The sequence below is a fragment of the Trifolium pratense genome, linkage group LG1 (genome assembly GCF_020283565.1).
Source record: "Trifolium pratense cultivar HEN17-A07 linkage group LG1, ARS_RC_1.1, whole genome shotgun sequence".
NCBI lineage: Eukaryota > Viridiplantae > Streptophyta > Magnoliopsida > Fabales > Fabaceae > Trifolium > Trifolium pratense.
This window is the reverse complement of record NC_060059.1, coordinates 14,163,157-14,307,335: the sequence shown is the minus strand read 5'-3', so window position 1 is coordinate 14,307,335 and position 144,179 is coordinate 14,163,157. Positions and strand designations below refer to the sequence as shown.

Here is a 144,179-nt window from a genome sequence, read left to right as displayed (position 1 = left end):
TGTTAAAAGTTATGAGTTCGATCTTCAGCTCCATTGTAAACAAAAAAAATTAAGTGTTTATTTATTTTATAATTTACTACATTTTAATGTTAGAAGGCTTTTTTTTTTCTTTCTATAGGACCAATACTATTAATTACTTTTTAATGTTAGTAGTAATGTTAGACCAATTAGAAGGAAAAAAAAAAGCTATTTTATTAAATTATTCTTATTACCTAGTATTAATTTTTTTCACAATGATTAAGCAAAGTATAATTATTAATGCTAAAATGATACTAATTTTATTTTTTTTGAGAAAAAAAAATACTAATTTTGAAACGGAGTAACATTGAATAAAGAAAAGAAATTTATCATAAAAAGGAGAAATTACAACTAATATACCTATATACCTAATATATATATATATATATATATATATATATATATATATATATATATATATATATATATATATATATATTAGATATTGACATACTATTTGTGCCAAAGGAAAAGATTTCCCTTACTATTATTGTCATCCGTATCCCTTTGTTTTTTCGCTGAAAAGGATAAAAGTGTGAAAATGAAACTTAATTAAATAAACAAGTGATCGGAGCAGCTAAAATAAGTCCATTCACATATTAACAGCAACCAAATCACTCAATCAATTCTAAGATTATGAAATATTGGTTGATTTCTTTTGATAAGATATTGGTCGATTATTATTAGTAGTAGTATAGTGCAAATTGCAATGCTATTTTTCGATATTTTATTACCGCTCTAGTCATTTTTCTGGACATATCAATATCATTTTATAGAGTAAAACAGTAGTATATAATTTTAAATGTTATTTTTATAAAATCATAAAATAAATTTGTCAGCGGTTGAAAAACTTGCCAACATTAAAGTTTGCACCATAAATTTTTAGGTTGATTTTTGACATGAGACTATTTTTAAAGTGGTTTAAACTTAAAATGAAATATATTTTTTATAATGAAGTACTCCTCCGTCTCAAATATTTAGTCTTTTTAACATTTTAATTTTGTTCCAAAACTTTAGTCCTTTTAAGAAATCAATGGACATTTAGTGATACATTACCATTTGTAACCTTACAAAAGTTAAAGCATTATAATTAAATATATTTTCTCTTTCTTAATAAAGTAAGGATAAAAATAACTTTAATTATCATTTCTTAATCTCCGTGCAAAACTCCAAAGAGACTAAAGTTTTGGGACAGAGAGAGTATGATATTTTTTTTTACACAAAGCATGATATTTTTTTTAAAACTATATATGATTGTCATTTGTCGGTAAAAATATTAGAAGCATACAAAGTAGAGAGATCGGTAGTGGTGGTTAAAATTGAAACACTTTTAATATAAAAAAAAAAATTGAAACACTTTGAAAATATTTCATATTGCCTAGTTAGTGGAGACAAAACTATCTATATGAACTCTAGTAGTTCTTGCGATTTGATTTGGTTTTGAGTATAAAAGTTATCTTAACTGCGAGATAAAAATGCATACGGTAATTTTGATTTTAGTTGTTTGTATGCGGGGTTTTTCGTCCCCTCTTTGACATTGTTTCTCTCCTGATTAAAAACACCTTGTGTTTAGTTAGATTATTTTTATACAAAGGAGTGATATGAATAATTTTTTTTAACACTCTAACAAATTAATACTCATTCTCAAATTGATTGAAATTAATATGAGTTCTTCACTTTAAAAATAGATTTCACATAAAATTAAAAGACCCACATATATTTAATTCAATTTATGAATAATATATTATATAGAAGAAAAGTGTTTAAAGAAAGTATTGCTAACACTTTTTTTTTCTGTATAATATATTATTCGGTAACTTTAAAAAATATTTTTTTATGAACGGAAAAATATTATTAATAATAACGGTTCTCTGTATAAGACGAACAGAGGTCAGGATAAACAGAATTACAAAAACAAAGGCATTGTATATAGAGGGAACACCATTGACAAAGCTAAAAAACGGACACCAACTAGTATACACTCCACAGTCACCAAACCACCTAGTGCATACACCACAATCACCAAACCACCAAAGAGAATCATCAACCCGACCCAAAAAGATGCCCTAAGACTCTAACTCCCGATCTCGAATCAAAAACGATTGGCCCATCAGAATATAAAAAACTGCTTTGTGAGCCAAAAATTAATGGGACAACTGTAGAATGAAATCCTAGGCAGCTAAGTCTCAAGCTCAAAAAAACCACCGGCCAAACTAGAACCCGACTATAACCCAAACCAAGCCTGAAAACGTCAAAGCCCATGAAACAGAGACGGTGCAGATGCAGAACAAAAGAAACAATACAAGACCAGGAAGAAAACGCACAAACGAAAACAAAGAAAAAAATGCAGATCCAGAGGAGGAAAAACAAAAACGAAAAACAACACTCGGCCAAGCAGAGGCCAGTGAAGCGGCGGAGCTGCCATCAACTCACCACCGTTAACCAACTGACGCAGGAAAATTAAGGAGCAAAAACGTGACCACTACCTCCAAAATGTTAGCTTTGTCTTGGCGTATAAAGTCTGACTATTCGTTTTTCTCCTTTATTTTTCTGTTTTTATTGTCTATAGTTTTGCTGCCATTGCATGTTCTAACAGCTGCACATGTTTGAATGTTAAAGCATTGACAAAAAGAAGTCATAGATCCCACTCAATAAAGTAATTTTATGAACAATTTTATGAAGCATCGACACTGTTGTTTGAATGTTTGTTCTTGGCTCTTGCTAGGTTTTTTTTCTTTATTCTGCTTTTTGAACTTTCTAGAAGTAAATTCATCTTATTGCTCAGACTTTTGGTTGTTTTCACACATGTATATGTTTTTTGAAATATTAGGAATTAGTGGAAGTTGTTGATGAGAATAGAGAACTTAATATTGAAGGAAACAGAGAGTATGTTGCTGATTTACATGTTAACAATGATTCACATGTTAGTGATTCAAATGCCGATGGAAATCAAGAATCATACGTTAAAATGGAATTTGTCTCACAAATCTTTCTTGACTCAAGTTTAATCTTGAACCTTAGCAATATTTAGATTTTTTATTTATTTTTCATACAACTTTGCATAATTTTTGTTGTTTTACAAGGTTTCACAACAAAATTTTCTTTAGGCCTCTAATTATGTTAGGTCGGTCTTGTTATGGTTCAATTGATTTAATCAATATAATCATAATCAAGAGCAAACCATCTAAAGGGCAGGCAGGTGCGACGACACCCGTCGAATATCTTATACAATTTCATTTTTCTATTTTTATATATAACTTATAGATTTTTGACATTCAAACAAAATAACTCAAGATCGGTCATGGATGATAATTGACCTCCATTTAAATTACTATAATCATATATTGACATAGAAAATAAATACATGACAAAATGAATATTAAACTACTCATATTATATATCCGGGAGAGGATTGTCTCCCATCATATTATCATCCAGTAAAATATCAGTACTAAGATTGAAAAATAAAGTATTTAAAAAAATGGAGATAAATTTTCAATGGTAGATGTGTTCACTTCACTCCCTCCTATCAAATCTACACTGGTGGAGATCCCCTCCTATATATATATCCACCTCATTTGCTCATTTCCTCATTAAAGTTTTGCAAGCAATTGCCTACACATATCCATAATATATACAGCTATATACATAAAATAACATTTATCATCCTATGACCTATACCCATCACCAATAATTCTTTAGGATAGCCACCCTAAACAAAAGAAGCCATCCATTCCATCTTAGCAAGTGAGCCACAAAAAATGAATCACAAAATAAGAATAAGAGGATGGAACATGTGAAATAAAGTAGTGGATCCCTCAATTGAAGGCCGTCGTAACAGCAATCACATGGCTTTGGGTCCACCATGTTCATAGATCTTATGGCAATAATACCTCAACCAATTAGGGTCCATTACACCTTGGCAGACAAGTGCATGTTGATATTTCTCATACTATGATGAGATAAAGAATCTTCCATATCATTCACAAAACAACTCTATACTACACAATTAATAAGATAATACGTATACGGTATGTATACACATAACATATACACAAAATAAAATAAATAGGATACGTATAAGTTATGTATGTATCATGTATGTACATAAGCTGCCACGTATTGTACAATATAAAAACCTTAGGGGACAAAACAAGTAATGATAACTAGAAACATCGACATTATTATAGTCAAGCACACGCTGGCAATAGACAGAGTCACATTTTTTTTTAACAAAAACTGGGCCATGGCCATATAAACATTTTTTATATTATTTCTTGTCCCTAATGAATTTCCACCTAATTTCTCATTCTTATATAATACACATATAAGTGGAAAAAAATACAAAAGAAATAACACAGACACATAACGATAATAATAATATAATTGAACACTTATTATTCCTATATTACCCTCGACATTTACTCGAGCAAATTTTCTTCCTTGGGACCCCGATCGATGATCAACAAGATATGGATTTTTGTCGGAACACAACAAGGATTTCAGCTTCTGTTCTTGCATTTTTCCACTGCCCTTGGCGCTGTATTTAACAATATATATAAGATAAGATATTCTATATGGTTTTAAACTTTAATTTATGAAATGTATTTTGAGTATAATACTATATAGTATATGATAATTAACTTACCTAGCCCAATTGCCTCAGAACCTTTCATTATGCGGAGACGCTTGCATGATTGAACGAACATTCTGTAAAATTTAATTTGTGTATGTGAGCATAAATTACTAAGACTATAATTAGTATCCGACTTGCATTCAGTCAAAATTGCATTAGTCAGAGATGATCTAGCTGTCAGAGATATAATTGCTTTATATCTGATTTATCTGATCTTAATCGGATGGTCAGATCATCCCTAACCTGCAGGACTGCGTGTAATTTTTGTAAACAAATAGATTTGAGGTGAAAAAAGAGGAGTACTTACTCCCAAGGAACATCGCCAACAAGCATCCAATCCCCATCTTTGTCTTCATATGTTGGTACATAATCAGAACCGTTCAAAAGGTCAATCAATTTGCTTTCATTCATAAAGTCTTTGGTAACTTGGGACCCACAATTGTCAATTGTGAATGAACTAAACATTTTAGCCAGCGCATCTGACAGCTCTTGGTAGCTCTTGTACAATTTAAGGTCCACCTTACGTAGATATGGTGCACCATCCATACTCACCTTCACAAATGCTCCATTTCCACCGCTTGTGCTTTTTTCTGCTTCTGATTCATTGTTGCTCTTTTGAACATTTACTATGTTCTTTCTAAATGATCTAACTGGTGGCCATCCCACAACTTGTGCCCTACAAAATTCAATATGAAATTCATTACTTAGTACACATCAATAAACCCTAGCCACGCGCAAACCCTAATTTATTTCTGTTGAGTATGATTCATAAACAGTCTGATAGCCTTAAAAACCGTAACCAACTCGTACGATTTGCAATGTATTTGGTTAATAATATTTATATATGAGTTGTAACATTGTAGACTCTAAAATTTTATCGATAAGATGATGTTACTGATGTTACAAATTGTTATTCTAAGAAATTCAATTATTGGAGAGTGACATGCACAGGCTCACACACGTACGATAGGGGCGTGTGTGGACAATCATTTTCCACTGTTTTATCCTTTGAGGGGAATTCATAATTTGAGTGGAATGAAAAAGTAAAAGATTCCATGTGTCTTGTCTTTTTCCTTTGTCTACCCGACAACCAACCATGCCATCCGCAGAAGAAATATCCAACTAAAATAATATTGCTTGCCAACTTATTCCATCACTCTCTGATATATTTTTTTCTTTTTTAATTTTTCTTGCACATAATCTGGATGACATTTTCAGAATTTCTTTGATCAAAAAAGTAAGAAATTCAGTATTTCTTTTCTCCTCCACCATTCCCATTCATTATAGATAGATAGATGTGTTTTGTACAAAACAAAAAATACTTTAATTTATAATAAAATACAACTATATGTTTATTTTTTATTGATTCATTTTAGCTCTTTTTCTAAACATATTGACTCATTTATCTTCATTAAAAAAAAAATCATGTTAGGAGTAGTTGATAAAAACTTATCTTTTGTATCACGGTAAATGTATTAAAATTATTATAGTGATCCACCGTGATTTTCTAAAAGATATATTTTGTAATTTTTGAAAATTACGGTGGATTACCGTAATTCTGACATGTCCATCGTGATATCAAACACAAACAAAGTAAGATTATAGTTGGAAAAATATAATAATTCTTTTTAAAATAATTGATAAAATTTAGTAATTTTTTTATAATAGTGATTTAAAAGCAAAAGAAAAAGTATTATTATTTTGATGGTAAATTTTTTTTTTATGACACTAGCTATATTAAGTAAACAATTTTGATGTTAGTTTACAAACATAATTTAATTTGGTGTTTAAATTTTATGTCTTGTATTCTAAGTAGTTAATTTAGTGCTCTTTGTTGTAAGGGTTTGACTACCCCTAGTACTTCCTTATAATAAATTTTTGCTTATAAAAAAAAAAACATTATTTAATTTTAATTTAATATAATTTAAATGTAAACAAGTTTACACTCTCATCTAATTGTGGGGATTAGTCCCAAACCTCTAATCTTAATTGTGCTGGATCATACCATATTATAATGTGGAATATAAGAAATTCGATTGAACTCTTAATTAAAAACAAGACTGCAAAATCATTACATGCTTACACTCCATACTAGTTTCAAGATATTTTCAAAGTTTAATTTACATGTGTTCAATTTAATTCCAGTCAAAGTGTTTTAATATATGTTTAGAACACGGAACAAAATTGTCACGTACCGAAAAAGTAAATCAAGATGTAAGCGTGAATTCAGCCAAAATTTAAGGAACACGAAATATATGCAACCTTAACCTTAATCACAAACAATCTTCTAACCTAATTCAAAATTATTACCATATCTACCTAATCTTCTAATTCAAAATTGTTACTGCATCTACCTACCTAATCTTTTCAATTAATCACTTCAATTCAATAGATCTATAATTTTCCTTTTTCGTTTTCATCCTCAATTATCTATATAGTTCAGTTGATAAAGATATTATCGGAGTTCGAATTCAGGATTTATTCTGTTAAACTAGAATTTTTAGTCATGAGACAATTTTACTAAAAAGGTAATTATCCACTTTATCAATTACAAATTAAAACTAAATTCATGATTAACTTTAAAACAAGAAAACAAATTGTAATTAAGCATGAGAGAAAGAAAAACTCACTTAGCACGAGGAGGTGCAGTAGCAATAGAAGCAGTAGAAGTTTTCTCTATGCCTTTGTTTACAGCTATAGTAGAAGAAGATGAAGCTGAGTCATTATTAGTTGAAGAAAGATTAAGCTTCAAATCCATATTACCGGTTTCTGAGAAACCTCTTTTTCCACAACTATTTTTTACCGGTAAATCTCCATGATCACTTGCACCAGGGAGACCGAGTCGTAACTCGGTCTCTTCGAAGTTTATCATGTTGTACTTGTCTCGATCAGCGTCCGTTACGCTGGTCATTTTCTCTTTACTTGCCTGGTCAGAAAAAACAAACACACACACGAATGTTTTGTTTTTGTTATGAAAGTTTGAAAGAGAAATAAATTCTGAGAATTTGAGAATTGGGGAAAGAGGTGTTTTTTTTTTGGTGCGTTTTGAGGGTGGTTTTGGTGATATATTGATGAAAGGGTATGGGGGAACCACACGGTTGAAGATGTTGACACGTGTATGAGTTTTGTGTGGTTTGGATCATTTGAGGATTGTCGGGAAAGTGACGTCATGGATGATGTAATAATAAGAATGATTGTGGTTTTGGTAGTGGACATATGAATTTTGTTGTGCCCCTACTTGCCTGCCTTTTCCTTTGCTACCCACCAATTTATAATTCTTTTTTCCTTTGGACCCGTCCTAAAATTGTTTCAAGTAAACCACTTTTGACTGAATTTTTCTTGTATGGATAAGTAAGTGAAAATAAGATGCATTTTATGTCTGATGAAATGGATAGTTCAAATTGAACTAGTTGAGTTAATGATTAAAGGAGTTGAAGATTCAGTATATGTATTTTAAGTCATAAATTCATACAATCATGCAGTCGACATGCTCAAAAGCCGTTTGATTTTGATGAAACAGTTGGAATTTCAATCTCAAATTTTATATTAAATAAAATTTTATTGATGTACTCTTCTTAGATAGTACACACTTATTCTTATAAGTCTTTTTTGTATGCACCAAAAAATACTCTTTTTTCAATTGTAAAATTTACTCATGTGTATCTTTTGCTTATAAGCTATTATAAGAGTCCTCATAGTTCATGCAATGTACACTAGACTCTCTAGTTTGTTGGGCATGTTGTAGCACACCTCGACTTACACTAATCTTGAATAGTTGGATATATGTTGGCGCAGCAGAAGCAAGAGTTTGGCTGGTTCAGAGGATGCACAGTTCAGAGGTTGTGTTGCCTCTGACTCTGTTGCACTTCAGAGGATGGTTGCAGGCAAGCTCAGCAGGCACGCAGGCTTGACTGTGGGCAAACTAGCAGTTTTGCAGAAACTGCTATATACAAGATGAACAAGTTTCTTTGATGATTTTGGTGAAAAACTGAACATGAAAGACTTAGGGAAAATAGAAATTTTTATTCATCCTTAATGGGCCAAAAGTTTGAATTGATTACAATATAATGCACTAGTTGCACTTTATATAGGGTGGCTTATGCAACAAGCCAGCTCATCCCTTAGGCCTAACTAATTCCTAACAATTTTTGGTAGTTAGACTAACCAACTAACTACCCAGGATCAAACAAAACAAACTTCAAGATGAATTAACCACTTTCTTAACACTCCTCCTTAATTCATGCTTGAATTGCAAACAACCAGTCCTAAGCTCCTCCTTAAAAACTCAAACCTGTCAAGCTTCACAGCCTTTGTAAAACCATCTGCAAGCTGTACTTCAGTTGGACAATACTGCACTTCAATCATTCCATTTGTCACTTGTTCCCTAATGAAATGAAATCTGGTAGCAATGTGTTTGCTCCTGCCATGTGAAATTGGATTTTTAGCAAGACTTATAGCAGACTTGTTATCAATCCTTAGGATTAGAGGCTTCACTGGTTCACACTTGATTTCTATCATCACTGAATTCAACCAAATTGCTTGACATGCTGCAAAGGTGCCTGCTATATACTCAGCTTCACAAGATGAGAGAGCAGTCACAGCTTGTTTCTTTGTACACCAAGAGATTGCAGCATTATTGAACTTGAAAACATACCCTGATGTGCTCCTCCTATCAGTTATGTCTCCACACCAATCACTATCAGAATACCCTATCAAAGTACTCCCTGCACTGTTTGTACCAATAGGGAATAGCAAGCCAATTTCCAAAGTACCTTTGAGGTATCTGAGGATTCTCTTAGCAGCTATCATGTGTGACTTCCTTGGATCATGCATAAATCTGCTGATAACACTCACAGCATAGCATATATCAGGCCTACTGTTGCACACATACCTCAATGAGCCAACTATTTGTCTGAACACAGTTGGATCAACCTTCTCTTCATCTGAGCACTCATCAATTTTTGTATTTGTTTCTGATGGATTTGATAATGGATTGCAGCTTTCCATTTCAAATTTTTCAAGCAATTCACCAATATACTTCTGCTGGTGCATTACTATACCATCTCCTCTTCTCATAAATTCCATTCCTAGAAAGAATGAAAGTTCACCAAGATCAGACATTTCAAATTCACTTTTGAGCTTATCTTTCACTTTTGCAATTTCTGCAATTCTACTTCCAGTTATGAGCAAGTCATCAACATACAAGCAGATTATGACTATATCTTCATCTTTAGGGCAATGTACATATACACCAAACTCAGCAGCACACTTTTTAAACCCTATCTGAATCAGAAAGTCATCAATCCTTTTGTTCCATGCTCTAGGAGCCTGTTTCAAGCCATATAGTGCCTTATACAGCTTATACACCATTGATTCTTTTCCTTTTATTTCAAAACCTGGAGGCTGTGACACATACACTTCCTCATCAAGTGGACCATTCAGAAATGCTGATTTCACATCCAGATGGTACAGGCTCCATTTGTTCTTACAGGCCAATGCTACAACCAACCTCACAGTCTCTATTCTAGCAACTGGTGCAAACACTTCATTGTAGTCAATTCCATGTTTCTGTAAGAATCCTCTAGCAACTAACCTTGCTTTATGCTTTGAAATTGTGCCATCAGGGTTCAATTTCACTTTGAACACCCATTTCACATCAATTTTCTTTTTCTTGTCTGGCAAGTCAACTAGCTTCCAAGTCTGATTTTTCTCAATTGACTTCAGCTCTTCTTCCATTGCCCTCTTCCACACATTACTTTTCAAAGCATCTCTGTAGTTCAATGGTTCAGAATCAGCTAGTAATGCAAAGTGAATGAGATCACCCTCATCATTCACTGCATTATCTTGAGTAACTTCACAATCATTCAATCTAGCTGGTACACGTTTGGTTCTTTGAGTCCTTGCAATCATATGAATTCTATCATCATCATCACTTGATAAATTCATATTACCATCACTATCAGTACCTTGATTCTGAATAGTTTCAGCAGCAGGTTCACCTTCATCACCTCCATCAGATTCATCACTTGAACTTGGATAAATGAAGGTTGACTGCAATTCACTATTGTACACTGGTTCCTTCTCCCATCTGCTAGTTTTATACTAGACCTTTTGCTTGCATCAAAATTGGTTAACCATTCTCTATGTGGTGTCATATGATTTGAACACCCTGAATCAAGAAACCATTCTTCATTCTTCTCACATTCATCCCCTATAGTAGCCATCATCAAGACTGACTTTACATCACTTTCTTCTGCAACATTAGCCTCTTGTTGATCTTTCTTGTACCAACACTCATCTGCAAAATGGCCAAGCTTCTCACAATTGTAGCATTTCACCTTGCTTTTATCAAAGTTCTTCTTTTTGTTTTTACCTTTGGCAAAACCTCCTCCTTTAGAGGATTCAGCTTTGTCATCAGTTTTTGAACTCTGATCTTTAAGCCACTTTGGTTTATCTTTGCCTTTCTTTTTGTAGTTCTTGCCATTTTCTTCTTTCTTGTTGGTTTGAGCTTGCAAGGCTTGTTGTTCTTTCTTTTCTGAACCTCTACTGAGAACTTTAATCTCATGTGCTTCCAAAGCACTTTGTAATTCTTCAATTTTCATAGTAGCTGTATCTTTCACATACTCTATAGCTATTACCACATTATCAAAGTTTGGAGTTAAGGATCTAAGCACTTTCTCTACTACCATTTCATCAGTGACAGTCTCTCCACAGTTTTGCATTTGATGTACAAGTGCAAGAAGTTTTGAGAAGAAATCACTTACTTTTTGATCCTCTTCCATCACCATAGACTCATATTGCCTCCTAAAGGCCTGCAATTTCACCTTCTTGACCTTGGTTCCACCATCGTGGTAACCCTCAAGTATATCCCAAGCTTCTTTGGACTTAGTTGATTTTGAAATCTTTTCAAAATGCTGTGCATCACAATTCTGCTGGATATAGAACAAAGCCTTGCAGTCTTTTTTCTTGTTTTCTTTGTAGGTATTTCTCTGATCATTGGTTGGATTTGCTCCCAACTCATCGTATCCATTCACCACTACCTCAAGACACTCTTGTGCTCCAAATAAGGATTTCATCACTGCACTCCATCTATCCCAATTCTTTCCATCAAGAATCAGAATGTTTGTACCAAAACCTTGGGTGTTCATCTTGAATTTTCAAGAAATCAATCTACACAGCTCACTTTGTGTTTCTCCACTTGATTCCTTCACAATTCACTCTTGTTACCTGTGATTGAACCAGGCTCTTGATGCCAATTGTTGGCGCAGCAGAAGCAAGAGTTTGGCTGGTTCAGAGGATGCACGGTTCAGAGGTTGTGTTGCCTCTGACTCTGTTGCACTTCAGAGGATGGTTGCAGGCAAGCTCAGCAGGCACGCAGGCTTGACTGTGGGCAAACTGGCAGTTTTGCAGAAACTGCTATATACAAGATGAACAAGTTTCTTTGATGATTTTGGTGAAAAACTGAACATGAAAGACTTAGGGAAAATAGAAATTTTTATTCATCCTTAATGGGCCAAAAGTTTGAATTGATTACAATATAATGCACTAGTTGCACTTTATATAGGGTGGCTTATGCAACAAGCCAGCTCATCCCTTAGGCCTAACTAATTCCTAACAACTTTTGGTAGTTAGACTAACCAACTAACTACCTAGGATCAAACAAAACAAACTTCAAGATGAATTAACCACTTTCTTAACAATATATTCATGTGTTTGGTCGAACCAGTTGATGTTTAGGTTGTATAAATCATTTTCATGCATTTTTGTGCTAATTGCTATTACACGTATGTGTGTATATGACAGCACTTGAAGAAACCATTGATGTTGGGGGAGAAGAAGTAGGGCCGATTTTGGGTTAGGGCAATTAGGGCACGAGCTCAGGACTTCCAAAAAATTGGGGCCTCAATTTTTTTTATCAGCCTAACAAATCAAAGTATTGGTTATATATTTGTCCGGAGATAATATTACAAGACAAAACAAATGGCTGAGTGCAGTGATGCGCGGATTGTTGCTAAGTTTTTAGGATGATTGGGGTCTTGTTTATTTTGGCCATTCATTGATACCAACATTAGATGTCTTTTGTTTATTGGACGCTAATCTCAACAAATAAACATTATTTGTAACAAAACAGCAAGTTTATTGGACGCTAATCTCAACAAATAATGTTGGTATCAATGAATGGCCATTAGACATCTAATGTTAATTTCATTTATTAATCATCTTTCAATTTTTTATTTATCAGTTCAATTTTAACGTTGCGAAATATGACTTTTTTTATATTAGTTACATGGATAAATAACTATTTTTGATGTTGTTAATATTACTTACAATTTAGATAAATGATTTTTTTTTAAAAAAAAAAATTGTATTTGTTATTAGGGGTCCATTTTTATTATTTGCTCTGGGCCTCCAAAATCTCGAAGCCGGCCCTGAAAAGAAGTGATCAGCATGTCGATGTTAAAGATAGATGTTTATTTATGTTGTTAATATGTCAGTCATTTGGGCATGCATATACTGCGACTGATATCAAACATTGGAGTTGTACTATTTTTATTTAAAGTTTTCACAATTTTTATCTTTATTTCGTAAATTTATTTATGTGATGTTTTTATGCTTTTAAATGTTTAAAATCAATAAAAATTTCCAAAATTTAATTTCCATTTAATAGGATTTTTAAACACTTTTAGGATAGAGGTTGCATTGTCACAATAGGGGTGATACCTTACCAAGAAAAGGGCTATTTAACCATATTCCATTGTTCATAATGCAACAAGTGTTACCACTACTTTAATTTGTTGTTCATAACGGAAGATAGGTATATGAGTGTGATTTATCCCTTTCTATTGAGATTGACACATTGGGTTAAAGAGGGTGGTTTTGGAGAGGTGCTTCTAGGATTTTTATTCATTTAAAAATATATTTAGTGTAAATAAGTTAGAAGAGAGATTGGAAAAAGATAATATGGTAATAACAAAATTAACCTTAAAATAAAATGAACTAAATTTAATTGAATGTAAGTGAATTTAGAATTTTTAAATATAGAAAAGCCAAGTCCTTAGCTCACGCTTTAGCTCAAGCGGCTCGTTTTATCGCAAATCCCCAAATTTATAATTATTGTTCACTTGTATTGAACTTATTATTATCAATAAAATGAATTAAGTTTGATTGCGTCAAAAAAAATCCAAATCTGTGCATCTAGCTCTTCAGGATTAGGTCATTAAATTTTTGGGCTTCAAATTTTTAGTTCATTAATAGTAGGTAGTTCAATTCATCTGTAATTTGTTAGTTAGTTAATTTTTTAAATAGGAGAGTATAACTATAAAATTCAGTTCGTACAATAAAGATGATTATATTTTTTATTGATATTATTTACATTATACGATGTATATATAACTAACCATTTTGTATCTTTTGAGAACGTGCTTGTATAAACTACTACTTTTATATGAAAAAGTATTGAGAAATTAACTCAAATTTTTAAATAAATGCATGGGTATAAATTTAAGAGGTTCACATGAGGTGAACAAATGTTTTACATTTAAAACTACAAAAAACTTCAAATTTTTAGTTCCTTTTTTTGCTTAAAAAAAAGGAATAGAGGTGATACAATTTATACCAAAAAAAAGAGAGAGGTGATACAATTAATGTCCACTTGTCATATTATGTATCGATGTCATAATACCTATAAATAGAGGTCAAATACTCATTTAATCTTCACTATTGTTTTACATTTCTCTTCTAATACTCTCTATCTTAATCTTATTTTATCTGTTCATTAAAAAGCAATAAAATTATCAAGAAATATTAAGAGAGGGATAGAGAGTTAAGAGAGATGTGGAAAATAATAAATGAGAGGATTCAATTTCGTCAAATATCCTTCTTGTATAGAATATATGAGTGGTCATCGTTCTTTAGTAATCTTAAATAGAATATTATAGGGTATTAATACGCATATTTGGTGAGTTACATTAATATTGTTATCTCACATGGGATGATGAATAAATTATGTTGTGGTGTTATCTCATTGATGAAGCTTGGTATATGTGATGCCTGAGTCTCGAGGGTAGGAAGTAGTCGTCGATGCACGAAGTATGTTCAATGAGTGACTATATATATATATTGGCATGTTTTTAGGCAAATGGACATATGAATGAACCAAATTCAAATTGGAAGAACAGAAATCATGAAGTTGTGTATGATCAAACTATACAATAGAAAGAATATATGCTATAAGAATTGATTGGTAAAAAAATTGCTTAAATTGTGTATGCATATATTTCTCTGCTGATGAAATCCAATAGATAGTGATCGCCTTAAAAAAAATAAAATAAAAAATATTCATTCATTTAAATTAATATGTCAGATATAAACTTAAATTTAACATTGTTAAGAATTAAAAGGTGAATTTGCGAACAAATTCACAATATTCAAGTTAATAACATATATAAATCGACATACGTCTCCGGATCTACAACATTGACAATTTAACCACTGGTTGTTTCAATATAATTGATCAAATATAATTTGTCAATACACTTCAACAAAACATGAAACGAAACGAACACTACATCAAAACTAAAAAATCAACTCAACACGACAAAGTCATAAAAATATTTGAAAACAAAACTCAATCAATATAAAAATCACTTATTTATATGATTATATCTAAATTAAAGAAGGAAAAAACATAGAAAAAAAATATGAACTTATCTCTAAAAATAATTAGGGCCCACTCCTCTATAAGCAGATAGATTATCGATATCATAACTTTAAAATATAATTTGAAAAACAATTATTTATAGCTAGATTACAAATCCACGGACAAATGAAATTCGTGCTGTTTCAGATAAAATTGTCATTGTTATCACTTGCTCCCTTCATCCCAAATTATAAGGGAAAAAACAAAAATCGTATTTATTAAGAAAAAGTAAAATATGATAATTTGAAATATGTTTTTGTGGATTTTTCTTGGAATAAGTTGTATAGGAAGATGTAAAAGCAATTTTTATTGGTTGTTTTTTTTTTGACAGGTTATTGGTTGTTGTTTATTAAGAAAAGGGGAGAGAAAAAAATTAAATGCAATTTACATTTAATTTTATGAGATTAAGGAAAAAAAAATATTCTTGAAAATGATATTTCCCTTATAATTTGGAACAAAAAATTGAGATTTTTCGCTTATAATTTGGGACGGAGGGAGTATCTCTCATTTACTTTTCATTTTAGCAAATAATTTTGTTTTATTTTAACTATTATAATAAAGTATTAATGAATTATTGATTACTATATTTTCTATTAAATATACTCCTATTATTAATCTATTTTATAATCAATATAACTTTCATGGAAAACTTGATTAATATTAGAGAAAGTAAATATTAGAAAACTACACAAAATATTCAACTTCTAATAAATTACACTATTTGTTTTTATAAAATTTATATTAATAATTGAAATTTTCAATTCTTGTCTAAAAATTTATTTTTAAAAAAGTAATTCATAAAATAAAACTGAGGGAATATATGGAATTTAATTGCTAAAAGAATGTGGCCAATGAAGGAATCTTTTGCCTTTACTCCTTTTTTTTTTATAGTACTAGCTTTTTAAATTTGTCTGGTTGTTTCCCTTTGTCCCAAAACATCATAAAAATAACAACTTACGTCAAAGAGGATAAAATTGCATTTTAATGATCATGTGTATAAAAGAGAAATAAGGTTTTTATATATTGTTATGTTTGATATTAAATTATTTTAATTACATATATTGTCAACCTTCTGCGGTAGCCATTGAAAGAGGGTCCATGTATGTCTCCACAGCAATTTTGCAAAAGAATAGTACTACTACTTGTTAAATGAGAGGTGTTTAACATGAACCTCTTAAAAATAGTCTAGTGATAATCTTTTTAATTAACAAAAGAATATTTTTATATATTTATAAACAACACTCTAAATTAACAGCTGCCAAAATACAACCAAGCAAAGCAAAAGTGCTTCACCACCAAACAAAGACTAGTTACATGAAAAACTTGAACCAATTAAGACTAGTTACATATATATTCCCTCAACCCCAAATAAATTTATTTAATTAAAAGAGATATTTTGTCATTAAATTCAATATTAAGACAATAAATCAATTTTTTTATACAAAAAAAAAAAAAAAAATTCATCTCTACTTGAAAAATCATTGGCTAAGATCAAATTTACAACAAATTTATTAATAGAGCCCAAAAAGTTGAAATAAAAACGGGGACCAATTTTGCGAGCATAATAAAATAGAGGGAAAATAAATGAAATTACACCAATAATAAAATAATATACTAGTATAAAAACAATTAACAAAAAAATAAGGGGGACCATGGCCTCTGTCGGTCCCCTACTAGCTCTGTCCCTAATCTCCTTTATTATTAAGTAGCGAATTGAGCTCCCTACTTAACTAACTGACCCATACATGAAATTTTTAAGACTTTACATGTTCGCTACTAAGTAGAGAACTGATTTTACACTCCTCATACATGAAATTTTATGAATTTTACATTGTTCAAGTAGAAAACAATGTTATCTAGTTTGTTGGATATTTGAATTGGCTTAATTTTGCTAAAACAAATATACTAACAAGATGTTGGAAAACATGTTACAACATCATATTTATTCAAGGAAATCTCGCGCATTTATGAGAGCATCTGCTATTTATGGAAATCCACTTAAAGAGCACGCTCAATGGAGATTTGATCTGATCAGGAGCTTTAAGGATAAGACAAACTTAATGGAATAGCTGGATGACTTATCCTATCATATAAAGTCCTTTAAACACTTTTGGAAAGTCTTGATATATCCTTAATGAAGATTGAAAAAGTATCAGATCATCCTTTATGATTCTCAAGGAGCGTCTGAGCATTTGTGAAGAAAGAGGAGCGTGCCTAATCACTATATATACGAAGACCAAGCTCAAGACTAAGATTCTCATTGAAAAATATTAGTTACACATATTGAGTCTTTGTTGAGTCTTTTATTGTTTGATTGTAATTCTTGCTTGTGGATTCTATAACACGAGTTAAGAAGTAAGTTTATTATTTTAAGGTGACTCCTAAGCTTTGAAGTACGGAGTTTACCGTGTGTGATTCACTTGAAGCTTTTAAGCAAAAGTGAAGTGTTGTCTTGGCAAGTTGTCGCCACATCATTCCTAACATTGTATAATCAACACAGGTTGTGTTGTGTGAGTGGAAGTGAGATGGGATCTCATGTCTAGGAGTTCCTAGGCAGAAGTTGCATGAGTAGTGTCGAGGTTATAAGGCGTAAACCAGGGGTTTGCTGGAGGTCTTAGTTTAAGGCGTAAATCCTAGGGTTTGCTGGAGGTCTTAGTAACTAGAGCTATTAGTGGATTTCCTTCCTGGATTGGTATCCCCCAGAGTAGGCAGTTGACTGAACTGAGTTAACAATTACTTGTGTCATTTATTTATTTTCTGTCAGTCTTTATATGTTATATAAGATGTGCCAACAATAGAAACAACGTTAATCATAAAGTAGTTGTTGGGACATCTTAGGCAACATCATTCTAGTGATACCAGAATTTCATAGTTAACTAGCTAAAACTTCATATACATGAATTCTTTAGGATTTTATGAATATGATATTGTTTTTCCTTCAGATATTGCTGCAATGTCTGTCTTCACACCAGCTCAAAAATCTTGAGCTAGGTTTCATCAATATCTAAAAAAGTGTCAATAACATAAGAGTATGAAACTGTCTAAGTAAAATTAGGTTTCATGCACCTTCTATTTATGTATATGAGGCGTTAGCTAGTTAAATAGCTAACGCATTTCTCTACTTAAGTAGAGAGCAATGTAAAATCCTAAAAATGTTATGTATAGGGGATGTAAAATCAATTTTATATTTAAGCAGTGAACTCAGTTCTCCACTTAAGTAACGAACTCAATTCATGTATAGAGGTAGGCATGGCAATGGGGCGGGGCGGGGACAGATTTTGCCATCCCCAAACTCAAACTCATAAAGTTCGAGTTTTCCCAAACTCATCCCAACTTCGAGCGGGGATAAAAAGTATAACCCCAAATTCATACCCAACGGGGATCGGATATCCCCGTTACGTCTCTTTCCACATAAATTTGGATTGTATTTTAGTTTTTTTTTTATTAAAAAAAGAAGTTAAATGTTCAAAATTATTTTACTTCAACAATATTTTTTTAAATAAAGAAAAGAAATAAAGAAAATGATTTGTTTAATACTCGAATTAAAAATAAAAAATAAATATATGAATGTAATTTAAAAGATTGTTTAAGAGTTTCTAATTTAAAAGAGGTAAAATATAATTTTTATATAAGCGGTACGGGTTCGGGGACGGGTTCGGGGTGAGTATCAATGTCCCAATACAATTACAAACACATTTATTAAAGTATGTATATACTTTTTTGACGAAAAAATTGTGTATATACTACTTTTTTTTTTACAAACGTGTATATACTACTTTAATATTTATTTTACATAGAAATAATTTTATTATTATTAAACATATGAGCTTGACTAATATAAGTCTTAAACTTTCTTCTCAAATCCTCCATATATTTGGGAAGTGCACGTCTAAATCTAAACTATACTACAAATTATTCATAAAATTGCATCTGAAACGATTTATTTTAGATGAATAAATCCAAGCTTCTGATATTGGATTATTGGAGGGTGAGGAAAGTTTTCCGCTTAGATTATAGATAGCTTCTCTTCCGGCCCTTTATGTTTCTTTTTATTTCCTGATTTCCTTTTTTGTCCTTCAATAAAAACTTCGGTCTCTATTTACCGAATTTTTTTTGCCTGAAAAAAAACTTCGGTTTCTGTTTTCTGAATTTTTCCTGAATTTGCAATAGAAAAACTTCGAAAAAAACTTCGGCTTCTGCGCTCCAAATTTTTTTAAGGCAAAATGAAATTTTTGGGGCTATAAAACAAACATGGAAGACCGAAAGACAAACTATCTAGATTATATGTTAAAATGGGCTGATTGAACAATATTTTCGTAGCTGGCCCTATTATTTGTGGGATTGGGCTGGATAGACTTGGCTGAATTGGTATCGGACTTAAATCAACCTTCTTTACATTTCTATTTGAAAAAATTCTCTCCCCTCCACCTCCCACGCTTCTTTTTTCCCGTCTGAAATTCCATTTTTACCTTTTCAAAAAAATTTCGGAATGCGTTTTTTGAAATTTTTCTAGTGTGAATATTATTTTTTAGTGGAAAATAGTTTCAAAAAATATGTTCCGAAGTTTTTACGAAGGGCAAAAAGGAGGAATGGATTATCAAACGAAATATAATTACAATCATTTTTTGAAAGAATGTCTAGTAAAGAGTTAACAAAACTAAAAAGAAATGACGGAAAAAAGGGCCATTGTGACTTTCATGAGCAAAGAAATTCATACACGAATTTCTTTCGCATGGACAATGAAAAACAAACGTTGTCCACATAGGTGAAGGAGATTAAGAACTTCAAAAAGAGGTTTTATTTTAGGTATGTGATAAATGTCGATCTTCTAATGATAGTTATTTCAATTGTCAACGTAGTGAATATGCTAAGAAGGATTATAAATATCATGAGTAATAAAAGTTCACCTGGTTAGAAATTATATGCCCGATCGAAATCAAGTTTAAAGATTGAATGATGTGAAAAAATTCAGCTACTTCTTCGCAGATTATCATTGTCACAATGAAGACAATTATCATCAGTAGTCATATTTCTTCTATATCTTTCTTCATTAGTTAAAAACCGAACATGCATAAGTTTTCTGAATAAATTTTACCCGGTTTAATTACTTGATCCCATCTTAGTTCATTTATTTTTTTCTTGCGCACAACAAATCTTTATTGATCATTTCTCTCCCGACCCCGCTCATTTCTTTTCTACCCCTTGAATTTCCGTTTTTGCCTTTGGGGGATACTGCGGTTTATACGAACCGAATGGAATTTGACATGCTGATAAACTTCGGTAATCACTTACCGAAATCTGGAACATTTCGGTTCGCAGGTACCGAAACAATTATTTCGGTAAACTTCTACCGAAAATGGCCTAATTCCAGCGACCCAATGAAATTTTCGATAATAACATACCGAAATCTAGGACATTTCGCTTCGCAGGTACCGAACAAGCTGACGTTGCTAATGTTCGGTTCGCAGTTACCGAAATGGTCTAATATTTGGCTTCAGTGAATATAAATCGAAGTTTTTTGGCAAAAAATTTTCAAACTGCAAGGGGCAAAATGAAATTTTTAGGGGTATAAAAGAAATGTGGGTGGTCGGGAGAGAAATTATCATCTTTATTCATTTCATTAATAAGTTCATTTTATGCTAAGGGACATTTTCGGTCTATTGGACAACAGAATTTTTTTTTTTCTACCCCAACAATCTTCATTCTACCCCAACATATTTTTTAAAATACCCAATATACCCTTATAAAAATTAATATATTTTAAATTTTTTTTTTGTCGTATTATACTGTTCTGGTAGAATTTTCATCCTCCCAAAAAACTGTTCCGGTAAGATTTTATCTTTACCGGTATGTTAGCTTTACCGATACACTTTTTAAAAAGTGTTCCGGTATATTAATATTACCGGTACACTTTTTAAAAAGTGTTCCGGTATGGATCTGTGATGATGTTCTGAGAAAATAGTGAGAAACCACCGAGCTGTCACTTCACATAAATAGTGAGTCATGTATGTCAACAATATATAATAACTACCAACTATTAAACCAAAGATCATTACTTCTAAACACCAAAACATATCAAAAACAGAGTTACTCTGTTTTCTTTTTGTGAACAACTTCTTTCTCTTGAGTTACTCATCCAACAACATCATGAAGAGCTTCTCAAAGAACAAATTCTTTCATTGTTTTCGCCCTGTTGTTGATATAGATGCCATGCTTGAATCCAAAGTTGCAGCTCATTGCTCAGAGAGCTGGTTCATGCAGCACCCTAAGAAACGTACAGTTTCAAAGTTGATCAAAGCTGTCATATTGGAAACCATGTTGATAAGTCTTTTACATAATTTTTTTTGAGTTGAACCCATTAATGCGCGCCTTTTATTGTAGTTGTGATCCTGTTGTAGAGACATCTGTGACTATTATATTGCAGAATAGAGACTAATTTGATTTTAATTGTTTTTTTTCAGAATAAAAGAGCTCGACGTCAAAATTGTTACGGCCTTGATTGTTTTGGTGGGTCAAAGAATAATTGTTCGACACATAAAAAAGAATCGAAAGCCTCTCCACCATCTTTGTCAACATTATGTACACAAAGTTCATCTTTTTATGTGATCTAACCTGATGATCAGAAAGGTTGAGGCCGGTCCGTTGAGCAAGCTTCCACACCGAAGGGGGGTTTGTACCTGCAGGTGCTCCGATGCCTAAGTCAGCAAAGAGAACAAGAGAGATACAAAGAAGAGAGAGAAAGTATGGTATAGAATGATTCAGAATACCTGGCTCTCCTGTCTTGGAGAGCTTATATAGTGCCCCCAGCGCTGGGCCAAAGGTTGGTCTATTGGGCCGGGATAACCGGCCCAATAGACTCAACTGCCAAGATAGTCCCCGTATCGTAGGGGAAGGCCGTTATTTGCCTCTATCTTGGTTGGAGCCGTTCCGCTATTCGCAGGTAAGGGATAGGCTCCGTGACAGCTGTGGCTGGATAAAGGAGCACGTGCTAAACGTGCTGCTTAGCTGTTAAGCTAAGGCGGAATGAGTCAACGTGTATGGATAGATGAGCACGTGTTAAACGTGCTGCTTACCCATTATGTCGAGCAGGACACGTCATAGGCTGACGTGTCGGGGAAGTCTCCCCTTATTGGGCTGTGCCCCAAATGTCGGGCAGAAGGGATTGGGCCAGCCCTTGGCCCAGTCCAGAACAGGAGCCCCCCAAGTCGTTGCTCCTAGGCGTAGGAGTAATGACTTAAGGTCCAGGCCCGCATGTCGAGGAGTTGTTTTCCCCGTCAATCCTAGGAGGAGTTCATAATTCATTGATTATGATTGCTGCTTGTTTGCGCGAGGAGCGCATTTGTATGTTGTTCGTAAATTCCTCCTTGGCAGGACGAGGAGAATTATCAAAAAGGGGGAAGCTTCCTTTTGCTCGTGACGCGTGCCAGGATGTTCGTGGAGGAAATTACGGGGAAGGGATTTTGCCTTTCTAGGTCATTTGCTTTTAGCTCCACGACTAATTGTCGAGGACGTATTATGTATATTGCATCCAGTTGATGCTGCTTGTTTACACGGGCATGTGTTTTTTGTGAAGTCTGTTTCGCTTGCCCGTAATTCTTGCTTGCTCACAACGTCGAGGAGGTATTTGCGTTGGAGATAGCGATGAGTCCCTCGAGAGACGCGTGGTCTGTTCGATGGGATGTGAAGAGACATGTGTTTCTCTTGCTCCTGCCACGCGTGTGGGCTATGAAGAGACGCAATAATTGCCTAGGGAAACGGTTCTTTATTGCTTCGCTTTACGAGGAAGCTTTTGGGCCGCAGGATTGATCACGCCTTTTCGTTTTCCGCGAGATTGAATCTTAGCCATTTGATGGCTGTTAATTATGATCGTTAGATTTGATCAATGGCCCTGGTGCCATCAGGTGCGCTGCTTCATGATGCAGGGTGCAGGAGCCTGTGGCTTATAAATAGAAGGGAAGAAGGTTAATTGCAGATTTTTCACTCTCTGCATTCTCTGCGCCCTTTTGCTGCTGTTGTTGTTTGATTTAGCTCCATCTTCAGGGTTCTCCTTTCTAGTCTTCATTTTCACTCAAAGGCTCATTTTTCTTTGAATCAGGTAATGTGTTCTACCCCACTTCAATTTCTGTTTTGCTTTTGAATGTGTCAGGGTTTGTGGTTTTGCTATTTAGGAGTTTCATTTTTATACCCATTTTGCTCCTATTGTTTGGGTTTATGTTCTGTACTTTGTGTTTAATCGCTATGCTTCTTAGTGCGATTTAGTGTTTAGTTGTGGTAAGATCACCGTCATATGGCGTTTTGTACGTTTTAGCGTTTGAAACTCTGGGTTCTGCGAAGAACACCATGAGTGTTGTTTGAATGATGTTGAATTTTCTGGAAAAATGGTGGATATTGATGCGTTTCTGGAAAATGGTGATGAACACCATGAAGATGATGAACAACATTCATAGATTTCATAGACTTCTGGAATTCTATGTTTTTTGTCGGAGAGGAGATGTTGTTTCCTCTCCCCGTTTATTGTAGCAAAAAGCTAGGTTAGTTGAACCTTGTGTCGGGGAGCTTCTCCCCGTTTTCGCCTTCGCGAATCTTGCGTGTCTTTGCGAATTGTATGAATGTCGGGGACCCTCTCCCCGCTTTTTCTATGAGAAAATGAGTTTGCTGAAACTCTGTGTCGGGGACCTTTCTCCCCGTTATTTCCTTGAGAAATGTGTAGATAGATGAGTTTGTAAAAACTCTGTGTCGGGGAGCTTCTCCCCGTTTTTAACTTTAGGTTTTATGCAAAACTAAGTTTACTTCTGAGCGTCGAGCAATATTGTTAGCTTGTGTCGGGAAACTTATCCCCGTTTTTGGGCTTTCTCCTCGTTTCCTCTGTTTTGTCTTTGTTTGCCATTTTGATAAGGGCTTTTGGTCGGGGACAGCGTCCTCGCCCTATTTCACGCCCTTTCACTTGAATTGCGGTGAAAGGGTGGATTTGATATGACTGTCGAATTCACTTTATTTTCGCTGCTTTTCAGGTATTCAAAATGTCAGACGCAGAGGAGGCTACGGGGAGCCAAGCGGCGTCAAAACACAAGTTGGTCGACACAATTACAGATCTAGAACTGGCCTGGGTTGCGCCCGAGCCTCGGGGCATTGCTTCGACAATTACTGCTCAGGATCCCCGGCTCTTTACTATTGTCGAGGGGGTTGGTCCGGTTAACTGGGAGGTCCATATGCCTGCTGAAGGGGAGCGGATTTGTTCGCCGTACACTGAAGGTGGATTTACCATGTACGAAATGGCGTTCAAGGAGATGGGATATCGTTTGCCCTTCAACAACCTTGAAGCCGAGATTTTTGGCCGGTTAAGGGTAGCTCCCTCCCAGCTTCATCCAAACGCGTTGGCGTTCATCCGGGCGTATCAGATTCTTTGTCGATATCTGGAGGTGGAGGCCACCGTTTCTTTATTCTTTTATATCTTCAAAATCCAACGACAGAAAGTCGGGGACCAGCAAGGTTGGATTTCCTTGAAGCATCAATCGAGCAAGATATTTAAGATGTTCGTGGAGTCTGCTCGGGGTTTCAAGGAGAGATACTACGTGGTGAGGCCGGTGACGAAGTTTGCTTTGAACTCTCTATATATGGACAGGCCTGTGTTCCTCGAGGATGGGTCTCCTCAGTTGGATGAGGAGGGAGAGCAGGTAACGGAGTGGAGCCTGCGTTTCCCGCTGTCATGGTCGTCGGAGCATTTTTTATTGCGGACCGACGAGTACTTAACGGCTGCCGAGGACCTGTCCCCGGCAGAGATGGCGGGCTTTGAGAAGCTGAAAGTGTATGTGGATGGCTTTAAGCCTTGTAAAGTTATAACCAGCTTAGGGGATGTTGCTTTGGATAAGCATGGTAAACCGAGGATCGAACCTCGTTTCGTTAATACCAGATTATTGCTGTCGTGCAAAACTGTTTCTGCCGAGGACACTTTGTTGGGTATCTATTTTAATTCCTGCGCGTTTTTTACTTGTTTTATCTTCAGCATTTTTGATGTTTTGAGTTTCTCCCCGTGTTTCTGACCATGTTTCTGACTTTGCAGGTAGAATGGCTGATCTTGCTTCCGAGCTGATGAGGATAGCTGCTGAGCAAAAGGGGGAGAAGTCAAAGAAGAAGGCGAGGAGATCCAAGCCTAATATTCTGATTGCTGAACAGACTGCTTCGGGGAGCATCACCCAATCTTCACCGGTGGGAAGCTCAGCTGGGACCTCGGGAGGTCGTGCAAAGAGGCATCGGGAGGAACAGATGACGCCTATCGTCGACCTGTCGGAGGGGGACGGTGGCTTTGTCCTCCCCGCGTGTTTGAGCAACCGGAGCTTTTTTGACAAAAATCCCCTCCAGGTGCCTGCATCGGAGAAGAATTATGTTCTGGGTGTTTCTTCAACTGCCCGACAGAACCAGCTGAATGAGGATATTGCTGCTGTCATCCGGCTGGCGGAGACAGCCCTGGTATTAAATGAAGGGGGGCCAACTCGTGAAGTGGAAAAGTTGGCTGCCCGAAACGCCAAGCTGGAGGGGCACATTGTGAAGCTGGAGGGTGAGCTCATCGACCTTAGGGGCAAGCAGGAGAATTATGGCAACTTGTTGGAAGAAGCCCGGGTTACTCGAGAGGAGTTGGAAAAAACTAAGGAAGAGCTCAAGGAGGTAAAGACCCATGGTACCGAGGAGAAGAAGAAACTGGAGGAGGTTATAGGTGACCTGCAGTCCAAGCTTGCTCCTGCTGCCGACGAGGCAATTGAAACTTCCAGGCTGGTGAGTCGAGCAGACCTGGTCAAGGAAATCAAGAGGCTCGGGTGCCTGATGTTGGCGAGCATGGTGCATGGGTGGAAGAATGCGATCGCCCAACTTGAGATTGTGAATGCCGAGCGTGGTTTGATCACTCATGGTATTCACAGGCTCAAAAGGGTTGAGAACGGGCAGATAGTCATTCTGGAGGACTATAAGAGGATGGCCCTGGAGGATGGAGAGGAGGAGGAGGATGGTGATGATGATGATGGGGAGGAGGATGTTGAAGCTGATGCTGTCGAGGAGGAGAAGGCCCCTTATGAAAACCAAGAGGGTCACGATGAAAGTACCTGATCCTCCCCGACTCTTTTATTTGGGCCTGCGCGCCATTGTCTTTTATTTGTCATTTTATAACAATTTTTTGGGGGCCTGCGTGCCCGATTTTTGTAATATCCGAACAAGTGGGTTTTTGTGCCCGGTATTTTATGACAGTGCTCGTTATTAATCCTGCTCGTCTATCTCCTTCTCCTCGTGTGTATGTTTAAATTATTGCCTTTTGTTTTTGCTAAGTTATGCCTGTTCGAAATGTGTTATGCATGTCTTTATGCTTGCTCGTTTTTAACTTAACAAATTTTTGGTTTTGGAGTTTGTGTATTTGCTCGACATTGTTGTATGCCTGCTTGACAAAACCTTTTTCTTTATTTGCAAGTTTTTTGTTTCGAGCGCGTGTCGTCGAGGAGGTCGTCCTCGGATTTAACTTAGACAGTTTAGGGAACGGTCTAAGCGCCTAGAGTTGTTTCTGAGGCTAATACGGACGCCGACACGTTGTTGTGCCCGCCCCCGCGGCTTGAACTTCCCATCGCGAGCTGGGCGTTAAGCCTTGGCACGAAGACGAGGAGCTTGTCTCAAAGGTCATCCTCGTCGGGGAGACGCTCTGCCCTTCCTGAGCCAGAGTATCTCCTTTTCAATTGTTTGGATCGAGCACGTGTGCCCGCGTGCTTTCCGTTGTCGAGGTGTCGGGCTCGTTGCTAGAGGATCCGAGCAGCCTTTTAGAAGTGTTTTTTACTTTGGCAATAACTTAGCTATAATATTGTTTTAATTTTTAGGCGTTCCAAGGTCGAGGAAGTTTCTTTCCTCGAAGATCCTCGAGATAATACGCGCCATTTTCTGTTTTGTCAATGACGCGATATGGTCCTTCCCAGTTGGCCGCCAATTTACCATCCTGGGAGTCCTTAGCATTTCGTCTTAAGACGAGGCTGCCCACTTCAAATTCTCTTTTGATGACTTTGACGTCATGTCGGGCAGCTATTTTCTGTTTAAGGGTGGCTTCCCGAAGGGATGCCCCCGTTCGGATCTCTTCGACGAGATCAAGCTCTTCACGGAGAGCTTCGTCGTTCATTTCTTCTTCGAGCGGTTGCTCGGTTCGGCGAGATGGCTCGCCCACCTCCACGGGGATGACTGCTTCTGTTCCATATACCATTCTAAATGGAGTCTCCCCGGTTGTGGAGTGTGGTGTTGTGCGATAGGCCCAAAGGACGCTTTCGAGCTCCTCGACCCATTTCTTTTTATTTTGGTCCAATCTTCGTCGTAGGCCGCGCAGGATTACTCTGTTGGCGGCCTCGGCTTGCCCGTTGGTTTGCGGATGTTCCACGGAAGTGAAATGTTGCTTGGTCCCCAGGGCTGCGGGGAAGTCTTGGAATCCTTTGTCCGTGAATTGTGTCCCGTTGTCCGTGACGACGGCTTGTGGTATCCCAAATCGGCAGAGTACGTCGCGTTTGAAGAAACGGAGTATCCTGAACGACGTTATGTCGGAGAGGGGTTCTGCCTCTACCCACTTGGTGAAGTAGTCCACGGCGACTATTAGAAATTTATTTTGGTGGAGTCCCTTTGTGAAGGGGCCAAGTATGTCCATGCCCCACCAAGCGAAGGGCCACGGTGACGACAAAGATTTGAGTTCGTGGGGAGGAGCCAGGTGCATGTCCCCGTGTCGTTGACATTTGTCGCATTTTTTCACATGGTCCTTTGCGTCTTGCTGCATGGTGGGCCAGTAATATCCTGCTCGAAGAGCTTTCCTGGCCAGCGATCTTCCTCCCAGGTGCTGGGCGTTGATCCCCTCGTGTACCTCGCGCAGGATGTAGTCGACTGTTTCCTCGTCGACACATTTTAAGAGCGGGATTGAGAACCCTCGTCTGTATAACTTTCCGTCGAGGATGACGTATGCGCATGCTCGACGTCTAATTATGGCTGCTTCTTTCTGATCGTCGGGGAGGGTTCCACTCGCGAGGAAGTTGTAAACGGGGGTCATCCAGCAATTTTTGTCGCCAATGACATTTATGTCGAGGACGTTGGTCGTCTTCTCGATGCTTGGTCGAGGGAGTATTTCTTGAATGACGGACTTGTTTCCGCCTTTCTTTTTTGTGCTCGCCAGTTTGGACAGGACGTCTGCCCGTTTGTTATGCTCGCGTGGAACGTGTAGCACCTCCACGGACTCGAACTTAGTGATTTTTTCCTTCACTAATGCTAAGTACTCGGAGAGGTTATCATTTTTGGCTTGATATTCCCCTAATACCTGTGAGGCAACCAGTTGCGAATCTGTGAAGATTTTAACCTCTTTTGCCTCCATGTCCTCGGCCAACCGTAGTCCTGCTAGGAAGGCTTCGTATTCTGCCTGGTTGTTCGATGTCGGGAAGGATAGCGCTAGGGATACCTCGATGATGATCCCGTTCTGGTTTTCCAGGATAATTCCTGCTCCTGCTCCCGTGGCGCTTGATGCTCCGTCGACGAATATTGTCCATTTGTCTGCCTCGCTTGTCGTGGAGGATGGACTTGTCATTTCGGCCACGAAGTCTGCTAAGACTTGTGATTTTAGTGCTTTTCTGCTTTCGTAACGAATGTCGAATTCGGAAAGCTCGAGGGACCATTTGAGCATCCTGCCCGCCATATCTGGCCGAGCAAGCAATGATTTGATTGGTTGGTCGGTTCGGACTACGATTGTGTGTGCTAGGAAGTAGTGACGTAGTCTTCTTGCTGCGTTGATCAAGGCAATGGCCACCTTCTCGATTTGTGTATATCTGAGTTCGGGCCCCTGGAGAGCCTTGCTTGTAAAGTACACTGGTTTTTGTCCTTCCGTTGTTTCACGGACAAGGGCTGCGCTGACGGCCTCAGATGCGACGGAGAGGTAGATGTATAACACTTCCTCGACATCCGGGCGCGAGAGGACTGGGGGTTCGGACAGGGCCTTCTTTAGATGTTGGAGGGCCTGCTCGCACTCGTCCGTCCATTCGAACACAGCTTCTTTCCTTAGTAACTTGAAAAGTGGTAATGCGTGTTGAGCAGATTTTGCTACGAAGCGAGACAATGAGGTCAGCATTCCGTTCAGGGTTTGTATGGATTTCTTGTTGTTCGGAGTTGGGAGCTCCGTAAAGGCACGACATTTGTCGGGGTTGGCTTCGATTCCTCGTTCTGTTAGGTAGAATCCGAGGAACTTTCCTGCTCGTACCCCGAAGGTGCACTTTTCTGGGTTGAATCGCATGTTGTGTTTTCTGGCCTGCTCGAAGACCTTACGTAAGTGGGCGGTATGGTCGATTTCCTCATGGGATTTTACGATCATGTCGTCCATGTAGACTTCGAGCATGTCGCCTATTTCTCCCCGGAATACTTTGTTCATCATCCGCTGGTATGTAGCACCAGCGTTTTTTAGACCGAAGGGCATTACGTTGTAGTAATAGTTGCCCGACTCGGTCATGAAAGCTGTTTTTCCCCTGTCGGCCACAGCCATTGGGATTTGATTGTATCCTGAATATGCATCCATAAAAGACAATAATTTAAAGCCAGAAGAATTATCGACTAGTTTATCAATGCAAGGTAAAGGATAAGAATCTTTAGGGCAAGCCCTATTGAGATCGGTATAGTCCACACACATTCTCCATTTTCCATTAGATTTTTTAACTAGTACAACGTTTGACAACCAGGTAGTGTATCTGGCTTCAGAAATAAAATTTGCCTCTAGGAGGTATTTTACAGCTTTTTCAGCAGCCTCCGCTTTTTCGGGAGACTGCCTACGCCTACGTTGCACTACGGCACTAGCAAGTGGGTCGACAGTAAGTTGATGACAAGCGATGTTTGGATCCAGCCCGGGCATGTCGGCAGCGTGCCATGCGAACAAGTCAGCATTTTCTCTAAGGCAGGCTTTCAACTGCTTCCTCGCCAACTCGGGGAGCCCCGTACCAATCTTGACTCCTTTTTCTGGATCCTCGCCAAACTGGACTATCTCAAAGTCGCCATCTGGAATGGGGCGGTAATGCTCTTTGCTCGCCTCGTCGTCCTCCTTCTCCTCCTTCTTCAGTTTTTTCTCCTCCTTGTGTTCTTTCTTGGAGGTGCGGCTGTCAAGATCCACAGAACTCACACTTAGTCCGGGCATACTTGGTGGTGCTTCCGGGGACGGCTTTGGTGGTGTTTCCGAGGAAGGCTTTGGCTTCTTTGGTTCAGGCGCTTTGCCAATGAAATTGTTGCCTTTGGATGCTGCGTCAAAGCACCTCCTCGCGGCTTCAATGTCCCCGTGTAGAGTAGCAACCTGCCCCTTATGAGTGTAATACTTCATCTTCAGGTGGGCAGTGGAGGGGACCGCGATCAGGTCTGCTATGGCCGTCCTGCCGATGATGCACTGGTAGAGGCAGGGGCAGTCCACGACCAAGAATTTGACCCTGATCGACTTGGCAGTTTCCTCGGAGCCAAAAGTGACTATGAGGTCGACATAGCCCCAAGGCCTAGTGGTTGCCCCGTTGAATCCTGTGAGATCTGAGCCCAAGTACGGGGTGAGGTGTGTCTCGTCCAGCTGTAAGGTCCTGAACAAACTGGCGTACATAATGTCGCAGGAGCTCCCCGGATCGATGAGGACCCGACGAACGTCCATGTTGGCCATGTCTGCCCGGACGAGGAGGGGAATTTGGAAATTGGCTGTCCCACCGGGCAGCTCTTCTCGATAGAAGGCTAAAGGCATTGATCGCCCCTTCGCCTTGTCCAGCGTTGCGTTCATATTCGAGGACGTGTTGATGAGATCCTCGAATTTTCTTTTTATTGATCCGACGGTGTGCTTATCCATATGACCGCCGGATATGACGAATGAGTCTGTGAAATACTCCCACGTGCTGAGCGTAGGACCAGTATAGGTGTCCCTAAAACCGCTGGGGATAGCAAAATCTTCTGGCCGGGATACGCTCATAGCTATCTGCTTGGCGTTGTTCTGCCCGACTGGTTGGGGAGGTACCTCCTCGACCGCGCGTGTCTCCGCGGCCTCTGGTCGAGGGTCGTTGTTTCTTTTGACGAACTCTCTCAGGTGTCCGCTCCTTATCATTATTTCAATAGCATCCTTCAGCTGGATGCAGTCGTCGGTCCTGTGACCATAACTCTTGTGGTATCTGCAATACCTATTCTTGTCTTGGCCGGGCTTCAGAGGGGTTGGCTTTGGTTGCTTCACACCTGCTCTGTTGAACTCGGAGATGTGAACTTCAGCAAATATTTCTCCCCGAGATTTGACGAGGGGGGTGTAAGTGCTGAATGCGCTTGGAGGGCCACGAGACTCTCGTCTTTCGCCCCTCCTTCTGTCTCTGCCCCTCTCGCCACCCCTGTCGCCGCCTCTGTCGTTTCCTCTGTCGCCGCCCCTATCATCGTACCTATGGGAGGACTCGCGGGCAGGGTGGCTGCTTCCAGGTCGGGCAAGGCGGGCGACATCGGCTGCCTGGACTTCCTCGTACTCAATGTATTTTTGAGCTTTTAGGAGGAGGTCGTCCCAGGTGGGTGGTTTTTCTATGCCAACAGCTTTGGCAAAATCGCTGCCCGGGCGAAGGCCCCTCTGCAGCAAGTACTTCTTCATGTCGTCGGTCGTCTCGACTTGCACAGCCTCCTTATTGAACCTCTCAACGAAATTGCGGAGAGTTTCTTCCTCGGCCTGGTAGATGGCCTCCAAGGCGTGCACAGTTTTTGGGTGCTTGCGGGAAGCAGTGAAGTGTCTACAGAACTGGTCTGTATGGTCTTTCCACGAGTAGATAGATTGAGGGGGCAGGCTTTGGTACCATGCCATCGCTCCCTTCCTCAGTGTGGTCGGAAAAAGTCTGCACCTGATGGCACCGCTAATATTCCTGAAATCCAGGTTAGCGTTGACATTAGCTATGTGATCGTCGGGGTCGGTCAAACCATCGTACGCGGGGAGCGTAGGAGGTCTCTCGAAGCCCTTTGGAACACGCTTCCTCAGAATTTCTGCGGACAGGGGGCATCGGGGATCACCCTCGTCACTCCCGTTAGGAGAATGGTCCTCGGAAGACCGGGGAGAATAGTCGCCGGGCATGGGCGTTGGACTGCGAGATTTGCGAGGACGGTAGCTGCCCGACGCGCCATGCTTGGCCATGTTCGCCAACCCTTGAGGTGAATGGCGGCGTGGAGCTTCGTGTTTCCCTTTCTTGCCCGGGGAGAGTCTGCCCTCGCGATGTGGAGGAGTGCGATCCCTCTTCCGAGGAGTAACTTCGACCCTCTCTAGGTCGGGGCGTCGATGTTTGACGGCCGCCGGACGGGGAGGGGAAGGAGTAGCCTGGTGTCTCCGCGGGGGAGAGTTGGTCTTTCTGCGGCGCCGACCTCTTTCCAGCGCGGCGATTCTTTCGTTCTGCTCGTCGAGTCGACGACCTTGAGCCTGCATAGCCTCCGTCGTTTGTTTGAGGGCAGCGATCAAGGCTGCGATCTCGGAGTTGGCCAAGACGGCGGGTTGTCCAGCGTTGTTTGCCGGAGTTTCTTGCTTGAACTGTGGGCGTTTGCCCATCCGACGATCGGTTAGGACCTCGACGTCCTCTTCATCGGAGGAAAGTGAGGTTTCCTGTCCGTCGCGGGGGTCGGTTTCTGGACCGCGTGCTACGGTGGTATCGTCACGCACCGGTGATAGAACGGTGTTATGCTGCGGCGGCGGTGAGGGTGGAACGTTGAGCACGTTCTCGTCGCCGGTATCGGTGTTGAGTTGCTGTGATGAACTAGCCATGGTGAAAGTTGTTGAAGAATGGAATCGGTTTTGATCTTTGTTTCTTTAGGAAAGATTAAAGAAGGGTGGGAACTCAGTTCCCACAGACGGCGCCACTGATCTAACCTGATGATCAGAAAGGTTGAGGCCGGTCCGTTGAGCAAGCTTCCACACCGAAGGGGGGGTTTGTACCTGCAGGTGCTCCGATGCCTAAGTCAGCAAAGAGAACAAGAGAGATACAAAGAAGAGAGAGAAAGTATGGTATAGAATGATTCAGAATACCTGGCTCTCCTGTCTAGGAGAGCTTATATATTGCCCCCAGCGCTGGGCCAAAGGTTGGTCTATTGGGCCGGGATAACCGGCCCAATAGACTCAACTGCCAAGATAGTCCCCGTATCGTAGGGGAAGGCCGTTATTTGCCTCTATCTTGGTTGGAGCCGTTCCGCTATTCGCGGGTAAGGGATAGGCTCCGTGACAGCTGTGGCTGGATAAAGGAGCACGTGCTAAACGTGCTGCTTAGCTGTTAAGCTAAGGCGGAATGAGTCAACGTGTATGGATAGATGAGCACGTGTTAAACGTGCTGCTTACCCATTATGTCGAGCAGGACACGTCATAGGCTGACGTTTCGGGGAAGTCTCCCCTTATTGGGCTGTGCCCCAAATGTCGGGCAGAAGGGATTGGGCCAGCCCTTGGCCCAGTCCAGAACATTATGTGAAGTGACAGCTCGGTGGTTTCTCACTATTTTCTCAGAAGATCATGCCAGATCCATACCGGAACACTTTTTAAAAGTGTTCCGGTAACATTAACATACCGGAACACTTTTTAAAAAGTGTACCGGTAAAGTTAACATACCGGTAAAGATAAAACCTTACCGGAACAGTTTTTTGGGAGAATGAAAATTCTACCGGAACAGTATAATACGACAAAAAAAAATAATTAAAATTTATTAATTTTTATATGGGTATATTGGGTATTTTAAAAAATATGTTGGGGTAGAATGAAGATTGTTGGGGTAGAAAAAAAAATTTCTGGACAACATCGTTGCAAATTTTTTATCCTGATCCGATTTTTGGCCCAAAATGATAATTTTGGCACCATAAGTACGTAGTAATTTGTGGTCACTTTTGATTATGAATAGAAGATTAGAAGATATATATTTTTTAGAGAAAAAATAAAACAACCTTCACTGTTTGGATAAAAGTCATCAATTTTAGTGTCAAAAAGATGAGTTGCGATCAAAATTGCAACGAGTATGATATTTTTTTTCCACCTTCTGGTTCTTAGGGGAATGAGCCCTAGTAGTCCAGAGTTCGGGTGAGTTCTAGCAATAAGTGGTTTCAGTCCCCTTCTAAATGCAGTTGTGGAGATCGAACCGTGGTCCTTCCTACCAAGTTCAGCATCAATTATCACTGAACCAACTAAAATTTGGTCGACTAGTATGATATTTGATGACTACAAAATTCAATTTCATAAAGAGAAAATTATTTAAAGACTGTGATAAGATATATAATAGAACCAAAAAGTACATTAAACAACATTTGAAGGAGAGTTAAACTTGACACGAGAGATTTAGCACTCCTCTCTCCACCCTCTAAAATATTAAACACAAACACCTAAAATTTAAAATAATTTCTCCCTATCTCTCAGTTGCACTCTCTTCCGTTCCTAATGGAAAGAAGAAACAAAAGCAATGAAGATCAAGAAAAGCAAAACGTGGTCTATGGAATGAATCTATTGTGGTTTGGTGAAGTATTTCAAAAGTGGAAAGTTTAATATTACTCGCTAATTAAATTTATATTAATAAAATTGCTAGACCAATAAAATTAAAAGTTATATAATGGTTAAGTAACATGGTATATTTTTTACATAAATTGTAGTTTTTTTTTTTTCTTCACTCAAACAAATTTTAGACATGACAAAAGAATACACACATCAATTGATGTCATGAAGCATAAACTTTATATAAATAAAATATTGGTATAAGAAGATAAGGCCTACTTTAATTTTGTTTAGTAAATTAACAAAGTGTCATTTTCTACTTTCTCAACTAGACGATGGTTCAGTTATTTCTCAACAAAAGAATAACCATTGTTTAGTATTTTTTTATTAAAAAAAGAAGTTAAATGTTCAAAATTATTTTGCTTCAACAATATTTTTTTAAATAAAGAAAAGAAATAGAGAAAATGATTTGTTTAATACTCAAATTAAAAATTAAAAATAAACAACTGAATGTAATTTAAAAGATTGTTTAAGAGTTTCTAATTTAAAAGAGATAAAGTCTAATTTTTTATATAAGTGGTGCGGGTTCGGGGTGAGTATCAATGTCTCAATACAATTACAAACACATTTATTAAATTATGTATATACTTTTTTGACGAAAAAATTGTGTATATACTACTTTTTTTTTTTTACAAACGTGTATATACTACTTTAATATTTATTTTACGAGTTAGGATCTGTTGACACCAGGTGTCAAACTTTAATTTGACACCAAATCTTAACCGTCTATTTTTTTTAATCAAAGGCTAATAATAGTTTCTTATATTATCTGGTGTGTATCTATTTAGGAGATTCCTTATTTTTAGGTTGTATAAAAATTTGATTTATTTAGTAAAAAAAATAAATTGATTTATTGTTCTAAAAAAAAATTGATTTGTTGTTCTAAAAAAAAAAATTGTTGTCATCCCCATCGTTACTATGCTCCTTGCGTTTTCACTCCCCTTTGGTTAACTGCCAAAATCAATTTCAATTGCAAACTATGCAGATAAATAACCGACTACCAACTCAATTTAATTAAAATTGTTTTCTATACTAGAACCATAAATTGAATTTTTATACTCATATATACCATGATTGATGATTCATATATGCACTTGCTTTCGATGATTTATAACATATATATGATTCCTAAACTCAATTCAGACATCATGAGAATGAAAACGCAGAGGTAATGTTAGGCGAGAATAACAACAAATAAAAAAAAATCGGGCTTAGGCTCTCATGTTTAAAAAAAAATCAATTTTTTTTGGTAGAACAATAAATCAATTTTTTATGCAACCTAAAAATAAGGAATATCCTAAATAGATATGCACATGAGTTAATATAGGAAACTATTATTAGCCTTTGATTAAAAAACATAGACGGTTGAGATTTGGTGTCAAATTAAAGTTTGACACTTGGTGTCGACGGATCCTAACTCTTATTTTACATAGAAATAATTTTATTATTAAACATATGAGCTTGACTAATATAAGTCTTAAACTTTCTTCTCATATCCTCCATATATTTGGGAAGTGCACGTCTAAATCTAAACTATACTACAAATTATTCATAAAATTGCATCTGAAAGGATTTATTTTAGATGAATAAATCCAAGCTTCTGATATTGGATTATTGGAGGGTGAGGAAAGTTTTCCGCTAGCTTCTCTTCCGGCCCTTCATGTTTCTTTTTATTCTCCTGATTTCTTTTTTTACCCTTCAATAAAAACTTCGGTTTCTATTTACCGAATTTTTTTTGCCTTAAAAAAAAATTTCGGTTTCTGTTTTTCGAATTTTTCCTGAATTTTCAATAGAAAAACTTAGAAAAAAACTTCGACTTCTGCGCTCCAAATTTTTTTTTTAAGGCAAAATGAAATTTTTGGAGATATAAAACAAACATGGAAGACCGAAAGAGAAACTATCTGGATTATATGTTAAAATGGGCTGATTGAACAATATTTTCGTAGCTGGCCCTATTATTTGTGGGATTGGGCTGGATAGACTTGGCTGAATTGGCATCGGACCTAAATCAACCTTCTTTACATTTCTATTTGAAAAAATTATCTCCCCTCCACCTCCCACACTTTTTTTCCGTCTGAAATTCCATTTTTAACTTTGCAAAAAAAAATCGGAATGTGTTGTTTGAAATTTTTCTAGTGTGAATATTATTTTTTAGCGGAAAATAGTTTCAAAAAATGTGTTCCGAAGTTTTTACGCAAGGGCAAAAAGGAGGAATGAATTATCAAACGAAATATAATTACAATCATTTTTTGAAAGAATGTCTAGTAAAGAGTTAACAAAACTAAAAAGAAATGACGGAAAAAAGAGCCATTGTGACTTTCATGAGAAAAGAAATTCATACACGAATTTCTTTCGCATGGACAATGAAAAACAAACGTTGTCCACATAGGTGAAGGAGATTAAGAACTTCAAAAAGAGGTTTTATTTTAGGTATGAGATAAATGTCGATCTTCTAATGATAGTTATTTCAATTGTCAACGTAGTGAATATGCTAAGAAGGATTATAAATATCATGAGAAATAAAAGTTCACCTGGTTAGAAATTATATGCCCGAAATCAAGTTTAAAGTTTGAATGATGTGAAAAAATTCAGCTACTTCTTTGCAGATTATAATTGTCACAATGAAGACAATTATCATCAGTAGTCATATTTGTTCTATATCTTTCTTCATTAGTTAAAAACCGAACATGCATAAGTTTTCTGAATAAATTTTAGCCGGTTTAATTACTTGATCCCATCTTAGTTCATTTATTTTCTACCTCTTGAATTTCCGTTTTTGTCCTTGGGAGATACTACGGTTTATACGAACCGAAGGAATTTGACATGCTGATAAACTTCGGTAACCACTTACCGAAATTTGGGACATTTCGGTTCGCAGGTACCGGAACAATTATTTCGGTAAACTTCTGCCGAAAATGGCCTAATTCCAGCGACCCAATGAAATTTTCGATAATAACATACCGGAATCTAGGACATTTCGGTTCGCTGGTACCGAACAAGCTGACGTTCAGTTTTTGTGTACCGAAAATGCTAATGTTCGGTTCGCAGTTACCGAAATGGTCTAATATTTGACTTCAGTAAATATAAATCGAAGTTTTTTGGCAAAAATTTTTCAAACTGCAAGTGGCAAAATGAAATTTTTGGGGGTACAACAGAGATGTGGGTGGTCGGGAGAGAAATGATCATCTTTATTCATTTCATTAATAAGTTCATTTATGCTAAGGGACATTTTCGGTCTATTGGACAACATCGTTGCAAATTTTTTATCCTGATCCGATTTTTGGCCCAAAATGATAATTTTGGCACCATAAGTACGTAGTAATTTGTGGTCCCTTTTGATTATGAATAGAAGATTAGAAGATATATATATATTTTAGAGAAAAAAATAAAACAACCTTCACTGTTTGGATAAAAGTCATCAATTTTAGTGTCAAAAAATGAGTTGCGATCAAAATTGCAACTAGTATGATATTTTTTTTTCCACCTTCTGATTTTTAGGGGAATGAGTTCTAGCATCAAGTGGTTTCAGTCCCCTTCTAAATGCAGTTGTGGAGATCGAACCGTGGTCCTTCCTACCAAGTTCAGCATCAATTATCACCGAACCAACTAAAATTTGGTCGACTAGTATGATATTTGATGACTACAAAATTCAATTTCATAAAGAGAAAATTATTTAAAGACTGTGATAAGATATATAATAGAACCAAAAAGTACATTAAACAACATTTGAAGGAGAGTTAAACTTGACACGAGAGATTTAGCACTCCTCTCTCCACCCTCTAAAAAATTAAACATAAACACCTAAAATTTAAAATAATTTCTCCCTATCTCTCAGTTGCACTCTCTTCCGTTCCTAATGGAAAGAAGAAACAAAAGCAATGAAGATCAAGAAAAGCAAAACGTGGTCTATGGAATGAATCTATTGTGGTTTGGTGAAGTATTTCAAAAGTGGAAAGTTTAATATTACTCGCTAATTAAATTTATATTAATAAAATTGCTAGACCAATAAAATTAAAAGTTATATAATGGTTAAGTAACATGGTATATTTTTTACATAAATTGTAGTTTTTTTTTTTTCTTCACTCAAACAAATTTTAGACATGACAAAAGAATACACACATCAATTGATGTCATGAAGCATAAACTTTATATAAATAAAATATTGGTATAAGAAGATAAGGCCTGCTTTAATTTTGTTTAGTAAATTAACAAAGTGTCATTTTCTACTTTCTCAACTAGACGATGGTTCAGTTATTTTATCACCTAATTTCATGGTGGAATTCACTTTGCTTTAGAAGCAAACAAATTACTTTACCAATATAGGATTGTTTAAAAATACATTTAGCTTTTCCAATTATCAGATGCTTCCAAACAGCTTTTCAATGTGAACAATATTTTAATTCAACTTGCATTAAAATTTCTCCAAATACATGATACATTACAAACTTATATATCCTTCTTTCCGTTTAAATGGCCCCACTTTCCACTAACTCAAAATAAAAATGAACAAAAAGGAGCTTCCACTATAAATAAAATATTTTTGGTCATACACCACCAACCCCACCATTGATATTTAGGACAAAAAATATCAATAAGGTCATTGAAAATATTTAATTTTTCAACATGAAAATGACATGCTAGGCTCCTCTAATTTCACTTATTATTAGCAATGAAAATTACTTCTATAGTTTGACAAAACTTAGAAAAAATAAAAAGTAGAAAAATTAACCTTGTGAAAAAGAAGGGAGAAATTTATGTCAAGTTTGTGATGAGAATATTTTTTTTGTTAGCTAATAGAAGTAACATTCTATGAGTGGCTGTTGTTTGATTCAGGCTTGATGATTGTTGATGTGTCTGATTGAGGCATACGAAAAATTGCTGAGGCTAGAGATATTGGCATGATACAAAGTGCTTTTGATTGAAGAAGTTGCATAGCTGCACCAACATCTTCTTCCATAAGTTTAGCCACTTGTTGTTCTGTTCCATCGTTCGACCACTTCGCCCAGGCTTGCTGGTTAGCTCCACCTTCTAAGTCGTCCCCCTGCGGATTATAGGGTTGTGTCAAAACTTATGATGAATTGACGCAGACATGGAAACCAGACACAAAAATGTATATTGACACGTAAATACTAATAATAATTTAAGAAAATAAAAGTAATTAATATAATTGGTATCGTGTGTCACCAAACGTGTTTGACAATCGATACGCCTATGATAGAAAACGAAACTGGCAATTTTAATTTTCATGTATTTATTTTAATTATCACCTCCACAGCAGAAACAGGAACATCAGCTACAAGTTGAGCAACTGCTCCAGCTCCACCAAGTCTACTCATGCTCAAGACCTGTTTGAACATATCAATCAAATTAAATCACATGTAAAAGACAGAGAATGAATTCTGTTTATTTACTTCAGATATACTCGCTCTAGTCCTTAACATAAAAAAAAATATTTACTTTTAAAATTTACGGAATAATTGATGCATCTGGTAGACTGGTACAAAAAATTAAGCAGGTTAAAAATATGTTTAGGAGGCTTAATGATTAATGAACATGTTTGTATTGAAGTTGGCAAACTTAAGTATGAATCAAATTCATTTTGCCACATAAGTTTGCAAAATCAACCCTTCCAATATTACTTCTATTTCAAAATGAGGCAAAAATTTCATTTACAATCAATGCCAAATGAAAATCAAACAAGAAGGATTTTTTGACATACCTTAACTTGGAGCCTAAGAAACTTCACATAATCAACAATTTCATCAAGCATTGCTGCTTTGTCCGTCTACAACAACATTTTCATAAAATTAAGCATAAATGCAAATTGTTTGTTCATAAAAATAATATAGGCAAATGAATCCTGAGAAATTTGTTGATTATAACAGCATTGCAAAACCACCAACCTTGTTGATACTTGGAACTAACTCCTGTAATGCCTTCATTCTTTCCGCGATTCTTTCACGACGCAACTACATCAAGTTCAAATAAAAGAAAAATATGTAAGCATTGCATTATTAATAGGCTTCTAATGATTAAAATTAAGTGTGCCTTACCCTCTCAGCAATGCTGTGGGGGTCTGTAGCTTGGCCTCTTCTTGCTCGTACTCGAGGGCGGATGCCAGGGGCTTGTGGCATGGCTGTAACAGACGCTGGATTTGGCTGCTGGCTCTGAAAGTGCTGCAATGCAATGGGATTATCGAGTAAATTAGAAGTAGCTTCACAAATTAATTGTTAATCAAATTATTACATTATACTTTGAGCATTCAGATGCAAATGTAATAGTAGTATTTGACATTTGATCAAAATTTTCTCTTTTATTAAGAATCACAATTGTGATTAATAGTTACATTATCTTTTAAACTAATTTTTCGTGATATCAAATATTGTGACCATAACCACAATGTAAAATCTTGACCATCACGACTATCAAATGAATAATGTTAAGAACACACTCTTTAACATACACATTTCAACACATTATTTTCTATTGATTAAAGAATTTGTGTTTTTGTTGACAGAAAGTTTAGATAAAGGAATGATGACCGACAATTATGATTTAAGGTTAAAAATAAAAAGATAGTTGCACGCTTGCAAAATATGAAGCCCTAAAAAGATAAAGGAACGAGGTCCCCTTTAGAATTGGAAATGAGAACTTGTTGCCCAATGCCTATTGGCTATAGGTCAATTATGTGCAAATCAAACAAAAGAAAACGCGTTGGCGTAAAGAAAAATTCGCTATATCATCATCATTCATCACATACTAAAAAGTGGTAGTACTAAGGCATCGTTTGGCCTGTTTTTTTTTCCTCTTATTTAGAGTTTATGCAGACAACTTATGTAATTTTTATATATTATTATAAGTTTGTCAAGGTAGTTTATGATAAAATAGCTTATAAAATTACAATTTTCAATTTTCACTAGTGTGAACTTATAAAAAAACATAAAACTTAATTTATATAGCATAAGCTCAAAAAAAGCTAGGCCAAACGGACCCTAATTAATCAGGATTACACACGGTAACTGTATATCATCTGATCTATAATCAATGTTCGTTTAATTTGAGTTTACTAGTGTGTAGTCCAAACCGTTTGATTTCAAATCAACAATCATGATTCAAAATAGTGTTGATTTTATGGATTTGGATCCTCTCCAATAATTGAATGATGTAGATGAGCATTGAACCTCATCCAATGAAAAGTTCACAGGAGAGGATCCATGCTCAGATAAATGCATACAGTCTCATAAACTATTTTTTTATTTTCATGTTTAATAACATACTACTGTATTTGATAAATAATAGATATTGTTGCCTCGTTTCTTTAATAAGTATGAATTTAAGCAAAATTCATAATTTAAGGTTGTTTAGACCATCTCCAATGGTGTAGTACCTATTAGGTACTCATGGTACTTATTAGGTACTACTATTGGAGCACAACACATTTTAGTACCTAATAGGTACCACTTCTAATATAAGAACTCTCTTTCTCTTCTTTTTATGGGACCCACTTTATTTAATATATTCAAAAAAAATTAATTTGGCAATATTATTTTAAATTAAATTTTAAATTTTAATGATGTGGAGTTATTGATGGGACCCATTTTAGAACTTTTTAAGAAATGCTTCATTGGAGGGGTTGAGTACCTATTAGGTACTATTATTAAAAAAATAATAAATTGATGATGTGTCTATGTGGGACCATTTAAGTACTCAAAAATGGAGTGCTCCATTGTGGATGCTCTTAGACAAACCAAAAAGATTGTCAAAATTAAATAAGATAATATAATGAAAATAATAAATATTACATGTGTTATTTATTGTTCTTTTCAAAATTCAAACCTAAATATTCTCTCAATTTTCAAATTGTTTTTTTTTTTCACGTAGCAATAGATGAGCCTCAGTTAGAACCTCGTTAGTTGCATCATTGCCCCAAGTGCAAAATATTTGCCCCAACCGCAAACCTAAATTCTTTCAATTTTCAAAAGATTTGTTCTTCGAGAAAACTCATTAACCATTTGAGTTGGGCTTGATTGAGAGTTCATGGTCGACAAACTATTTGATAAAACTATTTGTTTAGTTTGTGATATGCATAATTATTTAATACTCCTATGATCTAATTACACCAACTTCGTTCTATAATAAATATTTTTTTACAATAATTCTATTTAAATAGTTTTTTTTTTGAATGGCAATTCTATTTAAATAGTTAAATATATTAATGAAACTTGAATTGAAAATTGAAAATCACAAATAAAAAGTCAATTTTTTTTGAAAAAACATATGATACTTGAAAAGAAGCGAGAGTATTAAAAAAGTGGCACGCTAAAAACCTCTTGATTGTCTAAAACACAATCCAAGTTCCAACAATTCTATATTGAAAATATAAATAACATAAAGAACCGAGTATAAAACAAAATCTAGGAATTTTTCATACATGAAACGGGGAAAAGCAATGATTCTTCAAATGCGAATATTGCCCTTGAAGAATTGATATTAACACAATATTAAAAAGGCCAAGTTGTAAAGGAACCCAACATCAAGATTTCACTCGAGGAAAAAGAAAAAAGCAGTAAAAGGCATTGTATTATATATGCATCCTTTAATTATTAAACATTAGTATGATCCTTAGATTATGTATATTTTATTAAAATATTAGTAGTATTATAAAATATATGAATGAATGAACGGCCATGGAAGAAGCACTTAAATAAATATTAATCATCCAGAGGCATCTTCCCTTTATGCTTTAATGTAAAGGAGCTCAACTTTAAGGTAAATATATCATAATTTTTTGTCTTTATATAGTTTTAAGGTTTAAGTGGGTTACGGATGGAAGTGGTTAATTGGCAGATGGATTAAATTATTATCAAGATATAATTGATGTATATGATTGAAAATGAAGGGACAATATGGTAATTATAAAATGACAATGATTAAAATGATTTTTAATATAATAATAATAATAATAATAATAATAGACATTAGGTTATAGGACTTATAGTACCTGTTGGTGTTGATGGTGAAGATGGAGTTGGGGTTGAGGAGGTGGAGATGGGAGCATGGGACGTACAGGTTGAGCATGAGTAGGAGTATGCAATTGTCCAAACGTTGAAAACAAACCCCTCATGTGCATTGAATCTCTATCCTGCATATATACAAACCATATAACATCAAAACATTAATCATAAATAACCAATACGGAGTAACAATACTTACTGCGTGAGCTTAATTCAATTGGTAGAAATATTGTATTATATATGTAAGATTCGGAGTTCAAACCTCAAATGACTCATATATACTCTAAAGTCTAGAGTTTACAAACATTCTACATTTTCCATGTCAAGTATTTGCGCTATAAGAGATTGCATAACTCAATTGATTTGAGACAAGAGTTTAAGAACACGTTTAATTATGCGGAACGAAAAAAATATTTATCTAACAACTAATTACTACTCTCCCCGTCTCACAATGAGGGAACCAGTGTGACATCAATAATTAAAAAAAAAAAAAAAAGTGTGTAATAACTCAAAAGATATTGACTTTTTTGTATAAGATTTAAAATTAAATTCTAAAAAATATAATGTCAAGATTAAGATCAAATTAAATTTTGATAAGTTCCAATGTGTACTTAGAAAATCATAACAAAGAAATTAAATTTAAACAAGCGTTGTACAAATAAAATGTAATGGAAAAGTCCATATCAAAGAAAAATGTAATGGAAAAGTGGGGAGAGACATGAACACCTAAAAACAATAACTGAAACCAAATGTCTTGGCATTCTTGTCTTACATAAACTGCATGCATATACCCTGACATCCCACTCAACCCTACTAATATATTATCTAATCACACTTAAGTGACTTAACCCCCCCTAAAAGTAATTAGTCGGAATTAATTATATTTATTTGTCAAATAGGGAAGTGGTTTTGTAATTTAAAATTTAATTAAAAATAAAAAAATTGATCAAAATTCAAAAACTATTCTTTCTAAACTCAGGTTCTCCTCATTAATAAAATATTTAGAAACTAGTAAGATATACGAATAATAGTATATGTCAAAAAATTAAATATTTTAATTTTTTGTAGAAATATTTTTAGTCATGGAAAATATATAATCTTTTGTTTTTTTTTTTTAAGGAATATAATCTTTTGTTTTAGTGGTACAAAATATGTTTATATTAAAATTAAAATTAATTTTATTAATACTCGTTTTAGTCCTTATTTTGAAAAAATTATAAAATCTTATAAATTTCAATTTTACAGAGATTAAATTAAAACAACGAAGACCTCAAACAAAAAATTATACATTTATAGTGATTAAAAAAAAATAATAAAAAAAGGGAGAATTAGTGTACATACAGTGATTCCCGGAGTAGAAGAGGGTGAAGATGAAGTGTTATTGATATCATGAAGACGAAGATGTTGATGTTGATGATGATTGTTGTTGTTGTTGGTAATGTTACTCTCAACAACGTTATCAACAAACCGTGTTGCATCTTGTTGGTGTCGGAGAAATCCATGATGATTTTGTTCCAAATTTAACCCCAACGGCATTATTCCAGCAGCACCAGCAGAAGGTGTAGTCGTAGTTGATCCCAATTGTAACACTCCTCTAATATGATCCATATTTCTTCCATATCCAACTCCATTTTCAGGTACTGCTAAGATCTGCTCGAAGAAATCATCACCTAATCCTTCCGACGCCATGTCTTGTGTTGATTAAAATTAATCTAGCTAAGATTATTTTTGGATTAATTTGGTGTTGTATAATGTACTAAGGTTTTTTAATATTGTCTCATTTGTTACGATATACTAGATGTTGTGTGTGTGAAACACGATGACCTGGAAGAATAGAATAGAATAGAATTTGGGGTTATGTTTCCCGATAATGTTTTTGTTTTCTAGTTGGAAGATTGAATTTGTGAGTTTTTTTTTTTTATGTATAAGCTTTTCAGGTTTTATGAGTTGGTTGTTTCTGAGAATGAGAATGGTGAGTGCGCTACGGTTTTAATAAAAGCTGAAAATGAATGTGAAGGAGAGACGAGACGACCCGCAAAACTAAACGGCAATAGAATGAATGAATGCTTTTTGTTACGTGCACGCACGCGCTCATTTTTTATTTATTTTCTTTTCTAAAATAAGAAGGAGGAGTACCAATTTGGTGATAACTTATAAAATTACAAATTTTAACGTTACTTCCTATTTTATTTTGTAGTTTAATTTCGTCCCAAAATATAAGAATTTATTTATCATTGCACATATGTTAATACATAATTTTGATTACGAATATCTTTAATTATCTATTAGTAAAAATTATAAAAACTTGATATTTTGAAAATACTTATCGAAACAAATCAAACAAAATCTTATATGATGATATTTACATTTATATACTTTTAGAAAAATACGGTCAAAAGAAGACATATAAATAGTGCATTTAGTCAAAATATGTTTTATAAAATGGGCAAAGGGAGTATTTTACACTGAAATCTAATAAAAATTGAGTAGTTTGTCCCGTGAGTTTAGATCAATTGGTAGGGACATTATATTATATATATATGCAGAAGGCCGAGGTTCGAACTCTTATCATACCACTTATCTTCCATATGAGTGGAATTTCAAGTCAATAGCAGTTTAACATGTCATACAATTTTATTTATTTTTTGCTTTGACCATCAGTTTTATTTGGTTCGAGGGTCAAGAGCTCTGGTATCAAATGATTTTAGTCTCCTCCCAATTGCAGTTGTGCAGGATCGAACTGTGGTCCTCCCTACCAAGTTCAGTGTCAATTACCACTGAACCAACTAACAATTGGTTGTCATACAATTATTTTACATCGTTGATACATATTCTATTTTCTCTGTTTATTTTTTCCTAATTATTGATGTATTGATAATGTAATCAGTAATTTAATGCCAAACTCCATCATATTTTTCTTTTACTAAAATTAATAGATATTTATTAATTAAGTTAAAAATTTATAGGGTATGTTCTTATAAAAAAAATTATATAATATGTCTATGTAATATAATACAAATTTAAAATTGATGAAAAGAAAAAAGTTAAATAATTCAATTGGTTTGAATAAAAATTTAAATAAAATAAATTAAAGAGTTAAAAGGATCAAATTTTATGTCCTAATCGAAAAGAAAAAAAAAATATATATTTTAACAACTAATTACTAATTTTACGATACGTAAAACAATTTAAAAGTTTTGTCAAAAAAAAAAACAATTTAAAAGTTTTACCTTGGTTGGTTCGGTGGGAGAAATTAGAAGTGGGATAAATGTAATGTTGATGTTGCGTTTGTAGTTGGTTCCGATGTGACTTATATGGGTCGTTATTTTTGTGGTACCAATGGACAGTTAATGGATGGTTTGACTCAATGGAAGTAACCCGTTTACTCCATAGTGGAAGGCGAAACATGAACTCTCTTACATGCTATGAAAGAAGTTATTCATCGTGGTTTAATTTGAAAGCGACTCAAAGTTGTTGGTTGACGTTATATTCGAGAAGACGAGGCAATTCAAAGTTTAGTTTAATTGTTAACGATGTAAGTATTATTCTCATGTCAGCTTCTTATGTAAACTTTAATGTTAAATTTGTTAGGAGAAATGATTTTGGCTGCTCATACTCTTATTAAAGCGGTCAATATTTGAATTGTTCTATAAATTTGAGATTATCCCACTATATATTGAACATTAATTAGTTAGAATATATTTAGATAGGTGATCTAACCTGTTGATCAGAATAGAGATGACCGGTCCGTTGAGCAATTCGTCCACCGAAGGGGGGGTTGTACCTGCAGGTGCTCCGATGCTTAAGTCAGCAAAGAGTACAAGAGATACAGAAAGAAGAGAGAGAAAGCGTAGAGTAGAATGGAATTGAATACCTGGCTCTCCTGTATAGGAGAGCTTATATAGTTGCCCCCGGCGCTGGGCCAAAGGTTGGTCTATTGGGCCGGAATAACCGGCCCAATAGACTCAACTGCCAAGATAGTCCTTGTATCGTAGGGGAGGCGGTTATTCGTCCTATCTTGGTTGGAGCCGTTCCACGATATGTGGGTAATGGATAAGCTCCTTGACGAAGGCATGGTTGGATGGATGAGCACGTGCTTAACGTGCTGCTTATCCGTTACGTCGTGGAGGACACGTCATTGGCTAACGTGTCGGGGAAGTCTCCCCTTGTTTGGTTGTGTCCCAAATGTCGGGCAGAAGAATAATTGGGCCAGCTTTTGGCCCAGTCCAGAACAATAGGTATCAATGATCCATAGGTATTTAGATTATATTTTTAACAAAAGTTTGCATGGTTAGCATAGTCTTTTTGGTTGTCAAAAAAAAGTATAGTCTTTTTGGTCCTGTCAAAAAAAAAAGTATAGTCTTTTTGGTTTCCTGTTAGTAATAGTAGTAATTTTTTCTTTTGGGTTCTTTCTGGTTAGTAATCTTTAATTGATTATTGAATGAATATGATATTTATGAAATGAAAGTGGTATACAGCACATCATACTTTTCATAAAACTAGGTCCAGTGTATCATTGTTTTAACATTTAAATAACCATTCATGCACAAGTCAATGATGAATTATTAAGTTGTAGGTAATCTGCTTTCTACATGCTTTGATGTTATAGTTTGTCATGCCAGCATATCTCGTCTCTGTTCTTTTGTTTTGATATTTCTTAAGACGTGATCTATGAATGTAAGGTGTTAGTAACACCCCAAAAGAAATATGCATATTAATTTTAAATTAAGTTTATCTTAACAAAGATATTGAGTACAAATAGTTAATAAATTTTTCTTAAAACGAATTGTTTGAGAAAATTCAAATTAAATTCTTAGTGAAAACAATTCTTAGTTAAGTAAGTTTACTTATCTCGCAACCAAACTCGAAGAAAGTTAAAATCAAAAATAAATTGCATTCATCCTACGTCTAATGCAGTAATTATATATGCTTATAACAACCTGATAACATCGAAGCGCCCATGGCCTAATGGATAAGGCGCTTGACTTCTAATCAAGCGATTGTGGGTTCGAGTCCCACTGGGCGTGTTTTTTTTATTTGTTTTCATTTTTGCTTCATTAATTAAAAACTGTGAAGAAAAAAGAATGTTTTATCTGATAAGATTACGTTGACTATGTTCAAAGACTGCAATCCAAATGATTATTATTTTTTTATTGAACAATCGTTGATCTAATCCACTAAATAATCAACAACTTGTTTCAAACAAAATTAAATTCTTCCATTAACTGTATCTAGTATCACATATTAAAATCAGTGAACTGCTTTAGGTAAAGTTCCTCAATTATTTTCTTAACAACTCGTGCTCATGGAACTGAAAAAAGGTACTCAACTACCACCAACGCCAACAATTTTTTTTACAATATTAGTAATGTTAATCTGCTAGTTTTTGTGGGAAGTGAGTATGAGAGTGTAAGCTGCTAAAGACAACTTATCAAATAAGAATTAATCGATTTTATCCACAGGCCTAACTTAACGGGTAAATAATGTCGAAATTGTTAGGTCAGATGTTATGATTTAAACCCGACTCCTCTACTTGTGTGTGAGAAATTATAATAACTTTGTCATTTCGTTTATTTACAAAAAAAAAAAAAAAAAACCGATTTAGTTTGGTTTTCGATTTATAATTTTAAAAATTGTTGAACCGAACCTCTTATTAATAATATTTATCAATCTAGTTACCAACATAATGTGGCACAAGTGGTAAATACTTGGGTCATTTAACCATTTGGTCCTGGGTTTGATCCTCGGCCGGTGTGTATGGAGAAACATTTGTTGGGAGATTAGGTCAACTCCTTAAATGGATCTTAGTTACCTCGAGAGAATTAGTAACTCGGGTTCTCCCAATCGATCCGTCATTTAGTGATGGTCATTAACGAGTTGAATTGTCTTGGTCTAGTTTATTTAGTTTTGTATATATTATAAAACATTGTCTAATAAAATAGAAAATGAAATCACGTTAGTTTATTATGTTTTGAGTATGTTGTGTGAATTTATTTAATTTTAAGTTGATTGAAAAAATAATAGCAGATACACAAATGAATGAATAGTTTGGTTGAGTTTCATTTCTGAAAACCACTAAAAACCTAATTAAACCAAACCAATGGAGATTCCATCGATTCATACACTTTTTGACAAAAAAAACTTGTTCAAAGTTCAAACTAAACTGATTACACCCTTAAGAGGTGAAAATCAAGCTCAAAACTACTCTTATCACTCCACTTCTCAACTCTCATTTCAACCACTAAACCAACTTTTATATCTCGATGTGAATGTGATGTGAATAATTACTTCTTGGTATAGTAGCTAAGAAAGAAATTAGAGGCGTTTCGTATCTAAATTTATAGAATAGTACTACTTGTTTTAAATGCATAACACCATGGTACATTTTTATTAAGAAATGTCTACTAAGAATATCAGCTAAGACCAAAAAAACTTAGAATATCATCTCATACACTATCATCCTTTGTACTAGAAACCTTAATGTCTTGTTCCACCTTGTCATTCGCAACAGAGATTTCTTCTTCAGAATTAGGCTCCTTTTTTAACTCAGCCTCAAACTCCTTTGCTGCCTACAAGATTTCAAAATCTAATTAATCACCAAATAAGCAAGCAATACAAATTTTCTTCTAGTGAATATATAATTGGAATAAGATAACAAGAATTGTTCAACCTTAACTCAATCCTACAAAATCGACAGATCAACCCTCACACCCTAGACATTTATAGCGTGACCCGAATGATCTTATAACATATGGTTCAATGACTCTAATACCAGGTTTGTAAGGTGAGAGATGTTACTTGTTGTTGGGTTCGTGAGGGGGGAGCCTCACTGAACTAGATCGACATATTAGGCATTGAGCAACCATATAAGTCTAACACCACACTTTCACAAAAAAAATATATTAAGTTATTAGGTTTATGAGTCATTTCACTTATATGTTGTTCAATCTTAACTCTTCCAACCAATATGAAACTTAACTCACACTTGATAGATCTCAACGCTACTACATGTTACATGGGCATAGCAAAAAATTGTAACTGAATCCAAAGAATGAAAAAATGGAACCACCTGTTGGAAGCTTTTGACGGTTTGGCCTATGCTACGACCAACTTCGGGTAACTTCTTGGGGCCGAAAACAAGAGCAGCAACACCTGCGATAACAACAAGCTCGGGCACGCCTAGTCCGAAAAACGCCTTGCAGGTGAAATCATTTGTCCTTCTAGTTTTGATTCTTCCTTTGTTCAAGAGAAGTGAGGAAGTATTAGAGTTCCTAGCTAAGAAGGATAAGGAAGAATAAGATGAAGAGATTGGTAGCCTAGGGATAAATGAAGATGAAGAGAGGGAAAGTGTTGTCTCCATTTTTGGTTTGATTCTATTTGCTGCTGGTGTCTGCTAAATGTGTGGATAACAAATTAACAATTATGAGTGCATGTGGAAAACATGGATAGGTTGCAAGATGGGGTGGGACTGTATCACGTGTTGTCAATGGTTCACCTAATATTTTTGTGATTGCGTACATCATATTTTTGACAAACTCAGATATTTTTGTCAATGGTTCTATTATTTTTTCTAATACTCCCAAAACTTCCAATTTCTTTGAATGGATGAATTATATAGCTTAGGTTTAAAAAATGAACTTCATTAGTACTACACTATCAATATAAATACTACGTTTATATACGCAAATCCAATGACATCTCACCACATAAATAATTGTGGACTTATAAATACTATGTTTTTATACGCAGGTCCAATGATGTCATTGAATCTGCGTAAACCTTTAAAAAATTAGACACGTGTTGTTTTAACGAAACTAAGCAATCGATATATTTTATATGAAAGATAACTTGAGGAACTAACTTGGCCTACGTTTTATAACTCATGGGGCCGATTTCAAAACTTTATATTAAAAAGACTAAATTGGTCCATAAAAAATTAATTCTTTGTATCCCCATAATTGACCAAACATTTTGAAGAATAAGTTGAGATTGTAAATCTACAAAAGAGGGTAAAGTTTATCTTACCCAAAAGAAGATATGGAGTACACTGATTGAATACAACATCATGTGCTCCATTAAAATTGATTTGCAATGTAGTTAAGAATAGGATATTACTTATAATAATAACCAACACAAATGGGTATTCAAGGATGATTTCTTGACTACAACAACCACAATATATGGCTATTTAATTACTGCTCTCCATTAGAAGATGGTCCACAAGAATCGACACCACCACGAATCCGCTTCTGAAGATGTTCCAAGCTAGCCACCCGGTGCAAGGGAGAAGCTGTTTGACCCATCTTGTTGCCACCTACAACTGCTGCATTATTCTGCTGTACATTTTCAATTGATGAAATGTCTCCCAACCCATTGTTGACTCTCATATCATGACACGGCATAGGATTATTTGATGCGGGTTGATAGAAGTGATGATGTGGATCGTCTTGCACAGGGACAGCCGCATCAGCTGAATTGTCTGAAGGGCTTCCATCAAAGGATGGCATGCCCATCGATGATATATCAGGAGGCATCACATGAAACATCGGGTTCAATCCGGTAATTCTTTTGACGGTCTCTTCAGCCATCTTCACCTAAAAGAGAGAATATCATGGTTCGAAACCAAAAACATGTCAAATCTCTGTAATTACAAATAAATATTACTTTCATTTTAAGCTTTGTTTGACATGGCCAAACCAGGAGCTTATAGCGATAAGTTCGTATGATCCAAATTGAGCGATACGGTTACAATATTCTCTCATGAGCTTATAGCATTTTTTGAGATGTTATTTCAAGTTACATTTGAAAAACAAATCATATTTCTTCTCATTTTTACCCTCCTTATCTTAATTGAATTGTTTTAAAATATTAATTGAAGATCTGTTTGTCATGTCATATTTATCAGTTAGTTCAACCCCCGTTAATTTTACTAACCACTTCAAATTCAGTCTGCTAGAACTGTTATCTGCTATCAGCTAACTTATTCGCCATCTGCTATATTTTTTACCAAACAAAGTCTTAATTTATTTTCTCGTTTCTGTAAGCCAAACCTTAGGAACTTGTTTAGAAAGAGACAGAATGTTTGCCGCAACAGATTTTAATCAAGTCATGTAAATACATGAAGCGAGGCATTACCTTTGCTCTTAACGTTTCGACATCAGCTTTCAGTACTCTGTTGTCAACAGCAGAGTCAGTGTACTTTTGGCTCACATCAGTGAGGCGTTTTACCAAGGAAGAATTTTCGCCTCGTAATTGAGAAACCTAAGATACAATATTTTTTTCATCAATGACCTAAGATACAGTATAAGATTAGAAAACATGAAAATCTCTATGGAAGAACTAACCGACTAACAGAAAAATTGAAGAGGGGGAAGAACCCATATCTAAAATAAAATACACAGTACCTGTGTTTCCAACTCAGTTAAATGAGCCTGCTTTCTTCGTCTTGAGCGTCTAGCTGACTCTCTATTGGAAAGCATCCTGACAGATATATATCATTAGACATTGAATTAACCAAGGTAGAATGTGTCCTCAAGTCGAACATATAATTGTTTCACAATAAGAGAAAAAAAATATATATGATTCTCGTGAATAAAATCAGGTAAGATAAGCTTAGTAGCTTACAGATAATATAATTAATTTTTTTCCAACTTACTGTATAACTTAGCAGATGCATAATTACTTTATGTAAAATGCAACATCCTAACTTCAAGAGGGTTCTGTTCACATCTTAGTTTGACAAAAAAAGATTATAGTAGGAGTTCAACGTGAAGATTGATGCAACCACATCCAACAGTTTGTGCACAATTTGTCAAAAAGAAAAATAAGATATTGACACCGATTGGATGCAATTTTTTAGGCATTTAGGAAGAGCAAGGAAATCATACTAAATAAAACAATCTTCTAAATCCCTATGGAGCCAATTACATGTGGGGGTGTTCATGGTTTGGATTTTTTAGTATTCATATCCATATAATAACCAATAAAATGGATTCGGTTTTAAAACCATCTATAACAATTAACGAGGATAAAATTATTAACCAAAAAAGTATAATACTATAATTAAAATGGCAAAAAAAATGCAAGAAGTATAAAGAAAAATATAATAAAAAACAATTTAGGAAATTTTAATTGCTTTTATCAGATTCTTTTGATCGCCAATCTCAATTGAAGTAAGGAAATATTGCGAGTCAAAACTTAAATATGTTGCAGTCATCCTATGAATAATTAAACTATATTAAATTAGTATAACAGGATACCAACATCAAAGCGCCCATGGCCTAATGGATAAGGCGCTTGACTTCTAATCAAGCGATTGTGGGTTCGAGTCCCACTGGGCGTGTACTTTTTTATTTTATTTTTCATTTTTGCTTCATTAATTGCTTAAAGTTCCTCAATTACCGTGTTCCTGTATCATGAAAAAAGGTACTCAACCACCGCGAATGCCAGCAACTTTTTTGACACAGCAAATGTTAGTAATGTTAACCTGCTAGTTTTTTGGGAGGTGAAAATCGAACCTGAAACTACTCTTATTATCACTTCACTTCTTAACTACATGCAGGGGTGTTCATCTTTTGGATTTTTTTAATATCCATATCCATATAATAACCAATAAAATGGATTAGATTTTACAACCATCTCTAAAAACTGGTTTGAAAAAACAGAACCCGTTTCATAACATGATTTTATCCAATCAACCGGGTTTGTTAAAATTTGTCTGTAACCAATTAAAAAAAAGCTCTCTGAATGCAAAATAAAGGAAAAACTGCTGAAGGCAATTAATAAATTGAATTATTTTAGACACAAGCACACATCAAGAGATCTTGATATGATCACATTATTAATTGCAACAAATTTCATTTTGAAAATTCTATTTTTTAAATTAAATAAATTATAATACAAAAACAATGGCGTGCTTGAGGATATGTTCTTCAAAGTTTGATAGTTATGACAAATCATACCATTATAGTTATGACAAAAACAATGGCGTGCTTGAAGGATTAAACATAGAGGATTTGATAGTTATGACAAATTTTATAAAAGGAAACGTGGGAAGAAGGATACAACTAATCATACCATTATAGGAATGTTTCCTTATTCGGTGAGGGAAGGGAAAATAGATCTGGATCTGATTGATTAAATAGGAGAAGGTTCCCTGCCATTGTTGGTAGGAAATTATTTTAGTAGTCACTCTACTTGGGAGATTCTAGGTGTCTCGAACTACCTAGCCTATCTTTACATTTTCTGCATTTTATCATTCTATTTCTACTGTAATTTCAGCCATAGAATCACCTTGATTCTATGAGATATTCAATATAACACTTTATTCTGTTCTATATTTTACTACTTGATCAATGTTTAATCGTAATCGAGATCGAGTCCTATCAGGATTAAAAGAATTTATGGTAGAATAATAGAAAATAAAAAGAAACGGCCTCAGATCCACGAAAAGAGTGAAAACAAATAATCTCATATTCTGGTTTTTGGAGATTTATACAAGAAAAGAAGAATTAATAGGGGAATCTGCAATCAAAATCGTGCTTCAATCCATGAGTGTTTATGATATAGGTTTTTAGAGAGGGAATTGAGGAGAGAGAGTAAAAATAAAGAATTCTAATTAATATTCTGGATCAAAAAGTGCTTGGTTATGGGTAAGTGAGTAACATTTTACAATATGGCTACTTTTTCGGTTATGTGTATCGCAAACAAAGCCTAAGTAAATTTATCCGGTTATTTGTAACCGGATGTGGATGTGGTTATGGATATATGACTTATCCGGTTAAAATGAACACCCCTAATTTCATGATTTTCCAAATTGCAATTAACTCATCAATGTATATACAAGAAAATGCTTTTACAATGAGAAAATAAGTAAAATATAGAGACAAATAGTTACCTCCTTACTCGTTTTACATCAGTAGGGTCTGTGTTGTCATTCATATATGTCTCTCCCTCAGCTTCGTCATCATCTGACAGTTCTCTTGATGATCCACTTGTTGATGGCCTAGTTGCAACAACAGTTTTTTTCTGGACAGGAGGTATGGAAGGGATCGCAGGTGGTACTTTGGCATCTTTATCTTGTAATATAGGTGGATCATTTCCAGGACGAGCAGATCCTACATAGATAGGTATGACATAATTCAACAAGGGTTATTCAGATTAAGAGAGAAAAAATAACCCCTAAAGCAGCTCCAAAAACTACTTAACAGGTCAGTAAAAGAAAACAAAAGCTTTCTGATTAAAACAAAATTGTAGACATAGATTATGCTTTCACCGTACTCATGTGAGTACTAACAGTAGTTACTAATTTATTATTTTACATTAAGATTTTAGCATTCATCCATCTCAAAGTTACTCATGGAGATAGTCTAGTGGTGCATATAAATTTTTTTATTCATAAATGTGATCCACTTCGTTTAATTAATCTTCGCGGTTTTCATATATGCAAAAATATTTACTAATTCAAACCTTCAAAACTGGGCTGAGGTCCAACTTGAGTAGGATTAGACGACTGTGATCCATTCTCAGAAAAAGTGGCTAGATCTTGAGATTTAGTCAAAGATCCCTATTGCAATAAGTAAGAAACAAAAATTACATAAATGCACAATTCTGAGTGTGATAAGATAAGCAAAATGGAAGATGGGTAACTCAATCTTCAAACCATGTAAAAGTAATAGATCATACAAGTGGCGGATCTTGACTGAAAGTTTAGATGGAGCCACATTTATAATAAGTATTAACATTTAATGTAAAGTAACAAATTCGCATCTTGGCGTAGTGGTAAAAATCGCTACCTTTTACCCACATGCACGGGTTCGATCCTTCTCGTCCCATTTTTTCATTAATAAAGTAATAATACACTAACTTGAAAGAGAATAAAAAAATGGCAACTATCAGGATCGATCCCTGAACCATCCACTCGCAAAACAAACTCTTACCACTACTCCATTATATACAAATGACAATATTTATGGAAACTTGTAATATATATAGATAAAATAAAACACTCTTGATACAATATATATATATATATCTACTAGACAAGATCCGACCCTGCATACAAAACTACAAAGTCAATAAATTTCAAAGAATAGGATCACAATGCAGAATTGAAGATGACAAAAAGTAAATACAAGGTGGGCAGGTTGGCGACATCAACAAATACATATTTTAAAAAACATTTTATGAAAGCCATTAAAGAACTTTTATTTCAATGATCAATCCTAATTTCTGCACAGATATTAGTTATTTGTTGAAAGAACACGCGGCGTATAAAATTTTAACCGAGTTTCAGAAGGCTAACTAAAGATTAAATATATTTATTTATACAACTCCGAATATGCAATAGTTACACATCAAATCATCAATAGATATATAATGTCTTCAAATTTCTATAGTTTTGAAACTAAAAGGGCCAATTCACTATAAGGTTACCCTTTGCACTAAGATTACATCCTTCCATGGAGAAAAGTTAAGTGCTTTTTTCTTTCCAAAACTCAATATCCGATCCAAGGACCGACTAATCCGCCACCAATCAAACCAAAAAACAGACTTTTTCACTTGTTATTCCAGTTAGAATGGATTCTAATTTCTAATAGAAGCTCTAATAAGCTGAATCAAAAGAATTGAAAAAAAAATTGAATTTTTCTCAACATCCAGATACTGAAAACACGAATTAACCAGATCAAAACAGATCCAATTTAAAATCGAAATGAATTGAACGTTTCACATTGCAATTACGAAAAGGGGAAAAGCAAAAATACCCTAGTCATGGCAACAGCAGCACAGGCAAGACTCAGCTTACTCTTCAACACAGCTCGACGATATTCCTCCGAATCAACGGTCACCGGAGGAGGATGTGGAGGCGGAGGACCATTTTTCAAAACGGCGGCATCGTCCTTCGTTGGAAGAGGTGGGGTATCTACGACGTTTTCATCAGCAACAGAGGAAGAAAGGGGAGATGTAGCAGCTTCTTGAAGAAAGCGTTGAAAAGCCCATTCGGAAGCGCTGCGACTCATGTTGGAAGATTCTTCGGTGGCGCCGCCGGAATCGTGAATCTGCGGCGACCATAAGTGGTCGGGAATTTCGTCCACGGAGAATACCCTATCCATTTTGTTTTGTTGTGTCTATGATGGATTGATTGAATGAATGTGTGTGTGATGATGAATGGTGGCAACTACTACAATCTATGGAAAATGAGATGTTGAGGGTATATTGGTCATAAAACAACTATATGGAATTTTTTTATTTTTTTTGGGTCAAATTACTCTTTTTTTAATTAATCTTTTTGTTTTTAGATGGACTTATCTTTTTTTATTTATTTATAGATCACGATGAACAAAGTGCATACACACCTAAAATTAGGAATGAGATAGTGGTTAGGGTCTGAAAAAGTAACTCTAATAACGTCTTCGAATTTGGAGTGTAAAGAGTTATTCATATTCTAGATCGGTTAAAAGTCCAACATACATCAAGACTAATCATAATAGGATAAGAATGATCATGTGACATAATAACCACGATATTAAACCACGAGCACAAAAAGAGGTCAAACGCCCCTAATATCCAAATGTGCTCCCAAAATAAAGGACAATTCATGTGTTATATATGTAACATATTATCTCCACATGGGGGTCTCACTATAGTGTAAACTCTAATATTCTCCTATATATAAATAAGCATTCTTACATCAATCCCTATATATGAAATATCAGCGCCTCCAATTCTACATTCCCTTTTATCTCTTTCAAATATTTGCTTGAGCGTTCAAATGCTAACATTTTTGCTGACACATTTTTCTCGATAAAGACCAAGAAATTATCTCATCATCGCTTACTACAACTCCTACTAGTTGAATCACCACCATCTAGGACAAATCATTTATGAACCAACGGTTCAATTTATATCTAAACTTATTCTTTAGTGGATTGTCTTTAGAAAGATTTTTTGGTTAGCTTTATCGCTCTGATTGTCCATGAAATTCAATAAGTTCATACACACATAAAATTAGAATGAGATAGTGGTTAGGGTTCGGATAAGGTACTATAATAACGTCTTTGAATATGTAGTTTAAAAAGTTATAATAACGTATTTGAAATGCAGTTTATAAAGTTGCTCAACTCATACTTTTGTGGATCGTCGTTTTTAGAATGTTTTTTGTTTAGCTTTATTGCTGTGATTATCCATAAAATTCAATAAAAAGATAAACATTATTTATAAAATATCTTGGTTTTAATATATATAGTACACATGTATCAAATTATCACGTGTAAATTAAACGTAACTTCTAACCTCAAAATATTATATAGTGGTCTAATTGATTATCAAAAAAAAATATAGTGGTCTAATCACATTTCACCATCGTATCATCCAATTGTACTACTTTAAGAAATTTTAACAAATATCTTCTTAACAATGATAAATATTTGATAGAATTGTATCAATGATTAAAAAAAATCATACTTGCATTTTGTTATGATGTAGTGGTAATTTAGATTTTGATCGAAAGATAAATAAAGTCTAGCACAAGTGATAGCGTAGAAAAAATTAATTGTTTTATATGGAATTTTTAAGTTTTTCTTAACAATTCAACTCTAATTCAACTAAACTCGTTAAAAATATAAAATACACTACATTTGTAGATTTTTCTTATAAAGTAAATAAATACATGCTTGCTTAATTACATAATGTATCTGATCTTTATCATTGACCAACTATATTATTAAATAAATTTAAAATGTGAATATTCCCTTATAATTTTTTTGAACAATATTTCCTTATAATGTAACCGGGGAGTATATATATACACAAAAGAAAGAAAAGGTTGGATTGAAGAAATGTGTTTTAAAAAAATTGGATAATGAAAATGAGTTGGGGAAAAGTTGAGGCCACAAAGTTGGTTAAAGGCCTAAAAGAGCAAACAAGAACTTAGTGACAAATGCTTTACAAGTTGCCAATTTGGCTTGATCATTATTATAGGATATTTTCTCTTCGGCCCCCATGTATCTTTTATACCCCCAATATTCCAATTTTGCCCTTGATAAAAATTCGGTTCGCAGAAACCGAAGTTTTTTCTAGTTCAAATTCAGGAAAATTTCGGTTAACAGAAACCGAATTTTTTTTTCAAGGCAAAAAAAATTCGGTTCATAGAAACCGAAGTTTTTATTGAAGGGCAAAAAAGTAAAATCCAGAGGGTAAAAAAGAACCATGGGGGCCTAAAGAGAAAATATCTTAGTATAGTAGTAGAATGTTTAATAAGCATAAGATAATTAAGAATATTGATGATTTGAAACAAAGACCAAGGTGGCTCCAAAGCTCAATTGGATTTGTAGGGCTCCACAAATACTCACTTTCCCCTGCAAAACAAACTTCAATTTCGATTCCCTTTGAAAGCTTCTTTTTGATCTAATCTAATGGCTGCTGCAACAAAAACACTAACTTAAGCTCACAATTTTCAAATAACGATTTAAAGTTAATGATATATACAGCCTGATAACCAAGGAGGTTGGGTCTCCTAAAATTTATTAAACCGAACAACAAAATTTAGACACTTGTTGGATTAGGTGTGTCTCGATATTAAGGCAGACAATAGACTATAAAACTCTGTAATCAGTGTTAATTTATAGTGTTTGTATAATTTTTAGTGTAGTATGTGTTTGCGCTTCATAAACTTGTTATCAGTGTTAATGTATAGTGTTTGTGATTCTCTTTAAAAGAGTCATATTTTATGTTTGACTCAAGTAAGAATATTAAGAATATTTTCGTAGAAAAAAACCAATGAAAAAACAAAACAATATAAACACACAAATAGCATGGTTTGATCTCAACTTCACTGATTCAAGGCATCATATCAAATCAACAAGTCCACCAATTTGAACCAATATTTCATTATTTGAGAATAAATAATGCCTGCCAATTTTTGAAATAGTTCTACTATGTTATATATATATATATATATATATATATATATATATATATATATATATATATATATATATATATATATATATATATATATATATATATATATTTCAGCTTCGAAATCTTGGGTAATCGAATCTCCCACTCCCGGTATTATTCTCTTGGAAGTGTAAGGGGACTGAAGTACTCTTGGTTTGTGAGGGGAACTAGTATAAATTGTTTGTGTCTATCTTCTCTCCCTTGATATTGTGTTGCTTAATCCGCTGGAAACAAGAACCAACCTATAACTTGAAAAAAATTTAGTTTGTCTTAAAATACATTTCAACTCCCCTTCTTGTGTTTTCACCTTATATTGGTATCTAGAGCTCAGATCTGTTACTTTCACCTAACAGTGAGACATTAAAGATCTTGAAAACACATCATGTCTGAATCTGATAATACAGAAGTTGTTGGATCATCTAGAGGAGTGTCATTCAACTATGACAAAATCAATCCTACTCCACATCATTCTGGATATAGTGGTAGAAAAACATTTATCTTTAATGGTGATGCTTCTACTTTTGAATGGTGGAAGGAAAAACTCTACAGTTATATTACTGGCATTGATTATGAGTTATGTGATCTTGTTGAAGTAGGAGTAACTTTCAAAGACTCGAATGAAAATGGAAGATTATCTATTACTGATAGAAAGTTACTCTCTGCTGTTGATATGAAGATTTACATGAATCATCATAAAGTGAAGGATATCGTTGTTGGAGCTATCAAGCATGAAGATTATGTGAGAATAAGAGATAAATCAAGTGTCAAATCTATCTTTGATTCTCTATGTACTACTTATGATGGAAATGAAAAGGTACAAAAAGCAAAAGCAAGTCTCCTGATCAAACAATATGAACTCTTTACCATGGAAAAAGATGAATATATTGAAACCATGTTCACAAGGTTTCAAACTCTTGTATCTAGTCTTAAGGTCTTGAAAATGAGTTATACTACCTATGACCATGTTCAGAAGATTCTAAGAAGTTTACCTCTAGTGTGGAGACCTAAGGTAACTGCTATTGAGGAAACTCAAAATCTCAAGAATATGAGTCTTAAGGTTCTGATCAGTAATCTCAGAAGCCATGAGATGGTTCTGAATGCTGATGCAGCAGCTTAGAAGAAGTCTAAGTCAGTGGCTTTACAGTCAACAAAGACTTCTCCTAAAGCTCTTAAGGCCAAGCTTGTTGAGGTTGAAGAAAAACCTTCTGCAGATGGCCAAGAGGATGAATTGAAAGATGAAGAGTTTCTAACAATGGGCAAAATTCAACAAGAATAACTTCAGAGGAAGTGTCTCAAGAAACTCTAGAAAGAAATAAGAACAGAAGAACTGTTTTAATTGCAAAAAGTCGGGACACTTCATTGTTGATTGTCCAGAAATGTCCTCCAAGGATAAGTACAAGAGGAACAGTTCTAAGAAACAACAATTTAAAAATAAGCTAAAGAAGAGTCTGATGGCAACATTTGAAGAACTATCATTTGATTAGGGCCATAAAGTCCCCCAAGTCCGCTCAAAGAAAGATAATAATCGTGACCACACAATTACACATCTAAATTTTCGTCCAAAATAAATAAATAATTTTTTTTGAATAAATAAAAATAAAATATATTAAAACCAACGGATAGTCTGAAGTAATACAAGATGTGCCATGGAGAATCTCAAAAGTTTAAGGTTCACATAAAAACAACTACTCTAAAAACAAAAAGATTAATCAATACCCATGCAAACACAAAAAAGATTACACATTTAAATTATTTAGGCCACACACATAAAAACATATAGTACTTATTTAATTATTTATTTTACTAATAATGATTTTTTTTCCTACCTTTTTTCTATTTATGCGAGTGTGTCTAAATAATTTAAATTCTAATTTATCACCTTAAAAGATTGATCCTCAACATTATAAAAGGTTGATCCTCAACATTATATTATCCTCATACTAAAAGAACTCAATTGGATATAGTAACATATAACCAAACATCCTTTGCATGGAGAAGGATTTCTTCACCGTTACACATAGGGCACATACTCTAAGATGACATGCCGCGTCAAGAACACATAAGGCATCTCCAATGGTGCAACTCTAACGCAATAATCTCATATGTTTAAGCCATAAGTTTAAAAATATATGTATTGGGAGTTGACAAATTTGGGTATAAACTATTATAGGCATTATTTAATATTTATAGAAAAAGTACCATTAGTAAATCCTAACCAAGTTAATTCATCGATACTACCTTAGGGCATGAGAGTAAGTACTATGACTTACTAATATTGCAACGACTTAATTACATATTTGGTCACTTACGTTTATTTTAGGTTTCAATTTGATCCCTTATGTTTCTATTAGGTTTCAATTTAGTCATTTCCGTTAATTTTGTCACTAACACCGTTTGAACTATATACGTGACAACGTGTCCACGTGTCTGTCCACATATGCAAACTGGTTGCCACATATGACAAAATTGACGGAAAGGACTAACTAATGCAAACGGTAAAAACGTATAAGAGACCAAATTAATATGTTTTAAATGTAAGTGACCAAATTAAAAACTTAAAATAAACACAAGGGATTAAATACGTGGTCAAGGCTATTGCAACCATCTACATGAAGAATTGACATAAGTTCCTCAAGTACCAACTCCCTAAAGATAAAATATTATCTTTAACTTTGTGACATCCTTCAATATCATATATAGCACGAAGGTTATGTAGACTTTGATTGCCCACTCCATGGATCCAATGATCGTCCAAAATCTCACATGCTCAATTGTATTAATCTTTAACAATGATTCTTTTCAACTTCCTTCAAATATTTGAAAATTTGTCCTTCTTTAATACAAGTAACTAACTCCTGAATCCATTTAGGATTTGTTTGATCTGCTAAAAAAACAGATGATTGAACTGGACAACTTTTGTTATATCCTATTTGATTTAAAAACTGGTTATGAGACTGGACAAAACAGGTAGCAAGAGACACAACAAAAACAAGATTTTTTATCCTCACTAAACCACATGACAACTTTTTGTCCTTATTACAACTATAAAAAATACAACCTATTTTATTCTCGAATATAAAAATATTATCATCATATCTCTCTTCGTCACAATGTTATCTTATCATAAAGTTCTATCCTGTGTACTTGTTGTTTTGAGAATCACACACCCTTATACTTTGAGTAGAGGACCTCATTTTTCGGTTGGTAAATATCCTTCCAAGCAACCATATGAATTTTGCAATGATTCTCATCATCACCCAAACAAAGTTTTGTACTTTTTGTCAATTTCATTTCATCACACACTGGGCTGAGTAGACAGGACAAAATTGACAAGAGTAACTCAAACCTCAAAGGATAATTGCCTTTTCTTTCACATTGTAGTACCTAATTTTCTTAATAACACAATCTAACAAAAACCAAAATCTTATAATTTAGAGTGAATACTAATTTATGCATGTCTTGCACGAATCATTTAGATTTATATTTTTTTAACCATATTATTGGTGTGAAGTATTCAACAATTTTATTAATCTCTATCGAGAACTAGACTAACCACCTTCATTAAAGTCTCCACATTTTTAATTTATAAGACTAAGAACCCATGACTTCATTTAAATGATTTGTTTTCAGTTTCACTCGAATCAAAATAATATATATTTTTTTATTTGTTGAAGAATAGTTATAAAATTGGTTATTATAAACAAAATTTTAAATTAGTTATTGATTGAAGGTGTGACAATGACAAACAATATTTGAAATATTTATTATTTATCATAAACATAACATAAAATTAGATTCTCATAACGACGTTATCAACTAATATTTCAATCACGACGGTTACAAAGATATTCATATTTAATACAGTATTCGACATGTGTTTCAAATAAGATTATCTTTCATGGAGAGAACTTATAGAAATAAAACAAAAAGAAGCTAGCTAGTGTAGTTGTATGCATTTGAAAGCAGTTTCCCAGTAGTTTCCTTTTACCTGCTTCTGCTTGCCTTTTGTACTCATCATTTCTAGCTATTAGGAATTAGGAGGTAGAAAGAAGTGCTTACTTCAACCTTACTCCTTAGACCAACTGGATTCATGTGTTTGTTCTTTATCAACGCAGCCAATACGTCACGGTGTGCTCTAGTACTAGTAAATAAATTACAAATCTTGTTTCTTATGGTTTGAGACCCTACTCATTAAAATAATCCTAGTTACCTAACCTTTAAATTGTGAATTAGTACATTATATATTATCGTGTTAAACTAGCTATTGATAACCAAGTGATTTTAAAAAAAAAAATGTTTATTGGGTATCATTATTGATCTTGAAAGACTTTCCTTGCTTTTGTTCGGTTCATAATATGCAACGTGTTTGAATGACTTTCCCATATCACCTTTTAGTGGGAAAGAGGAAAATCTTAATCAATCTGGATTTAGTGAATGATTCTTTTGACGAATAAAGGCATATTCTGATTTCCTACACTATAAAGGTAATTTTTTTCAAAAAAAGAAAATTATACATTTTTCTAAATAAAGTTAAAATTTTATTAATGAGAGACACCTATATCCATATATTGGGATTGAGCATTATCTTTGAATATAAATTGAGTAGTTTCTTTGATATTTTTTTTTTGGATACAAAAGGGGCCAAAGCCCAAAAGAAAAGAAACTACAGAGAGATGACTCTAGGGGTAGTTATCCCCATAACATCAGCTAACAACAATGAGCTCAGACTCACAGGACATTGCTCATACACACGCATCCCCGGCTCATGATCACACCCCAAATTAGCAAGAGCATCATCACAAGCATTTGATTCACGATAAGAGTGACAAATCTTAACTTCCCAATCCATACCAAGTAACCGTCTAATTTCTTGAATAATTCTCCATCCAACAACACTTCCATCCTTGTCGCTTTGAAGAGTGTGTACCACAACATTAGAGTCGATATGCAGCGCAATCTTTTTGAAACCTCTATCATATGCAAACGTGAGACCATCAAAGACCCCCCACAGCTCTGCAATGTATGCATTACACCGACCCAAATGATGCGAGAAACCCCCGAGCCATTGACCACCCGAGTTTCTTAGCAGTCCCCCGCATCCAGCAGTGCTACCGCACCTACTAGCACCATCGGTATTGAGCATTATCCAATCTCCTTCCGGACCATTCCACCCAATTTGTACTACCTCCTTAGTTGTTATATGCAATGCTATCTGCGAAACATTGGCTCGCTTATAATGATGAACCCAGTTCATGATCACCTGCCACGGTTGACTCGGCCTCACTCGCTCATCTCCATGAGCCTCTCTGTTACGCCAAAGCCAAAGAAAATGACACCCGACTGCCCACACACAACTCCAAATACCTGCCTTCACTCTCCCAAGATCTTGCTGCAGGTTCATAGTTATCCAATCATGCAAATTAGCAGCATAAAAAGTATCTCCTGCTAAGCCATTCATCAAATTACACCAAATTACTTTGGCTAAAGGGCAGTCTCGAAGAACATGCATGGTATCTTCAACTATATCCACACAGTGCTTACACCAAGGTGTACAAACATTCATCTTACTCTTGCGATAATTTGTAAGTAAACGATCATGTTTCACCAACCATATAAAGCTACGAACTCGCTCCGAAACTTGCAGGCGCCAAACCCGCCGCCACACAACATCCCACTCGTCATCATTAAAATTACAAAGCATTGTATATGCTGAAGCAATACTGAATTTTCCATCTGTTGTGCCTCTCCAAGCTAGCCTGTCCGCAGCAGCAACATTTTTTGGTGGTACAATAGCAAATAATCTATTTAATATATTTTGAGGTAGCCATGTACTTAGATCATCTACTTTCCAAACTCCATTATTATCCACTAAGTCCTTCACCTTCCAACCTTGCAATTCGTGAGGTATTACAATGCCAAGATCTTGTATTGGCCTCCCATATAATAACCAATGATCACTCCATGCATTCACAGTAGCCCCATCACCAATAGTCCAAAATTCATACATATGAAAATTGTGTAAAGCAGTAGACAAACTCTTCCACAAAGTAGAGTCTTGCGCTCTCACAATGGGATCTTCAATACTTGAATTTTGTCTCACATATTTACCTTTCACAACATCGATCCACAGAGCTTGTTGACCAGTTCGAAGAGCCCAGCCTAATTTCATTAAACAAGCTTTATTCATATTAATTAAGCGCCGAATACCCAAACCACCATGAGCTTTTGGTTTGGTAACAATGTCCCAACTCACAGCATGGTATTTGTGACTTCCATCTTCGTCACCCCATATAAAAGCCCGCTGGATTTTCTGAATTTCATTCAAACAAGCTTTCGGAATGGGAGTAGTCATCATGGGATAGATGGGAATGGCCTCGATAACCGACTTCGAAAGCGTGACTCTACCGGCGAAAGACAATTGTTTTGCTTTCCATGCCGATAACTTGCTCTTTACCTGATCTAACAAGTAGTTATAGTCTGATCTCCTTGGAGCTCTCCCCACAAGAGGAACTCCTAAATATTTCCCCAAAGAAGGGGTTACATTGAAGCCAGATAATAGTAGTAACTCCTCTCTAACTTGATGGCCAACATTTTTTGAGAACATGATGCTAGTTTTCTCATGAGAGACTTGTTGACCTGATAATTGGCAGAACTGACCAAGAATTCTTAGAACAACATTCATTTGTGTGGAAGTAGCCTCCGCAAAAAGAAGTAAGTCATCCGCAAACATAAGATGCGAAATAAAGGGACCATTTTTACCCGCCCTCATAGGTTTCCACTCTCCCTCCTGAACTCCTTGCGTAATCAAATGCGACAGTTTATCCATGCAAATAACAAAAAGATAAGGCGATATAGGATCACCCTGCCTGATACCTTGTTGCGGTTGAAAGTACTCCGCTCTAACACCATTCCATTTGACATTCGTACGGACGCTAGTAACCGAGGTCATGACTACATTGATCATGGATGTTTAAATTTTTGAATGATAATTTTTTTTTTTTACCTTGTTGGTTTATATTTTGATTTCCTTAAATAATTTTTTATTTTATTTTTTTTACAAATTTGTATGATATTTTTGAAAAAATTGATTGCTTTTTTTCAAAAAATTATTGGCGGGGCACTCATGTCAACCTGCAATCCGCCATGAAAAGGGGCGGGATGAAACTTTCAACCCACCATCACTAGTTAACCCGCTCCTCTCCTTCTTATGCGAGTTAATAACGGGGAGGGATAGAACAAGTTGGACAATTTTGCCATCCCTAGTAGGGGTGTCCGGGGTGAAAAATCATCTCATGTCATATAAGTCTATATATGTCAACCGAATGAGAATAGTGAGGAGTAATTTTATTACTTTTTTTTTTCTATCATTTAAAATGTTTATCATCCTCATTCTGATCTACTTCGAAGACTATTCTTCTCTCATTCTTATTTTCGCGCGATCCATCAACCTTAACAAAACATATTAAATTTCTATTATTTTCAATTAAATTAGTTGTAAAAAAAAGTTTAATAAAAAAAATACAAAATTAAAACATTATTATGAGTCTTGTGACAATAATAAACATCATATATAAATAAATTTATATACATATTGTGTGAAAATACAATTAAAAATAATATATAAAGATACTTTTATAAATGTTATTTTAATAAAGTTTTTGAAAACGGAGTCTCCGCGGAACGGAGAATTTCGGTCCGGATCTCCAAACCTCTTTCGTTGGGACTTTCTCCTCCATCTTCATCTCTACCGGGAAAAATTCTCACGAGAATTCTCATTTACAAATCAAATTGACATCCCTATGAACGTCAATGAACCAAGTTATGCTGGATTACGAGATTTCAAGTTGGGATGTTAAATGGATAGTTCAATTATCCTTGTAGAGACATCACATTATATAGATTAGTTTAGGGCAAAACGGAGATTTTTTATTCAAAATTGAGATAAACTGAAATTGGCCCTAATTCGAGGGGACCAATCTCACCGCCAACTTGTGGATGTCCCATTTAAAGTTAGAGTTTTTTTGCTGAACTAACCCACCAAAATTAGCCCACAGAGAGAATCAAATGTAAAACCTTAAAAAAAACCCAAACCAACACTATCGGATCAACGCAATTGGGTTCCAAACATGGATATATAGTATAGATACTGTAAGTGTAAAGTGAGAAGTTTCCTGAGGGAGGAATGAAAATATGAAAATTTTGTCTGTGTGTGTAGATAGTCAGATTATTACATAGCTAGCTACCCAATTATAAGCTGCAAACAAAATATCAAACGGGTGGCCCTCCATTCTCATCATCCTATATATAGAACAACATATCACCATTTTCCTTCCACAATCCACCAATCCCTTCTCTCCCTCCACACATTATCACTAAACTATCTCTTTCGTTTCCCTCTCCTCACCCTCAATTCAGGTTTGTTCACTTCCACTCCTTCCATTTATTTATTTATTCATTCATTATATCAATAGTAATATTTCTTGCAATTTAGGGTTTAACGTTTCAATTATCAAGGGTTTGTTTGTTTGCTTGTCTGCATAAATCTTATCTAAAACGCCTTTACCGTGTCGTGTCTTTTGCATACATCAGATCTCTGTTTTCGTTTTTGTTTTACTCTCACAAATTACCATTGCTATTATATACTATACTATACTATAATAACAATTCTACTATACTACTTTGTTTTGTTTTGCTTCAATTCAATATACTCTAAAAATCTAATTTTTATTTACCCCTTTCGAAATTTGGATGGATGCTTCTAAGAATTCATTTTCTATACTTTTTTGTTAGCCATAGTGATTTTATTGTTTTCACATGCTTTCATTATATGAACCATGTCGACACCGGTAAATATTTGAAAAAATGAATTAGGTAAATGTAATCACATGTGTCTGTGTCAGGGATACACCTTCAATCAGAAGTGTCGGTGTTGTAGAGTTAATTATTTAATTTCACTTTTTTACGTTCCTATTAATTTGTTTTATTTGTTTAAGGAGTATCTACATGTGTTTTGAATTCAATTAAGATCAATTTTTTGGTTTTTGTCTAAATTCATGTTGTTGTATATTGCAGAATGGGAAGTACTGGGAAAACTAACTATGGAGAATACACCTATGAGAATCTTGAGAGAGAGCCTTATTGGCCATCAGAAAAACTTAAAATTTCAATCACTGGTGCCGGGGGTTTTATTGCGTCTCACTTAGCGCGTCGCCTTAAGACCGAGGGACATTACATTATTGCTTCTGATTGGAAGAAGAATGAGCACATGACTGAGGATATGTTCTGTGATGAATTCCATCTTGTTGATCTTAGGGTCATGGATAACTGTTTAACAGTTACGAAAGGGGTTGACCATGTTTTCAATCTTGCCGCTGATATGGGTGGAATGGGTTTTATTCAGTCCAATCATTCTGTTATTATGTATAATAACACTATGATTAGTTTCAATATGATTGAGGCTGCTAGGATTAATGGCATTAAGAGGTTAGTGTCCTTTACATCGTGTGTTTGGACCTATATAACCGAACAAATATTGTGATGTTATGTTTGTTTCGATTATATGATGTACTTTACTGACGTCAATTGCAAAAACGTGTTTTTTTCAGGTTCTTTTATGCCTCGAGTGCTTGTATCTACCCTGAATTTAAACAGTTGGAAACTACTAATGTGAGCTTGAAGGAGTCTGATGCATGGCCTGCTGAGGTTTGTTAGCGACCTCTTTTTGTTTGATGAATGTTGGTTCTTAATTTTTACATTATGACTGGGATTGATGTGTTCGGTTTGATGAATGTGTTTAGCCACAAGATGCGTACGGGCTAGAGAAGCTTGCAACAGAGGAGATATGCAAGCACTATAACAAAGATTTTGGAATTGAGTGCCGCATTGGGAGGTTCCATAACATATATGGTCCTTTCGGGACATGGAAAGGCATGTTGTTCTTGACTGAATTGCAAATTTTGGTTGTTTCATATTTTCCAAATGAGTAAATTGGTATTTGTCTTTAATTTTGGCGAGCTTTTGGATTTAAAGAGTTTGTCGTTTTGCGATACAGGTGGAAGGGAAAAGGCTCCTGCTGCTTTTTGTCGTAAAGCAATCACATCCACAGACAAATTCGAGATGTGGGGAGATGGTTTACAGACACGGTCATTCACCTTCATTGATGAGTGTGTTGAAGGTGTGCTTAGGTAGGTCTTCTTTGATTGTGCGGCTTATCCCGCTTTATTCATGTCTTCTATGTATGGTTTCTCTTGTTGAATTAGAATTTTGAGCTTATGATTTCTATGATTGATGTAAACAGAACCATTAAAGTAAACTTTTCATGTATTAGTTATTCTAAGTAGTTGTCAATTTCATTAAAAAAGTTTCTTCGCAAAATCCAATTAGCTCACTCCATCAACATTATTGGATTAAATGGCTATAAGAGGGATTACTGCTTTCGTGTAATTTAGTATTTGCCGTAACTGGTTTGATAGGGAAGATGATATGGTCTTTATGAAGCAATTGTTTTATCTTTTATTTTAAAAGTTTATTAGAATCCTATGATGAGACTTGACATTTTGGTTTATTGTTGTGTTTAGACTGACTAAATCCGACTTCCGTGAGCCGGTAAATATTGGAAGTGATGAAATGGTCAGCATGAATGAAATGGCTGAGATTGTTCTTGGTTTTGACAACAAGAAGACTCCTATCCATCACATTCCAGGTCCAGAAGGTGTTCGTGGTCGTAACTCAGACAATACACTTATAAAAGAGAAACTTGGCTGGGCTCCAACAATGAAGTTGAAGGTATTAATAATTTCATCGAGTGAAAATCACCTTCCTATTCCTTCTTTATGTATTATACTCAAAGTTCAGTTTGCTGTCCGATGAACAGTCGTCTCATAGGCCAACTGCACCCATTTCAGTTTGTTGTTCTATACAATGACTCACTCATTTGCTTCCTTTGTCTTCATCAAGAAAGAGTAATGAAATGTTTAGGTTTTCTTCACATTGATAAAATTCTAACTGACATCGTTCTCTACTCCATCCGGTCTCAATTATAAACAAAATTACTGTAATTGACTAGACATATATTAAGGATAGTAGTTAATCTCATTAAGTTTTCTTGATGTAATCAAAATAATAATTTCATTTCCTAAACAACCATTTGTTTTCCTTTAATTTTGTTTGAGAACTTTTTTCATTTGAAGGGTATTTTAAGAATAATAGCATTAAATATAAAAACTAGTTGGATTTTGGTTATATAGTTAGTTAGGACTACCAAATAAGACTGATTTATTGCTTATATTTGAGACCATGAACATCCACATAATTCTTTGTATACTTACCGCAGTATCTGAATTTTGATATTGTAGGATGGTTTGAGGATTACATACATCTGGATTAAGGAGCAGCTTGAAAAGGAGAATGCTCAAGGTATTGATACATCAGGATATGGATCATCAAAAGTGGTGCAAACCCAAGCTCCAGTTCAATTAGGCTCACTTCGGGCCGCAGACGGCAAAGAGAGTGGTTAATTCATGGCAGTAGCAGTCAAGTAAATGTTTCAGGAAAAGGGTTGGCTTTATATTGCAGCTTAATAGAGTTCTGTATCATGGTTATTAGCTCTTTGCAGGTTATTTATGCAAAGATCAGAATCGTTGATGTATTTTATTTATATCACCTTTTTTAAAGCACTTGTCGGCGCTTGAGGTGGTTTACTTGCACTAGAAGTTCTAAATCATTTGTTTTTAGTCTCAATCTTTGATTTAATAAGCGCACAACTCTTTTCTTCATTGTGATTTGTGAAATTCAATGTAATTGATATTCATGTTGTTTCTTAATGTTTTATGATATCAGTAACTGCATTGCAGGAAATGTTTATTATTTTAGCACAAGTTTTGTGTCCTTCAAAAAGTAATGTCACTTCCACAGTTGTGTATATTTTGTCTTTGTTCAAGTATCAGTTACCTCTTACATGGTAGTCTGGTAGAACATCATAACACAGAAAATTCTGAACCACCTCACATAAATCTTTTCCCCACTCAAAACATTCATTCCTGCTCCCCTTTTCCCTCTCTAAGGTTCAATCCTCGTCATCGTCAACCTTGTACTCCGCTCTGGCTCCTTTCTCCACGGACTCCACCGTGTCAGGATCTTCCTCAACCTTGTACTATGCTCTGACTCCATTTTTTTAATCTAGTGCACGAGAGTAATTGACTAAATTTTATTCTGTAAACTAGTATTGATTTTCATTTGGTTTTCATAAATGAGTGGGACGACTTTGATTTTTTTCAATTTTTAATGAAAGTCGTCACTGCCATTGACGACTTTCAAGGTTTTTTTTTAAAAAAAAATAGGTAAGTCGTATATACGATGTACGATTTACTTTTTTTGTTTTTTTTATATAAACTAAGACAATAAAAGATTAAACATTGCAAACATTAATAATTTTTAAGACATAGAAACTATATTTAAACATTCACTCTTTATTGGAACAATTATTTCTTTTATGTCCCTCAGTGCCACATAAACCACATTTTCTTTTTTTGTTGGGTATAACTACATCCATCTCGTTATGTATTCTAGTTGTATTTGGTCTACCCCTATTCTTCGCTTCCAAGAGGATGAAATTCATGCCTATAAACTTTATAGATGTAGTCCAGTGTGTAAATTGGGTCAATATAAGCACCACAATTAACATTGCAATAGACACACGGTGCAATCACATGTGAACAAGGATATCTGAGTGCTTGAAATTCTCCACAATCACACCACCAAGTATTTAAATTGACCTTGCATGTCATTGCTCGTCTACCGGTTTGTGGATTTGCCAACTCTTCTACTTCAAATTCTCCGGAGTCCCTTGTAAAGAGACAATTTTTTAAAAAGTATATGTATATACATACCCTCCTACCTCTTGGGTAAATTGACGAAACACATCCTTACAAAAGGGACTAAGTGTCTCATTTATAGCTTCCCTCATAATTTGGGCATAGTTGCAGATAGTCTGCAACATTCCATATGTCTCCACGGATATCACCCCATGGGACCATAAAAATTCGTCCCTAGAATTATAATCCTTGGTAAACTCCATAAGAGGATTGCCCATCTGCAAATGTGAGAACAAACGTTAATACTTATTCGTCATACACACGTTTTCTTATTATATAATTACTTCCTTCATTCCCTATTGTATTCCAATAAAACATAAAAATAAAAAATCGTCAAACCATAATTAAGAAGACAAAACAGACAAGCACACTTGAAAACACACCAAAAGGCCTCAAACTAGTACAACCCCGAGCTTGATACAGACACACAAGATTATACTTTCAATTGTTAGAATCCCTCTGGAAAATTTTCATTCCTTAAATTAATTTCACTGTCAATATCATAAGAGTCTGAGTTTATTTTAAAATTTAGTTATAATAATTAATAAATTTATTTATTTTAACACATATGGACGCACACACGCACGAGTGCACGCATGTGCATACACGCAATAAGTAAAAAAAAAAACAAAAATTAGTGCCCCTAAAATTTTAAAGTTAGGAATGAAAATATAATGAGGTAAGTAAAAAATCTAATGACTTGTTAAATTGTTTTTTTTACCGGGACTTACTATATTACAATGTTTGCCAAAAATTGATTAACATATCACCAAAAGAACAAAAATATTTAAATATATACCGATGGTCCGTCAAACAAAGATCTATAGTACTCACTGCCCAATATCGTTGGTCAATCCTTGCAAAAGAGAATGTGTCCCTATTAATGGAATGAGCAAATCTTGGTCTCCACTACATACAAAAATAGTCTTACTTAGTGATATGAATGTAACGACAATGTAATTAACTATGACGTTGGAGGAATTTTTTTAAAAAAAACTACCTAACCTATAAGCCATTACTCTTACTCCGGACTCAACAAGTCTCCCAAGTAGAGATATCATCGGATCTTCTAAATTCCTCCGGTTGTAGAGGACACTGTAACAAAAGAAAATGGTTTTTAAGAAGAAAATAAAATAGAAGCTACTACTTGATATATAATATTTTTTTTATTGAAAATTATTTGAGAGAAGAGAAAATGAAAAAACTTGTTTAATAACATTTTATTTTAAAAATATAGATTTTATTTATTAAACTTTTATAACAATAAATATTTTGAGATTATAAAAATACAGTTTTCAAAAACAATACAAAAATCACTTACTTACTAACTGTCGTCCACTTGGTGATCCCCACCAGCTTTGTATAAATTGCTTCACGCAGTTCTCCACGGTTCATGTATCAGGAGGTTTCACCCTCCACACATACATCTCTCTTCTCTCCATCATCCTACACCAGATATGAGATGAAAGGAATTGAAACATGAGAAAATTAACAGAAAAACAAAAGAAAAACCAGATTGAAAGACGATGGACGGGAGACAAACGTCTTCAATAATATTGAACGAATTCACAAAACGACCAACATGTCCACTGAAGTTGGTCAATATTTGATCTATTTACTTAATAAAGAGACAATTTTTAAAAAAGTATATGTATATACATATCCTCCTACCTCTTGGGTAAATTGACGAAACACATCCTTACAAAAGGGACCAAGTGTCTCATTTCCTCATAATTTGGGCATAGTTGCAGATAGTCTGCAACATTCCATATGTCTCCACGGATATCACCCCATGGGACCATACAAATTCGTCCCTAGAATTATAATCCTTGGTAAACTCCATAAGAGGATTGCCCATCTGCAAATGTGAGAACAAACGTTAATACTTATTCGTCATACACACGTTTTCTTATTATATAATTACTTCCTTCATTCCCTATTGTATTCCAATAAAACATAAAAATAAAAAATCGTCAAACCATAATTAAGAAGACAAAACAGACAAGCACACTTGAAAACACACCAAAAGGCCTCAAACTAGTACAACCCCGAGCTTGATACAGACACACAAGATTATACTTTCAATTGTTAGAATCTCTCTGGAAAATTTTCATTCCTTAAATTAATTTCACTGTCAAGATCATAAGAGTCTGAGTTTATTTTAAAATTTAGTTATAATAATTAATAAATTTATAATAATTAATAAATTTATTTATTTTAACACATACAAACGCACACACGCATGCGCATACACGCAATAAGTAAAAAAAAATAAAAACTAGTGCCCCTAAAATTTTATAGGTAGGAATGAAAATATAACAAGGTAAGTAAAAAATCTAATGACTTGTTAATTATTGACTCCAAAATTTACTTTGCTGCTTTATCAATGTAGTATAACTAGTGTCCATGTATGTGATGAAATATTACAACATTTATATAAGATCTTTATATATGACAAGTCATATGGATTAATTTTTAAGATTTATGCGTGTGATAGTTGTGTTTTTCATTTCAATTAATTATTTAGATTTTTTATTTTATATTCAGTTGCTTTATTAACTCACTTAATTATAAAAATTTGGTCTTCTGTGTTATTTAATGTGTTTTTTTTTGTTGCATTAATTTTGATTATGCATTACTTTTTTTTTTTGGTGTTCTTGAGAAACTTAAAAAATGCTTTGATCAAATTAAAGAACCATATTGCTGCATATTTGCTCAAAATAATAACTTATTTTAGAAATTTTATGGACCAACTTATTTGAAATGAAATAGTATTAGGGATAGTATTAGGGATTTTGGGACTAGCAATGTTAGGATTTTTAATATTTTGGGGAGTTATTATTATAAGAGACTTTTGCAATCATAGAAAAGAAAAAAAAGCTCGACAATCACGTTATTCAGCCCGACGAGAGAGGGTAAGAGTGTCAATATATGATACTTCTGACCCTCCTCAGTTTGGTCAGGCGGAATGTGTTGTGTGTTTGGAGGAGTTTACAAACACACAAACATATTCCGCCTTACCATGTGGACATATATTCTGTGAGGAATGTATGTCCCATGTCATATTACACCGTGACACGTGCTCTAGTTGTAAAGTAGACATTTTAGAATAAGTGATTATAAATAAATAAATAAAATTATTTGAATTGTATTTTTATTTTTATTTGTTCATTGGTGATGTAATTAAGAAAATTTAAAAAATGAAGTGAAATGAAATGCGATAAGAAATTGGAATTTTGTTTTCCTTAAATCAAATTAAACATATACTTATTTTCTTTATCTGTATCCTTTTCAATCAAAAGCACTCCACACATCTCAATTGAAACATCTGATAAATGATTTTGTTACTTAGGTGAATCAATATTTCTTCACAATGCTTCAAAAAACAAAAACTTCATCCATTATAGATGAGATTCATGAGAAAAATCTTTCCTTTCAGAGTGAACAAAATGTAATAACAAACAAAATAGGAGGTAAGATTTTGGTTTGGTTTACTTCTTAATAGTAATAAAGGACAAAATTTTGTAAGAGTGTAGAGGTTAAATTCCAATTACATGCATCCAGAAATTACTCTACCAGCAGGGGCGGACCTCTTCAAGGCTTGGTGTGGCTATAGCCACACCAGCCTAGCCAATTTGTTTCCTATAAAAAATAAATATATATTTTATAAATGATTTTAAGTCATTTTATATACATATTCGTGCAAGTATTAATATAAATATTAGTTTAGAGTTTATTATTGATACTGTAAGTCCCTCGTACATATTAGTTTAAGTACTAGTGCAAATATTAGTTCGTAGTCTATTATTAATGATTTCAAGTCTTGCATTATACGTAAAGTATTATTTTAATTTATATAGTTTAATTTTATAATAATTAACTTTAACTTTGTTTGGTAAAAAAATGAATAACTAATTGAGTTTGTAATATTGGGTAAAATTATCGATTAAACTGGAATATAAATATGAAATGACATAATTACTATTTAATTTTTTGAAGTAAGATAATATGGGTTAAATTGGAATAAAAATTAATAAGTTATAAACTAATTGAATTAGCCTATCAAAATAAAGTGTAAGTTAGTATAATTTTGTATTCTATATATATTTTGGTCCAAGGTAGGATCTTGTGAAGACTCTTAACAATAATGATATGCATGATTTAACAGTTATAGTATTTTTTTTATTCGAACAGAAATTGTGATTTTTTTATATAGTTTGGTTTTATTTTTTAATAGAAATTTTATAGATTATAGATTTTTTTTTTTATGGATATACATGTTGTATTAGTAAATCCCACACACACACACGCGCGCGCGCACGCACGCGCGCGCGCACGCACGCACGCGCGCACGCACGCGCGCGCACACACACACACACACACACACACACACATATATATATATATATATATATATATATATATATATATATATTGTTTGCTGTTTAACTAAATTTCAATGAATTTTTTTCTCCGATAGTGCCTAAAAATTTTAGCCACACCAGTTATTTGTGTCTGGGTCCGCCCCTGTCTACCAGGTTAACATCTCGGGTGACAAGACAATATTCAAAAGTAGTAAAGGAAACAAATGTGGCCTGATGAGTTGTCATTAGTCATTATTTTTAGAGTCTTTTTAATTAAGTTTTTAATATAATATTTTTAGTTCAGTGTTTAATTTAGAATCATTTTAATAAATTATAATTTTTTATTTATCGAGTCAATTAAATATTTTTCTCTATTAAAATAATATGTTGTGTAGTTTTTTTTCTTTCTTTTCAACTAAACAGGTTTATGCTTGAGAACAAATATTATCGATAGGTGTTTTAGTGTAATGGTGTGAATAGAAAACAAACCAAAGCTGGCCCAATGAAAGAAGAAAACGTGGGCCAAATGCCTTGACTTGATCCAAATCCAAGAAGAAAGGGAACTGCACATGGGAAAAAAAGGAACGGAGGAATGTAATAAGAATATGTTGGGGTAAAGAGATAATTTTTTTTTTTCTATCCCTACATAGAAAAATAAATTTTTTTTTTACTATTCTGTAATATTTTACCGGAATAATATTAATGAAGAAAAATAGAAAAAGAAGAAGCCACAAAATTGAACTTCTGAACTTCTCGCCTAGCTTACGCGCCTTATTTATTGTCTATGATGTGTATCAATTCCCTCCTGCCACATGTTTTCCTTTCTTTTTTATTTATTTTTAGTTTCACATTGTAGTTTTGTGAAGCTTTGGCACAAAATCATTTTTTTTACACGTTGCAATTAAAAAATTTAATTGCAGGTGATATCATATATCATTTTTTTTCTGTTTGAAGACATGTGGTGCTTGGTGATATTTTAGAAGTTAAATATTTTCATATTAAAATATGATTAAATAAAGTTTTGGTGTTTAAATATATTAATTTTATTTTTTTTTATAAAAGTTTATGTCTCATGCTAAAAGTTCGAAGAAATTTTTTAAAAAGACTAAAAATAAAATTCGTATATTTAATTGGACTAAAATAAATAGAAAATATAACTATTTCCACCCAACCGTTGGTATTTCAAGTGAAAGTTGAATCTCCATTGGATCATTGAAGCTCGCATGTTGCTGAGGCTAGAGCACAATATTCCATTTGGAAGAAGATTGAGAGGGAGGTCATGTTTGTTTCTTTGATCGCAAGAAATTAAGGATGAGTCAAGAAGTATGCAGTAATATTGTTGACCAACAAGAGGATGGGAAGGAATCCCAATTAGAATCACTGATGAATGTTTAAGGCTAAAGGAATATTAAAGCACATAATAGAGAAAGAGTGCTACAATTTATAAAATGTAGCATTAATTCCTTTTTCTTTGCATACTAAGTTATATCTCCAAGTTTAACAGACCTGCAACTTCTAGCTATATTTCTCAAATTTCTACCACATAAAGATCAGATCTATAAGCACCATTATTAGATCAAGGAAATCTAAAAATTCAGCATGCTCTGATTTTATTGTAAAATGGAATTTTAAAATGTTTGTATGTCACAAGAAATATTGAACATGCTCCAAAGGCATTTGCCATGCTCCTGAAACATACATTCAATCTAGAGGCTACAAATAAAAAACAAAATTAAAATCAAGATTTTCTATTCCTCACACAATAGAGATATCATATGACAAAAAGAAAGCATTGTGGCTAAAATTAAACTTCTAAGATGTGGAGAGTTATTTCTAGCAAAATAAATTATAAAATGCAAAATCTCAACTTCTAATTACCAGTTTAATAGTGTTACTTTTACAAAAAAAATTAAGTGAGATGAGGACATATATAGAATTTGAGGCACAAGAAAAGGAAAAACTGCAAATTAAATTAACTAGACAGGGAGTCTTGACTCCCAACACATCAGCGTCAAAGCGATCCTTAATTTCTTCTTCCGGATACACTTCAAAGAGAGAGAACTCGTCTTCTAAGTTAAAGGACATATTAGCAAGGCCATCTTCACCAAAAAAATTCTTCTGCCCATTCAAGATCCTTCCTTTGACGAAATTGTTGAACCAACCTATGCCCCATGACATTTCCACCACCTACATTTTGGATGTGGAGATGACAACTGATGAATCCAGGCACACCTTTATCTTAGCGAACCCTTAATCTCCGGCCAGCTTTAAACCTTCAAGCACGCCCCATAACTCTGCAACAACGACATTGCACCTCCCAATATATTTTGAGAACTCTCCTAACCATTCCCTGTCCACACATCTAATGATCAGAGTTTTTCTAGAATCAAACAACAGGTGTGTTCACTTAAGAAAATAGATATGTTGTTGTGACTACAAAATAGCAAATCAGCAGAGCATCATTCATCAATTTGGTGAAAAGAGAAATATTACCAATCACTAACCGAAAGTAATTCTTTAAAATTGGAGAGTTTTTCATGTTGGAGTCATTAGCCTGAAAATTGACATAAAAATTATGAGTAACTCAGCTACATAAATTCAAATCATGTTTGTTTTACTTAAAATAAATCCATAAAAAATAATTTCAACTCCACATAATTTTGATATAAAAAAAAATAGAGAAAAGGGAATTGAACAAACACACCTAAATCTATGCCTAAAGGCAGTATGGAAGTTTTTCCATTGATTCGAATAACAAATATATACCACTTCTAATTTATATACACAACCAATGACCATCCAAAATAGTACCGATAACTCAATAAATTAAATATAAAAACAACATTTCTTATGTTAGTTTCATACTTGAAGGAGGTTTTTGTTTTTATATTTAATCCAAAATGATGAAGAGATGAAACAGATTGAAGCATGTAGTACACTAACTATATTCAATCAAATGAATATGAAATATAACAAAGAATGAGAGAGAACATCCCCCTCCAAATTAATTAGAAGACAAAAGTTGGTGATGAAAGTTCCTGCAAAAATTTAAATAAATCATTAAAAAAAAATATGATGAAGAAGACACCATTTTTGTTAGAATATGATGCACATTTCTAGAATTTACTAGAATTCATTAGTAAGTTGTAGAATAATTAATATTTATTAAGTGATGTTGTAAACTTGTAGAACTTTCTAGATTACTTGTAGTTAGTAGAATAAGTAAGTATTAGGACATATCATGAAAGATCTAGAATAAAGGATCTAGAATATGCCATACACGCCTATAAATATGTAACCTATGACTCATTTGTAATGTATTCAAGTGGAGAGCAATACAATATATTCTTGCTCTAAGTGATCCTCACACTACTTGCTATTACTATTCAACTATCAACTACGCATTCTACACTATCTAACTATTTTCTAAACTATCACTACTACCTCAACTACTAACAGTGGCATCAGAGCTACGTTCGATCATACATTGGGCGTAGAAATTTCATTCATATATTTCCAACCAAGCCCTCCTTATATCTACATCATTTCTAAATTTTCCCCTAAGACATGGCCAATATCTTTCAACCATCATCTATGACTGTTGGATATTCCGCCTTCATTGCGGTCCGCCCCCATCTGCCTAATTGCAGCATTTGGGTTGCCTTCATTGCAGCCTCCAACACCTTCATTGTGTTGGGTGTGAAGGGGTGGGTTTAGTCCCACATTGCTAAGAGATATGGCCTGTGTAACGTTTATATAACTTGGGCAACCCTCACCTTACAAGCTGGTTTTGTGAGGATGAGTTAGGCCCAATACTCATTTCTAAGATGGTATCAGAGCCTCTCCAAGATCCGTTGGGCCACCCGATATCGGGTCACCTACCATTTATATCCGCGTACCAAGCCCAATAGCGCTGGACGCGAGGGGGTGTGTTAGAAGTCCCACATTGGCTAGAGATATGGTAAAGATAGCCTTTATAAGTGTAGTGCAAACCTCAACTCTCAAGCTAGCTTTTGTGGTTGAGTATAAGCCTCTAAAATTCTAATATGGTATCAGAGCCTATCCTAGATCCATTTGTTGTTTGTTGTGGAGACCTCCCATATTTGGGCCACCCGTTGTTGTTGATCCCACGTTCCAGCTTGTTCAGTTCTGGACGTGAGGGGGTGTGTTGGATATTCCGCCTTCATTGCGGTCCACCCCCATCTGCCTAATTGCGGCATTTGGGTTGCCTTCATTGCAGCCTCCAACACCTTCATTGTGTTGGGTGTGAAGGGGTGGATTTAGTCCCACATTGCTAAGAGATATGGTCTGTGTAGCGTTTATATAGCTTTGGCAACCCTCACTTTACAAGCCGGTTTTGTGAGGATGAGTTAGGCCAAATATAAAATTTGACATGGTATCAGAGCCTATCCTAGATCTATTGTTGGGCTTCCCGCATCGTCCACGCTTCAGGCCCAATGGGCCTGAGCGTGAGGGGGTGTGTTGGATATTCCGCCTTCATTGCGGTCCGCCCCCATCTGCCTAATTGCAGCATTTGGGTTGCCTTCATTGCAGCCTCCAACACCTTCATTGTGTTGGGTTTGAAGGGGTGGGTTTAGTCCCACATTGCTAAGAGATATGGCCTGTGTAACGTTTATATAACTTGGGCAACCCTCACCTTACAAGCCGGTTTTGTGAGGATGAGTTAGGCCAAATATAAAATTTGACAATGACTATGACTATCCCTATCTTTAATGGTGAAAACTATGATTTTTGGAGCATTAAAATAAAGACATTTTTTTTCTCTCAAGATTTATGGGATATTGTAGATGAAGGATTTACTATTCCAGAAGATCTTTCAACTCTCAATGCTAATCAGAAAAAAGAGTTGAAAGAAAATAAACAAAAAGATTCAAAGGCACTATTCTTTCTAAAACAAGCGGTAGAAGATAGTATCTTTCCGAGAATAATGGGAGCTACAAGTGCCAAAGATGCATGCGGTACATTGAAGGAGGAGTTTCAAGGAAGTATAAGATACGTGCTATTAAACTTCAAACTCTAAGGCATGAGTTTGAATTAATAAAAATGAAAGAGTCTGAGACCGTAAAAGACTACTATACTAAAATAAAAGAATTAGTGAGTCAAATGAAATCATACGGGGATAATATTATCGACAAAAGAATTGTTGAGAAAATTCTAATTTCGATTCCTCGTAAGTATGATGCAATCGTGACTACGATTGAACAAACCAAAGATCTATCTACTATGTCGGTGACAGAATTAATAGGCTCACTAGAAGCTTATGAACAAAGATTGAGTAGGCATGATGACAATACATTTGAAAATGCCATTCAATCAAAGCTCAAATTACGGTCTCATGATGATAGAAGATATGGAGGAAAGAAAAATCAAGATGAGTATCCTCCATGTGGCATATGCAAGAGGACAAATCACGCCGAAAAATATTGTTGATGGCGCGGAAAAGAGCAATGTCGACACTGTAAGAAATTTGGACATGTGGAGAAAAATTGTTACAGCAAAAATAAGCATCAAGCAAATTTCGTTGAAGAGCACGAGTGTGAGCATGATCAACATGAATATGAGCAATATATTTTCTATGCTACACAAGGTTCCAATGATGAATTGAGCAAAAATTGGTACTTGGATAGTGGTTGCAGCAATCATATGGCCAAAGACGAGAGCATCTTCAAGGATATTGATGACTCCGTCAAAGTAAAAGTTCGATTGGGAAATGGCACCGTCGTGGAATCTAAAGGCAAAGACACTGTGATGGTGGAGACAAAAAAAAGGTACGAGATTCATCAAAGATATCTTGCTAGTTCCCCTCTGATGGATAAATTTCGCAAGTGCACGAAAACCACGTAGTAATAAAAATATCGATCCACAGGGATTGTGTGATCAAACTAGTCGCATTGTGTTCATAGACATTATACAGAAAATACACATAAATTGGGGGTATGTTGAGTAATGAATTGCTAGAAAATGTGCTTGATAATATGGAAAAGCGAGGTAGAATCATCGGAATCATCTAGTCTATAGCTAACCGCATGCAACCTACAATGTCATAAGATCTACTCAAGTATTCACAACTAGATCGACAAAATAGTGAATCGCAATCTCTTGTCAAAATCCACTCTATTCGTTGTCGATACTCCCCCGATCTCTCGGGCGGAAGCTACCTACAACGAATGATATTAACGCGCGTCAATCGTTGGCTACACTCTATGCCTCAATCTCTCGACCGGAGACACTCGAGCGCTCAATACAATTCAGTTCAGACATTAAATCAATACTCTCGCACGTGACTTAACTCAAAATCATTACAACACTAATGAAGGATTGTAAAGCATTAGAAACAGACTTGAATTGAATGAACACTATAAAGAGAGTATGATCTTACACAATTGCAGGTTACATTCAGCTGAACTACATTCTAAACTATCCTAGATTCTACCTCCGAGGGAGTTTAGCTCCTCATCGTTCTTCGTACGCTTCCTCGCTTCATCGCCACGGCTTGTGAATCCATGATCTGATGCGCTTGGAGCTCTCCGCTGGAGTGTTGAATCACGATCTTCAAGTTCCAAACCAGAATGTAGTGAAAAGATGCAGAATTTTCCAACCCGAAAACAGAATTATGCAGAAAATATATATACAGAAGGCAACCACGCCGCGCGCCAGATCTACCACGCCGCGCGTGGTTGCAAATCCATCAACTACGCCGCGCGTAGTAACAGAATCACGCGGCGCGTGATCAAGTCAGAGGCAATCTTCTTCTTCAATCAAGACTTCACGCCGCGCGTGGTAAGGCATCACGCGGCGCGTGATCAGGGTCCCAATCTTGGCTCTCTGTGAGCTCCATCACGCGGCGCGTGATGGGCTACGCCCCCAGCGTAGTGAAAATCCTTCAAATCCTGCAGTTTTTCCTGTTTTCTTGCAAAACAAGTAATCAAGCTAATGGTTAGATTTCTCTTATATTTATTGCTAAAAACCTACTAAAATGCATCTAATGTTGCTAAAATAGGCATGGATTAGAGAGTGTGACGATTTGTCATCACAACCCCAAACTTAAACCTTTCCTTGTCCTCAAGGAAACAACTTTTACCTCAAGCTTTCGTGTCAAGACCTTGGCATTTTCCTTAAAATCACTCGAATCATACATACGTGAGACTCACCTGATGATCAACGATCCACCTGCAAACAATGCTCAATTGCACCACCGTTCCCGCAAGACATTTTCAAGTAGTTCACACTTTTCGACCAAAGCTCTATGATTTCATCACACTACTCACATGCACTCTTCAGTTTTGGTAATTCACTCAAATCAACACATCAATGCAAGTCAACAATAATTTTGCAAGTAGTCTAAGAATTCATTCGGTTCACTTTGTGCACACACATTAGAGGTCTTTTAGGGTTATAACGTGGCTTGGCTAGGGTGGATGGTGACATTTTGGGATAAGTAGTAGAAAAACTTGGAGTTAGATCCCCCTATTATCAAAAATTTCATAAACCACCTTTTTTCCTTTTTGCAATATAGTGGACTAGAGAACTTTTTCAATCATCAAACAAAGTTTTGCAAATCTTTGAATTCAAGGCTATCACTTCTTTTTGTACTTCTTTTCTATTTTTCTTTCACATACATCTCTTTTTTTTTTTTCATTTTTTTTTTCTTTGCAAATTTTGAAATTTTCTCAATTTTTTGAAATTTTCTCAATTTATCAAATCAAAACTTTTTGTAAGTTCTCTAGTACCCTCACCCCAAACTTTATTTGTTGCTAATTCCAAAGAGCAACCCCAAACTTAGTAGTGAGCAATGCGCATCAACCACTAATTAGGTGCCTAACCTCCAAGAAAGTCATTCCTTTTTTTTTCAACAAAAATTTCTCAAGGTTTTGCAAAAATAACATTTTCTTTTTCAGCTCAAATTGGTTAAGCAAAGGATAATTATAAGTAAGGGTGGATAGAAAGGCTCAAAGGTACCAAGAAACATGCCTCGTGTGTGCTACAAAAGTACCAATCAAATAAAAAGACGACAAGCAAAATCGAGAGACAATACATGAGTGGATATCACACATAGAAAGAAAAGTAGTGTTTGGCTCAATACCTCACGGTTGGGTCGAATCAAAGAACCGGTCAAAAAGTGTGCGTTCCCTTCCTTTGCCTCTTGATCACATGAGTGCAACAAGCTATTGCACTGCAAGTTTCACATATCACACACGGAGAAAATCAAGTAATTGATACTCAAGTGACTAGAAAGAACATGCCAAGATATTGAAACAAATTCTAAAAGTAAAAACTGTTCCACAATTAAACAAGAGAAGATTCAAATTTAGAGTACACAATTAAAATATCCAGCCAATATCCAAGCAACATCAAATATTATTACAAACCAAGCAAATGAAAGACAATGAATAAAGATAGAGATAGAGTAGTAGAATAGTAGCAGCAGCAGTAGAACATCAGCACCAACAACATCAAGCCGCGTCATCCGGTTGACCAGTGAAGTAGTTTGTGAACGGGCTATTCAAATTCAAATTCAGCCCATCCACATCCAGCATTTCCCTCTCCATCGCAGCAGCCTCATCCTGCTCAACCCGGCGTCGCCTTTCGATTTCCGCCAACTCAGAAGCTCTCAAACCAGAATTGTATGCTTGTCTGGCCTGAAATGAGTTCAGCTCTCTCGCCTGATGCGCCTCCCAATCAGTATCAACGGGATACAAAGTCCCAAAAGTAGGAGGAGGGAAGGTAGACCGATAAGTCATCGCCTCGGTGTACATGGAAGAGGCGGTATCAAAGTAGAGATTAGGCATCCCGGAATATTGAGAAATTTCCATTTGATGCAACATGGAAGCGAGCTGATTCATATCATGAGAGTAACGAGGAGGGTCTTGAGCTGGTATATCGTGAGACTCATACGCCGGATCCCCCTGTTGATCCGGATGGTTACCCTCTTCAAACCGATTAATCTCTTCCTCCTCTCTCAAAGCCTCCTCCCTTGCAGCATTCCCCTCACCTTGGGGCACAATAGGTCCTCTCTCAAACCTCTTCTCAAAGTATGATAAAGATAGCGGCCGGACGGGATGTAAGTCACCTTCTTGCACACACATAGGGACATTACTTGCTCTACACAAAGCAGCAATTAAGTTGCAATGCCCCAAAGTAAAAGTTGGATTATTATTATTCGCCATCTCATGTAAATCCCTTTGTAACCAAAGACCAAGATCGATATAGCGACCCTCAGCTAATAATCGAACAGCAGCAACATTATCAATCTGAATTTCAGAGTTATTACCAACCACTCTAACATTCTTAAGCCAAAATTCACCCCAAGCACGGTGAATAGGGTTAAAACTCGTCAGACTCAACCTAGTAGGAAGGGATGAGGCTGAGTGTGGCAGCCACCTAGCTCCAGGCCTACAAACAATCGCCTTTAACTCTTCTCTTACCGCAAGGCCACCATTGGAAATTCGTTCCTTCTCGGATACCAACTCGCAAGCACCTCTCACACGACAACCCAATAATGTATTAATGTGAGCTGCGGAATAGTACACTCTTATTCCCCTAACTGTCGAATAGCACTCCGGAACCGACGACTGGTCAGGCAAATAAGCGTTTGCGAGAAACTCCCTTACCCACATCTGATTACCCGGATTAGCTTCATCTTTAATCATCAACTTATTAAACTTCCCCCATTTTCTAGACCTGACCTCATTTCCTAACTCAGCAACACCTTTCAACAAGTCCTCTCCAAAACCTTTTTCTTGATTAATAGTAAAGGTTTGGATTTTTGTGTACCTTTTTTCATGAACTGCACTGATGAAGTGGGGGTGGACCTGAGGTTGAGTCACATTGCTCCGGCGAGGAGGAGATGCTTCCGCGGACCGAGAAGATTGGCCCTTGCTTGCGCTCATCTTTGTTCTTGGTTTCTTGGGTGGCTCTTGTGTTGGGTTAGCATCACTCTTCTTCTTTCCTTTTCCGGTTAGCCGTGTCAACATGGTGATAGAAGATAGATGGAAATGGGTTAATCTGGAGAAAGTGGTGAAATGTGATGAAATGAGAGATTTGGAGTGAAATTAGGAGTGGGTGATATAGGTTTTATGTGAATGTGAAGGAAATGGGTGATTGAAAGTGAGTAGAAGTGAAATTGGAGAGGTTTGAAGAGTGAAAGTGGGTTAACAATGGAGTTTTTCGTGTGGGAGGCCGTGTGAATTGATGATGGGATGGATGGAGTAGTTGAAAAGATGAAGAAATTCAAATTTGACACGCTTTCCTGTGTAACCACGCCGCGCGTGACCCCTGCTACGCCGCGCGTAGTACCAATTGTAACGGTCAAGAACTTCTTTCAAACAGGCCACGCTGCGCGTAATCACCATCACGCGGCGCGTAATCACTGAGTCAGAGACTCCATATTTCTCCAGTTTTCACGCAGCGCGTGATGCATCACCACGCCGCGCGTGATAGATTCTGAAAAACTCCTTCCTCTGTGTTGAAGGATCACGCCGCGCGTGATTGTACTGCGCCCCCGGCGTAGTAGAATTCTGTTCTGCCCTGTTTTGCTTCCGTCCTTGCTTCTGCTGCACACCTACCTACATACTTCAAAAGAAAGCAACTAAAACATTAGAAACCGTTGGGTTGCCTCCCAACCAGCGCTTGTTTAACGTCCCGATGCTTGACGTTCTATACCCCTAGGGGTTAAGGAAAAGAAGTGCCACCATGTGGCAAGTAGTGTGCATTCCAAGGTAACTTAAGAGCTTGTTTAACAATATGATCATAGACTTGGACTTTAAAACATTGTGGGTCTCCATCATCACACTCCATCTTATCAAAGACATTAAATGTAACCTGCTGATCATCAGTCCTTAGCATGAGTTCCCCCATCTCCACATCGATTAGGGCACGGCTAGTTGCTAGGAAGGGTCTACCAAGTAGCAAAGGTTCCCACTCCCTAGTTTCTTCTATGTCTAAGACCACAAAATCTGCGGGAAACACAAACCCAGCTACCTTAACCAACACATCATGGAGAATACCTTCCGGATGCACAATCGATCTATCCGCCAAAGAGAGACTCATCTTTGTCGGCCTTGCCACCGCTCCCGGTATCTTCTTCATCATTGATAACGGCATCAGATTAATGCTAGCACCCAAATCACACAAAGCTTTTTCAATAGTGAGATTTCCAATAGAACAAGGAATTGTAAAGCTCCCCGGATCTTTCTTTTTCTGAGGTAGCTTCCTTTGGATGAGAGCGCTGCACTCTTCCGTCATACTTACCATTTCATCATCTAATGGTTTTCTTTTCTTTGTGAGCAGCTCCTTCAAAAACTTTGCATAACTTGGCATTTGTTCCAATGCCTCAACCAATGGTATGGCCATCTCAAGCTTGTTCAACACCTTCATGAATTTCTTGAACTCCTTCTCCCGCTCAAGATTCTTAACTTTCTTTCTCCTAGGAAAAGGCATCCTAGCATATGGCGATTCATCAATCCCTTTACCTTTCTCAACCTTCTTACTCTCTTTTTCTTTTATCTCCCTCTGTTTTTCAACTTCTTCTACTTCATCCTCACTAATCTCCACTTCCTTAGACAGATTTTCATTTTCTACTTCTCCCTCACGTCTCTTATTTTCCACTTCAACCTCTTGCTTATTTTCAACTTCTCCCTCATTGACCTTCTTTTTCAAGGGCTTCTCCACAGCTGGCCTTTCCGGTATCTCTCTACTCCTCAAAGTGATTCCATTACAAGTTTCATTTTTCGGATTATCATGAGTGTTTCCACCGAAACCTCCTTGGTTTTGCAACATAGAAAACTGCCTTGACAGCTGCCCCATTTGTACCTCAAGATTCTTGATAGAAGCTTCATGATTCTTGTTAGAGGTTGCTTGACTCGATTTCATCGCTTCAAAGTTGCCTTGGGTCATGAGCATGAACTGGTTTAGAGTCTCTTCCATCCTTGATGGAGGCCTTTGCTGCTGTTGCGGTGCACCTTGACTTTGCATACCATTCCCCCATCCGGACCCGTTGTTATTGTTGTTGTACGGCTTCCGGAAATTGGCTAAGTAGCGAGCCTCCTCTGAACCCTCCGGGAAGCATCCGCCATTTGGGTGATCCTGCAAACAAAAATCACAGCGCACATTGTCAATTTTACCTATTGGAGAAGTTTGGACTTGCGGATTGGATAGCAACTTCATCATTGCTTCCATTTGGCTAGTCATGAGCTTTTGCTGCGCCAATAGTGCTGTTTGAGTATCCAATTCCAACACTCCGCCTTTCTTTTTGGCTCCTCTATCATTAGTAGCTCTATACTCATTTTGAGCCATGCTTTCCACCAATTCTCTTGCTTCAGTTTCATCACGGTTCTTCAACGAACCACCGGCTGATGCATCAAGTATCATTCGCGTTTGAGCCCTCAAACCTTGGGTAAACATTTGCATCTGATTGTGGCCATCGAAACCGTGATTCGGACACCTTTTAAGACAGACTTTGAACCTCTCCCAAGCATCATACAACGTCTCACCATCCGCTTGTTCGAAGTTGCTAATTTCCGCCCTTCTTTCTAGGAACTTATGAATAGGAAAGTAACGATCTAAGAACTTCCGCTCCAGCTGTCTCCAAGTCTCAATAGTTCCGGCGGGTATCGTGTCCAACCAATCTTTAGCACGGCCGGTGAGAGAATGCTTGAATAACCTAAGTCTTTTGTCCGATTCGCTCACCCCCGGTGGATCGGTATAGTCGCAGGCTTCATAGAAGTGAGACAAGTGTAAATTCGGGCATTGAGCTTCCGAACCTGAATACGGATTCTCTTTTAAGGCGGAAAGGACCGTGTTCTTGATGTCGAATGAGACAGGATTCGCCGGCTGAAAGCCTTGATTTGCCAACGCGTCATTGTCTCTCCTCCCATAATCACCAAGGGTACGCCTTGGCGGTTGAGGAACCGGTGGAACCTGTTCTTCCTCCATTGTTGCTGCAGTCCTTTCTTGACAGTCCGGTGTATCCCTTAGCAAAGCTGTTCCCCTTGAAGCTTGGGCTTCCCTTGTTGCCTTTCGAATTGCGCGAGCTGTCTTTTCAATCTCCGGATCAAAGTGCAACTCTTGAGGACCTGTTCTCCGCATGCACAATGAAACACACAAGTAGAACGCTCCGGGAGAAAAATATAAAACAGAAAATAATAAAGAAAACACAGAAAATATGAACACTATTGCCTAGTTGAATCAATCACAATCCCCGGCAACGGCGCCAAAAACTTGATGGATAAATTTCGCAAGTGCACGAAAACCACGTAGTAATAAAAATATCGATCCACAGGGATTGTGTGATCAAACTAGTCGCATTGTGTTCATAGACATTATACAGAAAATACACATAAATTGGGGGTATGTTGAGTAATGAATTGCTAGAAAATGTGCTTGATAATATGGAAAAGCGAGGTAGAATCATCGGAATCATCTAGTCTATAGCTAACCGCATGCAACCTACAATGTCATAAGATCTACTCAAGTATTCACAACTAGATCGACAAAATAGTGAATCGCAATCTCTTGTCAAAATCCACTCTATTCGTTGTCGATACTCCCCTGATCTCTCGGGCGGAAGCTACCTACAACGAATGATATTAACGCGCGTCAATCGTTGGCTACACTCTATGCCTCAATCTCTCGACCGGAGACACTCGAGCGCTCAATACAATTCAGTTCAGACATTAAATCAATACTCTCGCACGTGACTTAACTCAAAATCATTACAACACTAATGAAGGATTGTAAAGCATTAGAAACAGACTTGAATTGAATGAACACTATAAAGAGAGTATGATCTTACACAATTGCAGGTTACATTCAGCTGAACTACATTCTAAACTATCCTAGATTCTACCTCCGAGGGAGTTTAGCTCCTCATCGTTCTTCGTACGCTTCCTCGCTTCATCGCCACGGCTTGTGAATCCATGATCTGATGCGCTTGGAGCTCTCCGCTGGAGTGTTGAATCACGATCTTCAAGTTCCAAACCAGAATGTAGTGAAAAGATGCAGAATTTTCCAACCCGAAAACAGAATTATGCAGAAAATATATATACAGAAGGCAACCACGCCGCGCGCCAGATCTACCACGCCGCGCGTGGTTGCAAATCCATCAACTACGCCGCGCGTAGTAACAGAATCACGCGGCGCGTGATCAAGTCAGAGGCAATCTTCTTCTTCAATCAAGACTTCACGCCGCGCGTGGTAAGGCATCACGCGGCGCGTGATCAGGGTCCCAATCTTGGCTCTCTGTGAGCTCCATCACGCGGCGCGTGATGGGCTACGCCCCCAGCGTAGTGAAAATCCTTCAAATCCTGCAGTTTTTCCTGTTTTCTTGCAAAACAAGTAATCAAGCTAATGGTTAGATTTCTCTTATATTTATTGCTAAAAACCTACTAAAATGCATCTAATGTTGCTAAAATAGGCATGGATTAGAGAGTGTGACGATTTGTCATCACCCTCAAAGAAAATCTATTGAGTATTGGTCAAATGATGGAGAAAGGCTATATTCTTCACTTTGAAGGAGACACATGTTCAATATATGACAATAAAAGACACGAGATAGCCAAAGTAAAAATGGAGAAAAGAAATAGAAGCTCTCCAATAAACTTCAAATATACTCTAAAACCACAATCAAACATAGAAGATATGAAAGAAGCACTAGAAGAATCGGGTATGCCACCTTCACCTCCTCAACAAGAAATTTCTCCGACAAGAATAAAATCATTGGTGGATATATATATGAAACTTGCAACTTTTCCATGCTTGATTCTAAAAGTTATCAAGTGGCGTCAAAACAACAACTATGGACAAAAGACAATCAAGAAAAACTTCCAAGACTAAGAAAACCTTTATATGGACTCAAGAAAGCTCATCGAGAATGGTACAATAGAATTGATCACTGTCTCATCAAACGAGGATTCGGATAGAACAAGTTTTGAGCAACGATGAACTATGGTTAGAGTTACCGAAATATGCATCAAGGAGGAGTGTTAGAATATGATGCACATTTCTAGAATTTACTAGAATTCGTAAGTTGTAGAATAATTAATAGTTATTAAGTGATGTTGTAAACTTGTAAAACTTTCTAGATTACTTGAGTAGTTAGTAGAATAAGTAAGTATTAGGACATATCATGAATGATCTAGAATAAGGGATCTAGAATATGCCATCCACACCTATAAATATGTAACCTATGGCTCATTTGTAATGTATTCAAGTGGAGAGCAATACAATATATTCTTGATCTAAGTGATCCTCACACTACTTGCTACTACTATTCAACTATCAACTACGCATTCTACACTATCTAACTATTTTCTAAACTATCACTAGTACCTCAACTACTAACAATTTTTATAAATACCTGAAAGTCAATGATTCATAAAACACAAATAATTACTATCTTTATAAATACCATCTATTTCCTTATGGTGTAGTACAAAAAATTATATTCAATCAAATGACAAAATAATGTTTCCTTGTTTCAAAAGTAGTAGACACGTATAAAGTGCTCAAATTCTCAATTAGTTAGAACTCCATTGATTGAGAACATGGTTTGTTGAGAATAGTCATAGCCTTGAGCAAAAAGTGAAGTTAAAGATTTGGAATTTCAAATTTACAAAGCAGAAAAAATCATACATGAATATAAGCATTGAAAACCATTTACCTCATTAACATTAATATCTGCAGCAACCATATAAAAACTTCTTGTGACAATCTTTGAGACTAAGACAGCCCCTTTTTCAACTCAAACATTGTCTGTAAAAGGTTTTTAAACCTACTACTTCAGCATGCTAAATTAATAAAAACAAATCAATAAGAGGCAAAATATTATCCCATGAGGAAGAGGCCAATGTATAGTTCATAAATAAATAAATAAATAAATAAAATAAGCTTTCATATAGTTTCTGCAAAAACTTTAAATAAATCATTAAAAAAAATATAACGGAGAAGAGACCGTTTGATGCGTTGACACTAGGTGTCAAACTAAAGTTTAACACCAAATATTAACCATCTATTTCTTTTAATCCAATGGTCCACAATTATTTGTTAAATTAACTTGGGTGTTTTATTGTCCCTCAACTACACCTAATCCTCACACTGGTTTTTTCTACTTTGTGGGTTCTGCCGACGAACAACAAAGTTTAAAAAGCCAACCAAAAAATCATATTTCTTCTTAGTTCTTACCAATCTCCAATTCTCAACGACACAATCAGCTCATCATTCATACCAACAAACCTGGGTGTTTTTTCTGTGTGATTCAACAAATAAATATTCTGAAATTCAATGAGGCTATGCAATCATGATTTTTTTTTTAATCGATCTTTAATTTCAAAACACAATTCCCACAAAATTATCAATTTAAACAAACTCATCCAAATACCCTAGTTTCACTACCTTCCCCTGATTGAAATCGATTTCATGAATTTTAGATATGTTGTCAATATATTTTGCAATCCATGTGGGGAATTAACCATGGGATGGAGCATAACAAAATTTGTAGAATCAAAGGGTGTGTTTGTTTCAAGGTATGAAATTGCATTCCTTGGAATGATATTCCTAGGAATATTATTTCCAGGAATAATATTCCTACTCATGTGTTTGGTTAAAATTTAGATTTCCTGGGAATGTTTTTAAAATTTATATAAAATAAAAAATTGAAAAAATAAAAATGCAAATAAATGTGAGTGGTAGTGGGAAGTTATGAGAAGTTATAGGAAATTGAGTTTTATTCCCATGGGAATGTTATATTCTCACCCTATTAGCATGGGAATAACAAGTGTAAAAGTTATGTGTAATTAACATTCCTGGGATTAAAAAATTCCTGGGAACAAATTTTCAAAACTTGAAACAAACATAGCAATGTTACATTCTAGATCTCATATTCCCAGGAATAACTTTACAAACCTTGAAACAAACACACCCAAATAATGTATCATGACTCGATATCGTTTTCAAATTGAGTTTTTTTTTTTTTTACACAAATATTTTTTAGAACAACAAATCAATTTTTATGGGACCAACAAATAAGAAATCTCCTAATAGATACACACATGAGTTAATATAAAAAACGATTATTGGACTTTGATTAAAACAAATAGAGGGTTGAGATTTGGTGTCAAATTAAAGTTTGACACCTGGTGTCGACGGATCCTAACTCTTTTATAAATACCTGAAAGTTACTAATGTAAAGGCTAACAAATTATCAATTTTCACTAATTCTTTCACTAATTGCATACAAATGATGGTTTAAAAAAGATGAGGGGAGGGGAGGGATTTTAATGAAGGGGAGGGGAGGGGAGAGGATGTTGGAACAAAATTGATTTAAAAATGTTTGCCCCTAAATCTATAAAGGTTTTGATGATAACAAAGTATTAATTAACAATTGGAAGGACTAAAAATTTATTTTGAGTGCGCAGATATAAGCATCATTTAAGTCCTGAGTGGAGTTCAGAGGATGTGAACTCAGAAGTTCACAAGCGCTCAGAAGATGTTGGACTTCAGAGGTTACAACGTTCAGAGGATGAAGACTTCAGTACTTCTGTCTGTCTACGAGCTTCATCAAACTCTGAAGATCTCTTTGAAAGCTGTGAAGATTCCTTTCACCAGTCAACTCTTCTACCAATGGAGAAAAGGACCTTTCAAGCCTGATCAGTTCAGCTACCTCTGTTTTGTCTGTCCTGTCTTGAGAACGTGGGTCTTCAGTTTTGTTAGCTGAATAAGGAAAGTCCACTCTGCAGTAGTCAAAGTACCTGAAACTCTTTCTTAGTTTTGGATACAACCAACTGCATCAAGACAGACTGCTTGAAGACAAAAGTTTATCAACTCCAACGGTTCTCTTGCAACGACTCTTTTCTAGTGGTATATATACTAGAAGATTCAGCTACAACAAATATACAATTATCAAGAATTGAACGTGCGCTGAACAAACTCTGAACTCCCTGATATACAAGCTCTGAACCTCTCTCAAGTGTTTTTGCACTTTAGCCAAATACTCTGTAATACTTGTATTTGCTCTCTTTAGGTTCATCTAAGAGCACTTGTATATTTTTATATACTTTATTGTTACGTGTGTAACTTAAGCTTGTGTGCTTAAGTGTGAAACTTAAACTTGTGTGTTTAAGTGTGAAGTCTTAAGCTTGTGTGCTTGAGCATAGTTGTGAAGTCTCTTGCTTGTGTGCTTGAGCAGGTGTAATCTTGTGTGATTATAGTGAACTCCCTTGGAAGTGCAAGGGGACTGGACTACTCTCGTTTTGTGAGAGGAACCAGTATAAACTGCTTGTGTGTTTTTTCTCTCTCTCTCTTATTATTATTTGTGTTATTTATCCGCTGCGAACATAGTTGAGTTAAGAACTTGAAAAAGTTTTAACTTAGCTAAAACACAATTCAACCCCCCCCCCCCTTCTTGTGTTTTCACACCTTCAATTGGCATCAGAGCACCTGGTCTGTTACTTTCACTTAACAGTGAGACAGTAAAGATCTTGTGAGAACACTATGTCTGGAGGAGATGATAGTAGTACTAGAACTACTGGTGAAGGTGAGGCCAGTGGTGCTGGTGGTGGTCCTAGAAATGCTTTTGGTTATGACTACTTAAGTAATGAATCACATGAACATAGTGGCAATAGAAAAGCCCCTATATTCAATGGTGATGCTTCATTATTTGAATGGTGGAAAGAGAGACTGTATAGCAATATTACTGCTATTGATCATGAGTTGTGGGATTTGGTTGAGTTGGGAGTAACTTTTGAAAACTTGAATGAACATGGTAGGTTGTCCATGGAGAATAGAAAGTTACTCACACCAGCTAACCTAAAAATCTACACAAAACATCATAGAGTAAAGGATATTGTTGTTGGAGCCATTAGACATGAGGATTATGTCAGAATAGAGAACAAGTCTACTGCTAAATCTATCTTTGATTCTATGTGTGCTACCTATGATGGTAATGAAAAGGTTCAAGAGGCTAAAGCTAGTCTTTTGATAAGGCAATATGAACTTTTCACTATGCAACAAGATGAAAACATTGAGACTATGTTTACAAGGTTTCAAATCCTTGTATCTGGGCTTAAAGCTCTTAAGAGAAGTTATTCAACCTATGACCATGTTCAGAAGATTCTGAGAAGTCTTCCTATTGCTTGGAGACCTAAGGTCACTGCAATAGAGGAAGCTCAAAATCTCAAGACTCTGAGTCTTGAAGCTCTGATAAGCAATCTCAGAAGCCATGAGATGGTTCTGGATGCTGACTCAGAAACTAAGAAGAAGTCTAAGTCAGTGGCTTTACAGTCAACTAAGACTACTTCTAAGGCTCTTAAGACTCAGCTTCTTGATATTGAAGAAGAATCTTCTGCTGATGGTCAAGAGGATGAGATGAATGAGGATGAGTTTGCTTTATTCACCAAGTTTCAGCAATGGAACAGATTTAACAAAAGAAATTTCAGAGGAGGTAACAGCTCCAGAAATTTTGTCAGCAAAAAGGATGATCAGAAGAATTGCTTCAACTGTAAGAAGCCTGGACACTTTATTGCTGATTGTCCAGAAATGTCTGCTAAAGACAAAAGCAAAAGATACAGCTCAAAGAAGCAACAATTCAAGAGCAAATTGAAAAAGAGTCTGATGGCTACTTTTGAAGAGCTATCATCTGAGGAAGAAGTTGAGGAAGAAGAAGAGGCAAATCTAGCCCTGATGGCTTCAGCTGACTCAGATGTAGACTCAGACGATGAATCAGAATCAGATTCAGAAGTAACTGATGAGGTATTTTCTGACTGCTCTAAATCTCAACTTATAACTGCACTTAACAAGGTCATTGAGAAACATCTCAGAGTGTTAAGTAAACAAAAAGTTTTACAAGAAAAGCTTAACACTCTGACTGAGCAAGCAGAACATTTTCAAGGTCTATATCAAGAAACTCTGAATAGAGTAGATGATTTTGAAAAGGGTTGTGCTGTTTGTCACAAACCTATTGATGAGCAGGAAATAGCTCTTCAACAGTTTGTGCATCTCAACCTTGGGAAGAGCAAAGCTGCTAATAGAATTTATAATGTCTTGAGACATAGAGGAGAAGGACTTGGCTATGAATATGGTAGAACATATTCAAAGCTGAAGACCTTTGCCAAAAAGGTTGGAAAATCTTGGGTTTATTATGTTGTTCCACCAAGTGAAGAGGGAAAGAATCCTGGCATTTGTGAAAATGACAATGATGATCTGAGTGATTTAGAAGCTGACAGCTCAGAGGAACCTAGTCCCTCAGGATCTGGAAAGAAAAGTTCAGAAGATAGAAGTTGTTCAGAACCTGAGAACATTAGTTCAGAAGTTCTGAAAGCTTCAACATCTGAGACTTCAAATTCTGGATTCAAAGGAACTTCAGTACCTGAAGTTAGTCAACCTAAAACATCAGAAGTTTTTAAAAGGAAAAATTCTAAATCTCAGATGAAGTACAAGACTCAGATTATTTATGATTCTAGAGTCAGTAGATATAATCAATCAGAAAATAGGATTGATAATAGATACAAACCCTGGAATCATAAACAATCCAAATCTTGGAACAATAACAGATTTCAAACAAAGAAAAGATTTCAAAAAGGTTATTATTCCAAACCAAGGTCTTTCTCTAACACTAGACAACATAATAAGCATGTTTGGACTAACAAGCGTGGACCCAGAAGATGGGTACCAAAAGCTGAAATTATGTATCATTCAGATTTACCAACTAGGAAAGGATATGTCCTACCTAGAGTTTGGAAACAAGTTCTATGCAAAGGAAGAAGGGCTTATGTCCTTGATCAATGGCTGACAAGTTCTCAAGATAACAATCAGAACTTGACAAATGAAGAGGAAGAATACTGGGATGACCTTATCATTAACTGTGATAAAGAGTTCCACCGTAGTGATTAAAGTTGTTTCTCATACAGCCTGTCACTCAAAGAAGTATCATGAATCATTCATGGTATCTGGATAGTGGGTGTTCAAGGCACATGACTGGTGATAAACAACTATTCTCTAAGCTGACTATGAAAGAAGGAGGTTCTGTTGGTTTTGGAGGAAATCAGAAAGGAAAGATAATAGGTACAGGTACAGTAGGTAATTCCTCCCTATCTATTAATGATGTTTGGTTAGTTGATGGACTTAAGCATAATTTATTGAGCATAAGTCAATTTTGCGACAATGGTTATGTAGTTGTCTTTAATAAGGAATCATGTACTGTGTCTAAACAATCTGATAACACCATGATTTTCAAAGGTCTGAGAAAGAACAATGTTTATAAAATTAATCTTTCTGATTTGAATGAACAAAAAGTGATGTGTCTTTTGACCTTGAGTGAAGAAAAATGGATCTGGCATAAGAGGTTAGGCCATGCTAACTGGAGGTTAATCTCCAAGCTTAGCAAGCTTGACCTTGTCAGAGGTTTACCTAAAATCAAATATCACTCAAACACACTTTGTGGTTCATGTCAAAAAGGAAAGATTACAAAATCTTCTTTTAAACCTAAGAACATTGTCTCTACCTCAAGACCATTGGAACTTCTTCACATTGATCTTTTTGGACCAGTTAATACTGCTTCAATCAATGGAAAGAAGTATGGATTAGTGATTGTTGATGACTACAGTAGATGGACTTGGGTAAAATTCCTAAGAACAAAAGATGAAGCTTATGATGAGTTTAGCATCTTCTGCAAACAAATTCAAAATGAAAAAGGCTACACTATTTTAAAAGTTAGAAGTGATCATGGTGGAGAATTTGAAAATGAACCTTTTGAAAACTTTTGTGAAAAATTTGGCATTCTGCATGAATTCTCTTCTCCTAGAACTCCTCAACAAAATGGGGTTGTAGAAAGGAAGAATAGAACTCTGCAAGAAATGGCCAGAACCATGATGCATGAAACAAATGTAGCAAAGTTTTTATGGGCAGAAGCTGTAAACACAGCATGTTATGTTCAAAATAGAATCTATATCAGATCTAAGTTGAACAAAACTGCTTATGAATTGTTCAAAGGAAGAAAACCTGATATTTCTTATTTTCATCAGTTTGGATGTACATGTTACATCTTAAACAACAAAGTCCATCTAAAGAAATTTGATGCTAGAGGTTATAAGGGTATCTTTATAGGATACTCTGAACGCTCAAAAGCATACAGACTGTATATTTCTGAAACACATACTGTGGAAGAAAGTATGCATGTCAAATTTGATGACAAAGAGCCTGACCAAGTGTCAGAGCTTGTGGAAGGTTTGTCTAGATTTCAGGTATCAGAGGATCAATATTCAGATATTCCAAACTACTCAGAACATCCATTCTCTGAAGTACCTCTGAACACAATAGTTCCTACAGACTCTGAACAACCAAGAACTGAAGCATCTGCTGAACCTGAAGTTGATGAGTCTGAAGATGATGAGCCCCCAAGAAATACTTTCAAATACAAGTCATCACATCCAGAGGAACTGATCTTAGGCAACAAAGATAGTCCAAGAAAGACAAGATCTCAACTGAGAAATGAGGAATCATTAGTTGGTCTTATCTCAATGATGGAACCTTCAAAGATTGATGAAGCTCTGAAGGATGATGCTTGGATTGTAGCAATGCAAGAAGAGCTGAATCAATTCCAAAGGAATGATGTATGGACTCTAGTGCCTAAACCTTCACACAAGAACATTATTGGAACAAAATGGGTATTCAGAAACAAGCTGAATGAACAAGGTGAAGTGGTAAGGAACAAGGCTAGATTGGTTGCACAAGGTTATAGTCAACAAGAGGGGATTGACTATACTGAAACCTTTGCACCAGTTGCTAGACTTGAAGCAATCAGGTTACTTCTATCTTATGCTGTTAATCATGGAATAACCTTATATCAGATGGATGTTAAAAGTGCCTTCTTAAATGGTTTTATTTCTGAAGAAGTGTATGTTAAGCAACCTCCTGGTTTTGAAGATATCTCAAACCCTGAACATGTTTTTAAACTGAAGAAATCACTGTATGGTCTGAAACAAGCTCCAAGAGCTTGGTATGATAGACTCAGTAATTTCCTTCTTGAAAAGGGTTTTGAAAAAGGAAAGGTTGACTGCACACTCTTTAGAAAAACAACCAAAGAAGACATTTTAATTATTCAAATTTATGTTGATGATATTATTTTTGGTTCTACTAATGCTGCTTTGTGCAAGAATTTTTCTAAGATAATGCAGGATGAATTTGAAATGAGCATGATGGGAGAGTTGAAGTTCTTTCTTGGAATTCAAATCAATCAGAAGAAGGAAGGAACTTATGTTCATCAATCAAAATACACTAAAGAACTTCTGAAGAAATTCAATCTAGATGACTGCAAGATAATGAACACTCCTATGCATCCAACTACCAACATGGGCAAGTCAGATGATGAAGGAAAGGTAGATCAAAAGGTCTACAGAGGTATGATTGGCTCCTTACTCTATCTGACAGCCTCTAGACCAGATATTTTATTCAGTGTTTGCTTATGTGCAAGATTCCAGTCAGATCCTAGAGAATCTCATCTTACAGCTGTAAAGAGAATCTTTAGGTATCTGAAAGGAACAACTAATCTTGGACTTCTCTATAAGAAATCCAATGATTATGTGCTAAATGGATTCTGTGATGCTGACTATGCTGGAGATAAAATTGAAAGAAAATCCACAAGTGGCAATTGTCAATTTGTTGGTGAAAACCTTATCTCCTGGGCTAGTAAAAGACAAACTACTATAGCTTTGTCTACAGCAGAAGCAGAATACATTTCAGCAGCTAAGTGTTGCACACAACTACTCTGGTTAAAATATCAGTTAGAAGATTATCAGGTAAGCAGTAACAATATTCCTTTATATTGTGATAATACTGCAGCCATTCATTTATCTAAAAATCCTATCCTACACTCTAGAGCCAAACATATTGAAATTAAACACCATTTTATCAGAGATTATGTTCAGAGAGGCATTATAGATATTAAGTTTGTTGATACTGAAAATCAATGGGCTGACATATTTACTAAAGCCTTATCTGTTGAAAGATTTGATTTTATAAAGAAACATTTGAACATGTTTTCAATCTCTGAATGAAAATTGTTTTTGGCAATTAAAGTGTAAGAGGTTATGTATATCAGAACTTATGATTCAGAACATCTGAAACACAAGCTCTGAAGTACTTGACTCTGATAGAGAATTTTAAATAACTCAGAGGCTCTGAACTATTTAAGTGGGAAACGTTCAGTATTCACTGCTGAACAGTTGTCCATTAAAATAGCAGTTACCGAGTAAATTTCTGCACGTGGTCTACGTGTGTCAGGTAGTGGGTGGTTAATGATGATTTTTGGTATTCAACTTTCTGTCAATTAGCGTAACTTCCCAAATTTGCTATTTTCGTGTTAACTGTCCTCATTTAAATAAACTTACACAATACACTTGCACACTATTCACTTTCACAACCTACACTTTCATATTCTCTCTAAACCTCCAACACAAACTTTCTTTCTCTCTCGTTAGTCTTCCAAACCTTACCCTAATCTCCAACAATGGCTGGTACTTCGTCTTCTTCGTCAAAAAGGATTCCACCGTTCATATTCAAGAACCTTCAGATCGTTGGGAACGAGATGGAGTTTCCAGAATCTGAACTTACTTTTCTCTCAGAGAAGATGGTTGATTTTGATGATCTACAAGCTAATGGGTTTGATGTTAAAAAGTACTTTATAGCTCAGGGATGGGATAGGTACTTCGACATGCTTAATGGTCCCATTTATCCAGATTTGTTGAAGAAATTTTGGATGAAAGCAAAGGTTTTTGATAAGCATGAAGCTAAGAAGGAAGAGCTTGCTGCTATTGAGAGGAATCCTAGTCTGAAGGGTAAAACTAGGAAGGAAATGGGTTTGCTGGATTATACAGGTGTACAGATTAGGTCAAATATCTGTGGGATGAACATGGTAATCTCGCCTATCCATCTCAATGCTCTTCTTGGTCTACCTAACTCTGGGATAGAGTTAGATGTGTTTGAAAAGGATACAAGATACAGGGATGATCTTCTGCATCTCATCTGCACAGATTTCTCTTTGAAAGGGAAGGTCAAGGGTTTGACTGATGAATGTAGAGTTCTCTTCAAGATCATCCTAGCTGCTATCAGTCCAAGGGTTGGTGGGACTGATACAATCTCCTGGACGCATCGTCATCTGCTGTACTTTCTTCTGACTGAAAAGAAGGTTAATCTTGGAGATTACTTTTTTGAACGTATCTGTGAAGCCATTTTTGCCAGTAAATCTCAGAGGAAAACTACTATAGTTTATCCTAGGCTGTTGTCTGACCTTCTGCATCAAGGTCATGTTGTTCAGAACTTGAGGAAGTTCCACCCTGAATTGGTTGAGAAGAGGTTCTATCCAGAAATCCTGAATGCTAACTTTCTGTCCAAGATGCGTTTGATTGCATCTAAGCCTGTTGCTCCCCCACAAGAGTTCACTGTTAGGCTTGAGGATCGTCTGTATGTCGCAGGCTATCCACTTATATCTGAAGCTGATGCTGAGCACATTATTCAGGACTATTTGGAGGTGCTCAGACAAGAAGGATTTGTTGTTGATAGAAGTATGATTCCTCCTGCTCCTGTAAGTCAGTATAATCCTAAGAGGAAACCTAAAAGAAAGGCTGAAGCTCAAGATGATCTACCAAAGCCAGATCTTCTGGCTCAGAAGAAAGTTAAAGTTGAGCAATCTATGGCTGAGCAAAGAACTAAGAGGAAGCATGAAGAATCTGCTGTCAAGGCTGCTGAAGGATCTTCTAAAAAGCCTATGGTTGTTGAAGTTGACAGTTCATCTGAAGGATCTACATCAGAAGATGAGACTGAATCTGATGAGGAGACTCTTGGTGCTCGTTTGAGGAAAAGACCTGCTCCTATTTCTAAAGACAAAGGTAAGTCTTCTAAGTATGTTTTTAATGAAAATGAGATTGGAATAGGTTACACCAAACCTCTCAGAACTATTTTACCAACCTCTGATATTCCAACCTCTGATAACCCCCTATCTGAACTTGAAAAACATCTGAGCCCTGACCCTCTAAACAATCATCCTCCTTCTCATGAAACTCAACACAAATCTAGCTCACCTCCTAAACCTTCATCACCTCAACCTGAACCTCAACCTGACATTCCACAATCTGAACCTCAACCAGATATTTCTGTCATTAAACCAACCTCTCCCACAAAACAACCATCTCCTGAACATAAATCCCCTGAACCATCTCCTGAACATATTCACCCTGAATCAACTTCTGACATCTCATCATCTGAACCAACCCCTGAACCTCATTCTAACCCAAGTGCTGAACCTGCTTCTCCTGAGCGTATTCACACTTGTGCTCCCAAGCCTTCAGAGGTAGAAGTTGTGATTATTGACAACCCTACTCCTGAAATACCTACTCTCTCTACCATTCCCAATCCTTCACCATCATCATCCAACACTTTTAGAAATCTATCCACTCAATTTCATGAAGACTTGCTTAGATTATCTACAATAAAGGACAGGTTCTTAGTTTGTCCTTCTGATGTGGATCTTGAAGTATCAAGCATTAAGGCAAGGCTTTGCAATGCTTTGGATGTTGCTGCTGCAAAGGTTAAGGCTGTTATTGGTAAACGGGATCTGGAAGGTATAAGCTTCATGAGGAACAATCTAGCTAGGGCTGAGTTGAAAAGGTTAACGCCATTCAATCATGAAGAGCATGAGCGTGCTAAGCTTGTTGCTATAGCTGCTGCTGTGAGGCGTTTGTCTGAATTTCAAGATTGCTGGGTTGATTCTACTCTTCTGCAACGTCTTGAGGATCAAAGGATTGAGACTGAACGTCTGGAAGAAGCTGCTGCTAGAGTTGCTGAGTTGGCAAATGAGCTACCTACTGAGGATGCCACAGAAGAGGATGTACTGGATGTGCTTGCCTCTCAGAATCAAGAGGATGTGCTGATGATAGACTATCCAGAGGAAGGAGAACCCTCTGATAAAGGCAAGGCACCTTTAGTTGAAGAACCAGAACCTGTGATTGAAGATCAAGCTCCTGTTATGGCGGATCAGTTGCAAATATTTCAAGAAGCCCTGAGGGAACAGCAAGAAGGTCTAGAACGTCAAAGAGCTGCTCAAGAGACATTGGAAACCAAGGTGGATGGTTTAGTTTCCAATGTGGGATCCTTGAATGACAAATTTGACCAACTCTTAGCCCTTCTTAAGAAACCCTAGGATTCTATGCACATTTTCTTCATATGTTTTGCTTACTTATTTTGTCATGTTTATTTCCTTGTTTACCTTCTGAACACTTTTTCTGGTTTATCTATTTCAAGATTTTGTTTATGTTTTGATTGATTAATTATTTTATGTCCACTTGATATTTTTTTCTTGATAAATAAGAACACAAGAACACAAGATGCTTTTTAAAACGAAAATTTTTATTAATGATCTGATAATGTAGAGTACATTGGTAAAAAGAAAAAGAAAAAGACAACCTAATCCTAATCAGATGGATAAAACTCAGAAGAAATCTCTGATTTCTCCTCAGCATCCTCTGATGAAATTTCAATGGGATCTGGGTTTTGCTCTTGTTCTTCTTCTTCCTGTTCCTCTTCTGGAACATAGCTAGCCAAGAACTCCACATAGTCAGCATCATCTTCATTCTCTTCAGCTTCAGAGTCTGATGAGATGATTATTATCTCCGCATCTTCTGGTTTCTTGTTGTCTTTTTTATCCTTCTCTTCGTCCTCGCGTTTCTCTTCGTTCTTCTTTCTCTTAAACTCTGCGATGCGTAAACTAAATCTTTTCATTATTCCTACTTTCTCTTGCTTCACTTGTTTCTTCTTGATTTTACGTGAAGCAGGCATGCTAAATCGCTCCTTTTTATAAACCCTTGAGCGCGTTGGTTTTTGTTTTTAAAATTAATTCACCTTTGTAACAACCACTCTTTCTTCTTTGACTGTCTTGGTTTTATAACTTTGTCTTACTTTTTGATAATGACAAAAGGGGGAGTAGTTACGCATTAATTGATATGTTCCAAAACTGAAACCACGCCTTTTATCTCGCTTTTATCTGTTATGTTAAAAGTTGTTACTTTTAAGTTGTTTTACGTATTTCAAGGAGGAGACTAAGTTAGTTGAAACTAAAATAAATTTCATAAGTAAGGATAAGTTAAGAGTGCAATTTTAACTTAGCCTTATGAGACTTAGGGGGAGAGCTTGCAAACCTCTCACTCTGAAGAAAGATATGAAATTTGTTTTATTTCAAAACATCTTAATCTTATACTAAATTAAAATATCATGGATAAAACATAAAGTTCAGACTTTATGGAGTATCAATCTTAGGGGGAGCTTGCAAACCTCAGAAACCTAAGAGAAACATGATAAGTTAATTTAACAACAATTGTCAATTAATACTTATGTTTGTCATCATCAAAAAGGGGGAGATTGTTGGAACAAAATTGATTTAAAAATGTTTGCCCCTAAATCTATAAAGGTTTTGATGATAACAAAGTATTAATTAACAATTGGAAGGACTAAAAATTTATTTTGAGTGCGCAGATATAAGCATCATTTAAGTCCTGAGTGGAGTTCAGAGGATGTGAACTCAGAAGTTCACAAGCGCTCAGAAGATGTTGGACTTCAGAGGTTACAACGTTCAGAGGATGAAGACTTCAGTACTTCTGTCTGTCTACGAGCTTCATCAAACTCTGAAGATCTCTTTGAAAGCTGTGAAGATTCCTTTCACCAGTCAACTCTTCTACCAATGGAGAAAAGGACCTTTCAAGCCTGATCAGTTCAGCTACCTCTGTTTTGTCTGTCCTGTCTTGAGAACGTGGGTCTTCAGTTTTGTTAGCTGAATAAGGAAAGTCCACTCTGCAGTAGTCAAAGTACCTGAAACTCTTTCTTAGTTTTGGATACAACCAACTGCATCAAGACAGACTGCTTGAAGACAAAAGTTTATCAACTCCAACGGTTCTCTTGCAACGACTCTTTTCTAGTGGTATATATACTAGAAGATTCAGCTACAACAAATATACAATTATCAAGAATTGAACGTGCGCTGAACAAACTCTGAACTCCCTGATATACAAGCTCTGAACCTCTCTCAAGTGTTTTTGCACTTTAGCCAAATACTCTGTAATACTTGTATTTGCTCTCTTTAGGTTCATCTAAGAGCACTTGTATATTTTTATATACTTTATTGTTACGTGTGTAACTTAAGCTTGTGTGCTTAAGTGTGAAACTTAAACTTGTGTGTTTAAGTGTGAAGTCTTAAGCTTGTGTGCTTGAGCATAGTTGTGAAGTCTCTTGCTTGTGTGCTTGAGCAGGTGTAATCTTGTGTGATTATAGTGAACTCCCTTGGAAGTGCAAGGGGACTGGACTACTCTCGTTTTGTGAGAGGAACCAGTATAAACTGCTTGTGTGTTTTTTCTCTCTCTCTCTTATTATTATTTGTGTTATTTATCCGCTGCGAACATAGTTGAGTTAAGAACTTGAAAAAGTTTTAACTTAGCTAAAACACAATTCAACCCCCCCCCCCTTCTTGTGTTTTCACACCTTCAGAGGAGGGGAAGGGTTTTAATCATTTTTGTGTTTGGTTCAAAATAGAGGAAGGGAGGGGATGGAAGAGATTTTGACTACATTTACGAGGGAGAGGACGGATTCTAAAGTTTTTTTTTTTTTTTGACAAAAGGACGGATTCTAAAGTTAATTTACCTTTTTATCCTTCTAATCTTATTAGTTTCATTATTTAAAAAGAAAAAAAAAACTATACTTTATAAACAAATAAATATGAAAACTCATTTGGTCAAAAATAAAACATTAAAACTCAATAACAAAAAACTCCATAAATAATAAAATATAAAAATTTTAACAAACAAATTGGTGATAAAAAATATTAGAGGACTACTAAAATAATTTGATAAAGTATGAGAATATTTATAAAACAATTGATTGATGGTAATTTATATATATATATATATAATACAAACCAATATATTAAAATAAAAGAAAACAAAAAGATTAAAAAATTACTGTTAAGAAACATATAACAAAACAAATATGAAATATTTGTTATCAACGTTACGTAACAAAAAAAAAAAAAATTAAAAACATACAAGATACAAAACTGTATTGTCAATAAAAAAAATACAAAACTGTTCGTAAGAATATGATTTGAAAGCAAAAATAAAATAAAATTAGAAAGTTAGTAGTGGAAGAAAAAAAAGTAAGATAAGGATGATTTTGACATTTTAAAATAATTATGAGGACAATTATGTCAATATAATCAAAATATTAATAACACAAATCTCCTCTCCTCCAAATCCCCCCAATTTGGGGGAAGCAAAAATTGGCTTTTGGAGGGATTTTGCTCACCTCCTCTTCCCTCTCCCCCCTCTTAAAAATTGAACTAAACACATTTCTTTAAAAATACTCCCTCACCTCCCATCTCCTCCCCTCCATTTACTTCGAACCAAACGGACCCTAAAGCACAAAAAATAACACCACAAAGCCATCAATTTTCATATTGAGACATTTCCACAAACACTTTGAGTGCTCACTTTTACAATCAAAGCTATGTAACTAACCAACTCTCACTAAAGTAAGGAATTCAAACAATGACAATAATTCTTTCTATCTAAATCAAATAAAACATAAGAAATAAAAATAAAATAAAAAACATAATATGAAATCAAATCATGAAATAAGAATGGGATTGAGAAGCAAGTTGAAACCTTTCTACTTGATGAAGCTGAAAAAGCCACTTGATTGAAGAAGTAATAAATAACCCTATGGATAAAATTACCACCTCCAAGAGTCCAGCCATGTTTATTCGTCAATATGAAACTGCATAAGATTCAAAATCAAATACATAAACAAATTAAAATCAGAAAGAAAGACAGAAATCAGAAAAGAAATTAAACTATAAGAACCTCTCCATGAAAGAACCTTACCTGAACAAATTGATGCCTCTGTGAGTTGATGTTATGAGAAAGATGGAGGAGGCGAAAAATGTAGCAATGGCAGAAATGCAAACTCCAAAATCAGTCATCAAATTGATATTAGCCACAATAAGGTCATATGGAGTGCGAGCAATGCCGAATTAAGAAAACAATGACATCCTTGTTGGTTTTCAAGAAACTACTCTCCTTGTTGGTTTTCAAGAAACTACTCTCTCCGGTCTGATAACACCGAAAAATGCACTATTTTATTAATATTATTTCCCTAAGTATTTTAATATTTTGTCTAATTTATGCTAATAAAATAAAATAATTATTGTTTTTTTTTATGAAACTACAGATGCACCAAGAATGAGCAAAATATCAAAGAAACAAGGCAACTACCATCAAAAAGTGGCGCTAGCCACCTTGTGTAAGGCGTTGGCCTTGAAAAGGCACAAGCCACACAACACAAGGCGCTGGCCTTGAGTTATAAGGTGCTGGCCATGAGTCACAAGGCGCCAGCTTGGCACATTTACACTAAGTCAGCCACTAAGCATGTGGCGCCAGCCACTAAGCAACAAGGTACCAGTCACAACAAAAAAGGCGCTGGCCGTTCCTATTTTTTAGAGAGAGATTCGTCACGATCATCCATTCCTACTCTTACGCCACACGACTCTCAACTGAATCCCGAATGAATTGGAGGAAAAGCTGTTGCAAACGTTCGCCTATAAATAAGAGAGTCTAACTCTGTTTTAAAAAACGCCATATTTTTACAGAGTTCAGAGCAAATTAATTTTTAGATTTTAAGTGTTTAAGCATTCAAAGCATTTGAGGTGTAATTTCCAGTTTCAATTCCTGTTCCAGTACTTGTGTTATTGACATTCTGTAAGTTTTAATTCAGTTTAAATTTGAATTGCATGATTTCAATTTTATTGTTCCTCCTCGTATTCTACTCTGTGATGTTTTGTTTAATATGGTTATTTATTATTTTATGATGTCTTCATCTATAATTATGTCTAGCTAAATCTATATGACTGGAATGTGAATTAGTAAGCCAAATTGGGTTCGGTGGTTAAATTGTGACTTTATTTTTTAATTCAGTTTTCTGTTTCGGTTTTTAATTTAATTAAATAATTTTGCACGACAGTGAAAATTAACAAAGGTATGAATCAATAGCGCGACAGTGTGAGATTTGTACCGGATAGTAAAAACTGGACATTAACTTTAAACACCGCGACAGCTCTTTAAAGTTAATTAAATCTTATTAGTTTTCAAAAAATATTTTTATAAATAAATGCGAGAGCGAGAGTGAAGCGTTGATTTATTTAAATATAATATCAGTTCAATAGCGCGACAGCGTGAGATCTATATTTTTAAACTAATACTGTTTTGTGAAAACTAGATTCTTTTCTAATTAATTATATTGATTTTCAAATAGTATTTTATAAGTAAATGAAACAGTGACAGTTAAACATTTATCTTATTTTTATACGATATAACTCAATAGCGCGAGAGTGTGAGACGCGTATCTTTAAATCAATATCAATTTGTTGAAAAGTACCCTTTTTCCCAAAAACTCAATTTAATTACTGAACCCTAGTAAGCTACTAAAAGTAACATTCCAGTTTAGTTAATTCTTATTATCCAATAAACTTTAATTATTTTTAAAACCCTAATCCAATTAATATTCAGCCTTAACCTTACACTATATTAAAAACATTAGCGAAATATTGAAGAATAGTCTCTGTGGGATCGATAATCTTTTATAACTACACGATACATCTGTGCACTTGCAGAAAAATCGCAACAAGTTTTTGGCGCCGTTGTCGGGGACTAATTTAGTCAAATTTTCGCTATACAGTTTTTAATCCGTAACGATTAAGGCAAACCCTTAAACCCTTTTTCTTAGGTTGTATGCCCAATACTCGTAACTCCGAGGAACCATTACAACAACCTATACCCGAAATAGAACGTTTTATTCATTTGAAACGTCGAATCCGCGAACTTCAAAACCTCTTACCCATGGCTAACAACGCACGTCCTCTTAGGGACTACGCCGTTCCTTCCGAAGAAGAACCGCATTCGAGCATTGCGCCCCCTAACATCGAAGCAAGAAACTTCGAGTTGAAACCCGCTTTGTTGCAAATCGTGCAATAAAACCAGTTCTCTGGTTCCCCTACGGAGGATCCTAACCTCCATTTATCAGTGTGTGTGCAGTACGCAGACACGATCAAAGCCAATGGTGTCGAACCCGAAGCAATACGACTCCGTCTTTTCCCGTTTTCCTTAAGAGATAGAGCTAGAGCTTGGCTCCAAGCTCTACCTTCGAACTCCATCACTACATGGAACGAATTGAAGAAACAATTCTTGGCCAGATATTTCCCGCCAAGCAAGACAGCTATGCTAAGAGCCCAAATCAACGGATTTAGGCAAAAAGAAGGAGAATCACTTTTCGAAGCATGGGAAAGATACAAGGACATGATGAGACTCTGTCCACACCACGGTCTAGAACAATGGCTCATAATCCATACCTTCTATAATGGCCTGCTTTATAACACAAGACTAACCATAGATGCAGCCGCCGGTGGAGCACTGATGGATAAACCATACCAAGAAGCCACCCAGCTTATAGAAAACATGGCCCAAAACCATTATCAATGGGGAAGCGAACGCGCTGCTATAGAGAAATCCCAAACAAAAGGCGGTATATACGAAGTAAGTGGCATAGACCATGTCAACGCCAAAGTAGAAGCCCTTACTCAAAAGTTGGAGAGTTTAACCCTGCCAACCACATCCACCGTAGCTGCAATCCAACCAAATTGCGAAGTATGTGGAATCCCTGGTCACGTACCATCTGATTGTTCTATATTAGCCGGACTCGACCAAGTGAATTATGCCGCTCTGTCCAATAACTATAATCCTGGCTATAAGAACCATCCTAACTTATCTTATAGGAACAATAATACACTCAATCCTACTCAAGTACCTCCAGGTTACCAAAAGCAAGGAGCACAACCAGCCGCACCTTATCCACCAAGGAAGTCTAACTTCGATATTATGATGGAAAAATTCTTAAACCAAAACATTCACACTAATGAATTGGTAAAACAATTAGCAACTAAGGTAGATGCCCTAGCCACCCATAACAAAATGCTAGAAACACAGATTTCCCAGGTGGCACAACAACAAGCAACTATTGCCGCCCCAGCCGGCACATTTCCAGGACAACCCGAGCCTAACCCAAAAGGGCATGCGAATGCCATACATGTTATAATCACTAGAAGTGGAAAGGAGTTGCAAGGACCACCTGATTCTGGAGTAAAAAACTCAGAAAGCGCTAAGATAACCAACAAGGGAGCCGAGAGTAGTGAACCACCAAAAGAGCCTGAGAGAGAATCCGAAAATCCCCAATTAGGAGATAAGGAGGGGACAACCAAAAAGCTTACACCTGCTGCACCACCTGTTTACAAAACACCTATCCCTTTTCCTCAAAGATTAGCTAAGACTAAAACTGAAGGACATTTTAAGAAATTTGTAGAACTTCTGAAGCAACTAAACATAACCATACCTTTCTCAGAAGCAATAACGCAAATGCCAACATACTCAAAATTTCTTAAAGAAATTCTATCAAACAAGAGGAAATTAGATGAGGATAGTACAGTCGCACTTACCGAAGAATGCAGTGCCATATTCCAAAACAAAATGCCACCTAAACTTAAGGACCCAGGAAATTTTTCAATTCCCTGCGTAATAGGCAACTACGTAATAGATAAGGCACTATGCGACTTAGGAGCAAGTGTTAGTCTCATGCCCCTCTCAATCAGCAAAAAGTTAAAATTGAGTGATCTAAAACCTACTAGGATGTCTCTTCAACTAGCAGACCGTTCAGTTAAATACCCTGTAGGTATCCTAGAAAATATTCCAGTAAAAATCGGCCAACTTTATATCCCTACCGACTTTGTAGTAATGGACATTACGGAAGATTCATGTATTCCAATCCTTTTAGGAAGACCATTCCTAGCCACTGCAGGAGCAATAATAGACGTTAAGCGAGGAAAACTTACACTAGAAGTAGGCGAAGAGAAAATTGAATTTATTCTTTCTAAATTCATGCAAACACCAGCTGTCGAAGACACTTGCTATGCCATAGACATAATTGATGAGTGTGTCAAAGAAATAGAGAAAGAATTACCTCACGAAGCGGGGATCCTAAAACATCCTATAGATGTAGACAATAGTTCAATAAAAGATCCACCGCTCGCACCTAATCTCGCGCCTGAACCTAAACAATCCTCACTAGAACTCAAACCATTACCCAAGAACCTTAGGTATACGAATACCTAGACGAAAATCTGAGTCGCCCAGTCATAGTGAACGCTGACCTAGACCCGATAGAAACAGAAAAATTATTAGATGTCTTAAGAAAATATCCTTCTGCCTTAGGTTACAACATCTCAGACTTAAAGGGAATTAGTCCCTCTGTGTGCATGCACCGAATCTTATTAGAGGAAGATGCAAAGGCTTCGAGAGAACACCAAAGAAGGATAAACCCTATCTTAAGCGAAGTAGTTAAGAAAGAAGTGCTGAAACTCTTAGACGCAGGCATAATATATCAAATATCTGATAGCAAGTGGGTCAGCCCTGTTCATGTAGTACCAAAGAAGGGAGGACTAACAGTTGTCAAAAACGAGAAGGGAGAATCTGTACCTAAGCGAGTGGAATCAGGATATAGAATGTGCATCGACTATAGAAAATTAAACAAAGCCACTCGGAAAGATCATTTTCCTTTACCGTTCATTGACCAAATGCTCGAGCGTCTAGCTAAACACTCCTATTTTTGTTATTTAGACGGATACTCTGGATTTTTCCAAATCCCGATACACCCCGACGACCAAGAAAAGACCACCTTCACATGCCCTGTAGGTACCTTTGCCTATAGACGTATGCCTTTTGGATTATGTAACGCCCCTGCAACCTTCCAACGATGTATGATGGCGATATTCGCAGATTTTATAAACAATATCATGGAAGTATTCATGGATGATTTTTCTGTGTATGGGGAAAGTTTTGAAGGATGTCTCGCTAATTTAGAATTGGTATTACAAAGATGTGTTAAAGTCAACCTAGTACTCAATTGGGAGAAATGTCATTTCATGGTTCGTGAAGGACTAGTCTTAGGACATATAGTTTCTAATAGAGGAATAGAAGTGGACAAAGCTAAAATTGAAGTAATAGAAAACCTTCAACCTCCAAAAACCATTAGGGACATAAGAAGTTTTTTAGGACACGCAGGTTTTTATCGTAGATTCATAAAAGACTTCTCTAAAATAACTAAACCCTTAACATGCCTTTTAATGAAAGACGCCGAATTCATCTTCGACGACAAATGTATGGAAGCATTCCAACACCTCAAGCAAGCCTTGATTTCCGCACCTATAATGCAACCTCCTGATTGGAGTGAACCATTCGAGATTATGTGTGACGCCAGCGATTACGCCGTAGGAGCCGTTCTAGGACAAAGAAAGGATAAAAAGCTACACGCTATCTACTATGCAAGTAGAACTCTAGACGCGGCACAACTAAACTATGCTACCACCGAAAAAGAACTCTTAGCTGTCGTATTTGCAATCGACAAATTCCGCTCATATTTGGTAGGATCTAAAATCATCATTTACACCGATCACGCAGCAATCCGATATCTTATGAGTAAGAAAGATGCAAAACCAAGACTTCTAAGATGGATACTACTGCTACAAGAGTTCGACCTAGAAATCAAAGACAAGAAAGGCATAGAAAATACGGTAGCAGACCACCTGTCTAGAATAGATGATATTAGGGAAGAACATATCCCAATTAACGATGACTTTCCTTGTGATAGACTGATCGCCCAATTAGATTTTTCCTTCAACAAAGAAAAAGCTCGCGATGAGAAAATAGAAACCATTCTAGTCCAAACTACAGCCCCCTGGTACGCTGATTATGTTAACTACATAGCTGCCGGAATAATGCCACCTGAATTATCTTATCAACAAAAGAAGAAATTTTTCCATGATGTTAAACAATTTTATTGGGACGAGCCCCTTTTATTTAAAAGAGGCGCCGACGGAATTTTTCGTCGATGCGTCCCGGAAGAAGAAATGGAGACTGTCATTACCCATTGTCACGCCTCACCTTATGGAGGGCATGCAAGCACTTCTAAAACCGCTTATAAAATCCTACAAGCCGGTCTCTATTGGCCTAACCTTTTTAGAGATGTTCACGCGTTTATTGCAAAATGTGACCAATGTCAGCGTACGGGAAACATCTCAAGAAGAAACGAAATGCCACTCACAAACATCCTTGAAGTAGAAATCTTCGACGTTTAGGGTATAGATTTTATGGGACCCTTTCCATCCTCATCAGGTAACAAGTTCATACTCGTAGCAGTAGATTACGTGTCAAAATGGATAGAGGCAATCGCTTTATATCCAAACAGTTAGAAAACTTATTAAAAAAATATGGAGTGAGACATAGAATTGCAACCCCATATCACCCACAAACAAGTGGCCAAGTAGAGATCTCTAATAGAGAAATCAAAACAATCCTAGAAAAAACCGTATCCACTTCTAGAAAGGATTGGGCCACCAAACTGGATGATGCACTTTGGGCATATCGAACCGCCTATAAGACACCCATAGGGACAACTCCATTTAAACTCATCTACGGAAAATCTTGCCATTTGCCGGTAGAATTAGAACATAGAGCCTATTGGGCAATTAAAAATCTTAACACTGACTATCAGGCTGCCGGAGCAAAAAGAATGCTAGAACTAAACGAGCTAGATGAACTTAGGCTAGATGCTTACGAAAATGCCAAGATTTATAAAGAAAGAACTAAAAAATGGCATGACGGACACATACTAAGGAAAGAATTCAAGGAAGGAGAACTCGTACTCCTCTTCAACTCTAGGCTAAGGCTATTTCCTGGAAAACTTCGTTCCAGATGGTCAGGACCGTTTAAAATAACTAAAGTCTTTAAAAATGGGGCCGTAGAAATCAAGAGTAAATCAAACGCAACATTCATTGTTAATGGACAGCGTTTAAAACACTACTATTTCCCCAATGACGGAGATCACTACTCAAGTTTAAAGTTAGATGATCTCCCACCTGAAACCTAGACGTTGACCGGATTACTGTCGAGCTACCGACATTAAACGAAGCGCTGCATGGGAGGCAACCCATATGTGTATTTTCCATATGCTTTATTTTTATTTTTTGTTGATCAGCACTAACTTGTATGATTGTTTTCTCTTACTGAAAATAGCAGATACTGAATTAATTTTAAGAAAAAGAAAAAGAAAAAACGAAATGGAGGACAAAATGATAGTTAAGTTCAGAAGCGCCACACAGAAGCAGCGTTACGAAGACCTTTCCCACCGAGTGACATCGTTCCATGTTTTTCCAGACAATCACGCCTTAGTTGCTTTAGGTATCTCTGAGAGTGTAAGGTTCTTAATCAACCAGCTAGGTTGGGACCGCTTCATCTTCTCCAACCCACCCACCTACCGTAATTTTACTCTAGAATTCCTAAGTGCATTTAGGTATGAGCCGACTCGTGGAAATTCCACACATGGAGGCCTAGTTAGTTTCAGACTGTTTGGAAAAACCTACCGTCTTACAACCCAAGAGATAGCCGAGTACTTAGGAGTAGCTTGTGGCCCAGATGCTTTCATTGAGATACAAGATGATACCTATATGGAAAACATGCTTCAACAATACTGGGGCAGCATAGCAAGCAACCCTAACTCACCCCCTGACGAAAGACTAAGCACAGCCATCCATAACCCGGCAATAAGATATTTCCACATGATTATTGCCCACACCTTTTTCAGAAAACCCCCCAACGTCACAACCGTCAGTAGGGAAGAACTTTTCATAATGTTCTGTGGATCCCAAGGTCGACCACTAAATGCTGCAGCCTTCCTACTTGACAGCCTAGCCAAATTCACCCAAGACCAAACTCGCCGCATAGGTACTGGTGGTTTTGTCACCATCATAGCTAGGGCCCTAGACCTGTATACCCCACTATCACAGATCACCCTCTCTGTAGGAGTAGAACCTATGGGTATTCAGTTCTGTTTTAACAATCACCTAATCGGAAACCTTGGCCCTGATACCTTCCAACTGTTGGTTAACCTTGAGCCTGTTCATGAGTTTACCTTGCCTTATTATGACAAAACTAGTGTCCACGATAAAAAGAACTGGCTCTACAACTTGGAAGGACAAGATGAAACAGACCCTGAGACACCACCATACTACCACATTATTAATGACCCAAAACCCCCCACCCCACTTTTCATTTATTCACCTGCCCCTCCATCACCTTCCCAAACAGCTGCTTCTACCTCAGTGCCACCACCTGTTCCGTAGTCAGGTGGTGGCACTGAGGTAGAAGCAGCTGTTTGGGCAGGTGATGGAGGGGCAGGTGAATAAATGAAAAGTGGGGTGGGGGGTTTTGGGTCATTAATAATGTGGTAGTATGGTGGTGTCTCAGGGTCTGTTTCATCTTGTCCTTCCAAGTTGTAGAGCCAGTTCTTTTTATCGTGGACACTAGTTTTGTCATAATAAGGCAAGGTAAACTCATGAACAGGCTCAAGGTTAACCAACAGTTGGAAGGTATCAGGGTCAAGGTTTCCGATTAGGTGATTGTTAAAACAGAACTGAATACCCATAGGTTCTACTCCTACAGAGAGGGTGATCTGTGATAGTGGGGTATACAGGTCTAGGGCCCTAGCTATGATGGTGACAAAACCACCAGTACCTATGCGGCGAGTTTGGTCTTGGGTGAATTTGGCTAGGCTGTCAAGTAGGAAGGCTGCAGCATTTAGTGGTCAACCTTGGGATCCACAGAACATTATGAAAAGTTCTTCCCTACTGACGGTTGTGACGTTGGGGGGTTTTCCGAAAAAGGTGTGGGCAATAATCATGTGGAAATATCTTATTGCCGGGTTATGGATGGCTGTGCTTAGTCTTTCGTCAGGGGGTGAGTTAGGGTTGCTTGCTATGCTGCCCCAGTATTGTTGAAGCATGTTTTCCATATAGGTATCATCTTGTATCTCAGTGAAAGCATCTGGGCCACAAGCTACTCCTAAGTACTCGGCTATCTCTTGGGTTGTAAGACGGTAGGTTTTTCCAAACAGTCTGAAACTAACTAGGCCTCCATGTGTGGAATTTCCACGAGTCGGCTCATACCTAAATGCACTTAGGAATTCTAGAGTAAGATTACGGTAGGTGGGTGGGTTGGAGAAGATGAAGCGGTCCCAACCTAGCTAGTTGATTAAGAACCTTACACTCTCAGAGATACCTAAAGCAACTAAGGCGTGATTGTTTGGAAAAACATGGAACGATGTCACTCGGTGGGAAAGGTCTTCGTAACGCTGCTTCTGTGTGGCGCTTCTGAACTTAACTATCATTCGGGCCAAAAACTTGATCGTGTGACGCGACAACGTGACTGCAAGTATACAGTCGTGTCGTGTAGTTTTAAAAGATATCGAACCCAAAGGACCAATAATCGACCTACCGTATTCTAGTGTTGCTTTGTAAATCTAAGGCTAATGATTTAAAGGATTTTGATTAATTGAATAATTAAAATAAGAAAAATAAATATTTTTTAGATTTTTTATATGTAAATAAAATATTGCTAGGACATGCTATTAGTTGCTTCAGAGGGTTCAATGCTTAATTCGCACTAGACAAACTGTTAAATTTTCGAAACTATATTGATTTAAAAATACCAATCTCAGCTCTCGCAAATCTTGACTAGTATTATAAATTATAAAGGTGGTGCTTAACTCTCGTCCTCACACCCGCTAATAAAATACTCTTTAAAAAATAATATAATTTAATTAACTCTAATCCCAACTCTCGTTGCGATTTAGATTTAAAGTTCAGTTTTTACTATCTAATAGAAATCTCACGCTCTCGCTCTATTGATTTTTACTTTAATTAATTCTCACTCTCGTGACGAATTATAGTCAACGTCTAATTAAAAACTGCTTAAGAAAATAAAATAGTTGCCAGTTTTCAAAAATTATATTTGATTTAAAAACACTAATCTCAGCTCTCGCAAATCTTGACTAGCGTTATACTTAGATAAAATAAATGCTCAGCTCTCACGCGCTCACTTACCTATACCTATATAAGTACCTTTGAAAACCAATATAAAACTCATTAATCCTAAATAGCTCTCGCGGACTTTAGAACTAACGGTCAGTTTTAACTATCCGACCCTAAACCTCAACTCTCGTCAATGTTGATTTATTGACTTTAAAACAATCCTCACTCTCGTGACGAATTATTTGAAAACGTATTTATTTAAAACTGGTGGTTGAAAACTATTAAGCACGAATTAACTACCGAACCCCTATTAGCTACTAACTACACATCCTAGCAACGCTAAATTTAGCTAGACATAACTAAAACTACATAAAAATAAAATAAGCAAATAAATAAAAAGACATAATAAAAATAAAAGCAGAAATTAAAAGCATAAAATATAAGCAATAAAATAAAGATAAGAAATAAATAAGACCATAAAATAAAATAAGAACCTGAAATAACAAAAGAAATCTCGAGTACGGACTCCGACAGCGTAACGGTAGGAAATAAAAAAAAAACTTATTTTATTCACAACGGAGAATAAAATAATACTAAACTCTCAATTTTAGAGAAGAAAACCTTGTGGTACTAAGCCTAGTTCTCAATTCTCCAAGACAAGTGTTATATGTTGGTGTCCATGAATGAATGGAAAAAGGACCTATTTATACTATTACAACTGAGACAAAACAAAATACTTGAGCGATGTGGGACTTTTGCTCGGGTGCAATCTGCACCGTTTGATCATTGATGGCCATTAGGATGATTTTGCTTTTCTCCAAGACATGTGCAACAGCTATTGGGCGAGGCCCATTTCTTTTCTTTTTTTTCTTAACAATTAAGCTTGTGCTGGGCAGCCCAAGTATTTTGAGGGGGTGGTGCACACGTGTAACTTGTATGTTGGGCCATGCAGGTGTGGTCCTTATGGGCTGCACTTGTGTGGCCTTTTTCGTCCGTTTTTGCTCCTTTTTAGTCCATTTTTACTCCTTTCTTTAATTCGTGCACTTTTTATCTGCTTATTTAAAATACGAGAAATAAGTAACTATTTATATAATAAAACTTCGAAATCGAAATAAAAACATATAAAATATAATAGCAAATTAACTAAATAAATAGCATCTTTTTAGGTGTATCACGGTCCTTTTTATAAGGAACACTTAGGGCAAAAAATTTGGTCCTTTTTATAAGAAACTTTGACCAATTTTCAAATGTTTCAAATGTTCAATTTCACTTATGCCCTTATTTATTATGAGAGAGAATTTAAAAATAAGTAAATTAGTTGAATAAAGAGTAATTAAATAAGGGTATATATGAAATAAATTTAAATTTATAAGAGTATTAAATGAAAATAATTATGTTTAATGTGATTCCTTGGTTTGTGTAATTTTTTCAAATTGTTCCTTATAAAAAGGACCGGAGGGAGTACTTAATAATTCAAAAAGAGGGATTATTCATTTCTCCGAGCTAAATTGTAAAATTCTATATAAAACTCGTATATTTAATTGGACTAAAATAAATACGAAATATAACTATTAGTTATATTTCCACCCAGCCGTTGGTATTTTAAGTGAGTTGAGTCTCCATTGGATGGAAAAGTAGACGTTGAATAATATATAAAACCTAACACCTTAAAGTTTTGGATATTGAAGAGTGGAATTTAACAAATGTCACCGTATTCCGGGATATATGATTGGCAATAGAGAATAAAGAAATATCAATGAAGATATGTGTTCATATAGTCCAAGAAGAGTACTAGATGGAGGCTACATGGACAAAGCTCGAAATCAAATAGCTACAGTTGATTGAAAATAGAAATCATCATATGAATTTGTGATAATTTATCATTCTAATAGGGAACGATTTGCTAATTTTTTTAATGTTATTTTATTATTAGTAAACTCTCTTTAGATAATTTCTCTTTGATTAAATATTTTGAGAAATTCTTTTATATGATAATTTATGAATTTTAATTCATACTTGTCTTTTATTTTTAAAATATTCATTTATTTATACGATTGATTGTCAAAAAATCTATGCTTTTAAAAATATATTTTAACAAACAACTTTTAGCTTAAAAATAAATTTGAAGATAAAAAAACAACAACTACCAAACAACTTTTGTTTTTTTCTACAAAGCTGTTATTTTCACTTTTAGATAGCTTTTAAGAAGTAAAAAAGTCAGGCCAAACGGACCATAAATATGACTATTTAAATAATGTATGTCATGTGAAATTGAATATCATGATTGAAATACAGTGTGATTATATATTTTAACCCCAATAGTTTTATTTCATTTTTACGAACTATTCCTATTATATTATGTATATTTTTTGTTGACAATGTTTATGTATTTATTATTTATTTATAAAATAATTTATTATATTCAAATGTTCACAAATATATTTAAACGTCTACAAATCTTAACTTAACCAATAAAAATGTCAAAATTGTTAGGTCGGACACCATTTCGTCTATCTACCAACAAAACTTATTATAGTTAAATAATCGCATATAATTTTGCTATATTATATTATTTTATCAAAATATGATTACTTTTTTTTTTACAAATAAAATATAATTACTTATTTGTTTTGTTTCTCACTTTTTTTACAAAAATTAATATGTTATGTACCAAAAAAAAAACTTTAGCTTTCCAAATATATATTACATCTTTTACGGTTTCAACAACTACTCCTAAATATTTGGAATTTACATGAGGGTATAATAGACAAAATATAACCTTAAATTATCAAAACGACAAATAATTTGAAACAAAATTATTTTCTAAAACGACAAGTAAAAAGGAACTGAGGGAGTAATATATTATCAAACACATCTTTTAACCTTATTATAATAAAAATAAAACAAACAACTTTTAAACTTTTTTTTTTTATAAAAAAAAGTAAGATTTACCAAACAATTTTAATTTTAGTTTTAAAGTTATTATTTCTAGTTTTATAATTAAAATAGCTTCTACACCTAAAAAAGCTGGTTCAAACGGTACTTAATTATTTTAAGTGATTATAAAAATTATTCCAACTTCACATTAACCAAACGCTAAGAAAAAAAATAAATAACTTTGCTCCAGCTCCTTTAATCAAAATTGAGGCTTTAACTATGGCTAGCTTCAACCAATGCTAGATTCACACTGTGTCACATAAATTTGAATGGTGAGATTACTCATTTACCAAATTTAAATATTAATGTTCAACCGTGGTTAACAAACCAACCTATATTTAATATAGAGAGGCATAAGAAAATAACTTAGAAAGGTAGGCAGAAGAGAACAACAATGCACTGTAATTGCTAATGTCCAAACACTCTGTAGGAGATCCGGAAAAACAAACACAAAATCAACCTCACGAAATCAAAATCCACCATTCAAGACCTGACTACATCATCATCATCTTCAACCTCTCACTTTATCATCTTCATTAGAATTTGAAAGGACAAAACTTATGTGATAACTCATGTGGATTTTTATTTCCAAATCATGGAGCTATTATTACATATGTAACAAAATTTTGTTTAAATTTGAATATATTAAGAAACAAACTTTGTTTTTAAAAAAAAAAAATTTATTTTTTTAAATATATATATCAATAATTAGTTTTATTTAAAAAGATAATAGTAATTGATAAATGATATATAATTGACAAATCATACTCTTAAAATATCAAAACGATAGTTAAAAATGAACGCTAAATTCGTAGTCAAAAGACACTCAAAAAGGAACAGAGGGAGTACTTTAAAAAATTAAGTCTCTTTAGATATTATATTATATTTATTACTAATATAATAAAATCGAACTTTTGAATTGACTAAAAAAGAATTAAGTTTTGAATCTTTAGGTGAAAATATGGGAGTTTAAATGATTTTATTGATTTTATAGCGAGTTAAATCGTGTAAACTTGTTTTGACTTCCAATTTTACTTAAAGTGATTTTAACTCTGATTTAACGCGAAAGTCATACATAAAAACATAATGCGATTTTAACAACCGTGGTATAATTAGCCCTTGTTTCCTTTTTGCAAGGCTGGTTTTGGCCGACAGGGAAGAAGAAGAAGCTACACGCGTTTTTGTTTGTGTTTGAGACAAGAAAAACTTTTTTTTTACTCATATTATTTTTCTGAAACTTGAACCTAACCACTTTAGATTAAATGAAGAAAAATAGATTAAAAAAAATCAAGACTTTTTAGTTAATTTTTTAATCGTCTTTTTTTAAGAGACCTACTACGTACCATATAAATTATTTTTGAGACTCTTAAAAAATGAAGGCCCGATGCCGTAGGGCACCTTGCACTTCATCAAGACTGCCCCGTTGGCCGAACATTCCAAACAAGCACTTTAGGCTTTAAATTTTTGGGGTAAAAATATCTCAAAACATTCAATTTAGTTACAAATATATAATAAGATGAATAAAATATTTACATATATGTGTCGTCTTATCTAATTTGTGTCTAAATCATGTGTGCCTAGGTAAGAATGTCTCTATACATTTGGCCAAATTCTAATATGAACTACTTCTTCATGTGGTTTATGATGGATCAATATTTAAAAAAAATATCTAGAATATTATCGATAATGTACGTTGTTGTTTGAAATAATAGTTTAATGGTTATTTTCATTTTCATGATTGAAATAATGACTTAAGTGACACCGATTCGATTAAAACAACATACAAAGATGTAATTTAGTACTGAATTGACGTTAATAATTTCATTTTTTAAGCCGCACAGATGAGAAGGGTCATGATTTTGTACTTTTAAAGAATATTATTGATGATCTCTCGTCAAATGTAGTTTTTAAAGTCTTTTTAATAAAGTTTTAGTTTATTTTTATTAGTTTAATTTTTATTTTAGTTTCAATTTGAATAAATTGTGATTTTTAAATTTTAAGAGTCAATTATATGCTTATGCTTTTAATTTCTTCTTTAATAAAATATATTTGTGTAGTGTTTGTTTCATTTCATTGCTTCAGTTAATCAGGTTATCATTTAAGTGGAACACTACTACTAAAGTTGTGAAGTTATTGCTATTATGCCAAATATTACAAAGAATTGAGGATTATATTATGAGCATGTGCCACATAGCAAAGATAAAAGAAACTCAATTACGTGGGCTCAAGGAAAATTGTGTTTGCAAGCCCATGTGACAAAGAGAGACAAATAGGTTAGTTGCTCTTGGCTGACTGATATATAAACGGGAGGTTACACACTCAGGGGGAGAGACGCACGGAGAGAAGAGAAGGCGTCACAGGACGAGAGAGAGAGAGAGGAGAATCTGCTTGCACTTTGGAGAACAATTCTTTCGACCATTCAAGTGCAATTGTGTAATTCTTAATTTTTCTTTTGATTGTTATGAGTAGCTAATTTTCCATTGTTAGGGATGAGTAAATCTAGATAACTATTCTTGTTCTATGATTTGATTTATGATTATTGAAGAAGTTTATTGAATTATTTTACTTATCTCCGCGCTTAATGCTTTTATCTCTTGGCCGCCGTTAAATTGATTTGTGGTTCATATTGTGATATGGGAGTTGAATTTATGAATGCTTTGAGATAAGAAATTCTTGACTTTGTAGTATAGGAATAGATACAAACCCTTGAAACCAATTAAGAATTCTTGTTCACATGCTTAATTCTAATCTTAAATTCACTAAGGAATTAGGGGTTATTTTAGAATTAACGATTCTGTCACTAAGGAATTAGGGCACGAATAATTTAGAGAATTCGGTAATAATTTGATAAATAGATTCAATTGTTATAGTCAAGTCAGAAACTCAAAATAGGAGTCTAGTGAAACTCATCCCTGACATTTTTATTATTATCAAATACAAAGTAATTTTCGTTGTTATTATTATTATTGCTATTAAAACCAATTAAACTGAAACCTTTTGTTCAATCGAGTAAAAATCACAATTCAACGGTATAACGCGATCCTTGAGTTCGACACTCGGTCTTACCGTTTTAAATATATTACTTGCACGATTCAGTACACTTGCTGAATTCGCCATCAATTATCGATAGTCATTAAGATTTCTGATAATTTTAGGCATTAGTCCATGGTGGAACACTCGTAAATGTGGTCCACCTAGCATTAGCTTATATATTTGTTCCTAATATTCCAAATAGACCACAACACATAATGCAAAAACTAAAGATAGAACCGTCCTACTTAGATTATTCATCCCGCACTTTCGTCTCGTAGATACAAGAAAATAATGCATTTAGATATAAAGGGAGAAATGTAATGTCCCGGTTAGTATAGTGTTGGGGCCGGGGAGCTCGGGTGAAATAATGGAATCAATGCTTCAGGATCACAAGAGAGAGAGAATCCACATCTCCATCCAAAACCTTAAGGCATTAGGTTAATGAATCACATCTCTTATAAATCTAACATTCTTCCCATACTCACACTTGAAACCCATCATTCTCCCCCCAAGTGTTATTTCTCACATCCTATAGTTGATCCAATAACACGATCCACTCTCGCTCCCCCACCAAGCCGAACCACGACTATGATACCACTTGTTGGGGAGTCCGGGGAAGCTCGCTCGGGAGAAAATAACATGGTCAATGCTCCATGACCACAAGAGAGGGAGACTCCACATATCTTTAACCAAAACCTTAAGACATTTAGTTAATGGGTCACCTCTCTTATAAATCTAACATTCTTCCCATACATAGTCGATGTGAGACTTAACCACTCACACTTGAAACCCAACATAAAGTTTAGTAGAGAGGATTGAAGTTCGAATCAATAATTTTCCATTTAATCACTTTAAAGGTGAATTTTTAGTTGCTAATTAAGTATTTGACCCAAAAAAAAAGGGAGAAGCATAATATATCAACCCCAGTCAGTTAATATTTTTCACACAAATTACTCTAATTAACGAGCATCTTGAGATTCAATATTAACTCAAATGAAATAAGTTATATCTAGTAGAAATCTTATCGGTAATCACCTTAAATGATGCGAAACTTAACCACCAACTTGTCAAATATATGATGATTAATTCTCTAAAGAAAATATAGACTAATTTTACCGAGAAACTATATTGCCGCAGAATTGGATTTTCTGTTAGCTCTGAACCGCCTGATCTGAATAAACAGTTGAGATTATTTTATTGTGTGAGTGATCTGAACCATCTAATCTCAAATGAATAAAACAATATAACCGAAATTCCTAAGCTTAGGCCTTCCCAAGCAAAAACCCTACTTCCATAAAAAGGTCCAAGTCCAACTCTACTCTCACCAAGTCACCATACTTCCATAAAAAGGTGAAAGTCCAACTCCACTCTATGCACTTCCAACATTTCATTAGTAAGTTTTCATTAGTTATATGTGGATTTCAAAATAAAGATAGTAATAAACATTACACATAGTACAGTATAATTGCATTATACATCATTACATCTCAGATCATAGGACTACACATAGCTAAACATTGCCGTCGAAGGGGCCGCAGCTAGCTAGTAGCTAGTTTGCCAAGTGTTGATATAACTATACTCCTCTGCAGACACAACAGTGTCCCTAGCTTGCTTTTACTGCTACTATACTGTACTCTAACACTCAGTTAATTAGAGTCCTAGTACTTTCTTTCACTCTTACCACTCAAATTTTACAAATGCTCAATACTCCTATAATTAATGTAGTTTTACAAGGTAGCTCTAGTCTTATTTTTTGCAAAACACCAGAAAAACAAATGAGAATCAAAAGTCATAATCATATAGTATACGCTACCACCGATCTTAAATATAAGATAAAGTTACGTCAACAAATAAAAGTTGATGAATTTGATCAAAATTTTGAATCCGATATACACATTTTATTAATCCAATTGTCTCTTATATTAAATACTACTGATGCATTCCGTTTTCCATTAAAAAACCTAAATCCTCAAAGTTTGATACGATTTTCATTAATTTTAGTTAGCTGAGCAAGACGTGTAACTGAAAAAGGTCTATGTATATATACTCTTTTTTTATTTTCTTTTTTGTACAAAAGAGGGTCGAAAGCTCAACAAAAATTAAGAAACTGAGAAATTAAACTGACATTCATATATATGTATGTTTAAGAAAAAGCATCAAAAAGAAAATTATTGAGCTCACTAGGAGAAATTCCCTCTCTCTAAATATGATAAAATTGAACACGCTAATTCAAAGCAACAAATTTCGAATACTATTTATTCCTTGAATTATGATTTTTTTTTCCTTCAATTTTTTTAACTAGATTGATTATTTCTTTACCATAATATAATACCTCTAATTATATGTAGATTTTCTTAACAAGTAAAAAATAAATACTATTATGGTGAATATAAATTAATTATCTCTCATAATTTAATCAACGAGTTATTATATTGATTTTTTTTAACGGCAATATAATACGCAATAACAACAAGGAAAAAATCAGAATATAAAGGGCTACCAGAAGCACACTCTTCCAACACCTAATAATCTCTAAAAAACACACATAACTTTATAAGAAGGCACACAAAAAACTAAACACTACTTCTAACTCACCATCACAAGAAGACCCTCTCATAGAAAGACAATAATCAACCATCAAGAAGAACAGATGCAAAAAGTCTTCAATCAATCAGACCTCAAAAATACCTAACTCAACATCCCAACGAGAAACTCCATATGTTGTTATATTGATTTCCATATTTAACATTATGATATTGTCAAAATAAATAAATTAACATTATAATAATAATTTAACCAATTGTACAAAAAAAAGCAAGAGAATGTATTTTAGAATTTGAATTCCCTACATTTAAATTTTTTATCTTTATTTACATTCAATTACATTTAGTGTAAAAAATATTTTTGGAGAGAGAAATTTCATCTCGTCGTTGTTATAAGCAAATTTGATTTTTTGGTACATTAAAAAAGTGATGTATTTAGTCCATATAATGGACTAGATACATCACCTTTTGAATGTATAAAAAAGATAAATTTTGCTTATAATAATAACCGGAGGAAATAATATGGTAGATTATAATGACAAAATTGACCTAAAAAGATAAACTAATTAATATAGATAAACATATAATTTTTAAATGTAGAGAATCCAAATCCTGAATTTTGTTGGAAGAAGTTCAAAGAGACAAGGATCTGTCTGTCATTGATGGATTCAAATTGGGTGCAGTTCTAGGTCTGAGCTCTGAGGTGTGCAGGAAAGAAGAGGAACAATTTGATTATTCCAATGTCTGTCTGTGTATAACTAATTTTCCAGATCTTGAAGTTTGGAACCATATATATATGAAAAAAATATATAAAAATATAGATCTCACCATATATATTTCAAATGAAACAGTGCTGCTGCATATATGAAAATGAGAAAAAAGGTGTTACTATCACTTGATCTCACCATATATATTCCACAGCTTTCTTATCTTTCTGCAAAAATCTAGCAACATATATGAATGCCAATAATAATCCCTAGAATTAGATAACAGATCAATAATTAATACTGCAAAATCTGCAATACAAACCATTAAGATAACATGCTTAGATTTATGTTAGAGAATGAAATAGTACAGTTTCAATGCATACCTTTTTTTCTAGGGTTCTTCTATAAGATAAGAATGAAAACCTTTGTGGAAAATCTGAAAGCTATAAAAATTAGGGTTTGTATATGCTTCCAGTCAAGAGGTGAAGCTGCCATATGATCTATTCCTGCCAATAGAAGGTAAGCACAGATCATGCTGGCAGCTTCAACTGCTGAAGGTGCACAGTCTATGCATATGGTATGACCCTTTCCTCCTCAATTCTTCTTTGGCTCTTTATATAATTAAATCTTCTTTGGCTCTTCGTCTCTTCAAAATTAAGAGTCATGAGAAGATTGCAAACTTATAGCTAAAAATGAATGCTTTTCTAGATAAGTAGTTTGTTTTTTTTTTTTTTTTGAACGGCTCTAGATAAGTAGTATTTGTTGTTATTTCTTTCCTTTAACTATTCTTTTGTGACTATTTCTCTTAACTATTTTTCTATATACGAATTAATTAATAACTAATTTCTATAGGAGAATTTGTTAGTTATTTTTTCATTTTTTAACTGAATTTTTCTTCATATACACAACAATAAGAGTTAACTACTTAAACTTTGGTACCCATTTGTTTTTTTTTTTTTTACTTTCACCGTCAGTTTAATCTGGTTCGAGTGTCAGTTCTGACATCAAATGGTTTCAGTTTTCTCCTAATCGCAGTTGCGGAGGATCGAACCGTGGCTTTTCCTACCAAATTCCCACCGAACCAAATTTTTTTTTTATGAAACCACTAAACCAACTTCAATTCTTTATCACATATGAAGCAATTAACTGTTAATAATACTCTCTAACTACTTATAACTTATTGCACAAAGAACCTGAACCAATTAATTGTTAATAATACTCTTTAACTACTTATAACTTATTGCACAAAGATTATCTATTTAATTTAACAAGCTAACTTGTAACCACTTTTCTTAATTATTTTTTTGGTAACTTATAACTTATTGCACAAAGAGGAAGCTACTTATCTATTCAAATTTTTATTTTGACTTTTATTCATCATCTCGTCGTCTTTTGGTCTCATGTTTTTGTTGAGTATTTCTCGTACTTTGTATGCATTTTTTTAGCTAAGTAATTAGTAGTGGCTAAAAATTCATTTTTTAAAATGAATAAATGAAAATTTTCATATTTAAACACGAATCCTTACATATATAATTCGATGTTTCTTTGAGAACCGAAGTAATTTCAACAACTACAAAATAAATAATTAGTTTTATTTTAGTCTATCTTTAATTATTTTAAAAATAATTTAATTAATTTTTAAAGAAAAATAGTCCGGTCTAGTAAGAAATTAATCAAGAGAGAAGAAATTACTTTAAAAAAAATTATAATTATTATATATCTACTAAAAAATTTCAAGTGGGTAAATAAATAAACCTTATTTTTGCTGCTACTATAGTACTATATTAATAAAGAATAATCTTTTCTTAAAAGCACTTCCTTTGTATTCTACCAAATGTTCTTCATTCACAAAAATTGCAGATTAAATTTTTTACTATTTGCTTAAGTGGTGCATATAAAAAGAAACCCTATGTAGTGGTTCCTGTGTTATTTTAATATTTGTCTCTCTGTATGTACATGTGCTTAATTTTAAAAAACCTATTAGGCTATGTTTGGACCATCTCTAGCTAGGTTTTATTGTCTCAGTGTCATCTCTTTAATTTTGTCTCATATGATGGAGATGGATCACTGTCTCTCTTTCTTTCTTTGTATTTTTTACCAACTTATTGTATCATGCGTTGTCTTGAATTTTAGATATGCAGATTATCGATCGATCATAGTTAATGTTTAAAAACAGAGAGCATCTTTCTCACATTATAGTATAGTCGGCTCAACTGTGTAAAACTGTTTGCTTTGGTACTTTTTTTGGTAGAGAATTAATTTGTGTCAAGACTATAATTATCGGTTTAATTTGTGTTTTTTCTTATACACCTAAATTTGGTGTGCAGAATAAGAGAAAAGATATGGTTCAATTATCTAATTTTTTGTCACTAAATTAAGCAAACTAGAAATTAATCGAGTTTAGATAAAAACTCAATTGTGTGTATTTAATTTGAAGTTGTTTTAGAAATTAAGAGCACGAAATAGTTTGTATGAAAAAAAAATAGTTTGAAAAACTTATCTATATATATAATTCCTAGATAGTTCTCCTACTATCCATCTTAACCCTAATCCACATCATCCACTTACATCCAATTAAATCACACAATAATGTCACATCACTTCCTTATATTATATCATTTTCATCTCTATTTTATTTTTTATTATATCAATCTCATAATAAATAATAAAGAATTATGCTTCTCCAATTATCCAAAAATTGATGTCACAAGATGTTACAGTTTTCTACATTATTATTGAATTATACCTCTCCAATTATCCAAAAATTGATGTCCCAAGATGTTACACTTTTCTATATTACTATAACATTCCTTAGTGACAATGAAGATGAACATATTTGGATTCTCTTTCAACATTTATCTCATTTAAATGTCAACCGTTTTCATAGAAACAACAAAGAGTTTATAATTTAGTCACACAAAAAAATACGAAGAGTGTATACATTATTGACTTAATTACATTTCTATTGAGTTTAGTTTTTAGTTAAAACAAATTACTCTTTCAAACTATAGCTCCTATCTACCCTCACGTGTCTGTTATAGTAGCTGGAAAAGCAAATCTAAAGTTGAAAGTTCGAATTGTTAATGTGTAGAATGTAACAGACAAATACAAATCAAACTGAGGTTACGTCTATGAATATGTTGTTTGTTGATGAAAAGGTGATGTACTATCTTGATATACTTCTCACATTTTCACAAAATCTCTATTGATGTTTTTTTTATTGACTTTTTCCCTTTTTTTTTACTTTGATCATTCAGTGTGATAAGATTCTTGCTACTTTGGGAAATAGTTTGGTTTCAAAGATAAAAAAATTGGTTGACGAAGGATCAACATATAAGGTTGAAAATATATTGGTTGGAGGAAGTGATAAGTACATCACTTTATTATTATTATTATTATTATTATTATTATTATTATTATTATTATTATTATTATTATTTTCATTTTCACAACACTTATTATTACAATTTATATGAATAATTTTTCAACATTATAACATAAAATACCACATAATACCTGTGCATCGCACGGGTGTGAGACTAGTAGCTATAGAAATACAACAAAAATTTCATAAAAAAAAAAAGAAATACACCAAAAAACTATTAAATACACATAATTAATGTGTTGTTTTTATAAAAAAAATTTATGAACCAATCAACCCAACTAAACCGATCAATTTGGTTCAGTTTCATTTTTCAAAAACACTTAAAACATAAACAAACCAAACTGATAAAATTTCGTCAATTCAGTTTTTTTTTTTTTTTTTGACTAAAAAACGGTCCAAACAGAACAAATTACACCCTTAAGTATATGTCTTTTTTGTTTTAACTTTAGGAATTCACTTGAATCCCCTCACCAATATGTGTCTCTGCCTTGCCATGCCTATATTAGACAAACCCCGGTAATCTATAACAATATATAAAAAGAATAGGTGAGTTTGGGATGGACTTTTAAATATACTTATTTTACCCTTGACTTAGTTTTACAACTTCCATTAACTAATCAATTTAAAAAAATAAAAAATAAATTCAAATCATAAAAATGTGAATAAGTGGCAAATGGGTTTCCTATACATGAATGATTACCAACTTAATACTACATCTATACTATATAAAAAGATAATACAAATATTTTTTGTGACGATTTTTCATAATACCAACAATATCCTTATTTTTTTAGCAATTAAAATCTTTTATTAACAAATTCATCATAACATAAAACATTTTTTTGGACATAAGTTAGACACAGACAGACGCAGAACGCGCCTGTCAGACCCGCTAGTTATTATAAAGATTTGTCTATTATAGTCTTCCAAAAGGTTTAAAGTTGAACTCTTTAACATTTTTAATAAATAATAAATTTTATAATAATAAAAGAAATGAGATTAGATCCACATGTAAACCCTTTTTAGAGGTCATATATTTTTTTTTTAAGGGTAAATAGGGCTTTACCCCCCTGCAAAATAGGTCATTTTTGTGTTACCCCCCTGCAAAATATTTTTTTAGACTTACCCCCTGCAATATGAAGATTCCCTCATTTACCCCCCTAATCGACAACATATACAGTGACTGGGCAAAATCGATGATGTGGCATGCCTACGTGGTTTTTCATTATTTTTTATTAAAAATTTTATGCCACATAATTAAATAATGCCACATAATTATTATTTTTTTAAAGAAAAAGAAATAAAATTCAGAACCTGCTTCCAAATTATTCCTCTTCTAAATTCTACATTTCCCATAAACCTGCAAACGTAACTTTTCCTCTTCTTACCAAAAATCAAAATTCAAACCCCAAAATTGAAAAACTCAGATCTCTTAAGTCTTAACACCCATTCGTTTCATTATTTGCGAAGAACACATCTGGGTTTGTCGAAGGATTCAAAAATCAAGACAGAAGAAGAAGAACCATGTTCTCATTTATGTGATTTTTTATTTTTGGATTTTACAAACCATTTTGTTGATGAAATTTGAAGGAGATATGAGTTTTTTAACTGTGATTTTACAAACTATTTATGGATTTTGGGTAATGCGTTTTTCAAATCTTGGATTTTGGGTAATGCGTTGTTCTTGATGTTGTTGTTCTTGTTGTTCAACTTGGCGACGATGGTGAAGATAGCGGCGGTGGCGGAGTTTCGCCTGTCATGGAGGGAGTGAGAGAGAGAGAGAGAGAGAGAGAGAAGATTTTCTGTTCTTGTTGTAATTTTTGGTTTGAGAAGATCATAGTTTGAAGAAGATGATGATGTTGCTGTTTTGTTTTTTATATAAGCAATGACGTTGTTGTTTTTCCTTTTATTTTATTTTATTTTATTTAAAAAAGTTATAGTAACTATTAAGTGTTAAGTGATGTGGCATAAAAATTAAATAAAAAAGATATAAAAAATCCACATATGTGTGCCATGTCAAGATTCTATCTGCATCAGCTGCCTTGTTGTACTCTCAGGGGACAAAAACAAGGAATCTTCATATTGCAGGGGGGTAAGCCTAAAAAAATAATTTGCAGGGGGGTAATGCAAAAATAGCCTATTTTGCAGGGGGGTAAAACTCTATTTACCCTTTTTTTAATAGAAAGATGTCCGTATATAATAAAGTGAAAGGTGTGTGAAGAATGTCACAGTAAATTTTACTTTTTGTTTGTTTCTTGTTTTTTTTTTGAAGAGACAATGAGGTTTGTCTATTATAAATTTTCTAAAAAAAATCATTTATAGCATTGTTCGTAAAAAATAGGGAGGGATCAAATTACACCGGTGTAACATTTGAGGATCGGGTATCCAAACGGGGATCGGGTATCCCCATTACGCCTCTTTCCACGTGAATTTAGATTATATTTTAGTATTTTTTTATTAAAAAAAAGTTAAATGTCCAAAATTATTTTCTCTCAACAATATTTTTTTAAATAAAGAAAAAAAAATTGAGAAAATGGTTTGTTTAATACTCAAATTAAAATAAAAAATAAATATATGAACGTAATTTAAGAGATTGTTTAAGCATTTCTAATTTAAAAGAGGTGAAATCTAATTTTTAGTATAAGCGGGGCGGGTTCGGGGACGGGTTCGGGGTGGGTATCAATGTACCCGTTACCCGCCTCAAACCCATCTTTTGAAATCGGGAAAAACTCAAACCCGAACCCAAACTCAGTCAACTCGAGTTTTCCCCGTCAAAACGGGTATGGTTTGGGTGGGTATCCGCAGGTATGGGTTTTATTGTCATACCTAATCTCATATGGTAGGAAAAAATCTGACAAGGCGGAGATATTTGAGGAGGAAATTGACGGAATTTTAAACCCATCTAATTAGTCTCGTAAAACAATTTAAAAGAATGGTTTGAGAAGAAGTTAAAAATCTCAGCTCAATCCTTAACTCGGAGCGCCAAAATAGATTTAATTTGCCCTAGATTTTTAACATGCAAGTGAAAAGTATAGGCGTGGTTGCATCACCTTCGCTAAGCCACCTCGACCGATCTTTGAAAAGTCTAAAGGTTTTTACAAGTTACAACAACTAGCACAAGTGATTAATAAACTCCCTCTTAGAATAAATTATTTGAGAGAACTCGAGTTTAATTTAAAAAATAAAAATGTTTAGCTAGAATTAATTTTTTAGATTACCAAACTCTTTCCTTGAGAACCAAAAGATTAACATAAATATATATAAATTTAAAAAATGGATGAAGAGATTAGCCATTAATCACGACCGTAGCTATTGTCCATGGGCTATGTCGGCAACTTTATAATTGAATTAGGGAAGGGGAACCATAAAGAATTAGAAAATTGAAAAGTTAAACAAGGAGAATGAAAGATCAAGATGTATGCATGTGGTCCTATAATATTGTTGAAACGAATTTAAGTTTAAATAATATCACGCTCACACCACCACATGCAGACACACTAGTGAGAATTTCTATATATCTTATGAAACTGCGGTTGGAGAATTTCATCTTTTTCTTTTTCTCTATATACTCATATTGTCTGTGTTGTATGTAAGGTAGGTATCAGTTAGAACAAACAAAAAATAGATTATGGGAACAGTAAGTGATATAGGGGACCATTCATTTGCAACTTGCACGGATTTGATCGTTCATTGTAACATAAGGTTCACACAATCTAAAGAAAAGGATTAAAATCAAGAAAACTAACACATGCAAAATTTTCTAAACTTTTCTCAAGAAAAGGAAGTATATGCTGCGACAACATATATTAACCTTGTGCTATACTGTACATAGGGTAGGGAAATTAAAATATGTAAGTTTCTATAAAATTTTACTAATTTTTTTTTTTTAATCTACATCAAATTTTTCTTTGACTTTTAGCCCTATAAATACATGGATGCTTTATTCAAATGTTACCAAGTATTTATAGATACACACTCTATATATGCTATGAATATGATATAAGTCTCTTTGCAAAATGAGTAGACAAAGTTTGTTTCTAGGTCTACATCTAATGTTATTTTGGTTTTCTTGTTGTGAATTCGGATCGAAAACCACACCAATAATACTTAGTGTGTGGGACAAATGAATTGAAGCAACCAAATCAACAAATGGATGAGCAATTAAACACAAAAGCAAAAACACAATAAAACGATAAAAGACACTATGAAATTGTTTACTCAGTTCAGTCAAAACCGACCTACTCTGGGGAAGAGAGACTCTCTGTTCCACTATTGATAGAAAACTTGATTACAACGAGATTCAATACAATAGTTGCAAGAATTAGACTTCAACCTTAATTCTACCCTTTTCCCAAATCTCTTCTCGTGACCAAGAGATTTCAATCAACAAGTGTTTCCAAGGTGATGAATCAATCCTCAACCCTAGAGTATGTCCAAGAGAAGTTCTCTAATAAACTCTAGTCTTTTGTTGGCTTTAGAAACCCTAAAATCACCTTGCAAATATCGGAAAACGTGACACATATATATATTACTGCGCAGTTTTCCGCCCGGGGCGCAGCTTTTTTCGCCTGGGGCGCAAATTTCGCCCGGGGCACAGGAATTTTCGCCCGGGGCGGAAAAATAGCAAGTCAGCTCCTGCTCTACTGATATTTTCGCCTGAGGCACCATTTTTTTTCGCCCGAGGCGCCAAACTAGTAATTTTTGCTGTCTTCCTCGTTTTCAAAGCAATTTACAACATTTCTAAACTTTTGACATTTAAAAAAAGTTATACTTAGTATATTCCTTTTAAATTCTTTTTTTTTTTTGGGAAGAGATTTTTTTTTTTTTGACAAGAGGGAAGATATGTTTATAATGTTTTAAATATACCTACATAAAATTATTCACAAATTTAAATGGTACACATGAATTGCCTTATTAGAGACTAAATTTGTTGACAAGAAAAAAATACTAGAAGAAAAAAATTTATAAAGACCAAAAACGATATTTTGAAATTTTATGACTAAAAATGATATTTTGAAATTTGTTGGCAATGAGGCGGATCTGAGGCAGATTTTACCTTTCTCAAACTCAAACCCATAAAGTTTGGGGTTCGGGTATTTCCATTTTGTCTCGCTTCCCTATGAACTTGGTTAAGTTTGATTATTATTTTTATTAAAAAAAAAGGGTATGTGAAGGATTTACTTGAAAAGCAGAAAATCATGTTTTGTGGAGCTTCTGTCAGTTTACGCCCAAGCGTGGGATACTTGCACCCAGTCGAGCAGAGCTGGGCTCGGTTCTGCCTGGTTGCGTCCATGCGTGGGAGGTTGGCGCTACGGGCCAGCATGGTGTGTATAAATTTATTTTTTTTGAGATTCTGTTTTATTTTAAAACAGATTTGCTCATATTTTTAAGGTTTATATTTTTCTATAAATAGGAGTTGTTTCATTCATAGAAAAATAAGAGAGAAAAGAGTGAAAGGAAAAAAGATTATGATTTGCCGCCACAAAGGCTAGGATTAGAGAGAAACAAAAGGGTATTATGGGGGTTGGGCGAATCATCCTTGGGAAATACTATATCAAATTTGTTATTTTGCTTTACTTTGGATTATTACTATTATCTCTGTCCGCTTTATATTTGGTTGCTTGATCAATTTGCTCCACACATAAAGTTTTTCATTTGTGTGATTTTAGACGAATTCACAACAGGGTAAAATTTGAAAACTATTTTTTTTTTTGACAATATAATTTTTTTAAAATAACAAATATAAATAGAAAAATAACTTTATTTAATACTCAACTTAAAAATAAACATAAACATATGAATATAACTTTATTTTGAAACAAAACATATGTATATAATTTAAGACTTTCTTTGAGTGTTTATAATTTAAGAGAGGTAAAATGTAATTATACAAGTGGGGTGGGTTCGGGGACGGGCTCAAGATGAGTATCAATGTCCCCATTATTATCCGCCCCATCCATGTCTTTTAATATCGTGGAAAACCCGAACTCAAACCCAGTCAATTTAGTTTTTATCCGTCAAAATCGGGACAAGGCGGGTTGGGTATGGGTTATTTTGTCATGTCTTCCACTCCCTCTTCTGGTTGTCGCAAGTTAAGTAACAAACTGTATTTTCCCAATTTCCTCATTTTTACAACGTCTGCTACTTAAATAATGAGAAAAAAATGGAACACAGGGGACGTGAGAGAAGCACATAGGCGTGAAAAGAAATTCACTTGCTTTTCAGCTTTGGACTTTCCTATTCAACACGATATTTAATGCCTTTCCATTGTAAAAAAAAATGCCTTTCCTATTCAACATGATATTTATTGCCTTGAATACAGTTTTTAGCTTAGTTGGACAACAAATTTTACTCAACTAAGTGTATAGACTGAGTTTGTTAGGAATGGTTAGCTTGTATGATAAGAAATTGGCTGCAGCCTAAGCCTAAGCCATGCCTGCTGGCCTGCAGATGTGCGCGCGCGCCTAAGCCTGGCCTGCCTTGCCTTGCCTGCAGGCTTGCACAGCCAACTGGTTGGCTTGGACTGCAAGCTATTGTACTTTGCCTATAAAAGGCCTCTTGATCAATGAATAAGACGAGCTGATTACCCCTAAAAACAACAATTGGTATCAGGTTCTCTACTCTAGGGACCTGAGGAGAGAGAAATTGCAATTTCTAACCAAAATCAGTTACAACCACTTTTGCAACCGTTTTCTGTTACGATTCTTCTTCTTTCTTCCTCATCTGAAGCTTCTTCTTTTCATCAATGGCGGAAGAAACGAAGTACAATCACACAAAAGTTCCTAAATTTGATGGCTATTACAAGCATTGGGCTATGCTAATGGAGAATCTCATTCGATCGAAGGAACTTTGGGGCTTAATTGAACCAGGCATTACGGCGGCGCCACCTGATGCTACAGCTTAACAATTGCAAGCAATTGAAGCGCTCAAATTGAAAGACTTGAAGGTAAAGAACTACCTCTTTCAATCTATTGATCGTTCCATTATGGAAACGATTCTTGTTCGCACCACATCCAAAGACATTTGGGATGCTATGAAACGCAAGTACCAAGGATCCACGAAGGTGAAACGTGCTCACCTGCAAGCATTGAAACGTGAATTTGAAGTTCTTGAAATGAAGGATAATGAATCCGTAGAACAGTATTTTTCAAGAACTCTTGCTATTGCAAATCGCATGAGTGCACAGGGCCAAACTCTGCAAGAAGTTGAAGTTGTTGAAAAGATCTTGCGATCTATGTCTTCAAAATTCAATTATGTGGTTTGCTCCATAGAGGAATCAAATGATGTTACAGCTATGTCCATTGATAGCTTGCAGAGTAGTTTGATTGTGCAAGAACAAAGGATGAAGAGACAGACTGAAATTACAGATGAACAAGCTTTGAAAATCTCCAATCCTGATAAAGGAGCTGGTAGAGGGAGAGGAAGAAACAATGGTGGTAGAGGTCGTGGCAGAGGAAGGCAAAACAAAGAGTTTGTTGAATGCTTCAAATGCCACAAGCTTGGACACTATCAGAGTGAATGCCCTGAGTAAGAAGGTAATGTTCACTATGCTGAATACAATAGTGTAGAAGAAATGCTGCTTATGTCTAGAACTAATCAAGAATCAAAAGTTAATGCAATTGAACCATGGTATCTTGATTCTGGGTGTAGTAATCACATGATAGGTCATCAAGATTGGTTCATTGATTTTGATGATAGTTATAGAGATTCAGTCAAACTTGGTGATGATTCAAGAATGGCTGTGATGGGAAAAGGTAGTGTGAGGTTAAAGATTAATGATCTAGTTCAAGTCATTACCAATGTGTACTTTGTCCCTGGATTGAAAACCAATCTCATTAGCATAGGACAATTGCAGCAAAAGAGAGTCACAGTTATCTTTAAAGATGATTCTTGCAAGATTTATCATGAAGAAAAGGGTTTGCTGTTCACTACTGCTATGTCTAGCAATAGAATGTATGTGATTTCTGCAACTGTTATCAACCCTAGATGTTTGATGTCTGCAAAGCAAGAATCAACTGTGTTGTGGCATGGAAGGTATGGTCACTTGCACTTCAAGGGATTGAATACTCTATCCAAGAAACAGATGGTGAAGGGACTACCAGACCTTGAAGAAAGAGAAGATAATTGTGTTGATTGCTTGGCTGGTAAGCAATCCAGAGACTCTATTCCAAAACAAGCCAATTGGAGAGCATCTGCAAGATTAGAACTGATCCATTCAGACATTTGTGGCCCTATTACTCCTCAATCAAATGGAGGAAGCAGGTACTTCATCACATTCACAGATGATTTCAGCAGAAAAACCTGGATATATGTGTTAAAAGAAAAATCTCTTGCTCTTGACTGTTTTAAATCTTTTAAGGCCCTTGTTGAGAAAGAAGCTAAATGTGCTATACAATGTCTTAGGACAGATAGAGGTGGTGAATATACCTCTAATGCCTTTAGTGACTTCTGCAGTAAGGAAGGGATTAAAAGGCAACTGACTGCAGCTTATACTCCACAGCAAAATGGAGTATCTGAGAGGAAAAATAGAACATTGCTGAACATTGTCAGAAGTATGATTCATGCAAGAAGTGTCCCAAAGAGATTTTGGCCTGAGGCAATTAAATGGGCAACTTATGTGATGAACAGGAGTCCTACACTTAGTGTGAAAGATATGACACCAGAGGAAGCATGGAGTGGAAGGAAGTCATCTGTGCATCATTTTAAAGTTTTTGGATGTGTGGCTCATGTGCATATTCATGACAGTCAAAGAAAGAAGTTAGATGACAAGAGCAAAAAGTGTGTTTTGCTTGGTGTTAGTGAAGAGTCTAAAGCATATAAGCTTTATGACCCTATTGAAAATAAAATCATAATCAGTAGAGATGTGATCTTTGAAGAATCAAAGAGCTGGAATTGGAATAAGCCAAAGAAACCAGCTAGAAATGACAATGACTGGGAAGAGATTGAGTCAGCAGATGGAAGTATTGCTGAGAATCCAGTTGATACTAATGAACAAGCTACAGCTATCAACAATGAAAATGTGGTAAATGAAACATCTAGTGATAGTGAAGCTGAGAGAAGTTCTCCTCTTGGCCCAAGGATAAGAAAACCATCTGTTAGATTGAATGACTATGTAACTGGTCAAGCTGCAGAAATTGATGAAGATGAGTTGGAACTGCACAATCTTGCAGTGATTAACACTAACAATGATCCAATTACTTACAATGAAGCAGTGAAACATGAAGTTTGGAGACAGGCAATGGATGTTGAAATGGAGTCAATCAAGAATAATGATACCTGGGAGCTCACTACTCTACCAGCTGGCTGTAACTCCATTGGTGTGAAGTGGATATATAAGACAAAGTATAATGAGAAGGGAGAAATTGATAAGTACAAAGCAAGATTGGTGGCTAAGGGATACACACAGAAGCATGGCATAGACTATCATGAAGTCTTTGCACCAGTTGCAAGATGGGACACTATCAGATCCATTCTAGCATTTGCAGCTAATAATGGATGGAAGATTTTTCAATTAGATGTTAAATCTGCTTTCTTACATGGTGAATTGACTGAGAACATCTATGTGAGTCAGCCATTAGGGTATATCAGCAAGGATAAGTCCATGGTGTATAGATTGAAGAAGGCCTTGTATGGATTGAAGCAAGCTCCAAGGGCTTGGTACAGCAAAATTGAGTCTTACTTCAGTGCAGAGAAATTTGAGAAATGTCCATATGAGCATACCTTATTTGTCAAATATGGTATGAAGAATGAGATTTTGTTGGTGAGTTTGTATGTAGATGATTTGATCTACACTGGAAACAATCAAAAATTGATGGATGAATTTAAGTCATCTATGAAGAAAAGGTTTGCTATGACAGATTTGGGAAAAATGAGATTCTTTCTTGGTGTGGAAGTTAATCAAGATAGCAATGGAATTTTCATCACTCAGCAGAAATATGCAGCAGAAATCTTGTCTAGGTTTGGAATGGAACATTGTAATCAAGTGAATAGCCCTATAGTTCCTGGTTGCAAGCTAGTTAAAGATGAAACTGAGCAAGGGACAGATGCAACTGTCTATAAGCAAATGATAGGGTGTCTAATGTATCTACTAGCCACAAGGCCTGACTTGGCCTATTCAGTATGTTTGGTGGCAAGGTTCATGGAAAGGCCAACTGAGATGCATGTGACTGCTGTGAAGAGAATTATGAGATATCTGAAAGGTACTTTAGGATTTGGAATTCTGTACAAGTCTAATTCCAAGTCTGATTTGTGTTTGAAAGGGTGGTGTGACTCAGATTATGCTGGTGATTTAGATGATAGGAAGAGCACTACAGGTTTTGTGTTCATGTTGGGAGGTAGTGCTATTTCTTGGTCCTCTAAAAAACAACCAATTGTGACTTTGTCAACCACTGAAGCAGAGTATGTCTCAGCTGCAGCCTGTGCCTGTCAAGGAATTTGGTTGAAGAATGTGCTGAATTACTTGAAGATGAAGCAATCAGAGTGCATTTTGATCTATTGTGACAACAGCTCCTCAATTAAGCTTTCAAAGAATCCTATTATGCATGGAAGATCAAAGCACATTGATGTTAGATTTCATTTCCTTAGAGACCTCACTAAGGATGGAACTATTGAGTTGGTTCACTGCAGGAGTGAAGAGCAGTTAGCTGATCTGCTCACTAAGCCTTTGAAGCTGGAGTCCTTTTGCAAATTAAGGGAGGGCTTAGGCATGTGTGATGTTAATAGCTTGATACATTGAACATTTGTTTTGTGTTTTTTCTGTATTTGTATGTGTTCAATTAAGGGAGGGTATGTTAGGAATGGTTAGCTTGTATGATAAGAAATTGGCTGCAGCCTAAGCCTAAGCCATGCCTGCTGGCCTGCAGATGTGCGCGCGCGCCTAAGCCTGGCCTGCCTTGCCTTGCCTGCAGGCTTGCACAGCCAACTGGTTGGCTTGGACTGCAAGCTATTGTACTTTGCCTATAAAAGGCCTCTTGATCAATGAATAAGACGAGCTGATTACCCCTAAAAACAACAGAGTTAAATGGATTCGATTCGACCATGAGAATGAATTCCATCCGGTGCACTTTTCACTGGGGATAGCCAAGTGAACATCCCAACTAGTATTTATTTAAAGAAAAATGTAATTGTAATAAAAATTAAAGTTGAAATTGCAACGGCAGTAAGGAAGTAAAGTGGCTCGAGGGGATCAAAAGAAGGATTCTCGGTTCCCTAAAATAAGAAACTGGTTAGACTGCTAAAAGTCACGAAAAGCGATCCATATGATCATAATAAAGAATTGCCTATACGTCTTTTAAAAAAGAATGTCGTTGGCTCAGGATCCCAAGCGCAAAAGCTTTCTCTCTCCCAATCAACGATGATCTCAATAGCGCGAACTATAGTAACAAGGCTCTAGCCAACCTAGTGGAGTAAGTGGAGGACGTTGATAGACGATTTTGGTCTACTACCTCGACTTGATCTATTGGTACTAGAATTATGTTTTCGGCTTTCACGGATTAGCCTTTCGAGTCCCTCCTATCGTAAAACAAAATATTGTGTCCTCATCTCGAGTCTATATTTTCTTATTTTGTGGGTAGAAAATGTTGTCTTCTATGAATTTTGACTATAGGCCCTCAAGCCTCAACGCGTGCTCTTTTTTAATTCATTACAAAAATATTAATAAAATTTATTGATTCCCCGTGTTTATGATTATTGTTCACCTGAAAATATTATTTTGAATGAATTAAGTTTGCTTCCATAAAAATAAAAATAAATATTGATACCCCAAAATTTGACAGGACCTGCACACCTCAAAAATAGTTGGTGCCCCCATTGCAAGCAACTACTTCAGCAGTTTTGCAGGGGCAACAAAACCACGTCAAAAAAATTGGCAACTCTAGGTGCAATGGAAACTATTCTAAGAATTCTTACGTTTTTTAAATAGCATGTCTATGGTTGTGATTAGGAATGTCCACAGACAAAGATAGTGGTCATTTACTATTCAGGGTGGTCTCTGTCTCTAATTAGATTTTCGCTTTCTGCAAACCGGGTGTTGTCTCTATGCAAAAATAAAAAGAAAAAAGAAACAGCTATCACCTTTTGGTGCAGGTAGATGATCTAATTCTAAAATCCCCTATAATAGTAAAACTGAATTATATGACACCCTCAATGTGGTCCAAAACCTTCCAATATTCAGTCATTCAAGGTAATTCTAATCTCAATTTTTTACATATTTCCCAAACATGTAAAAAAGAAAATAAACAGCCATGCAGCTTGAATGTTACTTCCTATCACATAAATTGTCACAACCAAGCAGATATACTGAGCATCAATCTCTTACGAAAAATTATAGATTTTAGAAGTCATAAACCATTATTCATGAAGCTGAATATAAAACTTCCAATCAAAATTTGTAAGAGTAGATGCGGAGGAAACTTGACTCAATACTTTAACGAGGTCAATGATCCTCAATCTTCTTCAAACCCTTCATGTCTGTTGTTTCA

The 144,179-nt window shown here is 35.2% G+C and overlaps 6 protein-coding genes, 1 long non-coding RNA gene and 4 other non-coding genes across 12 annotated transcripts in view; 4 read left to right on the top strand and 7 right to left on the bottom strand.

Annotated features, from left to right (window-relative positions):
* Positions 1–4,175: 4,175 nt before the first annotated feature.
* Positions 4,176–7,893, bottom strand: LOC123903120 (auxin-responsive protein IAA16). Its single transcript, XM_045953011.1, has 4 exons — positions 7,285–7,893; positions 4,962–5,330; positions 4,667–4,728; positions 4,176–4,558 (listed from the first exon to the last, which is right to left on the bottom strand). Exons 1-4 carry the CDS (start codon positions 7,563–7,565, stop codon positions 4,521–4,523), a joined length of 750 nt encoding a protein of 249 aa, XP_045808967.1. The 5' UTR covers positions 7,566–7,893; the 3' UTR covers positions 4,176–4,520.
* A 31,358-nt stretch (positions 7,894–39,251) lies between these two features.
* LOC123903118 (transcription factor UNE12-like) lies at positions 39,252–46,037 on the bottom strand. Its single transcript, XM_045953008.1, has 7 exons — positions 45,231–46,037; positions 43,877–44,017; positions 40,929–41,051; positions 40,779–40,844; positions 40,595–40,660; positions 40,143–40,220; positions 39,252–39,916 (listed from the first exon to the last, which is right to left on the bottom strand). Exons 1-7 carry the CDS (start codon positions 45,576–45,578, stop codon positions 39,683–39,685), a joined length of 1,056 nt encoding a protein of 351 aa, XP_045808964.1. The 5' UTR covers positions 45,579–46,037; the 3' UTR covers positions 39,252–39,682.
* Positions 46,038–48,843: 2,806 nt separating this feature from the next.
* TRNAR-UCU lies at positions 48,844–48,916 on the top strand. Its single transcript has one exon. It is a non-coding gene; the product is annotated as a tRNA-Arg (tRNA).
* Positions 48,917–50,247: 1,331 nt separating this feature from the next.
* On the bottom strand, positions 50,248–51,381 carry LOC123903119 (sec-independent protein translocase protein TATA, chloroplastic-like). Its single transcript, XM_045953009.1, has 2 exons — positions 50,959–51,381; positions 50,248–50,458 (listed from the first exon to the last, which is right to left on the bottom strand). Exons 1-2 carry the CDS (start codon positions 51,247–51,249, stop codon positions 50,336–50,338), a joined length of 414 nt encoding a protein of 137 aa, XP_045808965.1. The 5' UTR covers positions 51,250–51,381; the 3' UTR covers positions 50,248–50,335.
* A 429-nt stretch (positions 51,382–51,810) lies between these two features.
* On the bottom strand, positions 51,811–58,074 carry LOC123903117 (light-inducible protein CPRF2-like). Its single transcript, XM_045953007.1, has 6 exons — positions 57,653–58,074; positions 56,358–56,454; positions 55,786–56,005; positions 53,294–53,369; positions 53,025–53,150; positions 51,811–52,483 (listed from the first exon to the last, which is right to left on the bottom strand). Exons 1-6 carry the CDS (start codon positions 57,998–58,000, stop codon positions 52,082–52,084), a joined length of 1,269 nt encoding a protein of 422 aa, XP_045808963.1. The 5' UTR covers positions 58,001–58,074; the 3' UTR covers positions 51,811–52,081.
* TRNAR-UCU lies at positions 54,159–54,231 on the top strand. The gene has a single exon. It is a non-coding gene; the product is annotated as a tRNA-Arg (tRNA).
* Positions 58,075–68,953: 10,879 nt separating the features above from the next.
* LOC123903116 (GDP-mannose 3,5-epimerase 2-like) lies at positions 68,954–72,670 on the top strand. The gene is made up of 7 exons (XM_045953006.1): positions 68,954–69,263; positions 69,921–70,331; positions 70,454–70,550; positions 70,646–70,775; positions 70,900–71,032; positions 71,426–71,633; positions 72,203–72,670. The coding sequence occupies exons 2-7, from the start codon at positions 69,922–69,924 to the stop codon at positions 72,362–72,364; spliced, it is 1,140 nt and encodes a 379-aa protein (XP_045808962.1). The 5' UTR covers positions 68,954–69,263; position 69,921; the 3' UTR covers positions 72,365–72,670.
* A 7,430-nt stretch (positions 72,671–80,100) lies between these two features.
* Positions 80,101–95,401, bottom strand: LOC123903115. 2 transcript variants are annotated; one of them, XR_006807838.1, is made up of 4 exons: positions 95,270–95,401; positions 93,764–93,890; positions 80,578–80,638; positions 80,101–80,434 (listed from the first exon to the last, which is right to left on the bottom strand). It is a non-coding gene; the product is annotated as an uncharacterized LOC123903115 (long non-coding RNA). The 2 variants fall into 2 exon arrangements; XR_006807839.1 differs by having other exon boundaries at positions 93,764–93,855.
* On the top strand, positions 90,530–90,631 carry LOC123903387. Its single transcript, XR_006807963.1, has one exon. It is a non-coding gene; the product is annotated as a small nucleolar RNA R71 (small nucleolar RNA).
* A 16,000-nt stretch (positions 95,402–111,401) lies between the features above and the next one.
* LOC123903373 lies at positions 111,402–111,508 on the bottom strand. The gene has a single exon (XR_006807950.1). It is a non-coding gene; the product is annotated as a small nucleolar RNA R71 (small nucleolar RNA).
* A 32,339-nt stretch (positions 111,509–143,847) lies between these two features.
* LOC123903114 (PITH domain-containing protein At3g04780) overlaps positions 143,848–144,179 on the bottom strand; it is a 3,940-nt gene continuing 3,608 nt past the window's right edge. The window contains exon 8 of the mRNA XM_045953005.1: positions 143,848–144,179. This exon is cut by the window's right edge and continues 3 nt beyond it. Coding sequence (XP_045808961.1) covers positions 144,134–144,179 — 46 coding nt within the window. The 3' untranslated portion in view covers positions 143,848–144,133.

Bases quoted from the DNA above. Each gene is read 5' to 3' on its own strand.
- LOC123903120 (XM_045953011.1), bottom strand. From the start codon at position 7,565: ATGACCAGCGTAACGGACGCTGATCGAGACAAGTACAACATGATAAAC. The intron at 5,331-7,284 runs GTGAGTTTTTCT...TGAATTTTGTAG, and splicing joins ACTGCACCTCCTCGTGCTAA to GGCACAAGTTGTGGGATGGC. The intron at 4,729-4,961 runs GTAAGTACTCCT...TAAATTTTACAG, and splicing joins GTTGGCGATGTTCCTTGGGA to AATGTTCGTTCAATCATGCA.
- LOC123903118 (XM_045953008.1), bottom strand. From the start codon at position 45,578: ATGGCGTCGGAAGGATTAGGTGATGATTTCTTCGAGCAGATCTTAGCA. The intron at 44,018-45,230 runs GTATGTACACTA...GTATATATGCAG, and splicing joins CTTCTACTCCGGGAATCACT to GATAGAGATTCAATGCACAT. The intron at 40,661-40,778 runs GTTGGTGGTTTT...ATGTTGTTGTAG, and splicing joins TAGTTCCAAGTATCAACAAG to ACGGACAAAGCAGCAATGCT.
- LOC123903119 (XM_045953009.1), bottom strand. From the start codon at position 51,249: ATGGAGACAACACTTTCCCTCTCTTCATCTTCATTTATCCCTAGGCTA. The intron at 50,459-50,958 runs GTGGTTCCATTT...GAAATCTTGTAG, and splicing joins CCGTCAAAAGCTTCCAACAG to GCAGCAAAGGAGTTTGAGGC.
- LOC123903117 (XM_045953007.1), bottom strand. From the start codon at position 58,000: ATGGATAGGGTATTCTCCGTGGACGAAATTCCCGACCACTTATGGTCG. The intron at 56,455-57,652 runs GTATTTTTGCTT...TTATTGCAATAG, and splicing joins CTGCTGTTGCCATGACTAGG to GGATCTTTGACTAAATCTCA. The intron at 53,370-55,785 runs GTAACTATTTGT...TATATCTGTCAG, and splicing joins GATGTAAAACGAGTAAGGAG to GATGCTTTCCAATAGAGAGT.
- LOC123903116 (XM_045953006.1), top strand. From the start codon at position 69,922: ATGGGAAGTACTGGGAAAACTAACTATGGAGAATACACCTATGAGAAT. The intron at 70,551-70,645 runs GTTTGTTAGCGA...GAATGTGTTTAG, and splicing joins CTGATGCATGGCCTGCTGAG to CCACAAGATGCGTACGGGCT. The intron at 70,776-70,899 runs GCATGTTGTTCT...TTTGCGATACAG, and splicing joins TCCTTTCGGGACATGGAAAG to GTGGAAGGGAAAAGGCTCCT.